Source organism: Erpetoichthys calabaricus, chromosome 4 (assembly GCF_900747795.2).
Source record: "Erpetoichthys calabaricus chromosome 4, fErpCal1.3, whole genome shotgun sequence".
Taxonomy (NCBI): Eukaryota; Metazoa; Chordata; class Cladistia; order Polypteriformes; family Polypteridae; genus Erpetoichthys; species Erpetoichthys calabaricus.
In genome coordinates this window covers 147820819-147964997 of record NC_041397.2, presented here as the reverse complement: position 1 = coordinate 147964997, position 144179 = coordinate 147820819, and the positions used below count along the sequence as shown (strand labels likewise).

Below are 144179 nucleotides of genomic sequence, written 5' to 3'. Positions count from 1 at the left end.
TTTTCTCTCATTATTCTTTTTTGTGCGTGCGTCTCCCTCATTTTGTGAATTTGTGTTGCAACTTTACCAATTACTTCACTTGTTTTTCTTATCACAGAATTAATAATGCCATTTGTAAAATCAGATTTGAAAAAAGAAATAGTTGCACTATATGAAGAGTGCATTATTGAGAAGATTTAAATACAAGTATGATATATTCTAGTTTCACCTGTCAGCCTTTTCTGTCTCCTTTGTCTCTGTCTGTCTCTTTGACTTCCTGACTTTTCCGTTCTGATTGTTTTAATTTTTTCTTTCCTCTCTCTGTCACTCTAAAATTCAAATCTGGGCAGAAGATTCTTTTTCTTTCAGATGCCACAGTTATAGTCTGCAGTACTTTTTCTAGTAGAGTTCCAGCATAAAAATGTTCAGTATTTCATTTTAACTACCTGAAGATTTAATATTTACTATTTACTGTTCATGTACTGCATATTTTATTCAAGTGGAGGGTAACTACATATATTTTTAATTATTCTGTTCTGATGTGGGGCGGCACGGTGGCGCAGTGGGTAGCGCTGCTGCCTCGCAGTTGGGAGATCTACGGACCCGGGTTCGATTCCCGGGTCCTCCCTGTGTGGAGTTTGCATGTTCTCCCCGTGTCTGCGTGGGTTTCCTCCGGGCGCTCCGGTTTCCTCCCACGTTCCAAAGACATGCAGGTTAGGTGGATTGGCGATTCTAAATTGGCCCTAGTGTGTGCTTGGTGTGTGGGTGTGTTTGTGTGTGTCCTGCGGTGGGTTGGCACCCTGCCCAGGATTGGTTCCTGCCCTGTGTTGGCTGGGATTGGCTCCAGCAGACCCCCGTGACACTGTGTTCGGATTCAGCGGGTTGGAAAATGGATGGATGGATGGATGTTCTGATGTGTATGCTACAATGTAACAGTTGTTTTTGCACTTAATGCCAAACAGATTATGGACCATTGGTGGCCTTGAGGGTCAAGGAAGCAAATGATGTGATCTTGATTACAAAAAATGTTGTATGAATGTTTTGTCAGCGTGTTGAAGATGAATAAATGCTCTTAAGAGTGGATTTTACCTCTTGTTTCCAAAAGATATTAGATTTAATCATTTTAACTGCGAAAATTAGAAAACAAAAGTAATTGAAAGATAAATAACAATGAGAATGTTGAGTAGATTCTACTCAAAAATGTACTTGTGGAAATGACAACACTGAATTACTTATACTCATAAAGAGTAATCTGCATCCTGAAAACTAAGTTAATTACAGCCTACAAGAAATAATTCTGTTTAAGAACATTTTCACAGGTACTATTTAAGAGTGTGTATTCATTTACCAAAATTGAGTTGATTTTACTCATACAAATGCATTCAAAATATGTAAAATTGGATAACTTCAACTCAAAATAATGATGAGGAAATTATAAAAATTAAGCTTGATTTACTTAAAAAAGCTTTTTTTGAATTCAAACTTGTTAGTTGCCATTACCCAAATTTCCACTGTTTAGACTACATAAAAAGACTGATGACCTCTCACTCTTTCTGGCTCGTGGTAGAGGTGTGAGGTATTTACAGTCTATTGAATCAATATAAACCAGCATTTCCATCTTGCATTGTGTTATCCATCTATCAATCTTTCTAATCTATCTGTATCTATCTATGTGAGACCTGCTTTAATTTAAAAATTTACTATACATAGCCCTCTTATTTGTGTTATTTTGCTGTGCAAGAGGCAACTTTGCTTTTGCCACCAGAAGGCTTGCACCAGTTACTGTCCCAGCTATTCTTCAGTTGTCATGGTCCATTCTTCCTATGCTCAGTCACAATAGACTCAATGTAGACCAGCATTTCTATATTGTATTATCTATCTATTCTCCCTATTTAATCTATCTATCACAGGCTCATGGTAGAGGTTTGGGATATTCACAGTATATAGACTCAATGTAGACTAGCATTTCTGTCTTGCATTTTCTTTTCAAATCTGTCTATCTTTTCTAATCTATTAAAGGCTTGTTGTAGAGGTGTAGGGTTTTTACAGTATATAGACTCAGTATAGTCAAGCATTTATGTCTTGTATTGTGTTATCTATCTGATTTATCAATCACAGGCTTGTGGTAGAGGAGATATTTACAGTATATAGACTGAATGTAGACCAGAGTTTATGTATTGTAGTATGCTGTCTACCTGATATACTAAATCCATCTACCTACCTAATCTATATATCAGAGGCTCGTGGTAGAGTTGTGGGGAATTTACAGTATACAGACTGGATGCAGACCAGCATTGTCATCTATCTAATCTATACTAATCTACGATATCTAATGTGTCTAATCTATCTATAAATAGCTTGTGGTAGAGATATGCCCTATTTACGGCATATCGGCTCTATGTAGACTGGCATTTCTATCTGTCTGTCTGTCTATCTAATCTACATAATCTATCACAGGCTTGTCGTAGTGGTATGCAGTGTTTACAGTATGTAGACTCAATGTAGATCAGCATTTCTACTTGCATTGTGTTACCTATCTAATATCTCCTATTTAATATATCAATCACATGCTCCTGGTAGAGGTGTAGAGTTTTTACACTACAGTATATGGACTAAATGTAGACCAACATTTCTATCTTGTATTGTTTAATTTATCTAATCTATCTATCACAGGTTTGTGGTAGAGGTGTGGGGTATTTACAGTTTATAGACTCAAAGTAGACAAGCATTTCTGTCTTGTGTGGTGTTATCTGTCTATCCATCTAATCTACAGTATATATAATAGGATAATGGTAGAAATGTGGGGTATTTAAACTATATAGACTCAATGCAGAGCATTCTTTTTATCTTGCATTCTGTTATGTATGTAATCTATCCTATCCAATATATCTAACACAGACTTGTGGTAGATGTGTGTGGTTTTTCAGGATATGAACTAAATGTTGACGAGCATTTCTATCTCATATTTTATCTATCTGTCTGTTTATCTACTCTACCTAATGTATCACAGGCTCATCGCAGAGGTGTGGGGTTTTTAGAGTATATAGACTCAATGCAGACGAGCATTTTTATCTTGTATTGTGTTCTCTATCTAATATATCCTATCTAATCTATCCAACGCAGACTTGTGGTAGAGGTGTGGGGTATTTGCCTTATATAGACTCAGTGCAGACCAGCATTCCTATCTTATGTTTTTTTATCTACCTAAATCATCTACCTTATCTACCTATCTCATCTACCTATTACAGGCTTGTGGTAGAATTGTGGGATATATACAGTAAATACACTAGATGTAGACCACAATTTCCACTTGTTTTGTATTATCTGTTTAATCTATCTACCACAGGCACAGCAGAAATGTTGGGTTTTTTCATTATAAAGACTGCCACACACGTAAGAGTAGGAGGCAGCTAAAGGGCTTGAGTAATTGTAATGCAACATCAGACAAGGGGGTGGTGGGGTGCAATGACTGTCTTTCTCATTTCCTTGCAGACCCTTTCTGGGAAATCCCGCCAAGTTTTCATCACCTTTGATGATGGGGCCTTCAATGTTGTCACTTCCGGTTCCATCCACCTTGATGACATCAGTTCTGGTCCTGACCCCCTTGATGACATCACTTCTTCTATGGGCCTTTAAAGCTGCCATCTTGCTTCTAGTTAATCAGTTCTGTTTTGGACTCAGTCTTGTGAACAACTCTCAACCTTTTGCAGCCAAGACACATTATACAGGTGGCTGCCCCAAACCTTTATAATAATAATAATTCTTTGCATTTATATAGCGCTTTTCTCACTACTCAAAGCGCTCAGCAATTGCAGGTTAAGGACCTTGCTGAAGGGCCCAACAGAGCAGAGTCCCTATTGGCATTTACGGGATTCGAACCGGCAACCTTCCGATTGCCAGTGCAGATCCCTAGCCTCAGAGCCACCACTCCGCCTACTGATGTCTGGTGTTCTTATTTATAACAAGACTTAATGTAGATCAGTTTTTCTATTTTGTATTGTAATGTACGTAACCTATTTACCTAATCTACTTATATAATCAATCACAGGCTCGTTGTAAAGGTGAAGATTATTTACAGCATTCAGACTCAATGTAGACCATCTTTTATCTTGTATTGTGTTATCTATCTAATCTATCCTATCTAAGCTATCTATCACAGGTGCGTGATAAAGGTGTGGGGTTTTTACAGTATATAGACTCAAAGTAGACCAGCATTTCTATCTTGTGAAAGTACACAAGACATTGTGTAACTCTTTTCATATATTATTGTTTACAGTGTTTACAGAGTCACCAATTTTCATCAGGACATCAACATTCAATATTAATAACAGTGTTTTGCTGTGAATCCATGCCCGTAGCTCTGAAGGGTTCTGCACTTCTGCGGAGGAAAATGAACTTAGCAAAATAAACTACATAGCCGGTCTCCTTTTAAAATGGCAGAATCTTACAACAACGGCTTGGTTTTTGATTTCTTCCTCTTAAAATGATTTGGACACACTGTTTTACTGTAGGGCGGCACGGTGGCGCAGTGGTAGCACTGCTGCCTCACAGTAAGGAGACTTGGGTTCGCTTCTTGGGTCCTCCCTGCGTGGAGTTTGCATGTTCTCCCCATGTCTGTGTGGGTTTACTCCAGGTGCTCTGGTTTCCTCCCACAGTCCAAAGACATTGAGGTTAGGTGCATTGCCGATTCTAAATTGTCCCTTGTGTGTGTGTGCCCTGCCCAGGGTTTGTTCCTGCCTTGTGCCCTGTGTTGGCTGGGATTGGCTCCAGCAGACCCCCGTGACCCTGTGTTAGGATATAGCGGGTTGGATAATGGATGGATGTTTTACTTTAAGTGTGTAATCTCAAGACATGCATGAATACTCAGTAATATTTTGGGTTTGAAAAATGAACTTGTTCTGTGAGTTTTAAGGCTTTTTTTTTTTATTACTTTGGGGTTCCAGCACCCTTTAGCTGCATTATAAACCAGAAGATCAGGCTAATTATTTTTTAAAATATGCTTCACATTAGAATGCAATTTTATTGTGAAGAAATAATTTTGACTTGAAAAATACAGAGCTTATCCTTTAAACTAACACAACACAAAGCCTCCTTAAAAATAACAGACACAACAGAAAAATCTGTTAAGCTATCGCTATTTAAATTTAAAATGCAATAGTAAATTGTGAAATAATCTCATTTTCAGTTTTGACCAAAACTATTATTACCACTTTTAGCACTTTTTTTTAGGATTGGCCAATGTATTTTACATATATAGTATATGAAAAATCTAAATATAATATGTCTCTGTGATTTATATTGGTTGACATACCATTTTTAAGACTGTCCCAAATTATTTTTTCACTAGGCACACGGAGTTCATCACAAACCCGAGTGGTTGAGATCACTGTCACAAATGTTCAAACTTTATATGCCTTTAGACATAAGTAGTTACAGTTGATTGTAAGTATGCACAAAACTGAGACGATAAAACAGAACTTCTTTTTTAATGCATAATAATTAAAGTAGAGTGCTTATGTTTTAATTTTCAAGTGAGGGGATTTTTACTCAGTAGAATGCTGAGAAAAATAAATGAAGGTCAAATATGTCTAAATATAATACCATGCTTGAGGTAAAGCTCATGGCAAATGGTACCTTAGAAAGAGTTTTTATTTTGCAGTCTAAAAAATATTACTTCACTCACTCTATTTGTATTTAATTTTTAACTTATAGTACACTTGCCTTCTCTGTAGGTTTCTATTTTTAATTAATATGAGTCATGGGTGTGGCAACTTGCTCAACTACTTGCTCATCTATTCCAGTTGAAAGCTCACTTCCTTATACTTTTCAAATTACTGCTCTACATATAACTTTCCTTCTTGTTGGGAAGCTTCATTCGTCAAGTGAACAGTTTCTCTTAGGACAGTGAAAACCAGCAGAAAGTGGCCATTTAGATTCCTCTGAAGTATTCCCATGACTCTCAGAATTATTAAACCTGGTCTATATGGATGTCTACTCCACAATCAGCTATGTCTCTGGGCTTAGTTTCAAAGTATACTTATAAAAGTGGTAGAGCAGAAGAGCTCAGAATATAGAAACTTGCACTTTTAAAGACATACAGATAGGATTGTGTCAGCTACAATACTTCTCATACAGAACTGAATTTGAACTCTGCCAACAAATATTTAAGAAAAATTTTCTCTTTAAACTTCCAGAATGTTGCTGCTCATAAGCCACATGCTCCAGCTCCCTTTTAAGAATGTGGAGGGTGAAGATTTTAGATACCTATAATGACAGAGATATTTTAATTAACCTTTGGTCTAGACATGTAAAAGAATTTAAGTTTGTCATTTATCTATCTAGGCATCATAGATGGTAGGATTGCTGCAGCATTGTTCCATGTCATTGGGCCTGAATGCTGATCCTATCACTGCCATTTATATGCCCTCCCTACTTCTGCAATATTTTTTCATTTTTATTGTATGTTTTTCACAATTCTTTTTCGACCACATCCACTTACTTTCCCAAGCAGACTGTTCTGTCAATAAACAGTCATGTGGTGTGAATATTAATTGCTAACTACTGTCTCTGTTACTGTATAGTGCATGTCACACTGCAGCTCATTCTAAGATCAACTTCTGCAGTGAAGGAGTTGGCAGTCACTTCATACTACTGCAACACTACAGAAGGCAAGTCAGTCTAAAATCTTATCAGCCCTTCAACTTCTGAATGAGGACAAGACTGTGAACATTCAGAATTTCTTAAATAAAAATACAATTATGATTAACTAGATTTATAGGCAATCAACCATACCATTAAGTTATGTTTACCCTACTTACTTTAATTCATCATCATCTACTGTACATATGTGCGGGTATTACAAGAGGCAGTGGAAAAAAACACAACCAACAACCAGGCTAACCCACACTTGAATGATACAGGTACATGTCAGATGGACAGTGTAAAACAGTCTTACATATTATATGATTCCAAGATACACAATCATATAAGTTTAAAAAAAATCAACAATGAATTTAAAACAGCTTGATTCATCCCTAAATTGGCACAGTTGGTGCACGTACATTAATTAAATAATTTAACAACTACTGTGAAAAAACTTGCTGAAAACAAAAACAGGACTAGAGTCATTGGAAGATAAAATAGACAACAGCACAAAAACAAAACATGCTTAACAAATACTAAATATATTAACTGACACAGACAGATTGATTAAAATTTCCTCAAGATGAAAAATAAAGTGTCTGGTATTCCCAAAAAATTTAAAAAAAAAACAGCTCCCATAAGAACATAAGTAGTCTGACAAAAGAGTGGGAGAACATTCAGTCTACAAGCTTATAAGGTCAGTTAATAGGTAAATTGTCCCAGTAAATCACCAGATATTAATTAAAAGTTGTCAAGGTGATGTGGTAAAGTGAGATCCGCGGCTGATCAGCATCTTTTTAAATAAATAATCACAGCATTTGCATCTTGGTAGGAGGGAGCGGTTCCCCGTTATGATGAGAGTGTGGACGGCCCTACACTAAGTGCACAGGTGTAGGATCGTCCATGACCCTAATTGGTGCTGGAGCTGCTAATCGACACAGCTGTGCCATGTCCCCATTTTAAAAGGAGAAGCACGAGTGTAAGAATCAGGAATCTGGAAGAATCAAGAAAAGAAAGAAAGAAAGAAAGAAAGAAAGAAAGAAAGAAAGAAAGAAAGAAAGAAAGAAAGAAAAGGAGCCAGTGCAAACGAACCGAGGACAGCAGACTCGAGGGAGATAAGGCAGGCAGCTGGGAAGTGAGAGCCCTTTGAGCGGAGTGAGAGGCTGACACCCGGGGCTGAAGGAGTGATCGCTCTGGCTGAGCAACTTGGGGAGCCACAGCAAGGTACGTTAAAGGAGCGACTCGATGTATAAGATCGTGAAGGCAGTGAGGGTGAGGAGGCTTGGGAGGAGAACCCCAGCATGAGCACCCTGACTGTTGGTGACCTAACTCTGGATCCAGCGAGGGGCCCTTTCTGTAGCCATGGGACGACAGGCAACCAGACCTGAAGGAAATTCAGCTGCATCTGCTGTTACAGCGACTTCCCTGCTGCAAGGCCTGTATGGGATAAGCAGAGAAGCCTCCAGTTAAAAGAGGAATGCACAGAGATTTTTAAAAGGACTGTTTTCTGCAAGTGTTTTTTTAACTTTTAATGGATTGATGTATTTATTGGCGGCACGGTGGCGCAGTGGGTAGCGCTGCTGCCTCGCAGTTGGGAGACCTGGGGACCCGGGTTCGCTTCCCGGGTCCTCCCTGCGTGGAGTTTGCATGTTCTCCCCGTGTCTGCGTGGGTTTCCTCCAGGCGCTCAGGTTTCCTCCCACAGTCCAAAGACATGCCGGTTAGGTGGATTGGCGATTCTAAATTGGCCCTAGTGTGTGCTTGGTGTGTGGGTGTGTTTGTGTGTGTCCTGCGGTGGGTTGGCACTCTGCCCAGGATTGGTTCCTGCCTTGTGCCCTGTGTTGGCTGGGATTGGCTCCAGCAGACCCCCGTGACCCTGTAGTTAGGATTCAGCGGGTTGGAAAATGGATGGATGGATGTATTTATTGTGATTATTTTAACCTCCACTTAACACCTTGTTTTATGGATTATTTATTTATGAATTATGAGCACTGCACTTTCTTTTTGGACATCTTTTATTGACTGATTTTTAATGAAAGCACTGAAATCTTTTATACCTTCCCCTTGATACATGTGGTGTCTTCATCTTCCATGCTCATCTCGGTCATGACAATCAACAATGTTGAGTTCAAAAGGATCCCAAATGAGAAGAGGGAGCATGGAGCTGGACTTGCACCGTCACAGGTGACTTCTTTGATTACATGACTGATTAGCTTGTTTCTGGCTTCAGTTTTATATACACATCCCATTAATTTCCACTTGTTTCATGAAATATGTGATTCGCTATCCAGTTTAAAAAATATTTATTGTGTAAGTTCTGTTATAGGAATTCAGAGGGTGTTCTCTGCTGAAGACTAAAAAGGTTTCATTCCTTGAGTCTCTCAGAGTACGACATGCCATTTAGTTCTTGACATTCATGTGAACACTGGGTTAATAATAATAAAAATACATTTTATTTATATAGCACCTTTCCCATTTTCTTCACAGAAATTCAGAAAGAACAACAGGTCATATATAAAACTAGACACAAATAATATCCTCATGAAACACTAAAGAAAGATAAACACAGGATATACAAAGTCTGATTTAGAATTACAGACAATAAACCAGAATAGAATACAAAAATTCAAACACTACAAGAAAACCATGAACATATATCATCATTTGTGATTAAAAACACACAATCATCCTGAATACCTGGGCAAAGTGGGTAAACTGAAAGAACAATCAGAAAGTCAGGAAAAGTTAAATGCCTTCCTGAACAAATAAGTTTTAAGTTGTTTTTTTAAAAGAATGATTTGAGTCAGCTAATTTTATTAATTTAGGGATGTTGTTTCAAAGTCTGGGTGCAGTGGAGCTGATGGCTCTGTCACAGATAGAAAGCAAATTAGTTTAGAGCATGATGATTTTGCCAGTGGATCTTAGTGGGTGGACAGGAGCATTGTGATGCAGGTGTTTACTGGGATAGTTTGGTGAAAGGCCATTTAAAGCTTTACAAGTTAGTAATATAATTTTAAATTCAATCCTGTAAGACAGGGAGCCAGTGAAGCTGGAACAGGATGGGCATGATGTGCTCACACTTGCGGGTCTGTGTAAGGACTCGTACAGCAGAGTTTTGAACTAGCTGGAGTTGGAATAATAAGTTAGAAAGGGCACCTGCCACTGGGGAGTTAAAGTAGTCAATTCAGGATGTAATAAAAGCTTGGACAATGGAGAGGAACAAGCAAACATGTGATTTGTTGCAGAAATAGAAGTAAGAAAGTTTCTTAATGTGGCTTATGTGGGTAGAATAAGAAAAGGAGGAATCAAAAACGAAACCACGATTCCTTGCAGTATCCTGAAGTAATTTCCAGTAAATTCTAATGACATTATTACTAAGAGAAATTGAAAAGGAGCTTTGGTCTTGTCCGGTTCAGGAGATGGACGTCTGAGACAGAATTCCATTAGAAGCGTTGTTATTTTACCATTTTATTACTTTCATCCTAAGGTATCCTGTATTTACTTAACCTGAGGGGAATTAATTACAGCATATACAAGTATATACAAGCATAAGCAGCAGAAAAATGGCACAGAAAGAAATGGAAAAGACAGCTAAAGCTTCATTAAAGCCTAAACAGGCCTCAAGTTCAAGCTCTGGCTTGCCAGAGACTGACTTGGAACAGATAGGCGAAAGAAAAGATCTCCCGGAATCTGATGCTGAAGCATAGATTCTATTGGCTCCAGCAGTGAGCGAAAGAGGGAGCAAAACTGCAAGTGAGTCGGGGAAGGAGAACTTGTCAATTCCAGGAGATTCATTGGAACTGAGCATGGCCTTACTATCTGCACTGTCAACTACCTCCCACGAGTGAACAGCACCGACTCCAACTGGGCTTGCTACTCCACCCGCGGAGTACAGAGAAGACCGAAACGAACAGTCCTAGACGAAGGTAACAATCACCGCAATGATGACAGTAATAACGACCACTCTCAGGAGAGACTTAAATGAGATAAAGAGTAATATAAACAAGGTTACAAAGGACATAAGGAAAGATATAAAGTACATAAACATGACAAACAAGAAGCTACTTCAGGATATTATAGACCTGGAGAAACATTTAAGTAATCACTTTGAGGTAACCTTTAAAGGCATGCTAGAAACAATTGAGAAAAAAATACAGGAAAATACGAGTATTTGATTGGGTTGAAGGTCTTCTTGAAAACCGTGAAAGTCAAACCCAGTGAAACTCATAACTGAACTACTATCTAAAATAATTGGAAAGGACTTTAAATCAGACACTAAGATATCAGCAGCTTACTGCATACGTGGGTCAAATGCCTCAAAACCTAGAAGCCTTATTGTTCATTTCGACAAACTACAATCTAAAATAAATTTGATGTTGCTTCTCAGATTGAAAAAAGAGATTTTATTTGAAAATAACTGCATTCATATTTTCCCTGATTTCTCACTTTCACCTGCTGCTAAACGTAACCTACTGCCTTCTACAATTTTAAACAGTGCTTACATAAAGCTGAAATCAGATACAGCCTCTTGCATCCTAAATTGAGAGTGGATGTTCAAGGCAAGTTCTACATTTTTAGTTCTCCATATGAAGCAGAAAAAGTGCTTTCGGGACTGTTTAAGACTATAGGTCTTCTAGGTTTATAGTATTTGGACTGTATCACCAAAAGATATCTGCTGCTGGGGGGCTTGTTTTGTTTTGGATGTGCTCTCTCTGTGGGCATGTCACAGGTTTGGGACTTTGTGTGACTGGTCCAGCCTCACTTGGGGAGGCTAAATGGGGGCCAGGATTTTTTTTTTGGGGGTGGCAAGCTATTTCTAATGTATCCTTTTTAAACCCACAATTGTAAATGCTAACACAACAAAATATTTCAAAGCCATAACTCCTGGCAAAATTGAAAATTAAGGTTAAAGCTATCTTATGTAATAATATGCTTCCCTAATTTAAGACTATACAATGTCAACAAACCTTCAGAAGCAATGTCTCTATGATCAAACAGTGAACTTTGTCGGCTGAAATGTCAAAGCTCTCAATCACAAATTAAAGAGAAAGAAAGTATACTCTCACTTAATAGGTCTAAACACCAAGACAGTATTACTGGAGACTCACTTAATAAGCAAGGGTCAGTTTTGGTTGCAAAGAGATTGGACTGGATAAATATTTCACTCCAGCTATACAAAGAAAACCAGAGGTGTGGGAATCTTAATACATAGAACAATTTAATTTGTAGTATCATATGTAGTATCTGAACTTGAATTACAATATTTGATGGTGATGGATAATTTATTTAATTGTAAAGTGATTTTAATAAATATCTACACATCCAATGCAGATGACAGAAACTTCATCCAAAACATTTTTTTTTTTTTTTTTTTTTTAATATTTGCATCTATTCCTAATGCGAACACTCATAATGGCTGGAGACTTTAATTGTGTTTTAAGTCCAGACCTGGATAGGTTTTCAGCTTAGTGGCAATAACATCTAACACTGCAAAAACAATTACACAGTTTGCAAAGGATCATAACTTATCAGACCCATGGAGATTTCTAAATCCAAACTTAACAGCGTATTCCTTCTTCTCACCAGTACATCATCGTTAATGAAGAATTGATTATTTCTTTATAGATAACAATTTTTTCCCATGATCAAATCTTGCAAGTACGATGCTATTGTTATCTCCAATCATGTCTCTCTGATCATGGAGCTCAAATCACTATGCTCCACATACTCATCTCGCAGCTTGCGTCTCATCCTCCTGTTATTAACTGACGAGAACTGTACAGAATTTATATCCAAGCAAATTGATTTTTTTAGAGACAAATGCATCCTCAGAGGTCTCCGCAGGAATACTCTGAAGGTGTTCTTAAAGGGAAAGATTATTTCATATCTCTGCCACAAAAATAAATTGGAAACCAAGACAGCATCCAAGTTAATCAGTGAAATTACTAGAATAGATCAAGAACATACCAGGTCTCCTAATGAGGCACTTTACAAGAAAAGACAAGCTTTGCAATGAGAATTCAATCTCTTGACAATAAAAGAAATGGTTCAACTCATTTTTAAATCATTACATCATCACTATGAACACAGATAGAAGGCTAATAAGATAGCTCAACAAATCCACAAGCAGGAAGTTCATAAAACAATATCAGTAACGACCAACACAGATAGAGAAAAAAATCATTGAGCATAAAAATATAATGCACACATTTAGAGAGTACTATAAATCCTTATATTCTATCTCAGTTTAAAGAAGACAAGACACAATATAATGTGTTTTGATGCATTACAGATAACACAGCTAGATACTCTCAGTGCAGAGGAACTGAATAAACCACCTGACACTCTCAGAATTGCTGGATGATATACACTCACTTCAGAGTGAGAAAGCAACAGGCCCTGATGGCTACCCTGCTGAATTTTATAAAAAAAAAACATTTATAGAAGCCAGAGACAATAAAATTCTACCTCAAAATTTTTGCCAAGCTTTAATTACTGTCTTCCCTAAGAAAAATAAGGACTGTTACAATGTACATCATACAGACAAACCCCCTTCTGAATAACAATGTTAAGATACTCTCCAAAGTTCTAGCTAGGAGGATTGAGAAAGTGCTTCCTTTGGTAATATCATAAAACCAGACCCGATTTATTAAAGGCAGACTTAGCTTAAAATCTTTGGTGCCTGTTTAATGTAATATATTTACCCATAAAGTCTAACACCCCAGAGATCTTATTATCTTTGCGTTCAGATAAAAAGTTTTATATGGTTGGATGGGACTACCTGTTCACCACATTGCACAAATTTGGGTTTGGCTGGAACATATGTGCATAGATCAAACAACTGTATACCAGTCCAGAAGCTTCAGTTTGTATGAGTAATGTTATTTCAGACTACTTCAAACTACAAACTGTGGTACTAGACAAGGATGCCCCCCTTTGCAATCATCATTGAACTGTTCACTTGGCTGTTCACTTTTGAAATGCATCTAAAATAAAGGGGATTATCAGAAAAAGACTTGAACAGAAAATATTACTATATGCAGATGATATGGTATATATCTAACTGTAATAAAAAGGTTTTCTCTGTAACAGGAGAAGGGATGAAATAAAGGAGTAAGAGGGGGGGTTGGTCGCTTCAGTGCAAAACCAGCTACAAAGATTGGAATGTTTGGGATGATAGCGAAAGAATGTGCAAAAACTTGCTTCTCATAAAGAGTTTCAGAATGTTATGGGAATACAGTCAAGGCCATGTACTTGTTTTTCACTTCGAGGGGCTTCATTGCAAGCAACGCTTGTTATTGTGTGTCTTCTGATACTAGGCACCATCTCAGTGAGGGCCAAGTAGAAGAAAAACAATACTGTGTCCCGTGGAAGGGTGTGTGCTGAAACTGATCACTTCTGTATACACTGCTTACACGTAAGCCATTTTGGGTAAGGACACTCAATTAGTATATAAGGGAAGTTTCCGCCCTCAGTTTCTTCGGAAGCTCAACCGTGGGGAACGTGCACACCGCCCGGTATTGGACCAGGCTCACGAGTTGATCCTCTGACGAGACTGACACGCGGGCTCCTTCAGTCTACTGGTCTAGGATGATGGCTCTGGGTCTTTTGATATTACTGTAAGTATAGTATAAGTCATATATATATATATATTACTGTAAGTCAATAGTACAATTCCTATATCTGCATGTATATTGCTATTATATTGTATGTAACTGATATTATATTTGAACAAGTAAACACAATTGAAGTATTGGACCTTTCCTCTTTGATTCCTGCCTGCTTATTTTCTCTTAAAACCTTGAAACCATTTTCCCAAACTAAAACACTAACTCACAAAATTTGGTGCCTGCAGTTCCAACAGTATTAGCAAAATTTCAAAAGATATCTGGACTCAAAATTAATTTGAATAAAAGTGTGCTTTTTCCAGTGAACTCTCTAGCACATAACATCAGATTGGAGACCTTCCCTTATATCATTGCAGATCAGTTTAAATACGTAAGGGTAAACATCACATGTAAATATGTAAAGCACTTATTCAACAAAATGTTGTCTGCATGGAAAAACTTAAGACGTGCATAGATTGATTATCCTCCATCTCAATTTAGCAGGAATAATCAGCACTGTCAAGATGAATGTTCTTCCCAAGCTTCTTTTTCTATTTCAGAGCATCCTCATATATATTAAAAAATCATTTTTTACTAAATTAGATTCAATCATAACCTCATTTATCTGGAATTCAAAACATCCACGCGTTCAAAGGGCAACCCTACAGTGACCTAAAGGAGAAGGGGGCATAACACTACCTAACTTTCAGTTTTTTTAGGAAGCAAATATACAAGGTATGAAACCCTAGACAATGATACAAATTGATGAATGCACACAAGCTTTGTCCGCAAGAGAAATAAAATCCTGCAGCGCTTATTTGTATTCCTTGCTTTATATCCCAGTACATATAAGTTATCGTCAATATATTAACAATCCAATTGTCCTTCATTAACTCAGAATATGGAATCAATGTAACAAGCACTTCAAGACAGAGAAGCTTTTATCTGTTGCACCTCTACATGATAACCAAATTTTTCCACCCTCTCAAACTTACACAGTTTTTAATGTTTGGAAAACGTACAGGATTACATCATTTACAGATCTGTATGTAGATAATGTCTGCATCCTACGAACAATTAAACTTCAAATTTTACTTCACAACACAATTTTTCCACTATTTACAAATTGGAAACTTTGCTAAATGTAATCTGCCTATTTTTCCTCACCTCCCACCTATTTCTATTCCAGGAGAAATATTGATCAGTCCTGAAGACTCAGACAGCATTTCTACAATATATAAAAACATTTTAAAATCCCCGCCTTTCAAAGATCCCAGAGTACACTGAGAAAAGGATTTCTTACTCAACTTTTCAGAAAAGGCGTGGAAGGCAGCCATGCACAGAATTTTTGCCAGCTCCATATGCGCAAAGCTTCCAATTATTCACTTAAAATTTTTTATCAAGGATGTCTGTCTCATTTAAAATTGTCCAAAATTTTTACAAGGCAAGATCTAACCTGCAAATGTTGCAATTTAGCTCCAGCCTCACTGGGCTACATGTTTTGGGCATATACCAAACTAAAATCATTCTGGACCAAAACCTTTGCATGCCTATCAGACAGCCTTGGTGTCACAATCTCTCCTAACCCGCTGTGTTTGGTGTACTCCCAGATGGACTTAAAGTTGAGAAGGACAAACATATCGTAATTGCCTTTACCTCACTACTAGCACATAGACTTATCTTGCTCAACTGGAAGAATCCTAGCCTACTTCTTTCAAGTCAGTGGGTAATTCATGTTATATACTATTTGAAATTGGAAATAAATCAAATTCTCACTTAGAAGACCTGTTCAAAACTTTCTTAAAAAATGGCAGAATCTAATCAATAAGCATTTATATTGGAGAAAAGGATTCTCTTCCCTCTTTTCTATTCTTAATGTTTTACTCTGGCTGTTGGCCTTCCTCTCTTTCTCTCGGGAGGGAGTTGAATTTAGTTCTGCTAAGCTTGATTTCGCCCTGCGGTGGGTTGGCACCCTGCCCAGGATTGTTTCCTGCCTTGTGCCCTGTGTTGGCTGGGATTGGCTCCAGCAGACCCCCGTGACCCTGTGTTTGGATTCAGCGGGTTGGAAAATGGATGGATGGATGGATGGATAAGCTTGATTTCATTGTATGGAATGTTACTTGCTTTTAATAAAATCATAAAAAAAGCTGAAAGAAAAGGAGCTTATTTTCTTAAGCTTACCTTTAGTTTCAATTAGCACTTTTAAAACTTGTCAGTTTTAATTTCGTTGAGACAAGGTGTGAGCTGAGCAAACCCTTAAGAACTTTCACTTTTAACGCTGAGTATCTTCCACATAGTGCTAGTCGTAAACCATTCCAAAGCAATGAATAATATGGCCAAGGGTAAACCTGTATATATAGAACAGCAGAGGGCCAAGGACAGAGCCTACAGAAACTCCTTAAGTGACTGGTGCTGTGCTTGACTTGCTACTGCTAAGATCATACGTTACCCAAAGCAGAGGTTTCTGTTCAGTGCTTTGAAATCAGATTGAAAGGGTTCCATCAGCTTATTGCAATTTAAGTAACTGCTGAGTTGAGAGGTCACAACACACTGAAGAACTTTAGAAAGAAAAGGTAAGTGAGAAATAGGTCAAACATTGCTCATATTGTCAGCATCTAGAGCAGACTTTTTTGAAGTTGGGGTTACAGAAGTGATTTTCAAAGTAGCCGTCACTGAGCCAGTGTCAAAGAATTTATTTATTATTAACGTAACAGTCTGTATTACGGCATGAAGGCAGATTTGATTAGTGTGTTATGGATGGGGTCCAGTAAACAAGTAGTAGGCCTCATCTTACAAAGGTGGTCATAATAAATAGAGACAAAACTGGTGAAAATTTGGAAAAGGAACTGGATGGAGAGGGAAGACAGGGATAAATGTAAATGGAGGATGAACTTGTAAACGTTTAATTATTTAGGTTTTTTATTTTATCATAGAAAAAGTGAAGGAATTATTCACAGTCTTCAGTGCAAGAGGTGATTGGGCCAGGTAGACGTTGGAATAGTTTATTAACCATAGAGAACAAAATTTTTGGATTATCATGGCCACTATCTATTATACTGCCATAGTTTACATTAGTGTATCTCTGTAAGCCCTTTGATGGTCAGAGAAAGCCTGTGCAAGCACGGGGAGGTGAGTCTTATGTGACACTCTGTTAATGAGTTGGCCAGCTGATTTCATAGGTTGTAGTGCTGAATGGCTAAATGAGATCTCCTTGTGTTTTAAAGGAGCTATGTTATCTAGTGCTGAGTGGATGGCTGAGTTATACAGAACAACAAGGCTCTGGGAAAGGCACTATATAAATAAAACGTTTTATTATTATTATTATCTAATGTGGATGGAATGGGGTAGACTGAAAAAGCTCAGAAATGAATCCAGCAAGGACAGAGGGACAGATATTTTTAAAGTTTTTAAAAGAAATACAGTGCCTACAGTTAAGAGAAGGAGGAATCATTGAGACTGTGAAAAACACTTCTTTATGGTCAGAGAGGTAAAATCAGTACTGCAAGTAGTGGTAAATGATAAGCCAAATGTACAGACCAGGGGCCTCATGCATAAAGCCGTGTGTAGAACTCAGACTAAAACACGGCGTATGGACAAAAGTGGAAATGTGCATACGCACAAAAAAATTCAGATAAACATAACCGTACAGAAGCCAACTTCCACGCACTCCAACTCCATAAATCTCCAACTCCAACTCACAGAGCCACACCCGCTGACAACACAGAGCCTCGCCCACCAACAATTCACTAAGCAGCCGACCATGGCACACGCCCGACAACAATTCAAGTGACAGCGAAAGCATTTGCCAAGAATGTTTTCATTAATCAAGAACAAAAGTTGGAGGTTCAAAGACGGTCACATACTGTCGTAGTTCTGACCATAAATGATGCCGATAAGCGATCCAGCGGTGTCATTCCCATGACCTGCCGGGCGGCCAACCAGGTAACCAAAGTCTTTGGGTTCCGGGGGGGACTATGGTTGCAATGCTGAAACTTAAAGGAATTGACGGAAGGGCACCACCAGGTGTAGAGCCTTTCGCTTAATTTGACTCAACACGGGAAACCTCACCCGTCCCGGACACGGAGAGGATTGACAGATTGATAGCTCCTTCTCGATTCTGTGGGTGGTGGTGCATGGCCGCTCTTAGTTGGTGGAGCGGTTTGTCTGGTTAATTCAGAAAACGAAGGAGACTCCCGCCTGCTAAATAGTTACGCGACCCAAGAACGGTCAGTGTCCAACTTTTTAGAGGGACAAGTGGTTTTCAGCCACGTGAGACTGAGCATTAACAGGTCTGTGATGCCCTTGGATGTCCGGTACTGCACGCACGCTACACTGAATGGATCAACGTGTGTCTACCCGGCGCCGAGAGACGTGGGTAAGCCGTTGAACCCCATTCGTGCTGGAGACCGAGGCTTGCAATTGTTCCCCACGAACAAGGAATTCCTAGTAAGTGCGGGTCATACGTTCGCACTGATTACGTCCCTGCCTTTTGTACACACACCCCCCTCGCTACTACCATGGTCGGGTGACTCGGTGGATTATATATAGAAAAGCAACCGGAACCGCAAAGAACAATGAAAAGATAATGTGGCTCAGAGGTGCATGTGTACTGTAGCAGAGACAAAAGCAACTGAGGCGGTGTTTGAAAAATGAACAGTCAACGTGACTCACAGGTGTATGTGGACTGTACACAGACGAAAGCGACTCAGGTGAGGTGTTGGGGGCGGGCACATGAGCAGGCAGTGCGTACTGAACGATGATTGTATGTTGGTTCGTAGTGTGCATTGTTGCAATGTTACTTTTCTTGGTGGTTTATTAAATTACGGATTTTTCAAATGTTCATTTTTTTCCCTGTGCTTAAAAATCATTAAAAAAGCGGCGTGATTATGCAGCGTATGCTACGCTGCGGGTTGGTTAGTTAGCAAATAATCAATTAAATTATCAGAACACCTGGAAAAGCAGAATGAAAATTAGGTTGAAAATACTGTTAACAACTTAAAAAAACTGCATATTCCCCATATAACTGCTTATTAGTTATTACTTAGGTATTACTTAGTATGTAGTTTCTACTGTACATTGACTCTACATTGACCCAGAAACTGGGAAATAATGACTCATTTAACTAGGCTAAGAGTCCAATGAAAAAACGGAAGTTGTTACCGATTATTATCACCGATAATGAGATTATGGTTTGAACAAAAACCTGTAGCCTCAGTGAGTCCCCAGGACCAAGTCTGGTATCACTGCCCTAGAGGAAATGTTAAACATTTGAAACTTTTGATGTTCCTGGCACTTGCAGTTTGGTGCTAGTGACAGAACTTAGTACTTCTGGTCATGAAAGCAACAGAATGTAGCAAAATAAAAGTGTCCTTAAACCTTCAATACATGTGCTGTTGGAGTTAAAGATGAATACTGTATCTCAGAAACTAAGAATTTTTTGTGCAATAGATTAGGGATAGGGGAAACTACTATAGTATACTTTACTGTACTCAGACAAATAAGATTTTTATCAGTTTTTGAGATATTTGAGAATGGCTTAAACTATACTCTGTATGCATGATTATACTACTACTACTTATATTACTTCTACATGGTTATTCTGTATATAGGTATACTGTGCATGGGTAAAAATGGTACTTTCCATATCTCATAAACTAAGGATTGTTGCAGCATGAAACTGCAATGAAGTGTAACCAACTGACACTCCTTTAACAGGAATAAGAGTCAGTAATTGAAGTAATTAACCCTAACATGCCTATTTTTTATATAGTGCTGTGAAAACAATTTGTCTCCGTCATACTAATCTGTTTTTGCACATTTTAAACAACAAATGGCCTTGACCTTGAACAACAACCACAACTAAGAGCTTCGTATAGTTTCACATCATGCTTTCACATTGCTGTTGAGGAATTTTAGCCTACACAATAACTGAAGCAAATTAGTAGGTTTGCAAATATGAACTGCTCATTTCAGATCCTGCCATAGCATATCTATTAAATCAGGACTTTGACTAGGCCAGTACAAATCTTTCATTTTTGTTCTTCTGTGCCATTCGATGGTAGACTTTCTTTTGTTTTTGGGTCATCGTTCTGCTGCAAAACCCCATTATATTTCAGTTTCAGGTCACAGACAAATAACTGGATATTCTTTTTATGAATAATCAATTAAAGTGCATAATTCGTGGTTCCATCAAAAATGGCAGTTCTTTCAGGTCCTGAGACAGCAAAGTGTCCCCATACCATCACACTAACACCCTCATGTTTAATTGTAGGTGTGAAGTTCTTGCCGTTGAATGCTGTATTACATTTACACCGGACAGAGTGGGACCTGGTTCATCCAAAGAGTTCTACATTTGACTCATTTGTCCATATAGCATTATTCCAAAAGGCTTGGGGGTCACCCAGATATTTCTTTGCAAATGTGAGACAAGGCACGTTATTCAGCCTTGAGCACTTTCCTCTACACCAGTGCTCCGCAACCGGTGTGCCACGGCACACTGGTGTGCCTTGAGCCGATACAGGTGTGACGCGGTCAAATAAGACAATTTTCTAACTAAATAATATTTCAATGGTCCTCCTTAGAAACACAATAACGAGAATATGTGCAATGAAATATTCACGTAAATGGCCTTTTAAAGGTTTCATAATTTTGTGTCATTTCTCTGAAATAATAAATCCCATCGCCTGGCGCCTACGACATAGGCCCTACGTAGTCGCCAGACAACTCCGTAGTATACTTTGATAGCCAGAGCGCTCCGTGCCCTCACCTAGATTCAATTCAAGCCGACGTATTAGTCGTGCTACGTCGCATTCACTCGTCTTGCGACAGTAGTTATCATTCATTACTATTAGTTGTGTTGCTGAATTGTGTATGGTTAACGTTCTTCGTGTGATTCATATTTAGTTTTATACCCCTTTAAATATGGATAAATATTTACGTGGAAAAGATTCGTCTTCACGTACAGATGATGAAGAACCCAGCACAAGTGTTGCAAAAAAAAAACAAAGAAGATTGTGAAAAGGAAGTACAACGAAGACTACATTCGATATGGATTCTCGTGGTGTGGTGACGAAATGGCTCCAAAGCCACAATGCATCATTTGCGGCGATCAGCTATCAAACGGGGCAATGGCACACAGTAAACTAAATCGCCATCTAAATTCAAACCATCCCAATTACGCCAAAAAAGACAAACAACTCTTGTGTTAATTAAAAATGATAAGCGGTCATGCTTAAAAGATCTTGACCAAGAACTTCGGGTTGCGCTGTCAAATATTGAGCCGAATATAAAACTTTTGTGTTCATTGAAACAAGCGCAGGTATCACATTGATCAGTTATAATAATTATTAAGATTGCATAAAAGTAAATATAGTATAGTTTTTATGTATGTATACTTATAATAAATGTATACTTATAATAAAAAATGAAAATTTATTGCAAAATTTGTGTATTAAATTAATATCTATATATCAGTGGGGTAGCTGGAGATCATGTTGCCCAGGGCGGTGAAAAATTTGACGCCCCAAAGCTGAAAGAAATTTTTTTTTGCGCCTCCTCAAGGAACAAAAAAAAGGAAACTACAGTAGTTTGGACGCCCCTAAATAGCTGGCGCTCGGAGTGGACCGCCCATCCCCCCCAGCTACGCAACAACTAAATATTATAGCTTTTGACGTGCCGCGGAAATTCTAGGAAGAACTTTGGTGTGTCGTAGGTGAGAAAAGGTTGCGGAGCACTGCTCTACACCACTCATCCAATCATTATTCCTACTGCGTACATCCTCTCTCTGTACCACCCCATGACACACTCAGTGGTAACTCGCTCTTCAATGCAGTTGGTTATAATGGCAAGGAAAAAGAGAAAATTATCTATTTATGAACATCGAATTTTAGATTGTGATAGAAAAAGGGTGGCAAGAGCTGATAATGAATGCCGAAAAAAAGAAAATTATCAAAAAAGATCTGCATATAATAGAAATCAAGAACAAAGAGAATCATCCAATAAACGAAAATGAGAAAAATATCCCAAACAATAAGTGAACAGGAATGCAAAAAAGCAATGTCTGTAGAATATAGCTAACTTGCCCTTCAACGTAGTTGGTTATAATGGCAAGGCAGAAAAGCAAATTATTTATTCATGAACATTGAATTTTAGATTGTGATAGAAAGTGTCGGCAAGGGCTAATAATGAAAGTCGAACAAAAGAAAATGATCAAAAAAGAGCTACAAATAATAAAAATCAAGAACAAACAGAATCATCCAATAAATGAAAATGAGAAAAATATCCTGAACAATATGCAAATAGAAATGCAAAAAAGCAACGTTTATAGAATGCAAGTTAGAGGATAAAGTAATTCATAATACTAGTCAACCCGCGGTGTAGCATATGCCGCATAATCACGCCACTTATTTAATGATTTTTAAGCACAGGGAAAGAAATGAACATTTGAAAAAATCCATCGTTCAGAATGCACTGCCTGCTCATGTGCCTGCCCCCAGCTCCTCACCTGAGTCGTTTTCGTCTGTGTACAGTCCACATGCACGTCTGAGCCACGTTGACTTTTCATTGTTCTTTGCGGTTCCGACTGCTTTTCTATATATAATCCACCAAGTCACCCGACCATGGTAGTAGCGAGGGGGGGTGTGTACAAAGGGCAGGGACGTAATCAGTGGGAGCGTATGAGCCGCACTTACTGGGAATTCCTCGTTCGTGGGGAACAATTGCAAGCCCCGGTTTCCATCACAAATGGGGTTCAACGGCTTACCCACGCCTCTCTGCGCTGGGTAGACACATGACATCACATCACAGACCTGTTAATGCTCAATCTCATGTGGCTGAAAGCCACTTGTCCTTCTTCGTTTTCAGAATTAACCAGACAAATCGCTCCACCAACTAAGAATGGCCATGCACCACCACCCACAGAATCAAGAAACAACTATCAATCTGTCAATCCTCTCCGTGTCCGGGCTGGGTGAGGTTTCCTGTGTTGAGTCAATTTAAGTTAAAGGCTTCACACCTGGTGGTGCCCTTCTGTCAATTCCTTTAAGTTTCAGCTTTGCAACCATACTCCCCCTGGAACTCAAAGACTTTGGTTACCCGGTTGGCTGCCCGGCAGGTCATGGGAATGACGCCACCGGATCGCCAGTCGGCATCATTTATAGTCCGAACTACGATGATATGGGACCGTCTTTCGAACCTCCGACTTTCCTTCTTGATTAATGAAAACATTCTTGGCAAATGCTTTTGCTCTCTTGTTCGAATTGTTTGCGCGCGTGGCTGTGTCGTGCATGTGCCATGGTCGACTGCTTAGTGAATTGTTGGTGGGCTCGGCTCTGTGAGTTGGCGGGGGTGGCTCTGTCTTGCATGCGTCTTGCTTGCCATGGACTTAGTGAATTCTTAGAGTTGCTGGGCGTAGCTCTGTGAGTTGTCGTCCTATCCCATGTTCTTAGAGTTGGTTGTCGTGGCTCTGTGTTGTCAACAGGCGTGGCTCTGTGCGTATCCCATGGTTGTCTTGCCTGTTCTGTCGGCTTAGTGAATTATATATATAGACTAGTAAAATACCCGCGCTTCGCAGCGGCGAAGTACTGCTTTAAAATTTTAAATAATAAACTGAGGGAAATTATACCAATAATTATTTGTTAAGGATCTCTTTGTATACCATGTTGTCAGTTCGCCCCTCCAGTTGTAATATGACCAAGTTGTGCGCTGAGCTTACTCTTGAGCATGCAACGCATAGTTGGCCATGTGAAAAGCAAATCAAGAACAGCAAGACCACGCCAGCTGCGGAGCTCAGCTCGGAGCGAAATGAAGTGAATGAAATGAGGTGAATGGGAGGGGAGATGATCATGTGACTCCAACACCCGCCTTAACTCTCCATCCCTCCACAAACACACAAACACAGTCTCGGATCCCAACTCTCCTTTATATATATAGATGACACACTGTTTACTGTGGTATGTTCATTTTCAGTGCAAGAGTTAGAACCAACACTGACAGAACATTCCTTCAGTAACTTGCCCTGTAACAAGCCATGCTGTAGGATGCCAGAGGTCCACAGCTGCAGTGGTGACATGTGCTGCTCCATTCTGAGTGAATGGTTATTCCATTGCTGTATGAATCCATTGACACCAGCATTAATTCTTGGCAGATAAACATAATGTAAAGCAAAGAGATCAACAGCTGACATAGTATCCAATAAATCTTTATAGTAGAAACTCAAAACCCTATTTAACTCCACCCATAACCTTTCAATTCGCTGTTTGTGCACAGTTCATCCCATTATAAAACGTCCCCTCCCCAAACCTCATAAATACCCAGTGAATTGATCAATATCTATGTTTTCTAGTCCTGCATCACCACAAACATGATATGGAAGACCAGATTGATGCACACCTTCCTGAAAGAGTGAAAGGACCATAGATGTCCTATTTTGTGTGCAGCATTTTAAATATATTTTGCATTGAATAAATCCATCAACATATCCATGGAAGAAAACTCTCCATTGTGCCAGCTTGTGATTTCCAGCAATGTGTCTGTTTAAATAAAAAATAATACATTTCAGAAACAAAAGATTCAAAATGTATTTTAGATAATGTAGAAGATACAGAAAAAAAGTCCAAAGGTTATTTCCACATTGAAAAGGAAAGACGTTAAAAGACACAACGTGTCAGCTTAATAGCCTTCATTGGGTAGCCAAAACATTGTCTTTTATCTCCTTACCTTTTTCAGCGTGTAAATAACATTTTTTCTTTGCAGATGCTTGCTGGCACAGCCCTACATTATATATATATATATATATATATATATATATATATATATATATATATATATATATATATATATATATATATATACATGCATGCATTCTACCGTGCATAAATAAGGCGTACCTTCAAAATGACCTTTTCTGTGATAGAATCACAGAAATCAAAATACCATTAAATTGATATTTTAAATATAGCTAAGGCATTCCTATGGCTATTTCTGCTAAAAAAAATTGTTTTTCATTTTTTATTTGCATATGACTGTAAAGCCCTATTTTCAGCTAACATTCCCCCAGTGTCCTAATGGAAAACTGTCCTAGCTCATCCTTAATTAATATAAATGCTAATTGGTTCTTTAAGAAACCTGTGTAATTGCATTAGCACCAATGGAACGTGTTATTTTGTTCAATAATGCAAGTATCGCTAAAGATCAGTTCTGGATTAAAAAATGACCAAAATGAAAAAGGTCTCTTAAGACACATGTCAGTCTATTGTTGTTTTGCTTAGTGAAGGTTTCTCCATATGACAGTTTACCAAGAAACTGCAAATTTCAAACAAAGGTGCCCACTGCTGTATTACGAGATGGGGTCAAATTGGATCTAATCAGGTCAGATAAAGAAGGGGAAGATCCAGGCAGACAAGAGAGTGTGTGGTGTGACAAACAAATGTCATACCGGTCCTCAATTGGCTTCTTCCTTACATAAATGCCAAATGCCAGTGTCATTTGAAACAGAGAAAGGACAACACCAAGGTACTGACCATAATGTGCTTTCCTGGTGAACATCTGTCGAATGCCAGGGTTCTTCTATCCATTTTAACCTATTCTTGTTATTTGCCAGTTTCAAAAAATGTCTTTTCCTTTGTAACTCTTAGTCTAGGGTCAGCAACCCTGACTTGCCTTTTCACTGTTGAAGACAACACTTGTATTTGTAGTGTATCAAAAAAATGGAGATGAACAGAGGGCCTGTAAGGTGTTTGTTTCTCAAACTATACTCTCTCATGTTCCCCTTTTATTAAGAAATTAAAAACCAGTTATTCCAAGCAGTAATAGCCATTAGAAACACTATAAATGCCTCGCTGTTTTTAAAATTAATGTATTGGTATCCTTATTAATAGAAATATTAGTTTCTATCAAAAGCAAGAAAATTTCTAAGGGACTCCAAACATTTGAGTGTGGAGTGTGTATACTTTATACATATTTGAAGAATCAAATATTTATTAAATGCTACATAACATTCAAATAGAAAAACACAGCTTGGGATAAGCAGGAATTACAAAACATAATATATAATTTTAAAATGCCTATGAGTAAACATTAGTAATACATTTGTCAATGGTTATATGAAATTGTAAATTATGTGCTTTTCTTAATATTTTACTTTGTTGTATAACTGATTACAAATAATTTTATGATAGCTATACATATTTATGAAATGGGAATACATTTAACTATTAACTAAAACTATTAATTTTGTGCAATTCTTAATATTTTATCATTTTTGCATAGTTAAAGGCTTATGCTTACCATAGTTGATTGGGTATAAAAATGTTGTAAGTTCTTCTTTGTATGGCCCATCGTCATCTAATAGCTCTCCTAAATGGATCAATGACATTTATATGCTCACATATTTGTTTCCTTTGAATTCTCAGTCCACGACTTTGAATACATCTAGAAATGTAACTTTCACCATGCCTGATGAAGGGGCCTTAGCTGCCTCGAAAGCTTGCATTTGTAATCTATTTAGTTAGCCAATAAAAGGTGTCATTTTACCCTACTTTCTCCTGTAAGAAAGAACCTATGAGATAATGGAATCCAACTTGACATTTGAAATATCACTAAATGCTTTATTTACCAGCATACTAAGGTGTGCTCTGTGGTTATACGGAGTTCTAACACTTATGCACATTATATTTACTATTCCATTCCATGTGTGTCCCAGTTCTCTGTAGTTATTGATTTGGCACGATGATAAACTGTACCTAGGAAAACATTGTAATAGTACTAATTTTTTTTTACATCCTCACACACTCAAAATGTTCAGGTAGTGCTCATAAGAAGCCTGTTAGAAAAAAACAAAATCATGTTCAAAATATTAAACTATGCAAATCACTTTTATTAATCTGATAATCTGCAAAAATTAATTGCTCCTAATTTGAGACACGCTTAAACAAAATCCTGATTGGGGAGACAGGGTGTTACAGTATGCCAGCTGCACTTGTGACAAGAAAAGTAAAACACCAGTCTATATTGACAACTCTTGCTTACACAGGGTACACTTCTTAATACGCAACTCTTTGAGATGTACATGGGAAGAAAATGTGGAAACCATGAGGAAAAAATGTCCAGACAAGGCTAAAATGTTTAATCTCTACCAAGATAATGCACATGCATAAAACTAGAAGCATGAGTGTTTCCCACAGTGGCATACTATTACAAGTTTTTCATGTGCCCTTGTCACTCTTGGAAAAAGAGCAAAGTTAGTTAGATATCTCAAATTCCTGGTTCAAATTAAACATATGTTCCAAAATGCTTTCCAGAATTTAATTTTTTTCAATATGTAATTGCTCTAACAAACTTTTTAAAGTAGTTATGTTAAATGTCTGTTCTGAAGCATTTAATAAAGAAGTAAAAGCCAAAATTATATTTGAATGGCTTTCAAGATGTAACTTCTAGTTGAATCAAATCAGGAGAACTAATTCTAAAAAACAGTTATACACTTATTGATTTGTCATTCTTCCAGTAGTTCAGTTATTTTGGTTAGTATCTTTAATGAAATATTACACACACAGACACAACTACGGGACGCAAAAAAAAAATGTAATCAAGAAGAAAGTCTTTTTTAAATTTTTTCACAATTAAAGAGCTGATATTAAAGGCCTTTAGGCATCTAACACACGCTAGTTTTGTCTTTTCTCTTAAATAAATTTTATGGCTTGTTTGCATGCATTATATAATGATGTTAAACAAAAATAAGTTAACTAATAATTTTCCAAAACTGATGGTCAACCACAGTACTAGTTACACGATGATAGGATAAAACAGTCAATTTACAAGCTGTCTAAATCGCACTAGTTTAAAAATACATTTTAGTATATGCACCAGCAAAACAAAAGAGTTGTGCTGAATCCAATACATGCACCAGGAATCCAATGAATGTGCCAGCAAGCCGATCAAGCTGTGGTGAATCCAATGCGTGCACCACCAAACCAACAGAGTTGTATGACCTAGTACACCCATACAACCAATAGAGTTCAAGCGCAAAACCAACATGTTACCCACATGAAACCAGTGTAAGACGTTCATGAAACCAATATAGTGCATACACAAAGCCATTGTTAGACCAGCACAGAATGTAAGCCAATATTGTTCATACACAAACTGACAACATGCCAGCCTAAGCTGATGTAGTTCACTCACAAACCAATAACAAACATACTGGAGCCAGTATTTCCTCTAGGGCAGTGGTACCAAACTTGGTCCTGGGGACTCACTGAGGCTACAGGTTTTTGTTCAAACCATAATCTCATAATCGGTGATAATAATCGATAACAACTTCCATTTTTTCATTGGACTCTTAGCCTAATTAAGTGAGTCATACACATGCAAATTAATACAGTTCATATGCAGACCAGTGCTATGCATATACAAACATATATAGTTCACTCATGAACCGATAATATACGGACATGAACCAATATAGTTCATATGAATGAAACCAGTATTGTTCACACGCAAACCAATTAAGTATGCACGCAAACCGATAGTAATTATTCATAAACCAATAGTGTTCACACGTAAACCAATAGTTTTCGTACAAAATTATTTTATTTATGGCCTCTTTGGCCCCTCATAGTGTTACTGAATCCAATACATGTGCCAGCAATCCAATGCCTGTATCAGCAAACTAATAGAGCTGTAATGAATGCAATATATGAGCCAGCAAACCGATAAAGCTGTGTAGAATCCAATGTATGCACCAGCAAACCAAACGAGTTGCACTGAATCCAATGTGTGCCCCAGAAAACTGATCGAACTTTGGTGAATCCAATGTGTGTGCCAGCAATCCATTACTTGTGCCACCAAACTGACAGAGGTGTACTGAATCCAGTACGTGCACCCACTGAATTCAATGTGTGCACCAGTAAACCGATAGAGCTGTGGTGAATCTAATACATGCACCAGCTAAAAGCAATGCATGCACCAACAAACTGATTGAATTGTACTGAAGTAAAATCCATGTATAAACACAGGCAAACAGATAAAGTTACACTGAAACCGATGCATACACCAGTATTTCAAAATAGCCACTCTGACAACACACATTTTTTCCTAAAGTATAATTAGCAATTAAATATTACCCAATGATATCTTGGCCTGAACATTTAGTGAAAAAAGTATGCAGACATGAAATAACATAACACAACATGAGCACTCCTTTCTGGTGGATTTAAGCAAGTACATTGTAGTAGTTTGCCTTGTGAAAATATTGCGTCATCCAGTTAATTTTACACCAAAAGGAAAGTAAAGGCAGAGTCTGAAGGCAGGAAAGAATTTGTTCATCTTGCTGTATTATACTAACACTGTTTTCATGCCATTTAAATTTAGTTTCTTTTACTTTTGTGTGGTGAATATCATGTTGACAAGCTAGTATACAGTAGTAGTTTTTGTACTTAGCTAAACTGGTTAGCGTGTAGCTTTTGAATGTTTGCATTAAAAGCTGTTAAACGATTCTATTCTCTTTGATTATATCAGTATATTGAGCAAACTGAACACACATTAACATTTCATTTGAAGGCAAAATAGCCAAACATTTGCATGATGGAAAACAAAATTCAATCATTTTATTAAATACTATGCATCTCTTGCTATAATTTTAATTTTATTTGAAGTGCTATGTTGTATTAAATATGCCTTTAAAGATGGCTACGAATTATTGGGGCTAGAGGCATGAGTTATTACAAAAAATAGATCTGTAACATATTGGTGCATACGCACAATTCCACTTTTCTTCATACGCCATGTTTTAGTGTGAATTCTACACACAGCTTTATGCATGAGGCCCCAGGTGATTTTTCACTTCCTTTACAAATTTTTCACTGATTCCATGGCTTTTTACAATCACTTCCTGCAATACCTATATATACCTTGTGATGGATGGCCGGCTACAGACTCCGGTCACCACCCCCAGGCCGCCAGGAGGAGCCCTCCGGATAGCATGATCGTGCCCCGAGTTCCAGCAGGGCCTCATGGCCTTTGTAGTTTGTATACACAGCCCTGCTGGATACCTTGGGGACCACCGGGAGTCACTGTAGGGGGGCTAGTGGGCTCTTATGTGCCCTATAACCCGGGAGTGCGTCATCATCACGTGACAGGAAGGAACGACGTGCTCCCGGGCTGAAGAAAAGGACTGTTTACCCTGACCCGGGGGGAATAAGGACCTGTGGGTTTGGATGGAAACCACTTCCGGGTCAGGGGATATAAAAGGACTGTGGGAAAGCCCAGACACTGAGCTGAGCTGGGAGGTAGGAGGGCGAAGGATTGGTTTGTGAGAATTGTAATTTATAAGTGTGGAGTGGAGGGTGCTTTGTGCACAGTTTAATTATAAAATAAATAATAATTATACTTTCACCTGGTGTTCAGAGTGGTACCTGAGGGTTCAAGAGGTGGACCACGCCTCTATCTGTTACAACCTATAACCTAGGTCTGTATCTAGTCATGTGCCAAATAGAATTCACACAGTACACTGTAATGGTTCACTGTTGCCCCACAAACAGTTGGCTTTGAGTCCCAGCCCAGTCTTTATGTGTGGATTTCACATTTACCACATGTCTGATTTGTATGTTCATTTAATTAGTGAGTGAATTGGCCCAGAGTGACTGAGGGTTTCCTGTGATAGACTGGCACCCTGCCCTGTTCAGAATTGTTTCTGTCAGGATACACTTTATCTTTCCACAACCCTGAATTTGATTAAGTGGACTTGATAATGAACAAATTGATGGATGGACAATACAGTATGTTGGATTTGGAGGTATCCACAAGATGGTGCTGTTCATTCAAGTAAACTGTGCTCAGAAGATTTGTGCCTTCTGGTTCACGTTTAGTATGAGGGTTTATATAGTAGTAAATATTTATTCATAGTAAAAATAGTAATTAACCTGAAATTTGCTTATAAAGGTGGATATAAAATTAACAGTCTATTTTTGTTACAGAACAGCTGAGTTCTTAAGTTCTACTCAAGGTATATACTTCTTTAAATTGATACTTGTTTTAAAAAATAAATTTCTCTTTGACATAAGCTAAGGCAATGACTTAGTAAACAATGACACTTATCCCCATTTCTCTGAATAGTAATTCATATAAATAACTGAGATCATTAACAGTTGGTCTGTTACTTATTTCTCTCACCTCAAAACTCTCCAGTCTTCTGCATTTGGCCCCTCTGAAGTGGGTATGTATTTTTCTTCTGCATAAAATTATTTTCTTCTTTGAGATACTGTGTATTACCCATCCTGTGCTAACCTCCAGGGTTAGCGAACAGTTCAGGTGGCAAGTAAACAACCTGTTCTGTCCTTCAACCCCAGTAATCCTGGATGTTAAGACCCTACTTACACATTAGAAATTCTGTTTTATCTTGAAGCATACCAACAGCTTTGTTCTAGACCTTCAATAAATATTGCATAAGTTCTGTCCTCTTGTAGTACGTCACAGACACTAGAGACAACATTATACAGAGTAGACCCCACTTTGTCATCACATGCTGATTTTGTGGAGAAGTCTCATCTTTTGAAATAGAAGATGTTCTAGCAGGTGTGTGGGTCACGATATGGCCATCAAAAGAGAATGTATGGAATCAAAATGAGAGTTTATACTCAGGACAATGCAATGTTGTCTCTATAACCTGTACACCTACTCTTGGAATGATTAGAAATGCAGGGTGTAAATCTAGCTAGAATGTGCTCTCTGCCTCACACAATATATTACATAATTTGTTTCAATTATATATTGAGATGTTACTATTTTTATGAACATGTTTTTTGTGTATTTTGGTGATTTGGACATGCAGATCAAGTTTATGTTGTTTCTTTTTATTTTGTTTTCATTCTAAAAAGATTGTTTTTTGGCTTGCATCTAGTTTTATTATTTTCAAAGCACTATTTGGAAGGTCACATGAACTCATTCATTGCACTAATGACATTGTGGATATTACGGTATTAATATGCAACAGTTTTCAGTATACTTTATCACTCAGTGGATAAAACAACAACTGTTCACTTTTAGCATCTTCTTCATCATTTGGCTGTTCCCGTTAGGGGTTACCACAGAGGATCTTTCATTTCCATATCTTCCTGTCCTCTGCATCTTGCTCTGTCGCACCCACCACCCGCATTTCCTCTCTCTCCACATCCATAAACCTCCTCTTAGGCCTTCCTCTTTTCCACTAGCCTGGCAGCTCTATCCCTAGCATCCTTCTCCCAATATTCCCAGCACCTCTCTTCTGAACATCCAACGCTATGCAATGTCATCTCTCTGGCTTTGTCTCCAACCCGTCCAACCTGTGCTGACCCTCTAATGTAATCCTGTCCATCCTCGTCACACCCAATGCAAATCTTAACATCTTTAACTCTCCCATCTCCAGCTCTGCCTCCTATCCTTTCATTGGTTCTACTGTCTCCAACCCATATAACATAGCTGGTCTCACTGCAGTCTTATAAACTTTCTTCTCTCTCTCTCTCTCTCTCTCTCTCATTCTCTTCATTCATCAACCTCTCAAAGTACTCTTTCCATCTGCTCAACACACTCTTCTCAGTTTTGAGTACGTTTCATCATTATCCTTCACCCTAACCTGTTGTTCTTCTTTCCCAGCCGAGTCCTTCTATCTAGCCAATCTGTAGAGGTCCTTTTCTCCAACTTCTCATACAACTGACCATACTCTCCTGTACCTCCACATTCCCCTACCAGCTTTCTTTGTTCTCCTTTATCTGACCTTCTTCTTTTCTCTCCTTGACAAAATCACCTCCTCATCCCCTTTTCATCCTCTCTGTTCCCTTCATCAACATGTTCACTGAAATTTGCTCCAATCACCAATCTCTCTCCTTTGGGTACACTCTCCACCACTTCATCCAACTCACTCCAGAAATCTTCTTTTTAATCCAATGCGCATACAACCTGCATGACATATGCACTGATAAAATTCATCAACACACCTTCACTTTCCAGTTTCATAATCATCACTCTGTTTGACACTCTTTTCACCTCAAAAACACTCTTGACATACTGTTCCTTCAGGGTAACACTTAATACCTGGCCTTACTCCCCTTTCATCTGGTCACTTGAACACAATATATCAATCTTCCTTCTCTCTATCATATCGGCTACCTCTCTCCTTTTACTAGTCATATTGCCAACCATTTAAAGTTCCTACTCTCACCTCCAGTCTCTTAACCTTCCTCTTCTCCTCCTGCCTCTGGATGCACCGTATCCCTCTCCTTCTTCTTCTTCAGCCAACAGGAGCTCAATTTCCCCCAGTACCCTGTTGGGTAACAGTACTGGTGGCAGCTGTTGTTAACCTGGGCCTCAACTCTCTATTGTCTGCATATTGATCTGGCAAGATTTTACACTGGAGGCTGTTCCTGACGTAACCCTCCTCAGTTATCTGGACTTGGGACCAGGGTGAAGAAGCACACCAGTGTGTGCATCCCCAGTGGCTGGGTTTATTGTTATTTCTTAGCATAATTAGCTCATATTTCCAGTAGGCCTTAGTTGTAGCTTGATTTTTGGTTTCTTGGTTTTCACTTACATCTTCGACATTTGATTTTCATCCTGCTACTTGGCTTTTATTTTTGCTGAGCTTATTTTTTTACTTCCTGTTTTCAACCTTGTTTCTTGCCCTAGACTACTATCTATCTTTTTTTTGTTACCATCTCCTAGTTTTGAACCATTCATAGTAATCCTTAAACAATTCTCAAAGAAAAATAAATTTTATAAGCTTATTAGCTGAAAAAAAAAATCAAATATAGGAACACTCAGAGAAAACAACATGAAATAAAAATATTAATTTGTGAAAGTAACTGTGGTATAGCAGGTCCACAGCTTAGAAAAAAGAGGCTAATTTTTAAATAAATAATCATCCTCTGAATGTGCAGGTTTCAATTGGGCAAGCCTGGCTAATTGCAAAGGCGCGTGCGAGTGTGTTTGTCAGTCAGGTGCCTCATTAATTCCTCTGAGGGTGTTCACACCTGTGCCCTGTTGGGGGGATGAGAATGAAAGGAGACTGCACAGAACAGAAAGAAAAAAAGAGAGGAACTGAGAGAAACAGGCAGGAGTGAGCGAGAGCCAGTGTATGCTGGCAGGAAGCAGGCAGATGGGAAGGTAAGTCCCAGGAAGGAACGTGTGGCTGGCGTTTAGGAGGGGACTGAGGGGTCACCTCTGTTGAGCAACCATGTAGCAGGAGTGGCCATTCTGCTCAGGATGTGCTGTCACTGGGAGGAGCCAGTGATTGGCAGCAGTGGGAGGATAGCGCGCTTTTGCCGGGAGGAACAGAGAAGGGCTCGGCGGCTCCCTGTGGAACGCTGTGTGGTTGGCGGAGGGGACATGGCCAGGATAAAATGTTGTCTTTGCCTGTTGGACACATGTCTGTCCGTGCTGCTAAGCCCGATCAGGGTAAGACAGAGAGATGTCAGTTTTAAAAGGAATACACCTGGGCTCAGACTTATTAAATGACAGTTTTCTGCCTGTGTTTTTAGCCTCTTTTTCAATGAATTCTATATTTATTGAACTTTTTAACCTCCACAGAGACACTCATTTTTACTGGATTATTTATTTATTTATGGACTTTTTAACACTGCACTGTTCTGAACACTGTTTGATTTTAATTGTTTTAATAAACTCTAAATAAAAATAAAGTACTTGTTCCCTGAACAGCCACAACTTCTTGATTAGATTGATATCTGTGCCTATATTTTTTAACATCTCAGAATTACATCTAGGAATTGCTCTAAAAGTCTGACTAGTACAGGTCTTATACTTACAACCAGCGTGGAGTAGAAGTTCACGTTTGAGAATGACATCATGATTTACAACACCCTAATCCATAAAATGGTGTTGTGTAGTTTCCTTGGAAAGCATGCTGATGTTTTGTTGCTTTCCAATACTAATGCAAAGGCTTCACCAAACAGTTAATACTATTTGAAGATGTTGAAGGCAAACTACAAGGAAAACATAATAAGGTAGTATATTGCATGAAGTTGCACGCAATTGTTCCCACTTCACAACAATATCAAGAATAATACTGTGGTAACCAGCATGTTACCCTTAACATAGGCAGGACTGGATGGGAGCTTGATAGTAAAATGTTATAGAAGTACACTGGAACATTACACTGTACAAACCCCGGAGGCTTGAAGAAGACAGGTAAATACTCCAGGGGCATTGAATAGAGCCTCACAGTACAGGTAAGAGAGGGATCACAGACAAAAGCATGGCACATGACTCAAGAAGGCAATTGGGAATACAGCACAAGAATAGCTGTGATTAGTTTCAGTAACTGTCACTCTATAAGGTGTTTCCCATAGCTATAACATGAGGAAGGTGATTCTTCTGAAAGTATGGCTGTGGCCCATTCATTGTTAAATAATATGCTCATTATTGGGCTTAACTGTCATGTGGTGAATGCCATAGTCTTTCAATGTCAGTAGGCATTACAAAACAGATTGCATCAATAGCTACATATATGTTGATACTGTGATATCACTTGCTTGCTCATCCACACTTTGGGCAATGATCTTTATGTGTATGCTCTCAATCACACCGACAACTCTATGAAAAGCAGCAGTTTGAATGAATGCAGCCTACTTTAACATTTCCTCACATGGAATGTTGAGGAAATGTATAAATCTGCATATTATCTCACACATTAAGGGACATTGAATGTTTTTTGTAGCATTCAAGAAAAGGTTGTTTGTGGCATACTCACATAATAGCAGTTGCAAAACTAAATTTTCCCAGTGGCTGAAGAGTGTAACTTTACCAAAACTTTCAGCAGACGTGTGGCTTCTTCAAGTAGATGGAGCAATTACATGTAATAAAGGATTTGTTTCAAACATTATTCCATGTCTGTCAAATCCATATCTTTTTGTGAGTTCATTGTTTTCCTGCATTTCCAAAACATTCCAGAATGTGCATGCAGATCTCTGCCTAAACACTATCTTCGCACAGTGCCTAACAGGTTAGAACTTCTCACAAGCTCTCCCTTAGAAAACTGATAAAATGTTATTACTGTTGCTTCTAGGAGTAAGACCAAATTTGCATCACTCTGAGAGTTTTGTACCAGTTAGGACAATTTTTTGTACTCTTAGATGCTTGATAAATAGAAACACTAGACTCTGACAGAACATTAACACTTGTTTTTCAGTCATTCATGTGAGCTTTAGTTTTATCCTTGGAGTTAATGCTTTGCTGGAAAATGGATCTTTTCCCAATGCACAGGTTTCTGTCAGACTGCATTAGGTTTCCCTCCAGTGTTTCTTTTTGTTGCATTCATTTTAGCCTCTACTCTCAAATGTTTTCTGGAGCCTGCTGCAGAAAAGCATCCCCATAGTATGATCCAGCTACCACCATGCTTCACAGTGGAGATGGTGTGTCTTTGATAATGTACAGTGTTTGGTTTATGTGAATATCAGATAATGAAGTAGCTTTTTTCTTGAATAAATAACAGATTGTTTCTTATGTCTGGCATTTCCAAAAACTTTTTCTTCAGGGTATGTAGAAGGAAGAAATTCTTAAATTTGGAAACTCCCTTGACAGTCTCCACTTCTTATCCATAGGTAAATTCAGAAATTCTGTATTGCAGGAAGTGATTGTAAAAAGCCATGGAATCAGTGAAAAATTTGTAAAGGAAGTGAAAAATCACCTGGGGCCTAATGCATAAAGCCGTGTGTAGAATTGTAACTAAAACATGGCGTATGGAGAAAAGTGGAATTGTGCGTATGCACCAAAAATTCAGATGCACAAAACTGTAAGCCATCTTCCATGCATTTCCGCTACATAAATCCCGGTCAGCGTGAAAAGTAATGCGAGTCGCAGCCCACTGTTTATGGAAGTGTATTAGGGTAGAGAGCAGAAAAAAAACATAGGGACAAAGTTTGAAAGAAAGGTTGAAATGTCAGCTTTAATCTTGATATTTACTCTTTGATCACATAGTTTATTTTGTCATAAACTTCATCTTAAAATCAATGTTTAATTTACTAGAGGGTTTTCTCTTACACCGAATACATTACATTCATGACATTACAGCTGTCTGAACAATTTAAATATATAGTTGATATATATAACAAGTAAGCCCACGATTCTCTAGGGAATCGTAAATCCAAGAATGGCAATCAGTTTCTGTTCTGTCCGATATTTAGATGGATGAAATATCATGGAGGGTGGGTGCGTCTGGGGAAATGTCATTTAATTAAGTAAGCATATCTGTACTAAAGCGGTTTCGTTTTGTGGAGACGTGATTCCGTTGCCTTTGCTGACACCGACTGCTGGCAGAGTGGAGCACAGCAAGTTTAGTTTACAGGTTGTGGTGTTCATGTTCCAGCCACTTAGTCTGGGAAGCCGCTGGGTTTGCGTCTGTGACCGTTATGTGATCTATATTACTGGCACAGTGGATTAGAGCAAGTGTAGTGTACAGGTTGTGTTGTTTGGGTGCCACCTAATGACTCTGGGAAGCCGCTGCGTTTGACTCTGGGGCGTGCGCCTCGGTGGGAAGTCGCTGTGTTTGACTCTGGGGCACCACGGCCTGTGAATTCTTTGTTTCTGGTGTTTGTGAAGCGCGTTGTAGGAGCCTCCATTTATTGTTTTTATCCATGGGGTCTCAGAAGCCGCTGCGTCTGACTCTGGGGCATGCGCCATGGCGCAGTACGCATGCTCCTTGGTGGGAAGCCGCTGCGTTTGACTCTGGGGCGCCACGGCCTGTGAGTTGTTTGCTTCTGGTGTTTGTGAAGCGTGTTGTAGGAGCCTCTGTTTATTGTTTTTATCCACTGACTCTGGGAAGCCGCTGCGTTTGACTCTGGGGCGGGTGCCACGGCGCAGTACGCATGGGTATCCACTGACTCTGGGAAGCCGCTGCGTTTGACTCTGGGGCGGGCGCCACGGCGCAGTACGCATGCGCCTCGGTGCATCCGCCGTGCAAAAATTAAACTGTGGTTTAGTAATATAGATATTAAAGCATGTATTAAACATGAGGGCACGGTGACGCAGTGTTAGTGATGAGCTGGCGCCCCATCCAGAGATTGTTCCTGCCTCCCGCAAGATGCTTGATCCGCCATGCGCGACCCTCAATGAAATAATTTATTGCAGCAGTACTGTCTCTTTCGAACATACTAACCCAATTCCTGTCCTTCTTTTTCTTTCTCTAAGTAACCAATTATTTAAATTTAGTTAAAAATGTATCTGTAGAAGGGCGGCACGGTGGCGCAGTGGTAGCGCTGCTGCCTCGCAGTTAGGAGACCCGGGTTCGCTTCCCGGGTCCTCCCTGTGTGGAGTTTGCATGTTCTCCCCGTGTCTGCGTGGGTTTCCTCCGGGCGCGCCGGTTTCCTCCCACAGTCCAAAGACATGCAGGTTAGGTGAATTGGTGATTCTAAATTGGCCCTAGTGTGTGCTTGGTGTGTGGGTGTGTTTGTGTGTGTCCTGTGGTGGGTTGGCACCCTGCCCAGGATTGGTTCCCTGCCTTGTGCCCTGTGTTGGCTGGGTTTGGCTCCAGCAGACCCCGTGACCCTGTGTTCGGATTCAGCGGGTTGGAAAATGGATGAATGGATGTATCTGTAGAATGTTATATACATACTTTACTGCATTTCATCTTAAAAATGTTATCATGAGTTCCAAGAAGATAATGCATGGAAATCTAAATCGACTTAGAAGCCAGTCGTCATCATATGTAAATATGCACTTTCTTCTACTGAATTGAATTGAGTTTCTTTATTGTTATTGTATGGTACAATGAGATTTAATATGCAAATCCTCCATAAACTTATTTTCCTCTAAAATGGTATAATAACAACAACAATAATAATAACAATACAATAAAAAACAATGAATAATATACAATATGTAAGCATAAGTGGCTCAGGTGCTGCAATATTACAACTATAGTGCAAGTTTAAAGTGAGGTAATTGTACTTATAAGTACAAATAGTTCTATTGGGAGCACTTGATTGAGTGCATTTATAGCTCTTGGAATGAAACTACTTCTGAACCACTAGGTCCCGACAGGAAAGGCTCTGAGGTGTTTGCCGTATGGCAGATTTTCAAATAGACTGTGCGCATTGCTGAGACAGCATGTGCTAGATGCTGTTTTCCGATAATCCCCTTTTCAATCAGCTGCTGTAGAGCTGTGATTCCACACTCAGATACCGTGGGTTAAAATACAATGAGTGGTGCACTGAGAATAACAAAGCTAAAGCAGCTATGGTATTTGGTATAGTTTGGCCATTCCATGGACCATTATATTGTTACAGGGTAGTTACAATCAGAAGCCTTAAACTAATAAACGATATGCAGCTTATTTCAGTGTATTTGATACAGCCACGTCAGGGATATGAATGTAAAAAATAAAGGGAAACCACACAGGACCAGTAGCACTGCTTTGATGCTGGATGCTGCCAGTTTGCTAAACTGAGTCGAAAACTTGCATGCACAATGCAGTGAGCTGGCGTGAGAATGTGCATGGTTTTGTGACAGGTTTAGTCTTTACACATCGCATTCACTGTTTTAATGGCTTCATATTAGCAATAAGAGGCAAATGACAATGGATAATTTATGATTTGAAGCCTAAAACAGATCATTTTCAGTCTGTCACATTTTACTCTTAAGTGTTTTATTAAACCAAATAGTGCATGATGGATCCACACAGGTGAATATGGAAACAAGTTAGATGGAGAACTACTGGCTCCATTGTTATTTGCATCTTATTGCTAATAAGAAGCCATTAAAACAGTGAATGCAGCTGTTTAAGACTGAAATAAGCAGTTAAGGGTAGGGACCCTTAACAAGTGAAACTATTTAAATGAAGCAGAAAAATGTCACTTGAGGAATAAGTGCTTCTTGAGCAATAATTGACTTCTCATTAAGAAACAGGGTTAGAACAAAAATCTGCAGCCACTGCGGCTCTCCGGGATCAACTTTGCCTACCTCTGAGTTAGTCTATCTTGACTAGGGTAAAATAGCCAAAGTAGTTTCCAGTCACCCTCCTTGTGGTTTGGAATTGACTTTTCCTTCTAGACACAGTAGCCTGCCATGGCTAATGAGTCTGGTCTGCCCACATTCTATTGCACTTTAGCCTGGGATCCCAAAAGAACCCAGTTTACCATGGTGTGCCACATGAAAGCATTGCATAGTAGAGGCTATGTAACAGGAGGAAGGGCTTATGCATTCGACCTTCTTTTCATACTACAGAGTCTCCTAGACTGCGTGTCAGACACTAGACGCATGGTAAAAGCCTAAGTCACCACATCACTTGTTAGCTTGAGTGGTAACTCTAAATTGGCTCATTGTGAGAGACCATGCCCTCATATGACCTCTTCAGTCCTGCCTTGAACCCAGTGCTGCTGAAACAGTTTCCGGCTTCCTCATTTAGAGGGTTCAGTAAATGGATGGTGGCTTTTGATTAATTAAGAAGTGTTTTTTTCTCTGTTTTTAATACAGATAAGCAGCTGCATAAAAGGTATACCAGCTGTGACTCAAGCTCAATGGCCATGACTACCTCGACTGTCTGCAGCCTTTTCATTCTAATCTCATTATGTCTTGTTAATCCATTGGATTTGCTAAAAAGAGATTTTATTCTGAAGTCCATTAGCCAATCAACACACATGAAGTGGTCTTCTGTGATTGCAGCCAGCTTGTGTAATAGCTAGCACAGTGCTTGCATTTGATTAATTAATCAAAACTAATTACAGGAAATAAATTACATATTTGGAGTAAGACATTATAGCTCTAAAATTACTATTGGAGTTCACTTTACAGTTATTTAGATACTATAATTTTATCAAACAGGATTATTCAAAATTAGTAGCACCTATATAAGCAATAGTAAAGAAATGCAATGTTTCTTTGAGTATAGGTATAAACAATTCACAGCATTGTTTTTTAAAAATATATTTAGAATGTAATTTCATTGGAACTAGGGGTGCACAGCAAGTTCAGTGATGAACATCCAGTCTGTAAGTGAAATTGTAATCCTTAAGTTTTAATGTAAAGTAGCTGTTAATAAACTTGACCAAGGAATGGTGTACTGCCTAGGATATGGACTTTACATCCCTGCTCAGTCTCTGTCTGTGTGCACCACGCTGAGACATGATCCTGCTCCTGAAATACTTCACTTATTCAACAGCACATATTCTGCATGATAAAAGAACAAATCTATTTGCAAAATGTTGACCATGTGCAGTTCATATGTTCTGCCATATGTCTGCATGGGTTTTTCTTTCCGTATCACTTTTTTCGTTCACATCCCCAAACACACACAGGTTAGGATCCTATGAATTAGTGGTACCTGTGATGGATATGTAGGAATGGTGGGATAAACTGTGGACCTCTGCAACCCTGAATTGTATTAAGTGGGACTGAGAATATTACTGTGTGCTGTGTAAAACCTTGCTCGGGAGAAATACTGAGGAGTTTTTGATTTTACCTGTAATTGTGACATGTTTGTTTTCTACTTAAAGACGGCAAGCTGCATGATATACATACAGTGCACCCGGAAAGTATTCACAGCGCATCACTTTTTCCACATTTTGTTATGTTACACCCTTATTCCAAAATGGATTAAATTCATTTTTTCCTCAGAATTCTACACACAACACCCCATAATGACAACGTGAAACAAGTTTACTTGAGGTTTTTGCAAATTTATTAAAAATAAAAAAATTGAGAAAGCATAAGTACATAAGTAGTCACAGCCTTTGCCGTGAAGCTCGAATTTGAGCTCAGGTGCATCCTGTTTCCCCTGATCCTCCTTGAGATGTTTCTGCAGCTTAATTGGAGAAGCCAATTTACCTGTGGTAAATTCAGTTGATTGGACATGATTTGGAAAGGCACACACCTGTCTATATAAGGTCCCACAGTTGACAGTTCATGTCAGAGCACAAACCAAGCATGAAGTCAAAGGAATTGTCTGTAGACCTCCGAGACAGGATTGTCTTGAGGCACATATCTGGGGAAGGTTACAGAAAAATTTCTGCTGCTTTGAAGGTCCCAATGAGCACAGTGGCCTCCATCAGTGGAAGAAGTTCGAAACCACCAGGACTCTTCCTAGAGCTGAACTCTTTTGTGTGAATGCCAGGCGTCACGTTTGGAGGAAACCTGGCACCATCTCTACAGTGAAGCATGGTGGTGGCAGCATCATGCGGTGGGGATGTTTTTCAGCGGCAGGAACTGGGAGACTAGTCAGGATAAAGGGAAAGATGACTGCAGCAATGTACAGAGACATCCTGGATGAAAACCTGCTCCAGAACGCTCTTGACCTCAGACTGGGGCGACAGGTTCATCTTTCAGCAGGACAACGACACTAAGCAAACAGCCAAGATATCAAAGGAGTGGCTTCAGGACAACTCTGTGAATGTCCTTGAGTGGCCCAGCCAGAGCCCAGACTTGAATCCGATTGAACATCTCTGGAGAGATCTTAAAATGGCTGTGCACCGACGCTTCCCATCCAACCTGATGGAGCTTGAGAGGTGCTGCAAAGAGGAATGGGCAAAACTGGCCAAGGATAGATGTACCAAGCTTGTGGCATCATATTCAACAAGACTTGAGGCTGTAATTGCTGCCAAAGGTGCATCGACAAAGTATTGAGCAAAGGCTGTGAATACTTATGTACATGTGATTTCTCAGTTTTTTTATTTTTAATAAATTTGCAAAAACCTCAAGTAAACTTTTTTCACGTTGTCATTATGGGGTGTTGTGTGTAGAATTCTGAGGAAAAAAATGAATTTAATCCATTTTGGAATAAGGCTGTAACATAACAAAGGGTGGAAAAAGTGATGCACTGTGAATACTTTCTGGATGCACTGTAAAGGTGAAGAAGTTCTGGCACCATTTGTCTTGCTTAGATTTTGTTACGGGTATGTAGACTTTTGACTTCCACTGTATTTGGAATCATTTATTTTGTTAAATCTGCTTATTCCAAGGCTATGGGAGGACAAAAAACAGCAGGTTCATTGTGCACAAAGCAGACCCTTACCCCCCCACAGGATGCATTCACTTACACCCCACAGTTTACACTCAGCAACCAAATGTCTCTGTGATGAAAACTGAACAAATGAAAGAAAACATTTAGCAGTATCATCTTGCAGCAAATGCTTTTAACACCTCATTTTGTACAGACCCTTGTTCACTTCCTGGTTCCCTTTGTAGAATATGGTTAACATGGTCTTAAAATATTCAGATAGAGCAGGGTCCCACTTTTCTCTGCTTAAATATGCCCATGTTGGAAATGAAAAGTTCATTTCATATACAGTGCCATCCATAATGTTTGGGAGAAAGACACATGTTTCCTTGATTTACCCCTCTGCTTCAAAGTTTAAAATTACAAGTCAAACCATTCAAATGTTATTAAAGTGCACATTGCAGTCTTTGATTTAAGGGTATCTGCATACATTTCAGCCACTCCATGTAGAAATGACAACATTTTTTCTACATGGTACTCCCATTTTGAGACAGCAATGGCAGGTATATTAAAGCAGTCATATTTAGTACTTTTGTTGCATATCCCTTGCATGCAATGACTGCTTGAAATCTTTGATTCATTGACACCATCAGATGCTGAGTATCTTCTCTGGTGATGCTCTGCCAAGCCTCTAATGCAGCCATCTTCAGCTCCTGCTTTTTTCTCATCAGCAAATGGAAGGCAGGCTCAATTGGATTAAAATCAGGTGACTGGCTTGGCCATTCAAGAATCTTCCATTTTTTGAAAAACTCATGGGTTGCCTTAGCAGTATGTTTGAGATCATTATCTTGTTGTAGGATGAAGTGCTATCCATTGAGATTGGATGCATTTAGTCAAAATTCAGCTGATAAGAGATTTCTATACCCCTCAGAATTCATTGAGAGGTAATTCAAGGAAGATTGTGTCTTTGATTCAAACATAATGGAGTGAACCGTATGTACGTATGAGCAAAGTTATGCTTAGAACACTGCAGGGTTGAAGGATCTACTCAGGTAACCCAGAAATGAGCAAGCAATAATAAGAGATTACATTTAGTATATCAAGCAAAGTAGAAATGTGTGGTTATTAGGACTATGTTGACTTTTCTATAAACATTATAACAATCAGGCAAGTTTACTACTTGTTTAATTATTTTAAACCAGAGCCATCTGCTGGGAGATGGTGGGGGTCAGTGTCCCACTTGCTCTTACTTCAGAGAAGCCACAGGCTCCAAGGCCTCAGTAATCTTTTCTCAGATTAAAATTTTCCTCAGATTAAAAAGAGTAAAATTTAAATTTAGTTGTAATATTATTCTCCAGTATTCCTACAGACAATCTGATTTTGCAGACAGTAGGTATAAACTCTTCAAATGCATTATATGCCTATCAAAAACAACAGGACCATCAAAGCTCCAGCAGTACCTCATCATCGACCAACTGCATGTAGCATAAATGTAAAGGAAATTTGAACTAAAGATCATATCAACTTACATGATTTTCCCAGCAATTTTCAGTGATAGCCTCACTAAGTCAGAGATAGTTGGTGCTGCGCTCCTGTGATGGTCGTCATCTAGTCTGACATACCCAATGACTCACTCTAAATAGTCCACGATTCGCTCCAATAAAATCAAACAAATGTGATTTTGACTTTAGTAACAGGGACAGGCTATGTATGCATGACAACTGGATGGGACGGTATGGCCGACTCTCAGGGGCTGGAGACCACAGGAGAGGTGTGCAAATCTTTCTTTTAGTGGCTTAGCTAAAGGATTGTCAAATTTATTGCACAGGTAAAAATATTTTAAGGATCATGTTATATGTTATCTTTTATCTTGAGCACATCCATCCATCCATCCATCCATCCATCCATCCATCCTCTTCAGCTTATCCAAGGTTGGGTCACGGGGGCAGCAGCTTGAGCAGAGATACCCAGACTTCCCTCTCCCCGGCCACTTCTTCTAGCCCTCTTGAGCAAATACTTACTGAAATTATAAATAAAAAATGAAAAAAAAAAATCAAAAATATAATTATTCTCCTCATTAAATTTTTAAGTCACTCAAGCACTAGCCTCTCGCAGGGTCTTCTCTTTAAAGCTTGGATGTTTCATGCAGTGACAAAAAATACAAAAAAGAGGCACCCATAAAATCTAGAAGCACTAAAAAGAGAATTGCAATGTGATCCTGCCAAAGTAATGTTTAAAATATTTAGAAATAAAAATAACACACAGAAATAATACCAAAAATAACAACCAATTCAATAATGCATTCCTGACACTAATGATTACCCACTATAGCTCCATCATGCCATGGAAAAATCAGTTTATATAGAGTAACATAAGCTATCCAGGATTTCTACAGCACAGCATTTCAAAATCAACAGACTTCAGTTCTCCGGATGCACAACTAAACACTTCCTTTGCCAAACATTTTGCAACAGAGATTGGCATATTAAAAAATAGCCCCCCTAATATGAAGCAACAGTGTGCAAATATTGATAATGAATGGAAATTCAGCTGGTACAACAAAAGTGTAAAATAACCTGGGTATTGATCTTGTTGTGAAATACGTGCAGATTGCAATGTCATTAACTGTAAAGGCCAGGATGAAAAAAAAGGAGAAAGCAGGGTAAGTCTCTTAAAAAGGATAGCTGTAAGGATAAAAATTTCTCATCCTAAATGTTGAGGAGTTGCTGTCCTCCACTAAATTCTTCCAAATACAAACCAACAGATTTACCCAAGAATCATCAAAATACATGGACGTACGCATAAAGTTGGAGATGACCATATCAAAAGAGGTATCATGATCATGATATTATTTTCAATATTTTAACTTTTATTAACCTAAATGAATATATATATATATAACATACAAATTAAAGTTTTGTGGCATAATGTCACAACTAGTCCACAGAGGATGCCAAATCCTTTGTGTCCAATACCATGTTGACACACCTAAAGTAGATAATAAAAGCTGCTAAGCAAGAGTACTGTTCATTGAGTATAGCTCAGCATTTAACATGGTTGTACTATCAAAACTGATCAAGGAAGCTCCTACACTTGGAGCTTAGTGACATCTTTTCAAATAACAGAGCCCAGCATGTGCAGAATGGCAACATAACTTTCTCTACACTGCTACTTAAGCCTTGCACCCCACAATGTTAATGCTTTGTTCACTCTGCTGCTTGACCACATGGCCAAACAATTCTAAAGCTCTGTCATTAGATTTTGTGATGACACCACAATCATTGGACTGATGAACAAAATGGTCACAATGAAAAGAAAGAACTTCTGATAAAATGGAGCCAGGGCAAAAATCTCTCCTTTAATGTCAGCTAAACCAAAGAGAAGGTCATAGACATCCAAAAGCAAGAGGCAGACCACACCTACATCTACAATGAAAAGTGCTCCTGTGGAGGGTCAGAACCTTTAATTTTTTGGAGTCAAGATCAGATTTCAAACATAGACAAGAAGGCTCACCAACACTTTTACTTACAAAGATATTTGAGAAAAACATTGATGTAATCTATGCTCACCAAGTTTGATGTGTGCATGGCAGAGTTCATACTCACTGCCTGCATAACATCCCAGTATGACAACTGGTTATCCAAGGACAGCAAAGGACTGCAAAGGGTTAGAAACATGGCACAGAATATTATTGGGACACTGTTGATTTCTGTGTAGGACATATGTAGGACATGCTGTTTGAGGATGACAATCTATGTTATAAAGACTTCAGCCATCCTGTGCAACTACTTTTCTCAAATCTCCATTTTGGCAAACAGTTTAAGATCATTAGCATTCACACAACTATATTAAGGCATAGTTTTTATCAACAGGATATATAGCTACTCAACAGTCACTCGTAATGGTAACTGCACAAGTGTTTCTTAGATCATTTTATGTTGTATTTATTGTACATTGTGGGCATCACACTTACTATCCCTAGCCTTTGTGGGATGGGCTGGTAAGTACTTCATTCTAATAAGCACATTTTGCAATAAATTTGAATGTGAACTCTCAAGACAGTATTTTAGAAGCCACTGAAATGCCACCTGAGTCTTCCAGGCATAATGTCTAATGGCTGGAAGAAAAGGCAGTTAGTTAATACTTTTACCTCACATTTCTAGGAGTCCTAATTCATGTCCTGGGTAGATGATTGCACATCTTCCTTTGTCAACGGTATGTGGATTTTTCTCTGTGCGCCCCAGTTTGATGTTCACAAACATGACTGTTAGGCAAACTGATGACTCCAAATTGGTCTAATATGTATCAGTGTAGGTGTATATGGCGAGTGCCGTGCAGTGGACTAGTGCTTCATCCTGGGTTGGCACTGGCTGCATAACACTTAACTGCAATGTGACTTAGAAGATGGATGGATGGATGGATGGACTACTATGACTGCATCACATATTACAGAACATATGCCCACTTTGGTTTGTTTTTGCCTCTTTTCATGTGGTTTCAGGTAGAAATAGGAAGGCATGTTTATTATTATACCTTTTAACCTTTTTCCTATATTTCACATTTTAGAACACACCTTATTTCTTAGAATTTTTATACTACCGTATTTGTACAGTACATATTTAAATATAGGTGTTGCGTAAAATTAAAGCACAGAATATATCTCAAGTGCTTAATAAAGTAAAATGAAACAAAGTACTATCCACTCTCTAAACCAGGGTCATGGGGAAGCCGGAGCCCATCTCAGCAAGCATATATCACAAAGAGGAACAATCCCTAGACATGATGCCATCCCATCACAGTGTGAACACATAAACAACATGCACACATTAGGACAAATTTAACATTACTAATCCACCTAACCTGCCTGTTTTTAGATTATGGGTGGAAGCCCGGGATTGGTTCCTGCCTTGTGCCCTGTGTTGGCTGGGATTGGCTCCAGCAGACCCCCGTGACCCTGTGTTCGGATTCAGCGGGTTGGAAAATGGATGGATGGATGAACTAGAGCACCTACAGGAACCCACATTTACACAAAGACAACCCAGGACATGAATCCTGGTCTCCTTACTGCAAGGCAGCAGTGCTACTGCACTGCACCACTGTGCCAGTTTTATAGTAGACATTGCTGCACATAAGAGAGATACAGATGCTCCAATCTACAACATCTGAGCATAACATTCAAATGTAGAGTAAGAAGCTGCATCAGTAAGTTAGCAGAGCCGCCCATGCCACCATGCTTCTCCACTGCCAATATATTGATTTACCTTATAACTAACTTTTTCAATGTACGTCTCATTAAAACTAAGATGTGTGGTCTTTTAGTAATTCTGTAATTACTGTTGTAATTAATAAATTAGTCATTTCTGTTGTACATTTTAGATAGCAAAAATTAAAGATTTAATGCAAAAATGATAATAAATGCCAGGTGAATTCTTGCAAGTAAATATAGTGAGAAGTCAAGCAAAACAACACGTTCTATTGGCAAACTTAAAAGATTACAATATGCAAGGTTTGGGGGCAACTGTATTTTCAGTGATTCACTGGTGTTGCATTCAGGGCTGGTTTGTGCTTGAACCCATTGCTACTTTGATAGGCTCCAACCTGTATAACACTAAACTATACAAGATTGGTGCCTTATGAGTGAACCTTAAGCTATAGAAATTATCAAAACAATCTCTTTAAATGAACAATTTGTGATCATTTAACATTTTTAAAAATTATATTTAGAGTACATTATGTACATTAAAAATTACACCTTCTATTAAATGACATATTCTAACACAGTTTTGCTTGGCAAGTTTGAGTTTTTTGGTTGCATTTTTTTAAGGTTAGACCTTGTTAATAAGGAGCTAGTTTCCCTTTAAATAATACAGATCACAGCTTATCATGGCTGTGTCTTTGCTCTCATAACTGTTGACCTGAAAAGACTTTATTTCTTTGGAGTGACATAAGCCACATTGACATTCTCCTCTCTAAGTATGGCCCAGAACTGCTTCTCTATTTAAAGATTCCTTAAATAAAAACACTGTTTTGCTGAGGCCACAGAAGATGAACAGGCTTTAATGGGTTGTTATTTAAATGGTTTTATTATAAAAATAGCAAGCCAAGTGAAAACTAGTTTAAATCCCAACATTACTGACAAATATGGGACAAGAAATCTAGCAAAATTACAAAAAAACACACTTATCTGTTCCATGTTAGCAATTTAAACAATACATTTAACCACACTGAATCTATTGGTATTATTGCAGTCAATATCATAGGTTAGGTTTCGAAATGCCACTGTAGTTTGTTCAGATTAAACATTTTTTTCAGTACTGTGCAGTCTTACTACAATTAACAATTAGTCCATTCAGTTTTACCCCTTCAACAAAATGCAAAGCTACTTTAGCAATGTCTGGTACAAAATAAGTGGTCAGCTCTATCAAAAGTAGACACTACAGGTTACATACTGTGAGTTGTTCCAAGTTAATCCGTACAGCAAAATTACACTATTAAGTCATTTTTGAATATATAATCTGCAGTACATCTTATTTTTCTAATTCAGTGATAGAGGTCTCCTGTTATGGTAGCAGACTGGCTGTTGGGAGATTTTCAGGGACAGATAGAGCAAGCATTCTTCAGGGGGTATATTTGTCAAAGTCCATATTTCAAAAGATGAACCCAACAATTTAACTGGAGATCCTCTACAAGTGCTGGGATGGGAGCAGTACAACACAATTACTGTATATAATCTGTGCCCTATGGGTTATTACAAAACAAGTACTAAAATAGTCATGGGAGGCTGACAGTAGGTCAAGCAAATTCACCCAAACAAATTAATAATAGCATGGAGTTCCTGCTGGGAACATATGGGCCTCTGATTCATATTATAGATATTAGGAAGAGGAGCAGATCACAAGTTTGCCTTGCCCTTTAGCTCTGGATTAAACTCAACAGTGCAGGGGCACTAAGGGTTACCAGAGGGATCTCTTTGACTTTCCAAATGGAGAGGTTTAAAGAGTACTATCTATCAGTGACCCCATTAACTTGGAGATTGTAGGTGTGTTTGGAAAAGGAAGAAAATGCAGCTACAGTGTGAAGAAACACAGAGAAAGCTGGAAGTCCATGGTGTGTTAGCAGACTGTTTATATGGAGGCAAGTAGAAATGTTTCCTAGCTTTTTCAATGCCCTGAGTAGAATGACCATTTGAGGATGAAACATTGTCATCTTTGTGTGAATTGGGAAGTGTAACCCCCAAGCCATTGGCTCCTAAGAAGTTATATAGCTCAATTAAATTAAGAAATGGACCTGAAGGCAAGCCACTTTGACTGACTTATGAGAACATTAACCCGTGTAGCCAAGACCAGTAGGTTATCTAAGGTTTCATTTGGCTCTGTACACTTGACATTTTTGTGTTTTCCCTGTGATTATCTCTCTCTTGTATGTTTTGTTCAATAAGCCAACTATTTTTGGTAGACATTTATATTTTTGGCACTCTACTTTTCAGATCATGTGCTCTCCATCATAATATGAAAGTACCAGATAATCTATATATACAATTTATATTTTAAACTATCTTTTTACCAGTTATTGACATTTTAGGTAGCTTATATTTAGTTTTTTGTCTGCCAAACTTGTTAATTGTTAAAACACTTGATAAAGTGACCAAAGCACACAATAGTCTTTTATTACAGTGGAAAACAAGCAAGTCTTATCTCTCTTCCTCTTTGGTAGACACCAGGGCCACATTAGTGAGCTTCCCTAACTTATTGTATATTGGCAGAAGAGAAATGTTTTCACCTTATTTAGTACTTGCAATTACATTTTATGCTAACATATTTACTAGCCATTTTACAAAGATTCTATCATCTATGTACAATACTTATTAAAAAATAAAAAACAATTGAAAATCATCCTGTGGTTTGAAGCTAATTTATCTTTGACATTCTTTTGTGTAATGAAGGATGCTGTTTATTTCTGAGATCTTATCACAATTGTAACATTCAGGGAGCTATATAATAAAACGGCTGCCACACAAGTGTAAAATTACATACCATGTGTGATCTGATGCTTGCATAAAAAGCTAAAAAAAGGTGACAATAAATGCTTAGTTCCAGCAAGAAGTTAAAACCTTTCCATTGATTATCCCATTAAAAGGCTATTTTTATTCTAACGCTTTAGCAGCAACCCATAAGAGGTTTACAAATGTTTTGTGCTTGATCAGTTTTGAGCTTAATCAGTCCAGAGCAGCACTCAGGGGGAAGCAGTTAACATCTGATTCTTCAGTGAGAGACTGAGTCAGGAGCTGATTGACTAATGGGTATCAACAGGTCTTCAGTGATGGATATTGACTCAGTGGATATCCACCACTGGTACAATAAGTTTATGAGGGAATCTCCATCTGGCCTTCTAACATTGTATGAACTAAAAGCCATTCTTGGGCTTCAGGGTATGAATGATGAAGCAAACGGATATATTGAACAAGTATTTGCAACATTTGACATGAATCAGGTAAGAGATTATTTTTGCTGTTTATTTAATTAGGCTATGGATAGAAGAGCAAAAGCAAATTAAAATGACTGGCTGTTAATTCTCAAGCTGAAGGGACTTTTAATTACTTCTTAATTCAAGTGAGATGTTTTACATAAAATATTACAATTTAAAGTCCTATAAAAATACAGTGTTTATACCGAGCATAGCACAAAAACTATTAATGGTGTACCATACCAACAGGGAACATTCAACAATGTTAATTTAATTTCTAAGTTCATGAAAAATAAAACTGGACTATCAGTGTAGTCTAACAAGATTTGCACAATGTACTACACATGTTCCAGACCACACAATGCATATCATCAGTTTTGGGTAGTGGTCAAAAGATTGCAGATACAAGAAGCAGAAATGAGCTACCTTTGTAGAATGTCTGGGCTCTGCCTTAGAGTTAGGATGAGAAGCACAGACATTTGGGAGGAACTCAAAGTACAGCCACTGCTTCTCTGCATTGAAAGGAGCCAGCTGAGGTCATTCAGTCATCTGATTAAGATGTCTCCAGGATGCCTCCCTGGGGAGGTGTCTTGCGTATGTCCAACTGGGAGGAGACCCTGACAAAGAACCAAGACACAGTGGAAAGATTATATCCCCCAGATAGTACCTTGCTATCCCACCAGAGGAACTGGAAGAGTTGGAGAAGTAAAGGGACTTTACGTGATTTTTCTCAGACTGCTGCCCTCGCAACCCAGACACGGATAAGTGTCAGAAAATGGATAGATAAATGGATGATTGGAATATCATCCATTTGTCTACTGAACCTACTTAACACAGTTGTGGGGGCCACAGCCCACGCTAACAGTATTGCAGGGCACTGACTCGAACAGGGTTAATTTAAAATAATAGGCTAATTATAAATTGATCATCTTTGCAATTTGGGAGGAAACTGAAGCATCAGAACTAAACTAAAGCAAGCCTGGGTGTCCTATCTACAGCTATGTTGCACCTAAGCTGATCAGATAATATCCAACAACTCCTAAGGCCCTGTAACATAGACAAAAAAGGATCATTTTACCGAATAATGCAAGGACTGAGACTTATCCAAACCACTTTATGATACAGCTCACTATTAAGAGTGCTCTACAAAGAATAACTGACATGCCTACTTTACATAATGAGCATTTTGGTTTGATGACTTTGATTTTATAATAATAAGTCTAGTGTTGCTTGTACATAATTGGGAGGCTATTTATACCACTCAAAAATGATAATTTACAAAATATGAATTGTTTTTACTTTTATTTTTTGGAGTGGTATAAAGAAATGTTGCAAAGCAAAATGTCAATCTTTTATGTCAGCTCATTTTATCAAATAAGACCACTGAAATTTTTATTTTGCTGATTATACATTTATGTTTTATGAAACAGTTCAACAAAATCCTAACCACCCAAATTACCTTTATCGAATGAATTCCCTGAACATCTGAAAACACAGTCTAAATTTAACATATTTAAACTTATAGTACAAAAGTAAACTGAATTGAAGCTAGAATGTTCTTACTTCCATAAACTTGTACACCACTAAAACAAAAAAGTTGGTAAAGGTAAAGCAATCAATGGAAACATTTATGGAAGCTGTGCTAATGTACAGATACCCTTCTATAAAGTGAAACACCTGTCAACATCCTTTCCTGCAAAAAATAAAATGACTGTGCTTAATCTATGTGAAATTAATGAGAAACTAGATGTTAACTACTTTCTGAAATAAATCAATCATAGATCATAGTACAGTATGAGGTAATTAATTTAGAACTAAGGTGGTAATGAAATTATACAATTATTTACTGTAAATTATTAAAAGACACAAATTTATCATATAAACCACACTCTAGGTGTCAATCATGCTAAAATCCAAGTCCTGTGTCACATAACTGTTTACTATACTTAACAGTTATGAAGTTATTTAATAGTTATTTATTGATAAGACTGCTTTAGGAAAAGACAAAATTCAAAGTCAGCATATCAAATATTGTTACTGTACCATTATAATGCACACATAAAATTAATGAGGACTTCCAAAATTACTGCATTTTCCTAAATTTATGTATACTCCAGAGAGGAGCTGGTCCTCCAAAACAAGCTCCCCTCCTTAACTGTTTCCATGTGCCTTCTCAAGACTTAGCTTCTTCCATGCATCTTCATCCCAAATGTCAGCCTTTCCCCCAAGACAAATTCCTACCTTTAAGTAATCAAGTAATTAATTACAAAGGTAAATTAGAAATTAAGTGTTAGAAGTTCCTAATCATTTGTGCATTTTTTTATGATGCCAAGATAGGCCCTAGTCCACCTTTTCTGATTTAGGAAAATTGCATTTTACTGCGCATGCAAGACAGCAATAAAATAACAAACTGCCAGAATTGGTTCTGGTGTGTCAAGGTCCTGTAATATTTAAAAATATTAAATAAAAATAAAAATAGAGTGTGGCCACTGGGGGTGCACCACCTCCACAAACCCAACGCAGACAGATGCCAGACACAAGTTCAGCACCACCCAGACTTTTATTCAGGTATGGGAAACTTTTTCCCTTTGTTTCCTACCTGCACAACACAGTACAGCAAAGTACCAACAAATAAATACACACATCAATTTATTTTCTTCTTCTCTCTGTCTCTCTCTTTTTGTAGTCTGCCTCCACTCCTCCTGGCAAGCTTAGTCTTCTCCCTCTTGACTCTGGCTCCTGGAGGAATGGTAGTGGGCTCCTTCTACCCTGGACCCGGGAGTACTTCCGGTGGCCCGTTAGCATGATCCAGAAGCACTTCTGGGTCAGGCAGAAGGCCAAAAAAGTAGGGCTCCACAGTTCTTGCAGCACCCCCTGGTGGCATCCACGGAACCCAACAAGGCTGTACCAAACTCCAACTCCCATGGAACCCTGCGGGAGTCTGAGGCACCGCTAAAACCTAGAAGGGCCTACAACTAGCTCTCTGTGAGAGATAATGCTCTGTATGTGTTCTCTCCCCCTGTCCTTCCATAACACAGGTGTCCAAGCAAGTAAGGGCCCCAGCCGTCTGCCACAAGTGATATTCAAAAAATTGATGCATGGATGGATTGATTAAGTTAAATGGGGGCTATTATCCAAAACTAGAAATCATTGCATGAAGAGAGACACTATTCCAAAAGTTTTCGTTGTTGAATATTGCCAGCAGTGCCATTCTTCACGTACCAACAGAAGAAAGAATTAAACAGTTTAAATTACATGTTAAGTACTGAACATGTACAATTCTGTAAGAAATTCATCCATTAATGCTTAAAGAGGTTACAGCAGAAACTCAAATAGCTTGGGAAGTATCAGGATTTCAGGCCTCTGAAATTAAATTTAGTTGACTCTTTATTCCTTTTCAAAATTTGAAGATGAACTCAGTGGTCTTTATATGTGTTTGTAACTGTGCCCTTCTTACTGTTTTTACTGCACCCTATGCTCACAGAACAGTCTCCAGCCCTTCTAACTTTAAACCAGAGCCCTTGCAATAGTTCAACCAAGAGATAAACAGAAACCGAATGAAGAGCTGCAAAATTAAATAGCAATATTTACATTTTACAACTCACTACTCAGTGATAAGGTTCTCACTGGTATAACGCTGATAAAGTGAATTCTGAAATTACTTTCTTTATTTTATAGTTGAAACCACAACATTATAATTTGCATGGGACTGAATTTGGTGAATCACATATAAATAATACATTAGAAATTAATACATCCTTTGGGATGGGGAGGGGGGAATTACACTTCTTTTGTTTTAGAACACCATCATTTTTCCAATTTTTTAGAAACTGATAAATAATTTACTTTTTAGAATTATACAAAAAGTTCTTTTTCCTGAAAAAGAAATGAACTAACAACATTCAGCTTTTCTGCAGTAATGGAAGTTAATTAAGCCTTGAAAGTTGATGCAAACAATTCCTACACATGTCTCAACTTTTGGTAATTACTTGCAAACCCCCTGTCTGTATAAAAACAGTGTTGGAACAAACTGTGTCAGACAACATTGCTCTGTATATTGCTATCACAAAGGAGAGAAAAAGGCAATTAGAAGAGGAAGACATGCAGACAGACCATTTAAAGTTCAAATCTTTCCTTTAAAGAAATTGTAATGAGTACAGTTTCCTTCATCATCAAAAGGAATTGGACACTACAAGAAACTCTGACAAGAAAAGGTCTAGTAAACCCAAAGTCACAACAGAATAAAAGACAAGCTTCTAAAAATCAACAGCTTATATATATGTAGTGGTTACTTTGTCTTGAAATAACACTGTGATCTGTCCCATTTTGGGCATTTACACACTGGTAATTGCAACAAAAATGTCTTTATCTTTGGTGGCTAGGTTATTTGTGTGTCAGATCTGTGTCTGAGCTACACAGATGAGGAACAAGGCCTAGCCAAAGCCCATATGAGTTCAAATATTTTTAACTCAACCAAAGGGCAAATGTCTTGTAAATATGTGGGTTTTTTTACTGTTAATACAAAAAAACATTTCTTTATTCTTTAGTAAGTTACTTAAGAGGCAATATTGTTACTGTGCATCTATAATATTTAGAACATTAAAATAGTGGTTTCCATCCTTTTCTATGCCCCACACCCCTAGAAAATGTTTGCTTTATGTACGCATTTCCTATCACATTTGAAGATGAAAATGTCAAATTTCTAATTTTTGAACCATAAATTCAAGACGTACATACTGTGGGTGAACAAATTGAACTCTAAAGATAAGATTTTAACTTAATTAATAAAAATTTAAATAGAAATTGAGCAATTTACCTTTATAAATCTGAATAATCCTATAAATGTGCCCCCCATGATGCCTGGACACTCAATTGATGATCCGGGTATTGGGGTATCCCGTAAATCATAAAGCACTGGGAAGAAATGCCACACTATCAACAGTGGATGAAACACAGCAATGAAATTAGTTTTATCCCCCAATAACACCTGCATTGCAGTTCTGATAGGCCGCAGTTAAAATTGCCTTGCGACTGCCAACAGGAGAGATGGGCTGGGGGTAAGCACCAGGTGTTGCATTCATTTCAGTCCCCCATGTCTCCCCTGGCAAAAATGTCAATCAGACCTCAAAATCAGTGATGTTTCACAATCAAACTTTGCATAGAAATTAATACTAGACCTCACCCTTCTCTGTGGATCATTTGCAAGACCAAAATTGCATTGTATTGAAAAAAAGTTATTCGCCTTTATGAATGCTCCACCTGCAAGAACATGCATTTCTGCAGCTCATATACAGGTTATAATTGCACATGCAATGCTTGATTCTTTTCATATTATTGAACAGGAGCACTAATTAATAAATGGCCCTAAAATGATGGCACACTGCAAGACGCTATTTGCCCCATGGTAAAGTCGAACAACATACCTCACTCAGCTTTGGTGAATTGCAATGCAGCCTTTCTCTTTGTCGCAACCCCTTCTGGTGCATGCATCTCAAGTGGATCTCCTGCATTTCCTAAAACATTCATATTTTTTATAGAATGTTTCTTACTAATAAGATTTTCAATTGTCAAATTGAATGCAGGAATACCTTCTGCTATGAAAAAGGGCATAAATCAGTGGATCACACTGTCATGGCCTTAACACCTATTATTAATGCTTTAAGTTGCAGTATAGAGATTGAAAAGTACATCTGTGGGGTTGGAGCTTCTGGGCATGCTTTCTTTCAAATTTTCAAGAACAATTCAAGAACAACTCTATCAAATGCTGTGATCCCAGCACCACCTATATTTTTGGGAATCTATTTGGGAATCAATCTATTAAAAATAGACTTCCAAATTAATATAAATTGCATAACTAAAAAAGTAGAGCACACAAACAGAAAACAGGAAAAAACTATTTTCTTAATCCATCCATCCATTTTCCAACCCGCTGAATCCGAACACAGGGTCACGGGGGTCTGCTGGAGCCAATCCCAGCCAACACAGGGCACAAGGCAGGATACAATCCTGAGCAGGGTGCCAACCCACCGCAGGACACACACAAACACACCCACACACCAAGCACACACTAGGGCCAATTTAGAATCGCCAATCCACCTAACCTGCATGTCTTTGGACTGTGGGAGGAAACCGGAGCGCCCGGAGGAAACCCACGCAGACACGGGGAGAACATGCAAACTCCACGCAGGGAGGACCCGGGAAGCGAACCCGGGTCCCCAGATCACCCAACTGCGAGGCAGCAGCGCTACCCACTGCGCCACCGTGCCGCCCCTATTTTCTTAATGACAAAAATAATTCAGAATCATTAATTAAAGGACAATTAATACATAAAATTAAATCAACTTTCAATGAACTCCAAATAACTCCTTAAATTAAAAGAAAACCTTTTGAACAAAGAGTCAGAGGTTCTTCTCTTAACATAAATAAACATAGAACAAAGACAAAAATATACCAGACCATAAACTCAACATCAGAGAAAGAGACTAAAGAGGACTTAATAATGATGGTGACCAAAATTAAAATTAATCTTAAATTCAAAGCTAGAATAAATGTAGCCTAATGTAAAATAGATAGATAGATAGATAGATAGATAGATAGATAGATAGATAGATAGATAGATAGATAGATAGATAGATAGATAGATAGATAGATAGATAGATAGATAGATAGATACTTTATTAATCCCCAAGGGGAAATTCACATTATAAATAAGCTTAAACTTAAAATACAAAACTAAATGGCAAATTTATGGTTGAAAACAAGAAAATTAATTAGCACTATCTGAAAGCATTGTTCTCCTTTTTATTTCCAAAGGACCACCTTCTGTGTAATTGATTAGTAGTTAAGACAGATTACATCTATCTTGCAGGAATAAGGGAAAGAGACTAATGCAACAAAAACAGCTTGAAAGGTCACACATGACTGCCTTTACAACATGTAAAAGCAAAATTAAATAATGTAGAGAGCACAAGGTAGACTCTAAAAAATACTGAGAAAAATATCAAAGGTGTTGAGCCATGAATGGAATCCAGGACAAACTATAACCAAAATAATCTCACCATTTGATTGTTCTCCATCTCACTCAAAATAAATGCTTCACTGATGGCAAACCTACATTCTCAGGCATGTCAAAAACAAGTGCAGTCTACTCTGTATAAAGCAACAAAAACCAAATCCATGTGTACTGTATTTACTATTTTGGACTTCAATAAAAGAGTAAATTCTGAATGTAGACCTTCACTTATTTCTATTTTATGAAAGTTGATGTAATAATAGAAATGTGGAGGCTCAACAATCCATCCATCCATCCATTGTCTCCCGCTTATCCGAGGTCGGGTCGCGGGGGCAGCAGCTTGAGCAGAGATGCCCAGACTTCCCTCTCCCCGGCCACTTCTTCTAGCTCTTCCGGGAGAATCCCAAGGCGTTCCCCAGGCCAGTCGAGAGACATAGTCCCTCCAACGTGTCCTGGGTCTTCCCCGGGGCCTCCTCCCGGTTAGACGTGCCCGGAACACCTCACCAGGGAGGCGTCCAGGAGGCATCCTGATCAGATGCCCGAGCCACCTCATCTGACTCCTCTCGATGCGGAGGAGCAGCGGCTCTACTCTGAGCCCCTCCCGGATGACTGAGCTTCTCACCCTATCTTTAAGGGAAAGCCCAGACACCCTGCGGAGGAAACTCATTTCAGCCGCTTGTATTCGCGATCTCGTTCTTTCGGTCACTACCCATAGCTCATGACCATAGGTGAGGGTAGGAACATAGATCGACTGGTAAATTGAGAGCTTCGCCTTGCGGCTCAGCTCCTTTTTCACCACGACAGACCGATGCAGTGCCCGCATTATTGCGGATGCCGCACCGATCCGCCTGTCGATCTCACGCTCCATTCTTCCCTCACTCGTGAACAAGACCCCGAGATACTTGAACTCCTCCACTTGGGGCAGGATCTCGCTACCAACCCTGAGAAGGCACTCCACCCTTTTCTGGCTGAGGACCATGGTCTCGGATTTGGAGGTGCTGATTCTCATCCCAGCCACTTCACACTCGGCTGCGAACCGATCCAGAGAGAGCTGAAGATCACGGCCTGATGAAGCAAACAGGACAACATCATCTGCAAAAAGCAGTGACCCAATCCTGAGTCCACCAAACCGGACCCCCTCAACACCCTGGCTGCGCCTAGAAATTCTGTCCATAAAAGTTATGAACAGAATTGGTGACAAAGGGCAGCCCTGGCGGAGTCCAACTCTCACTGGAAACGGGTTCGACTTACTGCCGTCAATGCGGACCAAGCTCTGGCACCGATCGTACAGGACCCGAACAGCCCTTATCAGGGGGGCCGGTACCCCATACTCTCGGAGTACCCCCTACAGGATTCCCCGAGGGACACGGTCGAATGCCTTTTCCAAGTCCACAAAACACATGTAGACTGGTTGGGCAAACTCCCATGCACCCTCCAGGACCCTGCTAAGGGTATAGAGCTGGTCCACTGTTCCGCAACCAGGACGAAAACCACACTGTTCCTCCTGAATCCGAGGCTCGACTATCCGACGGACCCTCCTCTCCAGGACCCCTGAATAGACTTTTCCAGGGAGGCTGAGGAGTGTGATCCCTCTGTAGTTGGAACACACCCTTCGATCCCCCTTCTTAAAGAGGGGGACTACCACCCCGGTCTGCCAATCCAGAGGCACTGTCCCTGATGTCCATGCAATGTTGCAGAGGCGTGTCAACCAAGACAGTCCTACAACATCCAGAGCCTTGAGGAACTCCGGGCGTATCTCATCCACCCCCGGGGCCCTGCCACCAAGGAGTTTTTTGACCACCTCGGTGACCTCAGTCCCAGAGATGGGGGAGCCCACCTCTGAGTTCCCAGGCTCTGCTTCCTCATTGGAAGGCATGTTAATGGGATTGAGGAGGTCTTCGAAGTACTCCCCCCACCGACCCACAACGGCCCAACTCAAGGTCAGCAGCGCACCATCCACACCATATACAGTGTTGACACTGCACTGCTTCCCCTTCCTGAGACGCCGGATGGTGGACCAGAATCTCCTCGAAGCCGTCCGAAAGTCGTTCTCCATGGCCTCCCCAAACTCCTCCCATGCCCGAGTTTTTGCCTCAGCAACCACCAAAGCCGCATTCCGCTTGGCCTGCCGGTACCTATCAGCTGCCTCCAGGGTCCCACAGGACAAAAGGGTCCTGTAGGACTCCTTCTTCAGCTTGACGGCATCCTTCACCGTCGGTGTCCACCAACGGGTTCGGGGATTGCCGCCACGACAGGCACCGACCACCTTACGGCCTTACGGGTCTGCTGGGAACGTCTGGCAGAGCCCCCTGTCAGAAGTAGCTTCAACTCCCACCTCCGGCAGAACTTCGACCACATCCCGAGGGAGGTGGGGGACATTGAGTCCAAATGGGCCATGTTCCGTGCCTCTATTGTTGAGGCAGCTGACCGGAGCTGGTGGTTGCTGAGGCAAAAACTCGGGCATGGGAGGCTCAACAACTCAATAAAAAAAGAAATGTGAATGAATGTCCCACATATGTTGTAAAAATATTTTGAAAAGTGCTTTGAGGAACATTGTCTATGGAACTGTGTGTTCAAAGCTGGAAGTGATATACTTGGCTACATGATTGCATACATTTTGTCCAATAACAGAAAATGTTACTGAATTCATTCGTTCTATATTGGGAAATATAAAAGTTGGAAATGTTGTATTTATAACTACTTTCACATTTTTAGTCTCAAAATTTCCTTAGAGAATTATGTCCGACTGCCAACTGCTAAAGTCTCAAACCACAAGCACTATTCCCTGCAGAATGCAGCACTTCCTATCAAAGACAGTATTCAAATTGTCCAGTCTGTGCTCTAGTTTGTTAATGGTATTGACAGTTAAATAGAGGCCTTGCTATTCAATGCTCTTCACTGATTACATCTCAAAAACATATATAACTGTTTCTCATAAGCAGCACTAGACACTTAAAATTGTAGGACTATACAAACTCTACATGCAACTTGAGACTGTATCATTTGTGATCTGCCAATTAGGAAATCCAGGTAAGATGGCAAAATCACCACTTTCAAACAGTGTAGCTCCATAAAGCTATTGCTCATGCAAGAATTTTCACAAAATTTACAAATAATGACCTCACCAGATTTGCTTATGATACTGTTCAGGTTGAGTTCCTGACCAACAACATTGACACTGTATACAAGAATGATGTCTGGTATGATTAAATGGTCTAGTTAAAAAAAATCTGGGCTAGTTTTACATCCCCACAGAAATTCTGTTTAGCCACTGGAATTTTATAAGGGCTTGTTAAATTCTTCTAAAAACATTTTAATGGAACTATACTGTAGTTAACTACTAATAAAGGAAAAACAGAGAGAAGCTGTAAGTTACCCTTTTCCGACTCTGAAAAAGATTCCTGCAAAACAGTTATAGGAAATAAAATGGTACTGACTAGTCAGGCATAACATTCTCCTATCTACAAATAAATATTTGGTGATTCTACAGTGTTTTTCATCCTACACATTTCAATACCCTTGCCTTCTATGAAGCTAAGCACTTTATTTTATTTCTAGTTCTAATTAGTTTATCCCAGAAATAGACCAATTAAACAATTAAGCATATAGCTCTTATATACCCACTTAAAGCAATTTGGTTTAGTGTTTCAGATAACTATGAAATAATTAAAAGGTGAAAAGATTAGATAGATAGATAGATAGATAGATAGATAGATAGAGAGAGAGAGAGAGAGAGAGAGAGAGAGAGAGAGAGAGAGAGAGAGAGAGAGAGAGAGAGATAGATAGATAGATAGATAGATAGATAGATAGATAGATAGATAGATAGATAGATAGATAGATAGATAGATAGATAGATAGATACTTTATTAATCCCAAGGGGAAATTCACATACTCCAGCAGCAGCATACTGATACAAAAAAAAATATTAAATTAAAGATTGAAAACAATGCAGGTAAAAACAGACAATAACTTTGTATAATGTTAACGTTTACCCCCCCGGGTGGAATTGAAGAGTCGCATAGTTTGGGGGAGGAACGATCTTATCAGTCTGTCAGTGGAGCAGGACAGTGACTGAAGCTGCTCCTCTGTCTGGAGATGACACTGTTTAGTGGATGCAGTGGATTCTCCATAATTGATAGGAGCCTGCTGAGCGCCCGTTGCTCTGCCACAGATGCCAAGCTGTCCAGCTCCATGCCAACAACAGAGCCTGCCTTCCTCACCAGTTTGTCCAGGCGTGAGGCGTCCTTCTTCTTAATGCTGCCTCCTCAGCACACCACCGCGTAGAAGAGGGCGCTCGCCACAACCATCTGCATTTATCATCCAGCTGCACTCCCAGGTATTTATAGGTCTGCACCATCTGCAAAAGTTGTATGACAACTTTTTTTGTATGACAACAACAACAACACATGACAGTCAGTGTATACAAGAAACTCTTATTGCTTTAATTCTATCAAGAGGCCAATCTAAGCCTTTAGTGCAATTGTTGCTCAGTAATGATCTCTTTCTCCACTACTGTTCAGGTCACCACCTGTTCACTTTGTGAAGGATTAGAAAGTCAAGATAGCTTAATAATGTTTAAGTCATTCCTTACCTCTGGGCTTTGGATGACCTATGACATAATTGGGATTATTGTTTAAATTAGGAAACTCACTTTTTATCAGTCATCCAGCATGTCACTTGTTTCATGCCAGGTCTACCACTTTTTTGTCCAGACAGCATATTTTCTGCAGTAGATACCTGAAAGACAGTGAAAATTTACTTATGTACATAAAGAGTTCAATATCCTCCATTATTTTTGCTAATTCAGTGTGAAACTTAAAATGTGTCATTAGAATGCATTTGCTTTGGAGAGGGTGGAGTGGTGATCTAGGAGGCTAGGAATCTGCACTGGCAATCGGAAGATTGCCGGTTCAAATCCCGTAAATGCCAAACAGGGACTCTGCTCTGTTGGGCCCTTAAGCAAGGCCCTTAATCTGCAATTGCTGACCGCTTTGAGTAGTGAGAAAAGCACTATATAAATGCAAAGAAAAAAGAATTATAGGGTGTGCATAGTATAAACACAAACATAATGGGGAAAAATGTATTTTATTACTTACAATTTGAAAAAAGCTAAATTGATTTTATTAGGAACAATTCAAACTTTTTTAGAATCGGGCTGGACTTTGTCAAGGTTGTACTCAGTGATCTGAACATTCAGAACCATTTCCAGTTTTTAGGGTATTTCAGTATATCTGATTACAAGGATGCAGGTCAGATCAGGTCAGGTTGGGGAGCATGCATTGGTACAGCACGTTGTCGCACCCACCACATGACAAAACAGCTCGGGATCCTCATTGGCAACCCCCCAGGCAGACCGGTCCACCCATCAGAAATGACCATATCTCTGCCACAGTCCAGACAGTCCTCAGCAATGAAGATCCTGCGAGCTGGATCACCCTCAGGGAATGGCTGTAGTGCTGTAACTGATGCTCCCTCACAATGCAGGCAATGTGCCTCATTCAGGACTCCATGAGCAACTGCTCGTTTGACACAAAGTCAAACCACTGGTACCCAAGGATTCTCCTAAGAGACAGAGTACCGAAGGAGTCCAGTCTTCATCTCAGGTCACCAGGTAGTGTCCATGTCTCACAACCATATAGCAAAACTGGAAGCACCAGGACTCTAATGACTTGAACCTTCGTCCTTTTGCATAAATATCAGGAGCACCACAAAACCCTTTCCAGAGATCTCATGACCACCCATGCTCTCCTAGTCCATCTACTGACTTCATAGGAAGAGTCACCAGAGACATGAATGTCACTGCTGACGTAAGTAAACTTTTCAACAAGGTCAACACACACTGCACAGACAGACAAACTGCTAATGGTTGTGCCCAAGAGGTCATTAAAGGCCTGGATACTGGTTTTTATCCAGGACACTTGCAAGCTCAGACATTCAGACCCCTTGCTCTGTCTCTCGAGAGCCCTGATCGGAGCCTCCATTGACACTGTGAAGATCACAGCATCGTCAGCAGAGTCAAGATCAGTGAATCTTTCTTCACCAATAGATACCCCACAGCAGCTAGACCCCACGACCCTGCCCACCACCCAGTCCATGCAAGCACTGAATAGAGTAGGAGCAAAAACACACCCCTGACAAACCCTAGAATCAACTGGGAAAAATGCAGAGGTTCTGCTTCCACTCTCCACAGCACTCACAATACCAGTGTACAGGCTGGCCAAGTTATCCAGCAACTTCAGAGGGTCCTGTGAAGTCTCAGGATCTTCCATAGGGCAGCTCGATCAACTGGGTCAAACGCTTTATGAAAATCGACAAGGGCTGCAAAGAAACTTTGCCGATATTTGTGTTTGTGCTACGTGAGAACCCTCAGTGCCAGAATGCGATCAATGGTAGACTTCTTAGGTATTAAAAAGTGTTCAGATCGCTGGTAGGTGAGCAAGTTATCACGGATCCTATTGAGGATGACCCTAGCAAGGACCTTACCCAGCACTGAGAGCAGTGTTAGCTCTCTGTAGTTGCCAGCTGCACTTGGGTCCTAATTTGGGATCCTGAGGTGGTTTGTTGTGTGGTGGGTGTGGCAACACACTGTATCAGTGCATGCTCCCAACCTCTCTCTCTCTCTGACTGATTACTTCATGTTAACTCTTTTATTGTTTGGTGGGCTGTCTAGATGACTAGGGGAACAAGTATCTTAAGTGATTTGAATTAGATATAATACTGTTTTTTTTACAGTTTTTTTTTTTTTACTGATCAGCTATGTACGCATATAAAAAAATCCTTGAAGTCATCTTCTAGGCCACGCTGCTTCCCATAAGTAAAATCACCTTCAAAAGTGTTGTAGCTCACCTGTATATGTTACAAAGTTCCTGTGTATGATACAAATTCAACGGTGTGATAATTCTAAATAAAAAAAATCCACAACAACATTAAAACATTAAGATTAAAACAGATAGCCAAGTACCCTGAGTACTCAAAATACAATATATGGGTGAAAATGTGGGGGAATGATGATCATACTTTTTTGCACCATGAATCGTGTGGCTATCCTTAAATATAGTAGAACTGTAACAAAAGGACCCAAACTATTCTTTATTAAACTTATCTAAGGCAAGCTTTATTTTATTATCTTTATAAAATTGATTATCCATGAAAGTTGCTAGGATGTTTCCTGCCAAAGGAATTGGGGATATATGTTTCAAAGCCCTGTTATATTATTGAGTTCTTTCAAAAACAGAGACAAAATAATAATATTATTAAAACACAACAGTTGTTATTCAAATTTACATTAATCTACTACACAAATAGGAAGATGTTAAATCGGGCCTTATTATTTTTGTCAAACACTATTGTTAGCAAAGTCAAGCTTGACTGTCAGCAAACAGGAAACAGTAAGAAAGATACTAAGAAAAAAAAATCAATTTGTACAAGGTAATAGTAACCTTCATATGTCACAAAAATATGCTTTTGATTTATTTTTTCTGTAAACAGTACATGGTGGTGATGAATTTTAGTTGGGATGCCATTTTAATTGTTAATCTCTTTGTATTGTTAAAGTGATATTTTTCCTGATCTTGTAAATCAACCTAATTAAAGGAAACAACCAAAATACAATATTAATGGCATTGTCTCTAGAATGCATGGCTTTGCTGTTAACTGTGGTGTTTTCTTTTTCAGGATGGATTTATAGACTTTGTGGAATATGTTGCTGCTCTCAGTTTAATTTTAAAAGGCAAAATTGATCAGAAATTAAAGTGGTATTTTAAATTGTATGATGTTGATGGAAATGGCAAAATCGACAGAGATGAATTGTTAAGCATTTTTAAGGCAAGTATTATTGTTTTTTTTTACTTACTCTAGATTTGTTTATCTGAACTATTTTTTAGCTTAACTCTAAAAATACAAAAAAAGTAACAAATGTAATATTTAATATTTAAAGTTAAGAGTCTATGTGACTGTCGAAATTACAACGATGTATAGTCTGCGGTGGAGAGGACAAATTTACCCAAATTACATGAAATCTTATGAAATCTAAGAGTAAGGACAACATGAGGGACAGTGGTTAGTTACAGTTGTTGTTTCACAATCCCCAGGTCTATGGGTTCAAATCATAACCTGGTTATTGAATAAATTCCAGATACTATCCTTGAGTTCTGTTTGTTATACCGTTTTCTCTCTCATCCTGAAGTCTTACATGTAATGATTGTTTGGGAACTTTACATTTTTTCAGTGTGAGTGGATTCATCCTGCAATGATAATGAAGATAAAATGTTCACAGAAGTCATGTGAATACCGTATAGCAAAAACTGCCATGCAATACACCCAGTGATAGGACCCCTGGAGTAAAAGTCAAGTGAAACGAAGGGGCTAAAGGGTGGAACCTGGGCCTTTTCCAAAAAGGCACAAATTTGTCCTGTGATATATTAGAATCCAGTCTATGGATAGATTTTTTCAGTATAGGGCAGCATATGTAGTGAGATAAAGTAGCTTGAAAGGTGGATGACTTGCTGGATTGTGGTCATGTACATTTAATTAAACCTCAAAATAGAAAAATAAAGATGTACTGCTACTAGTCATTTGCTTCTTCTACTTTGGATTTTGATATATTGATAACTGTTTTCACTGGCATATTCAACCTCTTTGATTGGATTATGATTAGATTTCATATTCCTTCCCATTGCAGGCAGTACAAGCTATCAACCGTCAAACAGATATGTCTCCTGAAGAGATCACAAACTTAGTTTTTGAAAAAATTGATGTAAATGGTGATGGTAAGATTATTTTTTTGTTACAACTTTCTATTTCTTGTAACTTAAAAAGGTTTTAGTTGTTTAGGTATTGAAATGAAAAAAATGTATTTTTTTTATTCACAGAACCTTGAAGGCACCTAATTAAGTAATTATAGTTTGATGAAGTATAAGAATCCTTTGTCACCTGGTCTTCCAATAGTCGCTTTGTATTTATGAGCTGTTGATTATTATTATTATTATTATTATTATTATTTAAAGGACAAATTAAAAAGCTAATGACCTTGCAAGATCAGATGGCAAAGGCTTGTCCATAAAACTACAGTTAAAGAAAATAAATAAATAAAAGGCCGGTCAAAAGCAGGCAAGAGGATAAGTGGAGGCATTCAGACTTTACTCCAATGTCTATGGAAGTAAAGATGCTGACAAGCATTCCTGATGATAGCCATGATATGTTGTGCCCAAAACCTTGCCTTCCTGATTAAGTTGTTGTAATTTTTATTATCATTACACATTTTCATCACATATTTATCAAAGGCAACCTCCAAGTTCATGCATTGCATCTATTTACAGTGTGACAATAGGGGGCGCTGTCGCTCCTCCAAACCCGCAGACAACATGTCCAGACACCAGGTAAAAGTATTAGAAATAATATTAATTTCTCCAATACTGTGCACAAAGCATGTCCACCTCCACAATACTCAATAATCCTCTTTAATAAAACCCTTGTGTGCGTCCAGTGTCCGTGTGTGTGTATTTCTTCTGGTGAAGTACGTGCATGTGCGGGGCACAGTGCGCTGCTTCAAAGGCCGCCTGTTGCATCACACAAAACAGAGAGGGCGGGACCTATAAAATATCGCGCGGCAGATCCAATCGGATTTCGGTAAACGAGGTAAGACCTAAAACAGAAAACATGAAAAATCCAGTCGGGTACTGAGATGCGGAGACCAGCTTCCCCATTGTTGTGCAAGTGTTCACTCTGAGGATGTCAGATTTGCGATTAAAAAGCTTGGCCGGGTAAAGTGTAAAGTAAAAGTAGATTTATTTTCACACACATTACATCAGTTGCTGGGGAGAATCTGCTGATTGCCCACTTTGTGACAGAAAATTAAATGCATATTACAGACAGCAAAGTCAGTATTACTGTCAGAGAAAATTACAGGCATTTTACGGAAAAAATTTAATGAGGTAAAAGGTCCCTTGCCATTTAATATAGACTGTTCCTACTAATGTTTATGGACTACTGTTCTAGCGCCCGTTATTGTAACGGGCTTAATGTCTAGTAATACAATAATTCACCAATAATCAATCCTCCACTCCACCCAGCTGCTCTGTCACACTTCCTCCCAACTCCAGCTCTCTTGCTGGGTTTCCCACAGTCCTTTATATAGTCTGTGACCTGGAAGTGCTTCTGTCCTTCAGTCCATGTGATTCCATAGCACTTCCAGGTCAGATGGAAACTTTTATTTTTCTTCAGCCTGGAAGTACTTCAGTTCTTCCGTCCCCGTGTCTTAGGAGTACTTCCGGGCTATAGGGGTAAAAAAAATCCCCTTGTCTTTCTACAGCATCCCACGGTGGTCCCCAGGGTCCCCAACAGGGCTGTGAAACCAAACTCCATCTCCCATGGTGCCCTGCGGGAATCCTGGGTACTTCTATGCTGTATGGGAGATGCCATCTAACGGCCTGGATGAGTTGCCATCCGTCCATCACAACAGGTACTATTGAAGTTGGAGCCCAAGTAGGCAAATTGCTTTGCTCAGAGTCAAACAGTGAAGGAGACACAGGAATTGAACCAATAACCGTGTGGTTTAATCTACAATTGCTTAGCCATTAAGACAATACTGCATTTCACCCTTGTCTTCCTGATGAGAATGACCAATAGTTTTAAAGTCCATCTGGAGTTCTTGTTCATGAATCAATGTGGTTATAGAGTCATCAATGGGTATTCCACTTGAAAGACATGTCTCGAGGATTGTAACAAGCACTATCTGCTTCTGCCATTGTAAAGCACAGCCACAGTAACTCCCACCTGAGAGTCAGTTCTGCTACTTGCCCTTATATTCTCTCCTTATTGCAGTGTTTTTACTTTTCCATACAAAAAGGTGCCAGGATTACTCAGAGTACTATTCCTGATTGCAATAGTTTTAGGTTATTCCAGATCCCAACATTCCAAATCTTAGCTATGCCAACACAGACTATGCTCCCCACTTAGATAAATCATTGGAATCTGAGCATTCCCTTTCCCACTCTCTCTCTTTACCACTCTCTCTCTCTTACTGAAGTTTTTAATCCCTCTCTGGGGTGGAAACCCACATTTAGATTTTACTCAGATACTCATTATGTTTGTCATTGATAATATGGAGCAATAACAAAATTATCTTTTTTGTGGCTGAAAGCAATGTGTTTTTTAGAGCTTGCTTTGAGCAAAAGAAATGATTCATTAACAATTGTATTTCTTTGGTGTATGTTATGAATTCAGATTTTAACAATTATCACATTTTGGGGTATATGTTAATAGTTCCTGTTGTAACTCAGTATTTTTCACAAATATAGCTTGGATTTTAATCAGTTTTTAACAGAATAAATGGAGACTGGATGAAATTTTGTGGTTTTTGTCAGTACCAAGTATTAGGAGCATATCAAATCCATCCACAGTATGTCTAGTTTGGAATCTGACAATTCTAAATGAGAATATGAGTGATTGATATTACCACATGGAGGCTCATATTGTGGATAGTATTACTGGACTTATTTATTTATTTTTTTACATTTATTTAGTGCTTTGACTTTGAAGGCTCACAATTGTATTTTTATGATGGTAAAGTGGACTATGCTGAGGCCTCACATTTCTGAAGACCTGAGCTTAATTTCTGGCCCGTATTCTATGATTTTTGTTATGTTTTCCCTCTGTCTTTTGGCACATTTTTTTTTGATTTAGCTTCTCCAACTCACTCCAGAAAAGTCGGAAGTGTGCATGAGTATGCCTTGCAGTGGATTAGCATCCTGTCCAAACTTGAAATTCAATGCTGTTACTGTAGATTGCAGTTCAGTAATAACCAGAAATGGAAAAAACATTTTATAAAAAGGAATGTTGAATTGATAAATAAACATCAGTTCTAGAATTAAAAACAAACTTCTCAGTTTTAAAAGAAAATCATTTCTATCACTTAGACTAAATTTTTTTTCAAACCAGTTTCATCTTTTCTTAAGATGATCACTGGAATCTGCAGTTCTTTCTAATTTTTATTTTACAAAAATTAAACTCAGGTTTTCTTTATTTACTTAATGCTCTGCTAACAATTATGTTCAGTTTGACATTTTGATGATGACTAAAAAGTGATTTTAGTAAATGCAAATAATTTCAGCATAAGTTCAATAATGAAATATCAAATGATTGTCCTTGAAAACATCAATTGCACCAAGCCCATGTAGCTCAGTTATTCAAGCTAAATGAATTAATTTAATTTTATAGAAAATTTAATTATGGCCTGTCAAAAAGCTTGTGTTACACATTTAAAATGTTCAAGTCAGTGTTCAGTGGCATACAGCTATACACAAACAGTAACCAGGCTCAAGATTCAAACCCGTTGTCCTGCAATTGAGAGGCTGCTAGAACAACCATTCTGCCTCCATCCCTTCAGACATTTCACATAAGTGTTTACATTTTTTGTCAATTATTTTACAGCCATTACTCTTTCTTTAAACATTTTCATTATATTATTTTCAAAACAAAAATAAAAATGTTACTAATTGTTGAATGAGTTTGCCATCTAAATCTATTCTTTCATTTGATAGATGCCTCAGATCTCATAGAACAATGAATAGAATAAATGGTATATTAATAGTGTGCAATATTTCTTGTGTAGGAATGATTGAGAAATGTTTAATTTACTTTCACTTGACTAAAAAAGATACGTTTAGCTAGATTTTTGTGAAACAAACATTTTCAAACATATATTTCATATTATTATTGGTATTATTGCTGGTAATCTGGAGCAGTGGTTAAGGCTTTGCACCTAGCAACTGTGTTTGTGGGTTCAAATCCTGGTACTGACACAGCCATACCCACTTCACTTATCTGTGCTCTAATAGGAAAAACAAAAGAAATGTAATCAGTTGTACTGCAAATGTTGCAAGCTGCCTTGGATAAAGGCATCAGATAAGTAGTAATAATATTATTATGTCACTGGAGCTGCTTACTCTTGAAAATGGTACATATAATGGCGTATGGGTAAAACATTCCTCCTTCATTAGATTAATTTCTGCTTTTTCTACTGACTTGGCTTTTGTTGATAGACATTGCAAAACAAATTTTAAAGTGTATTCTTTTAAATTGAAATGGGAAATTAGTAATATAATTTGGGAATATATTATTATCATTATTTGATATTTATGATTTTTTCTTATGATTATCATTTTATATTTATGATTTTCATTTGTTTATGTCATTCACTCAAGTACAGTATTCTTTACGTGTTTTTCATCATTTGTACACGCTTTACAATCCGTAGATGCAAATGTATATGTAAAGCAGTGCACTAGAGCACTGATATATTAACATGAAGAGCAAGAAGTATGGAGCAGCAACTTTGAGCTATGTGACACAATTTCTGTGGCTTCCACATTACAAATTCTCTTGGAGTTTACAGCACTGTGATCAAAGTGCAGTTGATGGGGTTTAATAGAGCAGAAATGATAACCAAGATGAGAGTCAGTATGCATCAAAGAGTGCTGGTAGTCAACTTCACTTCACTTCACTTGTATTCTGTCTTGTTCCTACTGACCTTCATTCCTCTCCTCTCTAGAGCATATCTCCACCTCTCCAGGGTCTCCTCAACCTACTCCTTACTATCGCTACAGATCACAATGTCATTAGCAAATAAAATAGTCCAAGGGCACTCCTGTCTAATCTCATCTGTCAACCTCTCCATAAACCATTGCAAATAAGAAAGGGCTCAGAGCCGACCCCTGATGTAATCCCACCTCCATGCTGAATGTATCCGTCACTCCTACTGCAGACCTCACCACTGTCACACTTCCCTTGTATATATACTGTACAACTCTTACATACTTCTCTGCCACTCCCAACTTCCTCATACAATACCACAGCTCCGCTTGAAGCACCCTGTCATATGCTTTCTCCAGGTCCACAAAGACACAATGCAACTCCTTCTGGCCCTCTCTATGCATCTCCATTAAACCCTCAGAGCAAACATTGCATCTGTGGTGCTCTTTCTTGGCATGAAACTATACTGGTGCTCACTAATCATCAACTCCCTTCTTAACCTAGCTTCCACTACTCTTTCCCATAACCAAATGCTGTGGCTCATCAATTTCATCCCCTTGTAGTTACTGTAGCTCTGCACATCCATCTTATGCTTAAACATTGGCAAATTACACTTCTCCATTTCTCAGGCATCCTCTCACTTTCCAAGATTCCATTAAACAATCTGGTTAAAAACTCCACTGCCATCTCTCCTAAAACACCTCCATGCTTCCACAGGTATGTCATCTGGACCAACAGCCTTTCCATTCTGTATCTTCGTCATAGCTGTCCTTACTTCCTCCTTGCTAATCCGTTCACTATCTTCACATCATCCGACCTTCTCGTTCTCTCATTCTCTCCATTCATCAGCCTCTCAAAGTATTCTTCTCATTTTCTTTTTTATGGCCTGGAGTCCTAAGTGGTCTCCAGAAAAAAATGATAAATTCTAATATTTGGTGTTTCAGTGATGTCCATCTATTTGTATATAATGGAAAGGAAGATCTCTTTTTATTTCTACTCAATAAAAAACTGACACTAGTCACTGCTTTCAGATTGTCTTACTTGGTGTGGGCAAAAATAAGCAAACACACATTGTCTTTTATTTCCTCAGGTGAGCTGACATTAGAAGAATTCATCGATGGGACACAACAAAGTGATGAGATCATGGACATTGTGACAAAAAGCCTAGATCTTTCAAATGTTCTTAAAGTGATCAAAAATGGAAGAAGAAACAGCATTTAAGGAATTTGTATTTTAAAACTACTTTTTCGGTACTTTTAGGGGTGGAGGTGTGGGTAAGAGATGAGCATGGGGCTCACTACCAAAAAATGGGTGATCATCTCAGGGATTCACTATTGTGAATAAAATGCCTTACTTGCTTCAGGTTAATTTCTTCTAAAATGCACAACCTGTGTTTTAAACTTTGACTTTGTTTATAAATTCCTGATTAAGAAAGTACTCTGAAAGCTAACTGATATGTACCTAGGTTAAAAAATACATAGTAGTAAGTAAACTACTGCAAAAATACAAATAAAGAAGATTCATCTTAGGCAAAAGTAGAGATCATTTAGTACCAAGTCACAAACTATTGAAGAATGCAGATATGGATAGCAGGACTCATTGGACAGGTGACAATTTAAAGCACTGCTATGAAAGAAAGGCCTAATTATAGATGTATTTTTTTATTTTTTATTTTTTTAAATAATGATCAGTATACACACTGTATGTGCACATACAAATTGTGCGAATGCATATAAACCTAAGTTACATTTTAAACTTGAATGATCTCTTTTACCCATCCTGGCATTTCCTGTAATGATCAAATTTTAAACTACTGTAATTACTGACTAATTACAATTAAAAAATCTTTGTAAATATGCATAATGTTTAACCATTTAACCTGTTTCATAAATCAGCACCTTAGTTTTTCTAATATATCCCAAAAGTGGAACTGTTTCATTTCAGTGTCAACAGGCACAACAGTGTAGACTCCAAGGGAAATATATAAAACTAGCCAACCCGCGGCGTACCATACGCCGTATAATCAGGCCGCTTTTTTAATGATTTTTAAGCACAGGGAAAAAATTAACATTTGAAAAATCCGGAGGAGAGGGGAAGGACGCCCATTACGCCCCATCCGTCATGCTAGTCTGCTGATTTCTCGTTCAGTAACCTGTGAGTAGTGATGGGTGGGGTGAAGCCTCGCGAAGCATCAACACGTTTGAAGCAATTGTGTCCGTTTCAGAAAGTTATGATACACTTCAATGACGTGTGTTAAAAGTCGTATTGGTTTTATTTTTTCGTAGCTACAGACTGACAACGAAGAGAAGGGTTCGTCAGCAGCTTCTAGTGTCTGATGTCTAAAAAATATAAATATAACTAATGCCGACAGGCAGAATGCACTATATGATAGCAAGAGTTAAAGAAAATAAGACGCCTCACCTCATGCATTCCCGGCTCTTTCAATTAGTATTTACTTTTGCACTGTATCATTATAATCGTTCTTGTTATTAGTATTATAATTAACCCTGATCTTTTCTTGAGATCACATTTTATAGCCTTAAATGTTTTGTTTGGTCTGTCTTAATTAAAACGGAGTAGACAGAAAATAAAGGTTTATCCCTGTACTTTGCCATGATATAGGTAAGCACATTTGAGAAAGAAAATGTGAAATCCTTAAATCACAGATGTCATTATTCGATCAAGTATTAAAATCTGCAGTGCTTCGAAAGCTCGACACAGTGTCGAAACCTTAGTATCAAGCGGCCCATCACTACCTGTGAGTCACGTAGTGTTTTTATTGTTGTTTGCGATTCTGGCAGCTTTTCGCGTACTGAGTTGTTCGGGAGTCACAGTTGAGAAACAGTTTTTTAATGTCTTTTAAGCACAGGGGAAAAAATGAACATGTGGCCCGGTGCATTCTTTAACTGCCTTGTGGCCCTGTAGTAGTACTGCTGCTTTGCAGTAAGGAGACAGTGGAAGATTGTGGGTTCACTTCCCGGTTCATCCCTGTGTGGATAGCAAATTATCCGCGACAAACAAACTGTTTTACATGCTGCAAACCAATCCGCGCAGCTTTTTCAATGTTTTTTAATCCTTGGAGTTGCTAATTAACTAACTAACACCCACCCACTCAGCTTGTGTGAAAAAAATGCGCCCGTTCTTTCATCATTTTTTGCAGCCTATAAAAGACTTGGTGATCATGTTTTGTAGACTCAATATATATTGGCTTTTCACTCAGCGCGAGGGCGCGCATTCATCTCGGATTATTAAATCTTGCTAGACTAATCTGCTACACGGCTGCGTTTGAAAAACCGACTTATCCCGGATGAGTTTCACCGGCATTAATGATTAGTAGTTGGAGCTATTGATTATTCAGTGTTGTTTGCCTGGGTGTCTGATCTGCTCAACAGGGGGGTATTTTTCGTACGTTGCTTAAACCATCCGAGATCAAGTGCCTCATCTTGAATGAGTTAATGCCAGTGAAACTCATCCAGATAAATCGGTTTTTCAAACGCAGCTGTGTATTAGATTAGTGTAGCTGGATCTAATCATACGAGATGAATGCGCGTGCCCGCGCTGAGTGAAAAGCCCATATATATTGAGTCTAGAAAACATGATCAGCAAGTCTTTGATAGGCTGTAACAAAATGAGGAAAGAACGGCCGCATTTTTTTTTCACACACGCGGCGCAAGACCGTTTATTCGAAGGACACGAAGAATTTCAAGATTTAATATACACAAGCGGTAACACTGCAAAAGCAGCCCAGACCAGAAAAGACGGCTGGCAAAAAGTGGCCGAAAAAATTAAACGCTAAGTAGTATACATTGTACTTAGTGAATGCAGCATTTCATTTCCTATGTGTCAGATTAATTATTATTTAATATGTCATAATTCCAGATCAAACGTGAGCACAAGGAGAACATGGGAACAGGTTAAAGTGAAGTACAAGAATATACTTCAAACTGGTAAATATTGTTATATAACTATTTAAAGAATTGTTGACATAAAGAATCATATATAATATAAAAAACATTCATTTTAAAGCTAATAAGGAGGCAGACAAGCAAAAAACAGGTGGAGGTCCACGCGGTCCAGACCTAACCCCTGCAGAAGAGTTGGCTCTCCAGCAAAATGCCCATCGCCCTGTTTCTGAGGGCATTCCAGGGGGAAGCTCCTCCTCAGAACCAGTGGCAGGAGGTAGTGGTCACTTCATTTCAGGTAAAGGATGGTCATTGCATATTTGTCCTCCATGTGTGCTATAGGTATGTTCCATATAGCCCTCTTTTTTGTTGGGTCAGTTGCAGGGAATGTCATATCCCTTGAACCTGTGTCTGACCAACGAGATATTAACGAAGGTCAAATATTTGATGAAGACACTGTGTCTGATTATTCATCAGGAGGAGAGGTACATTTTCCAAATAATGTTTGATCAAACTCCACTGTGATCAGTTCCATGTGCCCCAATCACATTTGGAAATCCTGGTAATGAGAATGTTAGGCTGATTGTGGGATTCTTCGTGGAACTGTGGGTGTTTTAGCCTGTGTATTACCTACCTGCAATGGCATGAAACGCCTCTTTTATTGTCTGCACACGCAGGTGTCCAGGAAACACAATGAAAACCTGAAGGAAATATTTCAGAGCCAAACAGACTTTACGAATTGCCTGGCAAACTGCACTTTTCGATAGATGTTCCGCATCGCCTACAGTATATAAAAAAGTGCCGCTTGCAAGAAACCTCAAAGCAATGCCTACTGTCTGTGTGATTGTGAGAGCCTGACTTCGCCGAGTTTGACTTCGAATATACTGAGCTAATAAATCTTTGAGGTACAATATTCCCCCTCGGCTAAAGCGGTATCTTTCGTACAGAATTTCCTCCGGGGGCAATAAAGGATCTTGCCGATCGCGCAAAACCCTCTTTATATGAAATTCTCTTCCTATAATTTGCACATCAATATCAATTGGTCGCTCATTCATGAACGGCGAAGCCCTGACTGGATGACTTCCACACCGTCACTGATCACGTGTGTAAACTAATCCTTGTTTACGCAGAACAAACCTGCTCCGAGCAGGTTTGCAGATTTGGATGTGTTGCTATGACAACACTTCCAGCAAGAGTTTCAAAAAACCGACAGATCCAGGATCAGGCCAAATCGTCAACAATTACATCCGGCTAAGCGAGTAATCCACGTACGAAAAATACCCCCCAGGATTATAAATAAAAGGAAAACAATGTGAAGGCAATGTCACAGGTGATCCTGTGGTATAGAGGGTCCACAGCTCCCCTTCAAAAGCCCATTTTTAAATAAATAATCATCGCACTCACAGTGTAGCCTCGTGCTTCGGGCATTTCTCCCCTGTGCAGTGTGTGAGCGAGTGAAGAGAGAGAGAGAAAGCCGGTACGCTGCCTCTGTGTGTGTGTGTGTGCGCGCACGGCTCTCTCTCTTGCGCTGCCTCTGTGTGAACCAAGATTCCACTGAGGTTGACTAATGAAAAGTCAACGTAGCTCAGAGCTGCAAGTGGAATGTGGCACAGACAAACAGAAATGACGGCATGTTTTTCGAGGCGTCGCGTCCGAGTTGGTGGGCGTGACTGTGATTTTTTCGTCGTATCCAATGGTCTAAGAGTTGGTGGGCGTGGCTCCCTCCTGCGTGCGCCATTGGCGTCTTGTCGGCGGTTTAGTGAATCCACGCCCCTTCCGGCGTGCTTTCCATGGTCGGCTACTTGTCTCCTGGCTTAGTGAATTATATATATAGATATTAATTAATTCCATGAGTATTTTGTACATTTTCTCTTTAATGTAAAAGACCTTAGTGTAAAATAACAACATATTTTCATAAATGATGGTATCTGAAGTTGTTATCTTGCTTGTGTTTAGTATTTCTCTTATCTACTTACGGTCATTGTTATGATTTTTAAGTTTGTTATGTGCACATCTTGGCTTATTATCGCAGATGTTATGTTGTAATGGTAACATATAAACAATCATCACTCTTTATTTGCTCCTCCTATGGTTTACTTGACAAAATCTAAAAAAAAATATATAACAACCTTATTTTTATATTATTTCAAAAGTAACACCTTGTAAGCTTCCACTCTCCAGAGCTTTTAATGATGTTACGATATTTCAGAACAATTTTCATAATGAAATCAAGCAATTTGTCCGCTGGACAGCAGACTCACTTTTGTTGAAAAACAGCAACACTTACACTTACTGCACACTTAAAACAAACAAATAAATAAATAACTTTAAAAAGAAAATAAGTGCATCCAAGGTTGGATTTGTGGTATAAATAACTAAATACAAAAGGCTGTCTGCAATGTGTAAACATAGCAGCCTTGTTAAAAATAAATGGATTAGGAAAATCCTATTACATGTGAAGGAGCACTTATTTAAAGCATGAGAAGTCAAGGATCAGAAATGTTCACAGTGTATTGCTGACATTTTAAAGAACAGAAACTATTTAATAATTTATCTCAAGTATTCGTTTATAATGTTACCCAATTAACATGTTAGAGTAATCATTTTCACTTTATATTGATACAATTATATAATTTGATATTACACTAAATTAAACAATAATTGTGCAGATACTTAAAATGGATTATTATATAAAACTGAAATGAAGTCACATTAATATTAAAAAAACAGCTTTCATAATCTTTCTAATAACCATGAAGACAATTCTTTTAATTTTATTCCACTGCACCCCAAAATTGTGTTTTTACATTTTTTTCTTTTATTTTACGATTTAACTCATCCATCTATTCATTGTTTCACTTCTCATAGCCATTTATTCCATTAAACTGTCACAGGGAAGCCTATTCAGTAAAAAAAAGAGAGAGCCATCTCTGAACAGATTTATTAATTAAAATGATCCATACCTTTTTGAGATGTTGAAGCAAACTGAATTATCTGAGTAAAACACAGAAAAGGACAAGTCAAGTCAAGTTGGGGAGCATGCACTGGTACAGTGCATTGCTGCACCCACTACAGAACAAAACAACTTGGGATCCTGGTTGGCAACCCCCCCAGGCAGACCTTTTGGAAAAGGACAGACTGTGCATAATCCATACAGGCAATTGCACCCATTCTTAATGCAATTACTCTGTTGCATTTTTCATTTATTCTGTGGTATTTGTAAAATTATGCCATGCAAATTAATAACAACCAATTATTCCACCAGTCCTGCACTACCAATTGTTCTTTTTGAATTACAGTGACTACTTTAGAAGGTAAAAAGAAAACACTTATTTAAGTACATAAATAAACACATAAATAATAGAGAAGAAGGGTATACTTTGGAATTCAGCCTAGGAAACTGCAGGATGTAACAATATTGCACATTATGGGCAGACAAGATGGAAATGTTTGCACAAACTGGGAAACTTCTGGCACAAATGTACCACTGTAGAAGTGCTTGATTCAAGACAGGTTGTGAATATATAGCTTGTTTTGCCAAATTCTGTCCCTTGACTTACACTTCAATAAGTAATCATTTCTACATCACCACAATACATCATATACAAAGAACTACACTCTCAATTAAAATTAGCACAGTTAAAATTCTTACTGTGATGTATATTATAAGTGTGAGCCTATAATTTCATTCATTTTTACTTATGCAGCATTAATTTCTGATTTTGCACCCAGAACTCGCTGTACACCTGAAAATACACTTCAAAAAATATAAAAGTGTAATAAATTTAGGGATAAAAATGAAAAACAACAATTTCCATTCTTATGTTATGGTGTAAAAATAATAATATTTGAGTCCATAAAAAAAATCAGTTTGGAATAGACTTCTTCCAAGGATCAATAGGCTCTATGATAAACTTTCCTAGGCAGATTCCTGCCTTTTGCCCAAGTGCTGGCCAGCAAAGGTTCTCCCACTACACTGGAGGAGGTTGATTTCACATTTGAATTCACATTTTTACCTCACAGTGTTAAAGGTTGAACAACCCTCTTTATCCCTGCTACAAGTCTCCTTTAAATAAGTGTGCAGAGCTATATATATGCTTCTCAACACGTTTTTCTACCTTCCAAGACCAACCTGTTCAAACTGGAAGCCAATGTCAGTGGCATGGAATGCATATACTGTACCTGAACTAAAAAGAAATAAATCACCACAGTTAAAAGAAACCCAAGACTTTTAAAATCACAATAAGGCAATCATCCATCCATTTTCCAACCCGCTGAATCTGAACACAGGGTCACGGGGGTCTGCTGGAGCCAATCCCAGCCAACACAGGGCACAAGGCAGGAAACAATCCCAGGCAGGGTGCCAACCCACCGCAGGACACACACAAACACACCCACACACCAAGGCCAATTTAGAATCACCAATCCACCTAACCTGCATGTCTTTGGACTGTGGGAGGAAACCGGAGCGCCCGGAGGAAACCCACGCAGACACGGGGAGAACATGCAAACTCAACGCAGGGAGGACCCGGGAAGCGAACCCAGGTCCCCAGGTCTCCCAACTGTGAGGCAGCAGTGCTACCCACTGCGCCACCGTGCCGCCCATAAGGCAATCAACAAATAGATAATCAATCAGGTACATTCATTTCCTTTCTCAGTAGGACACCAGTACTCTTGTTGTTTTCCATCCTTCTTCATTTCTCTCTGCCATTAGCCCATTCCACCATTGGCACCAAAATGTGATGTCTCAGTACCTGCCTCGATAGTCATGAACCGAGATGAAGTATGACAATGAGGACACAGACAGAAAGGTCCATCCATCCTCTTCCGCTTATCGGGTCGCAGGGGCAGCAGCTTGAGCAGAGATGCCCGATCTTTAAGGGAAAGCCCAGACACCCTGTGGAGGAAACTCATTTCAGCCGCTTGTATTCGTGATCTCGTTCTTTCGGTCACTACCCACAGCTAATGACCATAGGTGAGGGTAGGAACATAGATTGACTGGTAAATTGAGAGCTTTGCCTTGCGGCTCAGCTCCTTTTTTACTACGACAGACCAATGCAGAGCCCGCATCATTGTGGATGATCCGACTGTCAATCTCCCACTCCATTCTTGCCTCACTCGTGAACAAGACCCCGAGATACTGGAACTCCTCCACTTGGGGCAGGATCTCACTCCCAACCCAGAGAGGGCACTCCACCCTTTTCCGGAACATGGTCTTGGATTTGGAGGTGCTGATTCCCATCCCAGCTGCTTCACACTCAGCTGCGAACCGATCCAGAGAGAGCTGAAGATCACGGCCTGATGAAGCAAACAGGACAACATCATCTGCAAAAAGCAGTGACCCAATCCTGAGCCCACCAAACGGACCCCCTCAATGCCCTGGCTGCGCCAAGAAATTCTGTCCATAAAAGTTATGAACAGAATCGGTGACAAAGGGCAGCCCTGGCGGAGTCCAACTCTCACTGGAAACGGGTTCGACTTACTGCCGGCAATGCGGACCAGGCTCTGGCAATGATCGTACAGGGACCGAACAGCCCTTATCAGGGGGGCCGGTACCCCATACTCTCAGAGAACCCCCCCACAGGACTCCCTGAGGGACACGGTCGAATGCCTTTTCCAAGTCCACAAATCACATGTAGACTGGTTGGGCAAACTCCCATGCACCCTCCAGGACCCTGCCAAGGGTGTAGAGCTGGTCCACTGTTCCACTACTAAGATGAAAACCACACTGTTCCTCCTGAATCCGAGGTTCGACTATCTGATAGACATATAGATAGACAGCAAGGTACTGAATCAAAAAGTGCAAAGTTCATTCATTAAAAACCAAAAATGTCTGATACAAAACGCAGTGCAGACCAAAGTCTCCCGTAAATAATCCATTAAAAAACTGTTCTGTAAGAAAGATAAAATCTAAATAAATAATACCAAGAAATAATCCCATAAAACTAAGGATACATTCAGAGTCAGAAATAGCCTTTTATCTCCTTTCTTTCTCTACCTCTCAGTTCTAGCCACTGTCTTTTCACTTATCTTTTTACTTTGGTTTCTTTTTCTGCTTTCATTTTCATCCTCAATATCTCTTTTCTCATTTTTAAGCTCCTTAAAATTATTAAGCAGGTTATTATGTGTAACAGAGACATGTAAAGACCAACATAAACATATCAACATAAATCCAGTAGAAATGGTATGTCTAGTGTTCACTGCTGCACTAATGCAGCTTTGTGTTTTGAAACAGTCACCAGCATCCAGCCTGATGTTGCAATCGGGACACTAGAACCATGATTTTCTGTGCACTTTTCTTATAATATATTTTCTGTTGCTTGCACATGATAAAGTAGAATGTCAATGCCTGATCCTCACAATCAATATGACTATCGTGTTATTAGGCTATCACAGTTCCAAGCTTAGTGACTTACACATTTCCCCTGACATAAACATTGACTGGTTTTACATTGTAAAAAGTGCTGAAGAGCCTATCAATTTGTTTGACCTTGCACTTGCACTTGCAATTATTTTGCCTTTTTGTCAAGCAGTTACTGACACGCCACATTAATGCTTCACACTACCAATGCCGCCAGGCATATTGCAGCGATCTGTTTGTATAGCACCATATCATGCATCAATTTCACTTTCTGTGTCAGCATCTGATGACCATTTCATATCATCATCACTGTCACCTGATCTGAGCACTGGTTCAGTTTCAGTTTGTTCTACAACTGACTTTTTGGCTTTTCAATTGGCATTGTGTTTTTAGTTGGAAGCTCCTCCTCATTTATGAATTTTGATGAGTTATCTTAAGAGCAGCAAAATGAGTAGAAATATTCATAATTTTTTTTGCAGTGTGATGTGATTTCATCCATCAAATGGCAAAAGAATTCTGTACTCGAGCGTTATTCAGGCTTAAAAATGTACAAGTGATTGTACGACTGTGATTGCATAGAATTCTGAGGCTGAAACACACTCAGGGTTAACGTCAAGAAGGTTAAATCATGCACCGCCACTGACTCCTGGCATGATTCACCACAGCAGCATCATAGGCAGATCACTGTCTTTTGTGAAGAGTTATTTCTGCTCTGTTGATATGTCAGAATGCATATCCTTCTGAAGCATGAAAATGTGTACACAGTTTAAATTACTGTAGGTTTATGTTTTAGTTGGCTATATGTAACCAGCACAGTGCATCTGTTATTTGCATTTGCTCCCTGTATAGCAAAACAAATTTCTGAAGAAAAGAAATATAAAGAAAAAAAAATTAAATCCTGTGTGTTATATGTTGTTCAATGTGGCAGTAACCGAGCAGAGAACATAACCTGAATAAAGGAGTTAAGATGGAGATGGAACAGACGAATTTTCTGAAACACTAAGAAAACACCTTACTACCATATGTTTAAGTAAAAGGAGCACGGCACTTGTACATGGATGATGACCAGTTCTATCTAATCTGCACCCATACTCCAAAAAAATGGTGCAAACTGTAAATCATAAGAAACTGTATTACGCATGATGCAAAATAATCTTACTGGAGCACATCCACAGGTTGGTCAATAAAAACCTTATTGTAGTTTAACAAGAGCTACTAATTAAAAATGAATGATTGTATACTTTGTAAAAGAAGAAAGGAAGAATAATGGAAAAGTTGGAGCACCTCCAACGTGACCCTGTTTCACAGAGAACAAAAAAAAAGTAAAGGAAATGACTACAGTACTGGAATTTGGTCCCTGTTGGTTACAGGTCCAAGATTCAATACTGCTTTCTGGAAGGAGAATCATATACACATTTTCCTCTCAGAAGAGGAAGTTAGTAAAAGCACCCCGTCTCACCCCAGAAATGAATCACTTACCTTATAGGAGCGATGAAGGTGACCCCTAAACACACATGCATGACAACTTGTAATTCTAATACTATATAAAATAAGTGCTACTGACATTATAATTAGTTTGTTTATAACAGTTTATTGAAATTAATCTCAATACCATAAAATTCTCTGTAAAATGCCAATGCTAATAGATAGATAGATAGATAGATAGATAGATAGATAGATAGATAGATAGATAGATAGATAGATAGATAGATAGATAGATAGATAGATAGATAGATAGATAGATACTTTATTAATCCCAATGGGAAATTCACATAATAATACAGCAAATTTCTGAATATATGTGTAAATGTCACTATATGCTCTAGATCTGGAGGTAGCATGTGTTAAAAGTGCCCCCTGCTTCATATTTCTATGAGTGAAACTTCTGTAAGAGAATTAAAGGGCAATAATAATGAGTTGGGGTACATACCTGGTAATCCCGTATAATTGGATGTTAGGTAAATTGAAAAAAACAAGCAAATAATTGCAAAGAGGTCTGAGATCAGGACAGAACTGGCAAATATGGCAGAGCTTCCGGGTTTTAGTCTTCTCAGCAGGAAAAGACTAGGTCTAGGTGGACGGACACTGGAAGTGACATCAGAGATGTTCTAGCCATCAATCATCTGGTGTGCAGAAGGGGGAAAGAAAGGAAGTTGTTAAGGCACCACAGCACCAACCTCTGGTGTGGAAGCAGAATTACAGTCACTAGCACCTTTTAGCTATCCCTTACACACATGCACGTAACACTTCGTAAAAGTATTAATCTTTTTGGTAAGAACCCAGTTTTCAATGAAAGGGTTGTGGAAAAGATGAGCTTAACAAAAGTTTTGTTACACACAGCTAGCTGTAAAGGTGACAGCACATAATACATTTTATGTGAATGAAGGTCTATAACAAGTCTACTTGCTTTATACAATGGCAATAATAATTTAAACAATACTATATATTGTCCTTGTGCTATAATATACAGATCTCTCCCATATGTAACAAATGCATTACAAGCCTCCTGCCATTCAGAAGCTAGTTCAGTATGAAACATCAGTTATTCTGGGCCCATTCTGGCATTCACATTAGTGCAAACACTGCAGCAATCACTGCATATTATTTGTGAATAAACAATTAAAAATCTTTAAACATAATGCACTATTTAATAGCCTGGAAACTATGCAGAATTAGAATATTTTCTTTACATATTTCTTCTTCAAGTTATCTACTAACTTTGCCTTTCTTCCCAGGTATACTAAAATACAAGTTTGCAAACTTTGCTTTAATCTACTTTGCTTTTGCTGATTTGTTGCTGATTTCCCTTCTGGTTCCAGCTTTTCCTACACCACTAAATGTCCCTTGCTCAGTTTAAAACTACATTCTCAACTGCCTGTAAACTTTACCAGGCACTCATGTTTTGAAGAATGTTTGGTCTTCATAAGACACCTTGTATAAAGATATCTACTAATTATCAGCAAAACATTTTTTGCTCAATTGTGCTTTTTTTTTGTATTTTTATTAGTTTTTGAAATGTCCTCTATCCAGAGGAACTTCTGAAAGTTGTTGTAATAATGATAGTACTGTCATGTGTACTACAGTATCATGTCAAGAAAACATGGAGAAAAGAAAAGAAGAGGAAAACATCTTTAAAGAGCCACTGAAATCAAAGACAATGTCAGTGAAGATTATTGTTCTGCTGCAGGGCTGATGACAATGAAACAAACATAGGCCGCAATACCCTGGCTCCTAAGCTATGAAGGGGTTGAGACTGGCATGTGGTGAATAATCTAATCCAACCATCAATGATTTGTAAAGTGAGGGTGAGAGTGAGAACTCATCCATATTACTAACCGAGAATGGTAAACCGGATATGGACGCAGGTACATGGCATGCCCATGGACGCAGGAGACATAGTGCGCAGGCGCCGATACATGGCATGCCCATGGATGCAGGAGACATAGTGCGCAGGCGCCGACAGCGAGCGAAGTCTGATCCATCGAGAACGAAGGAGTCACAGCTCAAAAACGAAGGAGCTCAACTAACGTAAATAAGAAATGAGGCAACGCGCCTATAGGTAACGACACAGCCACACAAAAAAGAGGATTCCGCGCTGCACCCCAGAGTCAAACGGAAGAGGCTACGGAGGCCCCACAGGTCCACAAAGATAGTACGGAAGGCGTGTGAAAGTACGAAAGGCGCATGCACCTACAACGCGCTTCTGAACTAAATGGCCACACTACACAGCATGGCCCACGCGCTTCTAACACACCTACAGAGGCCCCACAGGTCCACAAAGATGCGAGCCCGCATGGATAAAAACAATAGACGTGGGCGCCTACAACGCTCGTCTGAAACCACAGAAGCAAAACTGTCTCGGCTCCAAAACCAAACAGCTCGACTAACGGAGCTACAAAAACGAGCCCGCATGGACAAATACAATGTGCATAGACGCCTACAACGCGTGTCTGAAACTGCGGAAGCAAAGCAGGCACGGGTTCAAAACGAACGACCACAACTGACGGAGATATATACAGAAGCGAGCCCGCCTGAATACAATTAATGAACATAGGCACCTACAACGCGCCTCTCAAACAGCAGAGTGAATAGATAAACGGAAAAGAAAGGGACGACAGACGGCCGATAAACAATTCCGCCAATTAGCTGACAACGCATTCTGTAATGAGTCCACTATTAGTGGACATTCATTAGGATTAATGAATATACTTCCTTTGTTACACTCCAATATATCTCATACATTCATCAATGTATTTCGGGTTACCCAACACCGGGGTAGGCGAGCAAAGTGAGCAGGGGGCGGAGCCCCCTTGTTACATATAAGCTGCACAGCAAATCCAGTAGGTTTGCTTAAAACAAAACTGAAAAACATCATTTACGTCACCCAACTTTGATAGCACAGCTCAGTGCTGTTGAATAGTGTAGAGGAACTTCTGTTGAGAATGCTGATAGTAGTGGTTAGGATGAATAAAGGGGATGTGAACATTGAACTGAATAATTTAAGTCAGGAAATGGAAGTTCAGGAGTTATGTTGAAATAATTACTTTGAGGTAAACACAGCTGTCCCTTCCTATATGCAGATCACACACTGCGCATGGGGCCCATGATCAGAGAAACAATGTACAGGGGCCTGTTGTGTTTTAACAGACCTCCACTATTTAGGAGCTCTGCTGAACAGCCATTTAATTGCACGTTTTTGTTGGTTGGTTTACTTAACTTCAGACAGATGACTCCTTCCACAACAGTAAGCTTAAGCCATAGTGTAACTGGGCATAATGTATAACATCTATGGCATATCTCTCTATTATAAAAAAAAAATCTTGGGACGGAGACAAGACGTGATCTTCTCGGAAGACACTTTGACGTCATGCAAGACAAGGCAGTGAGACAAAAGGATAGCTGCTGTGCAGGCTTTTAAATGATCAACACGCAGCGCAACAAGCAGAACACATAGCTCGCCAGCAGCAGCAATAAGACAGCAGCTGATCTGACTGCATCTTCTTAGTGTGCATTCAGCCCCCCCCCCCCCCCCCCCCTTCACAATGTGAGCAGCCTTATACAGTCTGCAAGAAAGAGATTTAACCATGCCCAGCGTCGGAAATAAAGGACAAACAGTAGATGACAAAGTAGAACGTCGTAAAGAATTCAAAAATGTTGGCACGGTACACATGCACAGCAGGTTAGAGATAATGGAAGTACAAAAATTCCAAAGTTTCAAAAAGAGGATAGGAAAGATCGCATTAGCACAAACAAAAAGAAATTATTACTTGGTAAAATAACGGAACGAATATATTGTTCGGATTTAAACTTTAAATCGGAGACGTCAAGATCATCTTATTCATGTTGCCAGCAAGAATTAAAAGATTCATAAAACGCTGTTGCGGTATGAAGTCCTGTGAGATGGAGACTTTTAACATGTGATTCTTTTAAGTCAGGCCCTACTTACAACTATTTTCAGACACACTTCCTGCACTCTCAGCCTGTACTCTCAGCTCTTATAAATTTTATCAGGACAATAATTTTATACATTCTAGATGACACGTCAATGACAAAACAGAGAAGAAAGAGCATGGGCAAACATTTGAGAAAGTCATTTTATTTATTAGAGAGAAAGAAACAATATTCACTCACAGGCAGTTAGTTATATGTTGCGTTGTCATGATATAAGTCCAAACACAGGATCAAAATTCAATGCGATCTTGAAGAACAGTTAATTCCAAATATTGTTTTTACACAAGTTTTAACGTAAAAGTGAAAATAATGCATATGTAACAATTCCCATGAAAATAACAATCTTTTTCTCGCCCCGGGGGTGGGCAAGCAAAGTGACCAGGGGGCAGAACCCTTTAGTAATGTAAATCATCAACCTCCTCAACAGAGTGGAGCAAAGGAAATCCACAGCTTAACTTGATTGGGATTATTGCTGTTTCATGAACTGTCACATTTATGTCATGCTGTGATAATGTCCTATTAATGAGCAGAGAGATAGCTTTAAGTCAACACCAGTCAACAGCACAGAAAAGAAAGAAAACTGAAAGAAGGAAGAAGCAGCTCATTCAGCATTTGCAGGTGTGTTCTAGAAATCTGAATTTGTTCAGCTTCCAGTAAGCTAGATAATGTTACCTCAATTATCACTATACTAAAGCTAGCAATAACAATGGGATAGCAGTATGTGTAATATTTTTGATATCTAGTGTCTAAAGGATATTATCTGATGTTGCAGTACCTAGTTGACACCTGGTTGATAAGTTTTTATTACTTGCATATAGACCTCATATCTACACACACTGTTAAAGGCTGCTAATGTTAGTTTATTTTATTAAGCGCTCTAAAGTGCATTGGGGGCATGCTTGCTAATTTCACCACCACACAGGATTTCTTGGCAGTCCTTACTGAAACACCAGCTACATGACAAAATGTATTGTATTGCACTGTGTAGTGGATTTGATGCTTGTAAATGCAGGTTTGGAGCAGTTGACTTTAACTTAAAGCCCTGTAAACATTTGATATTAGGATATTGCTGTTTGGAGCATGTATTTACTGACATTCCAACTACACAATAACATACTGTTTTGAAAAATTTAATGTATCTGAGGTCCGTAAATGCAGCTTTGGTACAGTTGAGCATAAATCCATAAACTCTTAATGTAAGATAGATAGATAGATAGATAGATAGATAGATAGATAGATAGATAGATAGATAGATAGATAGATAGATAGATAGATAGATAGATAGATAGATAGATAGATAGATAGATAGATAGATAGATAGATAGTATGCATAAGCTTACTATGGTTCGAGCACACACCAGTATGATTAAAAAGAAAGACAATTTAAAAAGAAAGAAAACTTCTGACTTTGCAGTCACAGTTACAGTGAAGCATATTGCTATTCAGAGAGAGACCCTCTTCCAGGCAGGCTGGGCATGCAATGGGTGCCAAAAATGGGGTGAATTCAACAAACAAAACAGAACACGAGTAGTCATCTTCAGAGAACTAGATGTCCAATCTATCATTGCCACCTCAGAAATACAATACAGTAGTACAAACTACAAAGCAAATGCAAGAATAGATTATCAGGTCAGGTCAGGTGAAGTTGGGGAGCATGCACTGGTGCAGAGCACCCACCAGACAACGAAACAGCTTAGGATCCTGGTTGGCAACCCACTAGGCAGAAATGCGGTCCAGTTCCTATGTGGGCGTCCCCTTGGCCTGGTCCAGCTGCTCTGGTCCTCAATAATGAGGATCCTGTGAACCGGACCAACCTTAGGGAATTATGAGCAGTTGTTGCAGAAAATACTTAGTAAATACGTCTCAAGTCATCATTATAAATGAAATCCAAAGATGTCCTTTAGTTGCACCAGCTGATGGAGGCTTACTAAATGAGCAGCCAGGCTCTCCATAGCAGGTCTGATTAGTCTTAAGAGAACAGCTCCTGTTATCACTTAGGGTGAGTGACACTTTGCTGTTTGAGTCTTTAAGACTGATCAGTATTTTTTCTGGAATAGAAAAGGGTATGAGATGTGGATAATTGAATAGGATTATTTTTTCAAAATTTCTAATTTCAAAGTAGTCGAAAAATTGTGTTGCTGTGAAGTTAAATTTGAAGCATAACTGTTCATAAGCTGCAGTAATATTATCTATATACAGTTCTCTTAGTGTTTTAATCCTGAAAAATCAGACTCAATTCAGAGACAGTACAGGGAGGTGATGGGTGACCTAAAGAATGGTCTTCTGTTAATTTGTTAGGGTAAAAAATTCACTTAAACACTGGGAAAAAAGAGTTTTGGTGAAATTAACCATTTCACAATTAGAAGACATTAAAAACTGGTGTCCCTCAGAGATCACTGCTGGGGCTGCTCCATAACAAGTTGTTTAAATTTGCAGATGATACCAGACTAGGTGGAAGGGCAGATAATGCAGTACCAGATGCATTATTACAGGGGGACCTGGTCAGCATGCTGGCTTTGGCAGATCTGGAGGAGATAAAATTTAATGTAAGTAAAGGTAAAGTACTACATAGGAAGTAGAAATTTTAAATCTAAGTAAACAATTGTTGGTCTGAAACCTGAAAGTACATGTGATGAGGATTTACAAATTGTAGTAGATTCGTTGATATGTCCATCCAGATATTGTACACAAGTGACCAAGAAGGGTAATAGGATGTTAGATTATATATCACAATGGTTAGAGTACAAGTCAAAGGATTTTAAACTTAAAATATAAAAGTCACTATTGAAGTCTCATCTGAAGTATTGTGTACAGTTTTAATTTACATGTTGCAAAAAAGGCACAGTAGTGCTGTAGAAAGTCCAGAGAAGAGTGACTAGGCAGATTCCAGGACTGAGAGGTATGAGCTATGTGAAGACATTGAAGGAACCAAGTCTTTTTAATTCAAGCATGCTAAGCTGAAGAGGTGTTGTGATTGAAGTGTTTTACATTATGAAGAGTATTAGTACAGTAGATCCCAGTTGTTCCTTTAAAGTAAATTCTACAACAACAACACAGGGACATAGTTGAAAATTTGTTAAGGGCAGATTTTACACAAATATTAGAAAGGTTCTCTTCACACAGAGAACCATAGATACATGGAAAAAAATATCTAGTGTAATAGAGAGTAGGACTTTAGGCACCTCCAAATTTTTGTGAATCAAACTAAATAGAATTGGCATGACTGTTAGGTTGAATTGACTATTCTCATCAAAATCATTCTAATGTTCTAACTGAAAGAAGCTCTTGGGACAATAAGACATTTTAGCAGGGTCTACAACAATCGTACATTTTCTTCAGAAGAGCAGAAGGCATGCTTCCAGGCACTGGCAGTAGTGGGATGATTTTTTATCATTCATTGATGAACATCAGAGTTCTGCAGGGCAATGTCAACTACAAAACCACCAATCAACTACAAAACCACAATTCCTTGGCAGTATAGGCCATTTAAAGGCATAATCAAGCACATACAGTATCAAATTAGTATAATTTAAAGCACAAAGAAATCAATATACAATTTACAAAAATGCATTATCATATTCTACCTGCATATGCTTAAATTGTAAAATAATCCATTTACAGTATAAGTAATGACAACACCTTTAGTGCTACAGAGCAATAAAAAAGTTAACATGATGGCAAGTTTTTGTTCTTGATATAAACACTCCAACCAAAAATTATATATTTTTATGTTACTTACCCCATGTACGTTGTAGTGATGGCTACGAACATATTTTTATATGCAGAGTGATTTAAAAATATAGGTATAATAGAAGCCAATTGTGACCTACTATGTACAATGGCAAACAATGTGAAAAACATCCACGGAAAAAAGAAGAAAAAGTCTCATATTAGTAGTGTGATATAATCCACATGTCAATTAACCAATTGTATGCCCGAAGCATGCAAAATACATTTTTTGTTAAAATTATTGCTGAATTGATACATCTGGAGAAACAGTGCACATCATAGGAAAATAAAGCCACAGGGACTGAGTTTTTGAATTGAAGACAGAGTTGAAGAGTTGTTCACCACTGAATGTATTAAATTATCCCATCTGTATTTAATAGTGATGATTAAATGATTGGTTTGAACAACAAAAATGACTGTGAAATTTGCCATTCCCAACTTTTCCTAAATACTTAACAACCATTACATATGAAATGCACCAGTTTTCTTCAGTAAAAACGATAATTTGATCGTTTAATTTTCAAAAAGTAATATGTAACCTGTGCATTGGATTAATGCAAATTAAACTGTTTATAATGCTTCTACTATAGGAGCTACACCATTTATACACATAATTAGGCCATTAAACAAAACTTAGATCTGAATGTTATGATAAATAGGAGACCTTTTTAAAATATCCTTTTTATGAAATTTGTATTGAAATACAAGGTCCAACATTTTAAATAGAAACATAAGCTATTTTAGCAAGTATTAAAATAAAAACCCTATGCTTGGTGCTATTCTCCCACCCCTGGCCCCTTAACAAAATACAACCAAAAAATCCATGTCTCATTCAAAATTGAAAACAACAATAAAGAAACCAAAGGAGCCATGTAGACCAGTAAGTGAGGAAACACCAGAGCATTGACTCCATTAAGGAGAAGTAAAGCTAAGGGTTAGGACTGTGGCCAGGACCATGGGGCATCTGTACACAGACTAACTGCATCATATCAGTCCATTTATCAATGTAGGAAGGAAGCCTTTATTGTTATTGTACCTGTACAACAAATTTGTAAAGGAAACAACTGTAAACAGTTTAGGTACATCAAACAACGACAAACAAATAATATGAAAAGCAAGAATCCTATGACAAATAAATACCATAAATAAGACAAGAAATTATTATTCACTAAAGTAATCGTCATATGTAATGGAGAAAAAAAATGTAACAGTTCTATGAGTTCTTATATTTTAAAATTCTAATGGCCCAAGGATGAAAACTATCTGCAAATCTTTTTGTTTTTACTTTTAATGCTCTTGTACCGCCTGCCGGATGATAATAATGTGATCAGTGAGTGGCACGTTTGGGAAGGCACTTTAATGATTTTACTGGCACTGGAGAGATCTGTCAGGGATGGCAGACAGCAGCCAATGATTTTCTCTGCCATGGATATTACCCTGTGCAGAGCTTTCCTGTCTCTTGCTGTAAATCCAGCATACCATGTAGAAATACAGTATGCTAAAACACTCTTGATGCTTGAGCTGTAGAAGGTAAACAGCAGCTTCTCCTTCATTTCCAAGTCTCAAGAAATGGAGTCATTGCTGGGACTTTTTGACCACTGCCAGAGTGTTGGCTCTCCAGCATAGGTCCTCAGAAATGTACTGTAATTTCCCAGGAACTTAAAGGAGGTGACCCTCTCCACCAGGACTCTATTGATGTATAGAGGTGCTGGCTCTGCTCTGTTTCTCCTGAAATCAATGACCATCTTTTTAGTTTTGCGGGTGCTGAGTGAGAGATTGTTCTTGGAGCATCACACTGACAGCTTCTGCACCTTGACCCTGTATGTATAAGAGCCAGATGTTTCATTGATTCTCTTTGCCAATAGTTTCAAAAAGGTTAAACTGAAAAAGAAGATTTCCAAACAGAAAGAGAAAGAGAATCAGGGGGTTTCCAGTGAGAGTCAAGGGCAACTTAAGCGGCAATTGTCTCTAAAGCAAAAAGTTTCTATTGGATAACACATAAATGAAGTGAAGAAAAGCCTAGAAGTAATGTCAGGTGGCAAAGAAATGTTAAAAAAGGAAATTATCTAAAACAGACACACCAGACTAAATGCTGAAGACAGAAGGGCAGTCCCAAAACAAATGCGTAAATGTGCCAGGTGTGTTCAGGGTACAGATATGATAGTTATGATCAGAGGACAACATTCAAGTATGTCATTTTTATGTGGTGGAATATAAACAGTGAACAACTGCTTGGTAACTAGGATTTCTTTATGCCTAGGAGACATTTTTAAAAACATAATTCCGTAAAATAAAAAGAGTAAAGGAAAGATCTTGGGCCAAACTTGCTTAACTGATTTAACGACATCTTAAAAGCATTGTGTGTAAAGTTCATAGTGGAAAGTGTAAGTGAGAAATTATACAGACAATTGGAGACAAGAGCAGGAGAGATTCTGATCCCACAAACTTTTAAAATAGATGTAACTTGTAAGTAAAAAAAAAAAAAAGAGCGGATGGAGAAGGAAAAGTATAGATACAGGAATATTTGAAAATCTGATTCATTATATATATCACCCAGAGAATAAATGTGTTTGCTAGTCCGGGGATGAAAAGAAATGGGATCATCTACAATGCGCAAGGTCAGGTGGTGATAAAGAGAAGCGAGTTTGTTTCAGCCGGGGCACAATGTAATATGTAATATTTCTAGCACAAAGGTAATTAGAGTACTCATCCTTTAAAATCAAATTCTAAGTTTAACACAAAGGAAGGGGAGGGTCAGAATAGAACTTGGTGATACCCTACCCGACTCCAGTAGTAGCCACATGGGAGGGTCAGCAGGAAGGGTTATACATTGCTAGACTGGATGCAGTATGTAAGCTCAATTGTACAGCTCACGATCTACCAGGAAAATGATACCCTTGCCTTTGTCTCGATTCAGTGTGGAGTGTTAAATAGCAGGTCTTTTTTTTTGTTCCTCAGGAAGGTAGTTAAAATGACCTTACATTCAACTGGTACTTAATGGTGGGAGGGAATGGAAACATTGAGGCGGGGAACTATATTCATTTTTATAACAGTCAATCTAGATCTGAAAGATAGAATCATAGATAACCATGAAGTCAGACACCCTCTCACATTATTGAGCGTCAACAAAGTGGAGATGTCTATGCCTAAGTACTTAACTGAGGTAGCTAAAATAATGAAAGTGGGAAGAAACAAAAAATGCAGAGTGAATTTAGTGACAGAAGAGACAATTTTGACCTGTTTATTTTGCATTTGTTGGAATACTAAATGCAATGCATTTTATTACTACAAAGGTTTTGTGTTGCACCATGTATTGGAAAGACATAGACATAACAACCAAGAAGATCACACAGATACACAGACAGTTGAGTATATATATTTTATAAAATTGTAATTTTAAGACATGAAAATTAATTTTGATTTTCCACAGACACACACACACACACACACACCCATACAGACGCCATGCTGATATCGACTTTTCTTGATGTTTTGAACACCATAGAATCAAAATGTTATCTCGATAGGAAAGCTTTCATTTGCAAGTCTGTAGAAAGGTTATAATGGTGTAGTGATTAACAGGACTTATATGTGTGTGTTGGATTATTTCATGGATTTTTACTACGTTGAATCTGGTTTTGAGGTAATTTGATCATTTTGTAGTGAAATGAAAAAATATGATTTCTTTGTTTACATAATGCGGTTTTATGCATCACATGACTGCGATCCTTATGTCGATTGCAGCATGGGATGTGACACTATAAATATGTCAGTGATTGCATTACAAATTATCTCTCAGCAGATAAGACTCTTTGAACTTTAATTCTTTTGTAGTTAGTTTAGTTTGTTTCAATTCCAAGTAGGCCCTAGCATCAGATTTTGTTCCTCTGTTTCTGATCTCTTTTTTAACTTTGACTTCCGATTCTCTCTATTCTCTTGTGTTTTGTTTGCCTTGTCATTTGTCTTTTTCTGGCTTTAACCCAATTTTCTATCTGACTTTGATTATTTGCTTCAAGTAACCCTCTTGTAATTATATTTTACCTCACAATTATCCATTGATACCAGTGTGTCATAAAAGATGCATAATTCTAAATTGAGTAAAGCTTTCTTCACCAAATTTTTCCAGTTCACCTAGCTCTCAAATGCAATTTCAAATTTTACATAGCAGGTATATCCCCTGCTTACTAAGTCAGAGAAGTTCTTCCTTTTCAATTAGAATGAGGAATTAAATTGTGCACTTCACATACGAGGGAGGACCCAAAAATAACCGGAAATATTTTTAAAACGTGTTTAATTTAATTTTCTGTACAAACTACAATTAGTCTCCTTCAAAGTACTCTCCATTGATGGAAATACACTTATCTAACCATTTGTTCCATTGTTGAAAACATTTTTTAAATTCGTCTGAAGTAATGCCCATTAATGCTCTGGTCGTTTCTTGTTTTACCTCTTTTTGACGTCAGCAAAACGCCTTCCTTTCAAGTCTTTTTTCGTCCGAGGGAACAAAAAGAAATCACACGGAGCTAAATCCGGTGAGTAGGGTGGGTGGTTCAGGGTTGTCATACCATTTCAATAACAATAGTTTCTGCAACACTTTTTTCAAGAAGAAAACAAAATTTCACTGCCGCGCGTTGCTCACGATAATTGGCCATCATAAAAAAACGACGCTTGCACAAAACTACTTTTACAAAAAAATTCACTGAACACAAGCACAACCTTCCAGACTGATGGCACTTGGCAGACTGACTTGTGAGGAGTGTAACTAGATCGCCCTAGCGGCCCAACCACGTACTACAAGTACCAACCTAACAACAACAAAATTCTGGTTATTTTTGGGTCCCTCCTCGTATGTGGCAGTCACAACCATAGACGTAGAATTATTAGATGCCTCATAACCAGCAGCATCGTACGTCAACATCGCCGCCAAATTGCGAGTGGCACTGCTGTGGAGTGAAGTAATGGATAAAGATGCCTCACACATGTGCTGCTTGGGATTGTACAAACTGCTGTATGCTCCAAACCAGATCACAGAGACTACATTTCATAGGTGAAGCTGAACAATTGTTTAGGTTATATTTGGCCATTAGAAAATCCCGTTTTATAATCTTAACTTTAGCTATGCCAGGCTAAGCTAGCAAAGCTATGCATTTATGTGCTCAAGTGAACCTCCAAACAACGTTTTGGCTAGACGTATTTAGTCACTAACTATGTAGATTGTTGTTAGCTGTTAACATTTCTCAAACTTTGAAAGTTTCCCAAAGAAATCCACCTCTGGAAGCAGTGGGATGTAGCCCTTAGATGGGATTTTGAGAAAGTTGTCCTGTGATGTGTGCCGTGCTAGTTTGGTAACAGATGCTGTACCAGCATCATTTGATCAAAGCTACCACTTGCTCACATTAAAAAACAAAGGAGGTTTGATGATTCCTTCTGAGGGTACAGTCAAGGTGGTGAAAGTAGCCGAGCGTGTTATCCGACAGTCAAGGGCAAGCTGTCAGTGTATTTTTGATCAATTAGTTTGTTTGGGCTGAGATTGGTTCAGATGATGTGTTTTTTCTAAAGGAGCACATTGAGGAAACATAGTTTGAAATTGACAACCATCATTTTATGCTCATGTCTTTAGATGTGTCTGTCTTCCACAAACTAAGGCTGCACCATATTGCCAGACTGAATACTCTCAAATTACAGAGTGGCAACACATGGAAACAGTTCTGTTTCAAGGATTTTAGATCCTATCCTGTACATATTTAAGTAACCACTTTGTGTGTGTATGTGTGTGTGTGTGTGAGAGAGAGAGAGAGAGACTGAGAGAGGAATGAGTGAAATGTTTTCAGAAATTATTAAGCCAATTTGTATACAATAAAATTGTTTATTTTTGTCATTGAGTGTATCATTCCACTGTTAAAAGAAAGACCAGACTTCCAGTTGCAGTCTTACTATTTTGACTTTCAGACATTGGTCAAGTTTTCGTCTCAATAATAATAATAATTATAATACATTTTATTTAAAAGGTGCCTTTCTTAGCACTCAAGGTCACCTTACAATAAAATTAAACAACATTAGTAAAATTAAAACATCCATCCATCCATCCATTGTCCAACCCGCTGAATCCGAACACAGGGTCACGGGGGTCTGCTGGAGCCAATCCCAGCCAACACAGGGCACAAGGCAGGAACCAATCCCGGGCAATTAAAACAAGAGAATGATAAATCAAAAAGCAATAATTAGCAAACAAACAAAGATAACTGGCAGTAACAGTGCAAAATTCACAATTGGTATGCCAGTTTGAAAAGATAGGTTTTGAGGACAGTTTTAAAATGTATTATTGAATCGAGCTGATATATGTGAAAGGGAAGAGAATTCCAGAGTTGAGGAGCACTATGAGAGACACTTGAGCTCCCATAGAACTGAGTTTGATGTTGGGTACAGAAAGTAGAGCTGCAGATGAGTATCAAGCGAGAGGGAGTGTAAGTCTGTAGGAGATCAGTGAGGTTGTAGAGAGCTTTAAATGTTAAGAGCAGTATTGTGTATTGTATTCGGTTGTAAACAGGGAGCCAGTGAAGTTGAGAGAAAATAGGTGTAATATGTTCAGTGGATTTAGAACAGGTTATTATCCTGGCAGCAGAATTTTGAAGAAGTTGTAAGCGATGGATACGTCTTTGTGGGATGCCAGATAGACTAGCATTACAATAATCTATACATGAGGTGACTAGGGCATTAACCAATACTTCAGTACTGTGTTGCGTAAGAACAGGATGAAGTCTGGAAATGTTTCGGAGATGGAAGAAGGCAGTCTGAGAAATGTTACTTATATGGGAGGAATTATTTAATAATAATCATTATTATTATTTAATAATTGCCATTATTAGTGTATTAATGGATATAAATAATTGCATTTAAATGATTCGCCAAAATCTGTTGTATGTAAACGATACTGTTTTAAGCGTTATTGTTTTTTCATAAGAAAACCCGGTTTCCATGTTTACCTGTATTAGTTTAAATGGCGCTTTTGCAACTCACAATATGGCGGACACGCTGATGTATCGTGTCGACTGGGCAACACAGTGAATGCGGCATCTACCTATATATGTCTATGGTCACATCAGCTTCTTTTGGTGAGAAGATGGTGTTGATGTACAGAGAAGATGTAACAACCACCACAGAGCTTGTCTCATGTTAGTTGCCTCTCTGAGCCTTTTTTTGAGTGTGTCATGAAGATGAAGGATTGAAGAAAATTTGTGACACACATTTGCACAAAGGGAAAAAATAATCCCCACAAAAACAACTGAATACAGTGCAAATATCTATGCATTATATCAAATGTTTTTTTTTTCTTTTATTTAAAAAGTAGACTTTTTCAGAGTAACATTTTGTAAGATTTTCTAGTCAGTAATAATAAAATTTGGATATAGCGAGAGAGGGCATTTCTATGTGCCACCTGTGCCTTCTGTGTCCAAAACTCAAATGATGTCACATAAAAAGTCCTACCAATTATAGTATGTAGTCTTAAAATGACATAAATCTAACTTTGAATGAGAAACACGTAACATTTTATTTTGACATTGTTACTCAATCAAAATTAGCAAGCCTATGGAAGATGTGTTAAAAGCAAACTCTTCCCAGAACTCCCTTGTAGACCCACAATTATAACTTCATATAATAATTTTGTTTATCATTCTCTTACATCATACTGGCAGAATTCTGGCTAGATTTACCTTACAACATTGGTTCAGTTCATTAAAGATTGATGCCATTCATTTTTGCACCGCTCTCTTCCGTTGCCACCACAGCATCTCACTGGTGTTGAGGTCTGGACTTTTGACTTGGCCATTCCAGAATGCTACATTCCTTTCTTATTAGGCCATTTAATTGCAGATTTTTTTTTGGTTTGCTAAGGTCTTTCTGGATAAGCTGTAGTTGTTGGACTGATTACTTCATACTTTTCTCTGATTTAGTCTCTTATAAAAAGATTTTATGATGGACTGAGTGATTTGTAAGACATCAAGATTCTGTGCCGGAAAAATGACCCAAATCATTACTGCTTCAAATGTTTTACAAATGGCTTGAGATTCCTGTGGTGAGACATTGTATGTGTGTTTTTATTTTTTTTTTATTACTGAACCTGACATTGTACATACTGACTAAATAACTTTGCTGTGGTCTTATGCATCCAGAGGAAATTGCTAACAGAAGTCTTTCAACTGCAACTTTGCAAACCTAAGTTGTTTTGCTGTTTTCTGTTTTAGAGAGAAAAGACTTTCTTATGGCCATCAGGAGAAATGAATTGTAATTATAAATATGTTAACAGAGCCTTGCAGATTGCCAGATGTCACTTTTGTGATCTTTATGATTTCTTGCACCACAGTCCCTGAAAAATACCATATTTTATCTTGTAGTCTAACTCTCGTTCAAAAACAAACACTCATACACTTCAAGATTGGATGCTTTAGATAAAATGCAGCTTTAGATAAAAAAGCGCTTAGCTTGACTTTTAATGCCGATTTAACTTTGCACCTACAAACAACAATTAAGAAAAGGAGGACTTCACTTTCATTATCCTCAGAACCGGTGTCTCTGGTACAACAGGGAAACAAGCAATTTCTTTGTCTGTTGCTAAGTCTTGGCTGTTCTGTTGTGCCCAATGGCAGGGTTAACAGAATAGACATCCAGAGGCTGGGAGGAATTTAAATGTAGTCCAGTGTTCAAACAAGGAGACAAATGGACTGCAGCAGGAAGTGGTAGCCCTATGTAATGTCATAATTTTCAAATATTTTTTACAAAATGAGCTTAGTAAGCAATACAGTGCCATATGATAATTCTCTATATGCTCCTTCCTTCTCCCTTTAAGCAGAATATTCTTTAAAGTTCTTGATTATATAAAAGATTATGTGCTTGATCTTCAACTTTATCTTTTTACACTTGAAAAGGGCCAGATCTCACTGTTCTATAAAACTTTTAATTTTCTGTACAGAGCAAGACTGTGCTATGCATAAATATTTAAATTTAGAAAATATCACACATTTACCTAACCATTTAAAGTAAAAATCATAAATATATTTTAGTTATTGATTATATTTTTGTCTCACCACACATACTGTATGTTATGTTTCAGCCATGGTGTGTTCTCTGGCTAAAATATATTTTTTAATCATTTTAAAGTTTTTTTTTTATATATATTTTTGTAATTATTTATTTTTTGTTAATATTGTCTTGCTTGTTTATTATTAACAGTTGTGACTCTGGAGTCCCAAAAGCACTCTCAAAGGTTGCCCTTGGGGGAGGAAATACTGTCAAAACCCCTTGAAAAATAAAAGGTTTCTTTTAACAAAAGGCTGGATAATGCATGACGTTCCTAAGAGCACAAAGGATTTGCCTTAGAAGGCAAGGCAATTCACAGTCTCCAAAGTCCAAATACAGAATCCAAAGGTGAATTAAAAAAACAGAGCATAGGTTAAGAAAATCCAAGAAATCCCAAAGCAAAAGCAAAAAACAAGGAACACTCCAATCCTTAGCATGTTTGAAATGAACCACCAGGAACTATGGAAGTCCCTCCAATAAATAGGTTGGAAGGCTGCTCCTGGTAGTGATTGGCAGGTGGTCCTGCCCCTTAGGGAACCACCCACAAAACACATATAAATAAACACAAAGAATAATATAGATAATAAACAAAATAAACTTTAATACAAATCAATGATACAAAATAAGACAAAACACACAACTTTGAACCCCAACGTGATTTAAAATGTTGAAAATAAATTTATATAATTGACGAACGAACTTTATTGTGCAGATGGAACAAACTCTATCTTACATTATCTTCTGCAACCAAAATTGCTAATCCTTTATATAAATTGTATTGATTGTAATCGTATGATAACGTTATTTAGCATACAAAAGGTGACCTGCTTAAGGAATATGTTTACTCTCAACGTACTGGGACTCTCATAAAGTAGGTGATTCTGTGGATTTTCTGGCGCCCTACGTTGTCATTTAAATATCATTAAAAAATCTCTTTGAACCTAACTATTACCTAACTGGTAAAGGATATTGCCAGGTTGTCTTTTTGTCGAATTGTCGTTTTGCCGAGTTGTCTGTCGCACCAGTTATCTTTTAGCTGAGTTGTCTGTTGCCCAGTTGTCCTGAATGGCCATCAGCGTACCGGTACTGCTACCAAGAGGCAGGGTACCCGTTGCAGCTTTGATATATGTATAACAGGGTGGCAAGATGGCATCCTACCTGAGCATCTCTGCATATCTGTGTGGGAATTTAAGTGACTGCTATGAGATGAAAGATTGTGTCATGTCTGATATCCCTGAATGGGAAACCCCTGAAGTTACCACAGAAATGGATTGTTGCCCTAGTAGGATAGGTGAAAAAGTTCTCCACAATGCCTACACGCAGGCAACACAGCAATGACTATACTTTTGAGTAATGGAAAGAGGCCACAATTCCTCCTGGCCAATAAAGTCCATAGCTGTGACTGAGTTGCTCTTTTGAAGACATGGGCAGCATGAAGGCTGTGAGATCTGGCCCTTTAAGAGATACAAAGTGCTCAGGGATACCATTGGCTACCCCTTGGGTTTCACTATAAGCATTTTAGCTACTAGAGCTACCATACACTTTTATGACACAAGATTGCTTTGATCCGTTTATTACTTTATATGTTGGAAGTTACACTCAATCTGGAGTCCACAATGAACAAATGTAAATAAAATGACAAAATTCAGCAATTCTTAAATACTTGTAAATTAGCTTGATGAAGTATTTCATAGTAAAACTCCAGTAACTGATCACAACATACAGGTAAACTTGACTGAAAAGTGACATGGTATAGCAATGGTCATTATTTACCAACTCACAGTTCCACAGAACTGAATTTGAACACTGGCCTGGCCTGCTCACCATCTATGTGGAGTTTTCATGTTCTTCCTGTGTTCATACTACATTCTATTCACATTAAATATATGCTCCAGTAGATTAATTGGTAACTACTTTTTGTCTACTGTCATAAGAGGCATCACATCCAAAGTTGGTTCCTGGATTTACTCCTGGACATCTTATCCGTCCAGCACTCAACAATGCTGATAAAGAAGACAGATGGTTGGACTGTACTTATTTTAATTGTTTACTGTTTAAATATTTTTAGTCGAGAAAGAAAACACTGCTTTAGCAAAATTAGACACTTCAGTGTCAATGTTTCAAGCTAAGAATTCTATGACTTAATATAGACAGTGGTTTAATGCATATTTACAATACATTGTTGCCTTTGTTAATTAAATGAGCAATCTTGGCAATGCATGCCCGTGTAACTCTGAACAATATATTTCAAATTAAACAAGAGTTGATGGCTCAAATGAGCATTTTAGTAAAACCCTCACAAGTGTCAACTTTACAAAAAATATTGATATTATAAACAGCAGTAGCTAGTACTGTGCCACACTGTTCCTTCAGACTTGTTTGAAATTCGATTTGCTACTCTGTGTGCACTTCCAATGCCATAGTTCACATTTAATTTAATCCCAAATTAATGTGTCTGTACACTAACCGTGTCTATCTTTCTAGCATTGCCCTTTACCCACACTTATCAGTGTGCTGAAATCTCTGCTATTGTTTAAAAGTATGTGCAGAATTAAAAAAAAAAACAAAGAGCAGAAAAAGGTAAAAGTGTGTTTAAGGAGGAAATTAATTAATTAAGCGTGTGCTGCATGCTTTTATTGTATTTTATTTGATTGCTTTAAATAGAACTAAATATAAATTTGTCTCGGGCGGCACGGTGGCGCAGTGGTAGCACTGCTGCCTCGCAGTTAGGAGACCCGGGTTCGCTTCCCGGGTCCACCCTGCGTGGAGTTTGCATGTTCTCCCCGTGTCTGCGTGGGTTTCCTCCGGGCGCTCCGGTTTCCTCCCACGGTCCAAAGACATGCAGGTTAGGTGTATTGGTGATTCTAAATTGGCCCTAGTGTGTGCTTGGTGTGTGGGTGTATTTGTGTATGTCCTGCGGTGGGTTGGCACCCTGCCCGGGATTGGTTCCCTGCCTTGTGCCCTGTGTTGGCTGGGATTGGCTCCAGCAGACCCCCGTGACCCTGTGTTCGGATTCAGCGGGTTGGAAAATGGATGGATGGATGGATGGATAAATTTGTCTCCCCTGTTATGGCTGTATTTTGTTGGATATCATTTATGACTTGCCTACTGTGATATTCCTAATATAGAATAAGTATAGCCCATGTTATCAAATACAACCAAGTTTGTTTTTTCAGTGAAGTGACAGTATTAATTTTTATACATTTTTTTAAGTATGATTTTCTGTCACTTAATCTGTCAAACCAGATCACTGATGCCTGTATGTACCATCATACATGATTATTTACTGGTTCAGTAAATAAAGTGACACACTGGTTGGCACTGTAGGATTAGGCAATGCCAGTAGGGATACTACATATTTTGTTGGATTATCTCTTGGTATGATGGGTTATTTCCACAATTTAAGGTAAAGTAAATTAGCTTTATTATAAACTCTAAATTGTCTCAGTGCAAGTGAGTGTGGTTTGTGAGGACCTATTATCAGAACCAGAGTTGGTTCTGCAGTGATGCAGTAAACTTTGTTATTGAGTTTTACATTAAAAAATGAATAATTTAAAAAAGGTAAAAAGGTTAACTACTCTCAGAAAAACGACTTGCATTAATCTTGCTTAGAAGTACGACAGGATCCTCATGAATTGCTTCATCTCCATTGGAATCTTTTAACTGCTGGCTGTTGAGGTAGATGCTGTTCCTGGAAGCCAGAGTGCTGTTGGTTCTTGATGGCATCTTCTGTTCCACATCTATATCTAGAAACTCATCAGAAGTTTGTTTTCTCCCTCCTTTCTTTTTCCGTTTTTTTTCTGCTGAGTGATCAAGTGAGGCATAACACATAAAATGCTCTTCATCTGCCTGATAAAAGAAAAAGTTTGCAGTATTATTGTTACTGACAGATTCACTTAGAATGCACAACTTAAAAGATACAGCTTTCTGTTAGACTCAATAAGATTTTCATACAATTTCTGTTTAATGCAAATAATGCACAATTTTTACACCAGCTATCAAGTAAATGCTAAAATTGATATTACAGTATTATGTTTATAAGGTATATTTAATGCTAAAAGAGGACAGCATGTGATTAATGATGGAATTCAAAAGTCTGATTTGGTTTTATTTTTATGGTCAAATTCTTGAGGTTATATAAGAAACGTTACTTCCTAAAAACAAATATTATAATAAAAATGTATATTTTTAACACCACATACTAAGTAAACAGTACACACATTTATGGTTTGAAACTATTCAAGACTGGAAAGGATAAAATAAGTAGTAACAAAAAACATTTTTAAAAGTACATCTGTGATCAGAGTACACGTATAACGAGGGAATCTTGTTAATATAAACAGTCTAAGAGCTGGAATTTTCCAAACTTATAGCATGCTTTTAATAACTGTAATTCCTATTTCAAAGTCAACCACACACACCCATTGGATTTGCAGAACATAAATAATAAGTCACAGGAATATTACATATTATTAATACTTTAAAATGATTTATCAAACAAAATGGGAGCAGAAGACAAAAAAGATAAAATTTTGTCCTTTAATAATTATTGCATTGGCACTACTCAACTATTAGTTAATAAAATGTGTTGAATAATACTACTGCTTCTTAAAAAATAATAATAATATACATTAGGAAAAGTAGAAGGAAAGGATCTATGATGAAGGCATTCCATTTATTTTTGAAATCTGCAAGTTCCATTAAAGGGAGACAGGAACTATCAACGTTAGACGGCACGTCTAACTGGGAGGAGGCAACGGGGAAGACCCAGGACACGTTGGAGGGACTATGTCTCTCGACTGGCCTGGGAACGCCTTGGGATTCTCCCGGAAGAGCTAGAAGAAGTGGCCGGGGAGAGGGAAGTCTGGGCATCTCTGCTCAAGCTGCTGCCCCCGCGACCCGACCTCGGATAAGCGGGAGACAATGGATGGATGGATGGATGGATGGATGGATGGATGGATGGATGGATGGAGGAACTATCAAAGAAGTATTGAATGCATTGCTAGAAGCAGAGTATGAAAACTTAAACCCAAAACTATCTGTTATTACTAAAGTTTTTTCATTATTCCTACCCAAAAGTTTCACTTTACTTTCAATCCACTTTTCCCTGTGAGGACTGTGATGGTAACATGCAAAGATGGAAAGACCAGGCCAAAGTATGCTTAACAGTTTCCAGCTTCCATTGGGGATTCCCAAGCACTTCAAGGTAAGCAGACTGATATAATCTCTTCAAGTTCTGCAAAAACTTCATACACCCTCTGTGGAATGTGTCTGGAAGGTATCCTCATTTCATGGTAAAATAATATTTCAGCCTGAAGAAACAAGACTTCCACTCTGAGGTGCTCCCATACTACTGAGCTCTTCACCTAACATTACAAAATAAAACTAGGAATTCTATGTAAGAACCTTATTTCAACAATTAGTACTTATCTGCTCATCTTGTCAGTCACTAACCAGAGTCCATGACCCTCAATAAGGATGACAAAGTACTTGACCACTAAATATAAAGTTTCACTTTTTCTTCAGCACCATGGTCTGATTCAATGTTCACCAAACTGCTCCTGCTGCATGGATTTTTTTAGTTAATTTCATGATTACCTCTGTCCTAACTCTTGAACAAGACCACTTTCTCCTGGCAAGGATGCCCCTTTCTTAACTGTAAAATGAAAGCTACCCTTTTCCAGGAGATGAACATCACCTCAGATTTGGAGTTGGCAACAGCTTCATACTCAACTGCAGACCACTCCAGACCACAGTTCAGTAAGGGTAGGAGAACATCATTTTCCATAGACAGACATTCAGCACTTATGTTCCCAAACTGGATGAACTCTAATCCACAGGTAAGCTTTGACATTCTGTCACTAAAAATCTAATCAGAATAGTTTACAACATGCATTCTTGGCTGAACTTTTTGCCCACATGAAAGGGACTTGATTTAATACCAACCATGAGTACATCTGTCAGTCCACAAATTCAGGAGATGAACAGCAGCAGTGACCCAGTAAAAGTATATAGTACTTTGTAGCTCCTTATATAATATACAATGAGTGAACACTGCCATTCACCTTTTCCATGTTGATAAAGCACCTAAAGACAGAATTGGCAAACTCCAATGGACTCTCCAAAATCTGCATGAGGAGAAAGTTAGTTATTGTGTGACTTGGTTCTGAATGTTTTTTCAGAATCTAGGGGTCCAACCACTGACCTGAGAGAGATCAATTGGTGATTTTAATATACCCCTTTTTAAAACACCTCAATTTGCCAACCTCAAGGTAACTTTGAAAAGTCATCTTAACTAAAATGGCTCTACAGCATCCAGCAATTTAACAGTTTCTGCCCGGAAATCATTGCAGTGATATTAGTCACAAAAACACAGTCAACCCTAACCAATGCTTCAAGCGCTGCCCCTTCCAAGGAGACATTTACACTCGGTTTAGGGGTTCAAAGTGCTCATTCCAGTGATTACACCCCCAGTTGAGGTCAACATTTCCCCAATCTTACTAAGAATGGTTTGGTTGACACCTCACTTTTAACTCAAAAATCAATTAATGGCTTCTTGAAAGTAATATACTGTATCTCATTGTCCCGAATGGCCTCCCAGATACACGTTTTCACCTTTAGGCCTGCTGGTAACTGTCACTCAGATCTAAAAACAATCCTGCCATTGATCTAAACTTAGCAGCTTTAGTCACAGGTGGTGTCCACTACAGCGCCAGTCACGGGTCCTACAGAAGTCACCAGATACTGACCACCATTCAGCCTGTAGAATCTTTCCTCTGATTCCACTACTGAGATTGTGATCAGTGAATTGAGATTTCATGTCCTTGATATGCAGGAGTAATGCTCTCTTTTAAATAGATTTGAACTGAACATGGTTATCTGTTAGCTATTTCCAGTATACACTCACTAGCCATTTGGGTCATTTCCACAGGTGATCGATCCAGAATAGGTAGCACAGTAAGCCTTTTTACCCCAGTGTAAGGTACACGGAGCTGGTCAGAAGAAATGAATATGAAGTTAACTGACCTTTGGCTCACAGTACTTGATTGCCAGGGATACTTATAAGCAAACAATCTGCAACTGAAGTCAAAATCCAATGAAGATTCTCACTCTGATTCAGATCAGGCAAGCTCTTCAACTATCTCTATAATTTTAGACATGAGCACTAAAGTTTCCAAATAGGACTACAAAGTCAGTAGTAGTAGTCACTTGACCAATAAATTCACTGTTTCAAAAAGAGGTGATACTCTGAACAGTTTTTAGATGAATATGCACAAATAATTTCAGGCTTTAAGCTCTGCATCCCCATAGCTGCTCAATGCCTCCCCTGTGTCAAAACTTCAAAGTAGTAAAGAGACAACCTTTGCCTCAGAATTCTGAACTGGTTCCATCAGAAATACAGAGTTTGACTATATCCGTCAGGATATTTTCTATCGTTAAGCACATGATCCATCTCTTTCCATACCAAAATGTTGTTCAACATATCTCAAAAGGCAGTATATGTACAGTAGGTTACATTTTTATTCATTTGTAAAAATTGCTCATTCAAACTCTAAACAGCAATAAGGGAAAAAAATAAGCTCTGGATGAGACACGCTTCCACTAAACAGTACTGTCAGTTAAAGGACAAATTTAGAGTCTCCAATCGGTCAACCCTCCACCTCTTTCTAATGGAAGAGGCCTCCAAGGTACGTGGAAATTATGGAATTAAAAACAGGCAAACTCCTCCTCACAGATATGAACTTGGGAGTCTTTATCCATTTAGTCTGGTTCTGGGTTGGATGCAACGGTAGAGACTTTCTTGGTAGTAATCCTCTAATGTAGGGGTTCCCAACAGGGTTTCTCTATGGCAACTTTTTAAAAGTAAATGAACCTCCACCCTGTTTTGTTCATTAATTTGAGTATATACTGCTACCATAATAAAGCTATTGACAAAGGAAAAATTTTAAGATACTCATTTAAATATTTGTAAATTCAAATAACAATAAAAATAATAATACCACATAATAATACTATTTTCACTCATTCACTGATTGCAATGAATCGGAATTTAGACTTAAAATGATGTAACAAATAGTTTATATGGTTCAGAAAAGATGTCAAATGTTTTAAAGTAGTAATGTTACTGTATATTAGCCCCATTAAACATTTAAATTTGTGAGTTTTATTATCTCAATGATTCCATTTTGAGTTTTTTTTAATTTTCAATTTAATTTGATAGTTTATTTTTGCTCAAACTTTCTTTATATTATTTATTTTTGTGATGCCTTTTGGATGTGTCATGTGACAACAATTGTTGCGATGATGATGTCACAGATGTATTGGCATATATACATGAGGGTCTTAGCATGTGTTATCCCTTTATTAACACACATCAAAGAAAAAAAAAAACTTCTGTTTCAAATAGTTCTAGTGCTAGGTTTGTGCTTCTTGTTATGAATTTATCTATCTCCTGTTGCCTGAGTTTTATTTTGCCCTTAGTTACAGTTTCCAGTTTTTCATATCAAGAGCTTTCATCCTTATAGCCATCTCCTGGTTCATACTATGGACTTTGAAGCTTTGAGCCTGTTGTCTGAATGGGTGCACCATTGTACTTCTCACACTAGCACTTCAGTATACTTATGCTATTTTCTGCAAGGTATTGAATAATTATTTTGAGCATTTTGGAAGAATCTTCTATTGATATAAGGCATATCTTTTCATCTTGAGTTGGTTAATAAAGTAACTGATTGTGATGCATATAAGGTTAAGCTGTCAGACACATCTTTTTATTGAATTACATCCTGCTTAATAGACTTTTTCCAGTATGTGTAAACTTCAACCTGTGGTTCTTTATTTTTTATCTTTGTGCAGGGTACATTTTTGTAACAATTTTACTCTTTTCTGTATATGTGTTTCCCAGAGTGAAGTCATGGTATTTGCATCCTTTTGGCTTTATCACTGTTTGACTTTATCTTCTGAGCCACAGGAAAATGACTACAGAAAATACTGGAATTTGTTTTTGGAATATTACTGATTACAAAAGTGATATAAAACAAATCTGATACAATTAGATGTAAATACAAGTGATTACTAAGTGATTCTATTTTTTCAGATGTTAATAGAATTTTTCATTTATTAGAATTTGTATTGCTATCTGTATTATTAATGCTGAAATTTTTCTTTTTTAATTCAGAATATTGTTCAAAATGTATAGTTTCCTTAAAGTATACATATAGGTTAAAGCAAGTCACTTACTATAATATTTCATGAACACAAATTTTCCATTTACAGGTTGTCTATGCTGTGGTACCATGAAGTGGTACCTCCTAATAAATCTTAATCCCCAGTCTGATTCTTATCAGGGAAGTCTTGTAGATTGTGTGTTTTCTTTGCGTTTGGCTTGGTGACCTTAAGTATTCAGTCTGTTGGACTTGTTATATTTGTAGAGGGCTACAGTGGAACAATGAACATGTAGAAACCCAAGCATAAACCACAATACTTGACATTTCAGTTTAATAAAATCTATGGCCTTGAATTTTTCATGATTCATTAAAGCTACTTTTTAATGTGTGTGGTGGCCTTATTTTGAAAATTGTAAAATCTCCAGAATTCTAATACATGGTAAATATCTGCTGCGGTGGGCTGGCGCCCTGCCCGGGGTTTGTTTCCTGCCTTGTGCCCTGTGTTGGCTGAGATTGGCTCCAGCAGACCCCCGTGACCCTGTAGTTAGAATATAGCGGGTTGGATAATGGATGGATGGCTGGATGGATAATGGATGGATGGTACATATCTGAAATTTTGTGGATGGATTCAAGAAATGAATAATAAGTACAGAAGTGTACAATGTGGCCCACCCAGGTTTCCATCATATAAACCATGGTTCGTAACCCAATTTGTGTCATGTGATTTTGGGTTTCGCAGAATCGTGATTCACCATTGTATTTAATGGGAAAGGTTTGCGTACCATTCACAAAATGTGTTTTGGTGGGTCACTGATGTTCAAGCAATCGACAATGCTCTCCACTGTGGCCTGCAGCAGCGATGCTCCAAGTAGGACCACCCCTTACCCCCAGGATCACTGTTGGTGGCGATTCTGGGTCTCAAAGACAGTAAGAAGGGTAAGATTGTGTTGTGAGAATAAAACATTTAAGAAACAAACATATATACCATTTATGTTATATGGTTCACAGATTGACTAACTAATCAACATGTTTGTGTTTCTATACACAGGAATTTTTTAATGTAGTAGTAAACAACAATAATTCTCATTTAGTATTTTTGGGCCATGTTTTTCGGAAAGTCTAATACAGTACATTAACAAAATGTATTATATACAGCATACCTACAGACACACATTTATATACTCTGCACAAACTCCTTATTCATGTAGGATATGCACAGTCTCCCTTAGGGCTTTATTCTAGGTAACCCAATATTTCTTTTATATTCTCAGAGATGTACTAGTTACAATAAATGGTAATTTTAAATTACAACTGTAGGAATTTACTTGTGGACAAGTGTGTAAGTGAGCTCTGAGAGTGACTGGTGCTCTGTGTATAGAAGCCTTGCACCCATTATTTCTGGGATGGACTTCTGCCCCAAGAACTGGATTAAGCAGATTGGAGAACTGTTTCATGGCTATATGAACTGTGAAACAGGTCAGGTTATGTCACATTACAATGACTCTTCCAGTGATTTTCATTTGTAGGTTTCATTTATATAACCTTAGCAAGTCGGAAGGCAAACGATGGTGTGCTTCCATGAAATCAGTCATGTAACGTCACATGCTTAGTGACTCACTCCAACTAGTCTGTGACTAGCTACAATAAAATCAAAACAATTTTGGCTTTGTCTTTAGTCATAGGGGCAGGCTCTATATACATGAGAGCTGACAACCAATAAATTATCATCTTGAAGTACAATTTATATAATGCAGTGATGAGGAATAAGGAATGTGGGTGTTTTCAGCCTCACATACAGAATAGAAGCTCGTAAATCTGGTGTCTCATGTTTTATTTACCAAGACAGAATGGAAAAAGGAAAAAAAGGGCTGAGATTGTGACTGAGCTTGCTGTACCCATTCAACCCATCGTACAGCGTCGGCTCTGCAGAAAAAGGGGCATCACAACTGTGTTGGAAGGGTGGTACTCAGTTAGTAAATGTGACATAGCAAGAAAATTTACAGTAATTTAAATTGAAATGGTCTGGTGATGAGATTAGTAAGTCTGACATCCCCCACAATGTGACATAGGCTTTAGGCACTACCTCTACTCTGCCCTGTGGTCCATTAGCCTTGACAGTCTGAAACACTTTGTAGTTGGAATAGACTTCCCATACGGTAGAGCATAATTGGGAGGAAGATCAAAATAAGTAACAAACATTGTTATGTTTTGAAACTTGGTAAACTACTTGTCTCATGAACAAACAAGGACCCAGCTGGTTTTCTATGTCAGGTTATTTTCATGCCTGTTACAAGATTTTTGCACAATATTGTGGTGTGTTATGTAGAAGGTATGCAAATATTTTTTCCACCATTAAGTCTCAAGCATCATATATATAAAAATTAAATAGTAGTTTTCAAATGATTAGACTTATTTTTCAGAATGAAAAGTGATTTTTGAATTTTTCAAAATGGCTGTTGTAATATTAAGTCCTCTTTAAAATGCTGATATATCAGGGGTGTCATATGTTAAATAAAATTCAAATCATTGGCATAACCAGTTTGAAAAAAATGAAAGCTTTAAGAACTTCAACATCTATATTGGAACACCATAAATAACAAATCTATAGTAGTACAACAGTCAATATGAGACACATGAGTAAAACCTGGAACAGAAGCAGAAAATAGTTACTGAATAAACTATGCATCACTTCTGAATCTGTCCTAATGTGAAACAATCAAAGAAACCCATTGACACAGATCTTCAAACTTGCTTAGTCTACCTTAAGATCACTAAGGACTGATGTGACTCTGTTATCATAAAACACAAGGCAAACCCCAACATTTCCATTTCACTAGTACATTCACAAACACACATGACACTACACATAAAATTGGTGTTGGCAATTAACTAGATGTGGGACAAAATCTGAGAACCTGCAGAAAGACCTAGGATGAGAATATGCAAAATCCACACAGACAGTGATCAGTCATAGTGTATCTTGCATTTATAATTGCATGTAGAGCATACATTTATGCAGTATTATGAATAATTAAAGCAAATAAGCAGCATCTTTAAGAAAAGCTGATATCTTTAAGTAGTAAAGTTTTTAAACCATAGTAAACAATCTGCAAGTTTTTAGTTTTCCAACAGTTCAATGAAACCAAACCTCAGGAAACAACCGTTTTTTTATTCAGAAATAATTTTACCTCAACAGGAAATTTTAGGTAACCTCTCATAAACCTCCACCACAAAAACAAACTTTTTTTTAATCAAGCAAAGCACAGTACAAAGTAGGTGTATGTTTATTTTATTATTTTAAAACCTTAAAAAATGTCACCCTCATCTTTTCAGTTCAATTGATATGAAAAATTGGTGCAGATAAGTACATTTCATAAAAAAGCCAACATAAGTAAGTGTTAATGCAACTTTGACACTAAAAACATTATTCCACAGGCAGAATAACCTTTAAATCAACCAATATGTTCTTCCTGTTTTCAGCAGTGACCCATTTTACGTTTGAAAAACACACACAACACAAGTAATAACTGTGAGGACAGACAGGTCATCTGGGTTATGTAGAACAATGATACGTCACAGAGAAAAAAAGTTAATGCTGTAAGAAAGAAGGTAAAAACTGCAGGATTGTTTTGATCCTGTAAATAAGGATGACGTCTGAAGTTCCTCATTAGATCTGGATGAGTAATTTATGATCATTACTGGATTCATCAGAGGTCTGGATGAATTTATACCTATAAAAACAATTCACATGTTCCCTAATAACAAACCATAGATCACTAGCTACATACATAATTTACTGAAGAGTCCCAGCAATGCATTAGAGGCCAGCAATATACAAAAAAAAACATAGAATAAATGCAGGTAAGTGCACCGAAAAAGCAGTTACAGTTGCTGTGCAAAGAGAAGAAAAGCAGTCGTGATTCAAGTGAAATGTGGCAAGGTGTGCAGATGATTACAATGTAGAGCCTACTTCATTTGCATTAAATTTTTCTCCCTAAGATGAACTTAATGTTTTCAGCTTTGATTGTGAAAACAAACTGTCTCTTGAGTGATTCATCCTTCTTCTATTTGCGGAGAACTTAAGGAGGAACTTTAACAGAACAAAACGAATCTAATCTGCATGGAATTTCAGCATGCATTTACCAACCAATATGCTGGATAAATGTACTTCAGCAAAGATACAAATTATCCCTGTGTCCAAGAAAGCAAAACTGGATTCCTTCAATGATCAGTGCAACTCATCAACCTCTTCTTAACTGGCAAAACCCAGAAAGTATAGATTGGTTACGTCACCTCCTCCACACTAATCCTCAACACTATTACAGGGTAATAGGCTTAACCCCTCTTTTGTATGCTTGTTAATCTGCAGTATGACTGTGTCACCAAGCACAACTCCAATTCCATTACCAATTTGCTGATGCCAGTAAATTAAAGGCTTGATAACTAACAATGATGAAAAGATTTATTGAGAAGAGACTGGAAATCTAAAGCAGGGGTGCCAAACAACACTTTGTTCCTTAATGATAACAAAGCCTGGAATGTGGATATGAATTTCAGGAAGAAGTGTTATGGCAGTCCCTAATAGTATGGACTGCAGCATGAACTCATTCTGCCTGCTTGCTTAAGTCCAGGGATTTTCTACATACACTGTATTGTCTGCTGGCACTTTGGATCTTGAACAACTTAATAGATGTTGCTAAAAGTGGGCCTAGAGATGTGCATATTTGAGAAAATAGAAGAGAAAAAGTTTTCTAGGATACTAAAGTACTATTACCAAAAACAAAATCCAGAGGGCTAAACCATATGCCAAGTCAAAATAAGAATTGCTAAGGGTTGTTATAAAAATGAGAATTTCACCTGTCAAAAAAATCCTACGACTACAAACCAAATTGAGAAGTTTGGAGATATGAGTTTATAACAAGGATAATTAATGCTATGAACTCAAGAACGTTTTTTTATAGAGTAGCTTTTGTGACGGATGCATAGTGCATTCCTTAGGAACACTGCAGTGCATCCTAACAACTCAACAGATACTGAGATTCCAAAATGGCAAAGTGACGCACTTAAAAAAAAAAAATCAAAAATATTAGTATCATTCTCAAACGAAACATTTTAAACAAAATTCACATGTGTCCATTTTATTTGAAAACAAAAACAATAAACAAAAAAAAGAAGTTACAGTCACTGACATCCAGAATTGGGCTCAATGCATCTTAGCCACCAACACGTTTACTTCAACAGATGTCTGAGGAAATCCTGGATGTCTCCATCTACTTACACACGTGTACAATACTATCCATTCTTACATGGTGTATAACACCCTTGTACAGGATAACAAAGCACTGTAGGTGATGGTGAAGTTTGCAGAGAACATTACAGGCACACAGCTGACCTCTGTTTAGGACACAGAGAGTACACAATGCCTTAGAAAACAGCATTATTAAAGATCTCACCCATCTTGTACAGTCAAGTTTCCTACTCCTCTGTTCTAGCAAATGGTACAGGACTGTTTGCTCTCACACCACTAGATTCTGGTACAGTTCACAGGTCATAAAGTTAGTTAACAGGCACTCATGCTGGCAACGGTCTGATTGGTTCTTATATGAATGTTGAACTCAATGTATAATGTTTTGTTCATTGCCTTTTATCTGTTGTTGAACTGGACAACTGCCAAATTATATAAACCATGCTTGTAAGAAACTGTGTACATGTGACTCAGGATTAAGTATAATTCATATTGTAAATGAATAAGTAAATGTTGTGGATGAATACATAAACCTTAGATATGTTATGGTTATCATCCTTTCTGTCAAACTGTTATTTTTGGAGATAAAACAGTTTCCAAATGGTTTTAATTTCTTTGTATTGTCCAATAGACAGAAAGCTTCCACCCCAGTGACCAGGTTAAGTTATTGATGATTTTACATTGCCATGGTGTGAGTTTTTACGTGTGCAGTAATAAGAAAAAAGGAGGATGGCTAAGTAGAGCATTTACCAATACAAAATGAAACTAGTTCAAAACTGAAATTCTGTACTAATTTTAGTTAAGCTAGAGTATTTATGTTATTTCTCATATAAAGTGTTTTTTGGCAAATCCAATGGAATAATATAAGCAACTGTTTCTATATAAATCAGTTATCTAATGTCATGGAGGATGAGGATGGGGTAATTAGAATGCATTATCTACAGACAGAAAAAATTCCCAGGACTTCACATTGTATATAGTCCATCTGTGAGTCAATATCACAAACAATCTTAAAAAGCAAAAGGGCCTTTTTTATAATCTGAGATTGCATAAGAAAATCAGTTAAGGTAAAACCTTTTATCTGGTCAGTCCATCCTTTGTGGTTTTGTGGTTAAAGATTAAAAAGGCCTTGTAGAAAAATAATAAAAAAAGTTTTAATACCCAAAGGTTACTTGTTCAAATCAATTGTGTGACATCTATTGTAGGAGACGGCCAGCAGCTCAACCTGGCTGGGACGCCCCTGAAATGGAAGGATGGGGGAAGGCAGATGCTTTGGGACACTGCTTCTCACAGGATGCTAGTTGGCAAGCTTCCCTGCAGCATAGCATTGCCCCGGATTCCCGCAGGGCACTATGGGATCTGGAGATTGGCTTCACAGCCCTGCTGGGTACCGTGGGTACCGCCAGGAGACGCTGCAGGGAGACTGGGGAGTGCGTACTGTCTACATAGCCCAGAAGTACTCCAAAGTCATGGGGACGGAAGCACAGAAGTATTTCCGGGCTGAACAAAATACAACTTCTCCATTTGACCTGGAAGTGCTGACAAGTCACGTGGATGGAAGGACAGAAGCACTTCCGGGTCAAGGACTATTTAAAGGACTGCTGTGAACCCAGCAACCGAGCAGGAGTCAGGAGGAGTGTGACAGAGCTTGCTGGGAGGTGGAGGAGAGAATTATTGTGTTTATTTATTATTTTACCTGTTTACTGTAGCTGGGCTGCTTTGGAGGCACTGCTTAGAAATTAAATTAAAAATACTTCTGAGTGCTTTTAACCTGTGTCTGCGTCTGTCTGTTGTGTTTAACGAGGTGACAGCGACCCCTAGCGTCCAGATATTACACTATATTTGTTCACACAACCCTTATCAGAAGTGCTATTATTTATCGTTAATTGAGGAAAGAGTAACTAGACTGGATCAAGCCAAGAAATGAACAGACATCCTAGAAAAAGAAATATAATTAAATGTTTTTTCATCACAGTTTCATATAGCGGGCAACCAATATGTTTATGCCCTTCAGAATTGTATGCATGGTGGTTAGCTTTTACTAGCCCAATTATAAAATAGGTCATTAGTTTTTAATAACACACCTAGCATTCTCTTCAGTTATTTGCAATTTCCCTTAAAATCATAAGGCATCCTGCTGTACCACACTAAACTTTAAACTATACGTTTTTATAAACTTAGTGAAAGTTCAGTAAAGTGAAATATGCCAAGAAAAATCTAAATTATTTAAACAGAAATTAATTCATAAATTAAGACACTGTGAAAAATTCCACTTCAAATGTTATTTTTCCATAATTGTTTTCAAACTTAGGGCCTCATGACATACTTAAAAAATAAATTCCAGTTTTAAATATTGTCCTTAGATTGACTTCTGCAGTTTTTAAATAAACATAACACACAATGTTCATCAATCTATATATACAGTATAATGTAAAATTGATTGAATGACTCACTTGTTCATCAGCAAAAACACAATTTTCCATTTAGTTAAAAAAGCTGAAATTTAGCAGGATGGTACATCTAGGGCCGTAGAGATCTGCTAACAAAGAATTCTTTGAAATATCAATATTTAGGAGTGTCATAGCCCCAGAAAAACTAAAGACCCCAAAATCTCAAAATTTCCTTGAGGGACTTCACTTTTTTCTCTCTCAATATTTGTCAGTAAGAAAGCTTTAGTGAGTGGGGTATTTTTAGGTAGTTTGTCCTTCTTTATGGCTGAACACTGAGGCTGTAACTGCATAGAAAAATGGGGCATGCAGTTCATACAAAAGAAACAGGGAAACGCAGGTATGACATACCTGCCCACTTCAAGCTCTATGTACTACACATGCCTTGGTCAGTTTAAATGCTTGCACAGCTGCCTCCAGAAATGAATTATAAGTCAAGCCAGCGACCTTCAAAAGACATGTGTTGGTTGAGGTAGCTGGTCTGACACTGAAAATGCTCTTTAAAATCAAAAACATGGCAGTTTTTACCAATGATGCTTAATGGAAAAGGAAACCAGCTTTTGTTTACTTCAAGGAATGCTCAACAATTTTAATATAAAAAAAAACCCCAGCAAATCAAGGATGTCATGTTCAAGAGTGAAAAGGAAATGGATCAGAGGCAAAATGTATTTAGGGTGCTGGAGACGTTTAAAATCTGCAGTTAGTACACCTTAACCAAAAAGCAGAGAAATGAAGCCGAAAACTATGTTTTTCAAAAAGCCATACAAACTTACTGTTAAAAATGATAAAAACGGTCATCATGGAAGTGGTGTACAAAACACTGTCACACACGTGTGCTTGGGGAACAACCTAAGGGCTTAGGTATGTGTGATTTACCGCTGAGACACAAAGGGGCACTTTCTACTAACACTCTCTCTTCTCCTTCTCCCTCTGCAGAAAGGAAGATTGACACCTCTCCCACTCTGATGCTACTTTCGGGGTCAGACCACCTGGACCGCCTCTAACTCCCAGGATTCCTCATAAAAGGAAACTACGCCATCTTAAGATAGCCCAACCTGAGAACTGATGACGTCTCAACTTTGCATAGTGCCATGCGTTTTCTTTTATGCCTTTATGTAGCTCAATATATGGGATTTGCCTTCGAGTGCCCGAGACCCTTTATGTTGTGCCTTTTGTCTTTTTACAACACATACAAAATACCTAAGTATTGCAGCATTGCGTCTCTGGAGTAACACAATGCCAAAATCAGAGCTCTAAGTCTCTCTTACTCTCAGATTTGGCACGTCAACATTACAATATTTTTAGTTTTGGTAAACTTTTTTGGTGTGCTATCATTTTTAGAACAGTTTCATGAATTGTCAGACTAATGCAGAATAAAGTATTTTAAGAAACAAAAATGAAACAATTATTAATTAGGGTTCATTAATATTAATTAAGAATAAATGCAGAAGCAGGCTCAATGCGGAAGTATTACAGTGTAGCACACTCATTGACTTCAAGTTATTTTTCTTCTTTTTTGATTTTCATGTCATTGTAGTTTTTGCAAATTAAAAATATGAACATCTAAGCTTTTTTTTTATTTCATATCAAGCCACACCATTGCTCTTACATTAAAAACAATTAAAAAAGCATTTGATGTACACAAGAAAATTTAAAAGACACAAACCCACATAAAAAATATAAGTAATCCCTTGCTAAAAATTCCCAAATGCAAAATGGGTTGGTTCATAGAAATATTATCTTTTGTTGTGCAAAGACAGAGTTCAAAACTAAGAGATCAAAAAAAAAAAAAAAGAAAAAATGGTACTTCAAAACATTTTGAATCCTGGAAGTGGTATGCCAAGAAAAAAGGTTAAAAATCCATGACCTAGTGATAACATACAACATTTAATCAAACTTGTCAAATGTCAGTGCTGTAGTTAATCACTTGCTTGAATTAATATGTCTACTATTATCCAAAATCAAATTGTGTGATTACTCTTAGCTGTACCCAAGATCGAACTCCACTTTGCTACATTAGGTTGTCATTAGACAGTACATCTATTTGGGGGGCATTCACGTAGAAAGTTTGAGAATCTCTGCACTAGACATAGATATTTGTCAGGAATTATGTGTTGTATCATTCTACCATTTAAAACAGATACACTTCCAAAAGTGTGTTTCATATTTAATGGTGTGGATTTAGAGGGTTAAAGCCCTAATGTACTGTGATTTTTCTGTTCTTGAATTATGAATCTGCACTAAAATCACCCAAGAGGGATCTCCCCACCCACAACTCAGTGTAATGTGTGAATATAAATGTCCTCATAAACCCCAAGGGGTACCACCCTCTTCTTTTAAAGCACCAACTAAAGAGGCTTTAAGAACCTGATACAATCAAACATTTGAAATGCCCATGCTCTGAGCAGACACCACTTTAGCCTTAAAAGACTTCTCAGTACAGGTACTCACTCTATTAAGCTAGTTAATGACAAACTGTGTATTGAGTGCTCTATAATTAGACAACTCAATGCATCTCAGTATAAATGACGTTTACTTATGGCGAGTATTCTGCCATCAGGGAGAATTGAATGTGCATTGTGGGGGCCTGCTTCCAAAGGGTCCATAGCAAATGTGGGACAAGGAAAGCCTAATAACAAGAGAAGTCTACATTTTCACCGATAGTACAGGCACTCATAGCAATCTGCTATTCAGCACTCATCCACAACACCCCAACCCACTTTGATCTTTATGATTAAAAACCTATCCAATTACACCTTATTAAAAAGCTTTGAAAGTGGAAATATTTGCAGCTGAGATTAATGACAACAACCTTACTGAGCGTCAGGTCAGGTAAAGGCTAATTTTATCAGCAATGTGCACTCCAATTGTGTGGCTTCCTGTAACACTGACATAGACAAATTCTCTTTTATTTTATTTGGTTCAGATATGGAATCCCAAATTACTCTGTTACATATTACCTTTTTACCACAAAGTTGCATAGTCCTTTTAAAAAAGTTAAATTCTTCTTAACTGTGCTATCTGAAGAAAGTTGATTTCCTGCAGATATGAAGTTGCACTTATCAATCTTTTGTTACATATATTGTAGTACACAAATGAACAAAAAGGAAGGTAATGCTGACCCAATATAAAGTTTTCGATTTTTTTTCCTATTTTAATTCCTGTACCTGAATTATTATTGACAGTTGTGGTGTTCATAATGTGTGAGTATGTGAGTGTGCCTGGTGGGGCTAATGAGGGGGACATTTAAGCCTCAACACCCAGGGGCCTGTGGGGGCATAATTCCAGCCTTGTACTTACTGTATATATATCTTAGGATCGCAGAAATAAAATCTTCAGTCCTTGTTAATCTGTTATCTATAGCTAAAATCTACATTTTTTTATTTTGAGGTGTAAGCATTTTTTAAGCATTTTACTCTTGAGAACTGTCTCAAAAATAGTGCACTCAAACCTGATTACATATAAGTAAAAAGATGTATACAGTGATTGCAGTAACACTAATAAATTCATTGTTTGAGCTACATTGTTTGTATGAAAATGTGCTATATAAATGAAAATTGTTGTTGTTGTTCCAGACTAAATAAGATAACTAATTTTGAAGTTGTTTATCTGTTGCATATATTTGTCCTGACAGCTTGAAAAGTTTCTGTTGAAAGGGTATGATTGGTTTTTAAGAGTAATGTTTAGTCTATTAAGTGTAAGTGAAATGAATGTTTTCTTTAATTTCCCAAGACAGCGGCGAAGATGAGTACACACAGTGGGCAACTGATCAGCGCTGTTAAAAGCTGACCCTTTTCAAAAGTATGTCTAAACACTCTGAATGGTATGCACTGCCCTAAAAATAGAAACTTAAGTACTTTAACCAAACTAAAACACTTAACGGTAAATTTGTTTAATTTATTAGTGATATATATTAATATTTATGAATTTATTATCAATTCATATAGTATGGGTCATTACAAAGAAGCTATAGTCAAGATTTATGCTGTTAAATGTATACTCGAAAAATTAAACAACAGATAAGAAGCTCATTGTCAACCACTGACTGAGAATTATCAATGATGATATAGCACAATGGAGAATTGACTCCTAAACCTTTGCCCATCCAAAACAGAGATCAAGAATTGGACTGTCATTTCTGTTGAAAAGTGGGGTAGGATCTTTTGTTGTAATCTTTTTACTTCTTAAAAAAACAAAATCATGTCTTCAACTTTTTTAAAAAAATGACGATAACAGCACACGTTATGCTTAAATCAAGAAGGTGCCCCATTTCACTTCTTTCTTTTAATTTCAGTTTCACCTTTGGGGAACAAAGTGAAGACAACACTTTAATATGGAATACTTGGAAGACATACAAATTATTTGGGTCCTTTACCATTGTAAAGGTGAAATTGTATGTGAAATTGTATGTGAAATTGTGTCTGTGTCCCCTACCAGGATCTAGCATCATATGCATGGTTGATTCCTGGCTTATGTTTGATTATACTGATGGTGCTGTTCCTTGCAAGTCTGTTTTAAATAAGCACTTTTACTACATAGAAAAGGAATGAATGAATGAATATATGGTTGAACAAATAATTAATTTGAAAGAATCAAGTCTAGTATTGCATAATGGTATGAACAGTTAAAGACAGCTTGTATATATTATTGAGAGAATGCATTGGGAGGGTACAGAACAGTTTTGACTATTGAACACATATGATAGGCACTCCTGAATTAGGTCTCAGTGATGGAGGGATGGGTGTTGTAAAAGCCAATTGCAGTAATATGAGAATTATAAAACAATATGGTTTGAAAAATAGTATCACTATCAAACACAAATGCAGAGGTGCATTTCAGTCTGTTTTATAAGCTGTGATCATTTAACCACCACCTAGTAGTAGTTTTAACATTTATGTCTGCTCAATAAGCATATAGGCATGCAAATGGCCCCAAATAATTTGATAATATAACCATGGACATTAGTTTAACTATGATTAGATTAGATTAGGTTAATCCTAGGGACATTCAGAAATTATATAATTAACATGTAGTCCTCTAGTTAAATTGCAGTTTGACAATGAAGTAGTTAACACTGCTTCCTCATAAGATCTAAGGTCTTTTATAGATGAGTGTGAATGATGTTCGGGATGGAATAATTTGCAATATGTGGTTGCTTTCAGCAGCATGCTGGATACTGTTCAAGTGGACTCCTGCTTTTGAAACTGGAGAAGTGTTTTATAGCGTGGTTAGTAGAAATGAGATTATTTGCAATGCACTAATCAACTGTCCAAGCAAATTTGCTTTATAATTAAAAACTCTACAACTGACTGGACAAAATAAAGTTAAACAGGTTTGCTTTCTGGCATCTTTTCTGTACATTGTCATATTTGTTTTGGTTTGAATTTTTTACAGTAAACATAATTAATAATGGCATGATTGGATATGCTGTGAAATGCAAAAAGTAATGATAAAATCCCTAGTCATAGTTTTTGAATTATGGAAGTATAAATTCCTCACCATTACATTGAAAGCCTGCGACAACGATTTGGCTGCTGTTTCATTGCTATATTTAGGTTGCAAATCTGCCACATCTGGCACAGCTTTACCAATTAATTTTTCATTCTCATAATATCCCTTGTCCTCACTTGATAACCCAAGACCTCAGGTTAATCAAATTTTGCCAGGTGCTTCCCTCTCACATGCTTTGGGCAAGCTGTTCTGTTCTGGGAGTGGACCATGACTTCATCTCTAGATGTGCTGAATCTCATCCCAGCCATGCCACAGTAAGCTGCGAACCACCCCACTGTATGCTGGAGTGATCAAGAGTTTAACATTATTTGAAAACATTGGTGCAGCCTTCAGTTTCTTGAAACCTTGCTGCCAACACACCCTTTCTCACTACCAAATACTGAAACAGTAGTACTGCAATGTCAAAACAGGATATAAACTATTTTCAATTAAAAAAAAAAAAAAAAAATATATATATATATATATATATATATATATATATATATATATATATATATATATATATATATATATATATATATTTATATATGTATAGGGGTGGGCAAAAAGTACGTTTACAGTTGTTTGTATGGAAATAGATATGCAGGTTATGATTATTATAATAGCTTTATTAATTCAATAGCTTTATTACCATTATTAAATTCAAAAGAATTTCACAATGGCACAGTGCACTTAGGTGCAATCTCATAAGTGCTCAAATTACCAACCTTCATTATTTACACATTCTTGTAGTCTACTTTCTACATTCAAGCACACTTTAATAAAGACAAATAATACAAATAAATAATACGATAATAAATAAATTAATTAATGAATCAATAAATAATAATATAAGAATAAACTCTGTGTTTCTCATACTCACAGCTGTAAACCTACTTTTACCCACCCCTGTATACATCGATCTATAAACACTGCTCAAAAATTAAGCGAACACTTAGTCACCACAATCTAACACCATGTCAGTTAAGCTTCAGGGATATCCATCTGTCCAATTAGGAAGCAGAATCAATTGTGAATCAAGTTTACCTGCTTTGGTGCAACTGAAAGTGACAACAGGTGCATTGAACAGGCAACAGCAAGACAACCCCGCAAAAGAGAATGGTTTTCCAGGTGGTGGCCACAGACATTTGGTCTCTCCTTATCTTTCCTGACTGATTCTCCTCTAGTTTTGCATTTTGCTAATGTCCTTATCACTATTGCTAGCATAAGGCAGTACCTGCTGCAGATTCAGGTTGCAAAGGTAGTCTAGTTCCTCCAGGATGGCACATCCACACGTGCCATTACAAGAAGGTTTGCTGTGTCTACCAGCACAGTCTCAAGAGCATGGAGGAGATACCAGGAGAAGTGCTGTTACACGTGTAGAGCTGGGGGTTGTGTGGCCCAGTCAATGGCATCAATGTCTACATCAGTCAGGAACTGCCTACACAATCATCTAAGCTATTTAATTGCTTGGGGATGATCAGTTTATAGCTTAGCACCTTCATTACTAGAGATTCCAGACTTTACTGCCATAGATCAGATGACAGAACTAAAGAGCTGATTCTAAACACATCTTTAGTATTACGTAGACTTTGGAATAAACTTAGTCAGTTCCTAATAAGCACAGAAACCTGGTAAAGATTCACCCTTTGGGTTTGAATCAGACAGGCCTGTCTTCCTAAATACATCTTTGCTGGTATCCATCATTACTCAGCTGCAAAGTCAGTAGGTGGAATCTTTTGAAGAAATAAATCCACTGTCTCTGAAAAGGCCAAACACCAGAACAGTTTTTAGGTGCATATATTCAAATGTCAAAGTTGACAGTGCTAACAATTAGCATACAATCCCAAGCTTTTATTTAAAAAAATGTGTTTCTTTCACTTTGGAGAACTGATGTAAAAGAATTGGTATGTAAAAGAATTGTTACCTTTGGTTTGTTTTCTGCTCTGTGTTGTTTGTTCATGAGTTCATAACATACTTCATCACTTTCTTTTGAAAAATGGAAACAAATTGTTTACATACTGCACATAATGCTTAGTTTTGCAATGAAAAATATTATTTGGCTAGAATATTAATAAATTTAATATAACATTATTAAGCCTACATAATCCAGTTGAGGGTCACTGGGGATGAAACACTGGCAGGACTATGCATAATTAATTAAATTAGTTTAAAATGAAAAATACACTTTGTTGCTCAAGAATCTTTAATTATGATTTAAATTAACTAGGCTAGGTGGATTTAGTAGTGGGTAAATAGTGTTACTACTGAAGTAATAGAATGAAGGGACAGGATTTTGACATAATGTTTGAGGGTACAGCTTGACCAGAAATCGATAGCAATCAGTACCTCACTTGGCCAAGGCACTGACCCTGCTGACTGAGTAAGGACAGCTTGAGCATACATCATTTGTATGCAAATAGTTGTAGAGAAGATTATATTTGAATTGTGTAGTTAAGAAATAATTAAATATAGGTTTTCTTTTCTTTCCTGTAGACATACCTTTACATGTGTAACATTTTTCTGGGAGTAAAAAAAATTCTTAAGCATTACTCTTAACTTGTAGAGAAAAGCCAAGCAAAATGACACCTTTTATTGGCTAACTAAAAAGATTACAATATGCAAGCTTTCGAGGCAACTCATGCCCCTTCTTCAGGCAAGATGTCAATCTTAACTTGCAAAATTTGATATATAAACAAACTTTTAATATGCTGCACTCCTTAAGTAAATTCAACTTACCAGCAGTGTCTGGATTTATATTTCCATAAATAGGATTCTCATCATTATATTGTATGGGAGGAAAACTGAAATAAAAATTCAATCAAGGTGATAATTTGTACACATTTTATATTTTCAACAAATTTCAGTACACATCACCAAAAAACAAAACCAGAGCAAGAGAATCAAATTAAAATTGAATTTTAAATTAGGTTTAACAGAAAATGGTTTGATTAAAATTAAAAAAGCAAAATGAAATAACTTAATCCATACTACCTTACCCAACGTTGAAGTTTGTGTATTAGCCAGAACTACATTCATTAATAAAAATGAACGGCATTAGAATGGAGGGACATGTACTTGATGAGATATTCCCATTCTTACTGAACTGTTGTTCCTGCTTCAAAGATTAGTTGCACAGAATTATAATTTTAACAAGAAGGGAAATCTATTTTTTTTTATAATCATAGCATTTTAAAATACAGCATATGGCCAGTTCTTTTTTATTAGCCTTTTTGTTCATTTTTTCCCCAGCATATTATGCCCATGCAAAAAAACTGTATTAAAATACTGCTGTAAAATATATGAATATATTCAGAAAGACTGGATAATGCAATGCAATATTTGAATTGTATGTGATGTTGCTTTATGTTATAAGCAGCACCAAGGTTTTACTGATTCTGAATACTTTATTAATGTTGTTCAGGATTGTTTTAGGGCACAGTTATTTCAGATGGGTATATCAAAAGTGGACAGTTGCATGTCTTCACAGAATACAATTTTTAAATTAAGTTTGTCTGGGAAATATGGGCTATTTCTCATATTATTAATAAAGGAAATAAATGAATATACCTGCATCTTTTAGCTTGTTTATTTCTTGAATTATGTATCCAAGAACAATTGTTAAATTTTAAGGAGTGGGGGTTGATATGTATGACTAGACAAACAACCTAAGACCAGAGAACAATATATGCTCATCTCACATCGGTTTACTTCCACAATAGTACATTTTTAATCAAACATTTCTTGAATATGAATTCAAGTTTTGGGCTAAATGTAAAATACAGTGTAAATAAAATTTTGGGAATCAAAGTTTTCACATTGGGAACTGTATATGAATTGCTCCAGAAAAGGTATACTAATTACTGTATATCCATCTTGGAAAACAATAAATTTATCTTAAAATAAAAACCAGGTGCTCCCCTCAAATTTCTCGTATACTGAGATAGAGAAAAAGATCATCAGAACCACTTCTAGTTCCTCAATATTTCTCAAATATCATATCTCTTTGTTTCTCATCATAACTAATTGGTAATATCGACACACAATCATTTATCTCTAATTATAATCAAACTTTATATAATATTCCTCCAAGTTCATATTATATTTAGATTACATACAAAGTAAAAATCATTATAGTCACCTAAAAACATAGAAAAAGTGTTAGTATTATATAATATTTGCTGCAATAAATTGGTATAGGTAAAACTACATTTAGCTACATTTAATTATGATAATGACGGCAGAAACATGTTCAAATTCAGATGATTGTTTAAATAAAATACTACTTCTGGTAATTGTTCTCAAACTTCATATCTGTTTCCTTTTATCATTATAAAAATTGGAATCATCTATATGTAATTATAACCATAGTTTACAAGAAATGTTGCGAAAGTATTCAGTTAAAGTACCACCTCTGGTTACCAGAAGTAGCCCAAAAATTGATAGGATTCTTTATTTTTGATATAAAGCAGGTGTACAAAATCTCATTAACCTAGGTCAAAGCGTTTTCGAGTTATCGTGTTTACGGTCAGACACACAGACAGACATAATTTCAAAAATGGTATTTTCAGACTCAGGAAGGTCTAACATGTCAAAATTCATCAAAATCTCGAGGTCAAATTTTTTCACGATTCCTATACTTTCTTTATATTATGTATACGAGAAAGTAAAAATTAGGTCACTTTGTAGTTTTGTTTTAAAAATAGCCACGTTCTTAGTTAAGTTGTATCTATACATTTCCCCTCATAACTTTTATAAATTCAATATTTACTCAAAAACATACCTTGGAACACCACATTCCTCTGGATGTGAATATTCCACATTTGCTCTGTTTGAAAAAGAAAAAAATGATGGAAAAAAATCCAGTATAATTTATCCTTAACCTAAAATCACAACCTTCTGGATAGCTCAGTTCAAAAATCGCAGAGAACATCACAGGAGATAAATACAGAGAACAGAGGATTCAGTAACAGATGTATGATACCATTGTGTAGCGTTTTTGAAGCTCAGTCCTATGGTTTTTTCTAACAACCAAATTCATAATTGGTGCATCACTTTTACTTAATTGTTAGAATATTTCTAAGAAATGCATAAATATTCTTATTTTCTACAATATCTATTGAATGCTTATATTTATTTTGATGCTTTCATTTTATTTTTTTCAGGCAAGTTTGTTATTTTAATATCTAAATGTTGATGAACAACAATGAGCACTTCAGACACAGGTGCAAATAACATTGAATGCTAAAGGGTAGCAATTACTTTCACTGCTATTTTCACTTGCCAGTTTATTGTGAGTATTCTTACAAATGAGCAGACGAGTGAATATGGCACGTAAGTAATTGCTACCCTTTAGCATTCAGTTTTCTCAGTATTTGGATACAAGTAATGGAGAAAACACTATAGAAAAGTCTGAAATAAAAGGAAAATAAAAGATATCTTAAGTATTTAAAATTTTAGCAAAAATACTAATATCAGAATTTATTAGAATATGAGGATTAAAAAAGGACAGCTTGCTAAACAATGAGATCAATTAAAAGTAATAATAAACACTGAATGTGAAATATGCTTAAAGTAAAAACTCACAGCCACAGTGGTTTCCCATGACTGGACTTGAGAATTACTGCAGTAGTGGCATACTTTAATTTATACATTTTAAATAATGAATGCATCAGATAATCTGGATTGCAGATCCTTTTATCATTCTACTGGTATAGTGAAACACCTTTTTTCTTAAATAGTAAGTCTGTTTCAATCATGTTGTGCATTTAGTAACCTCTGTTCACCTGATTTGCTAGCCCTTACATTTCTCTTTCTTTGTGATTCTTGTTGCCTTTGTTAATCAGACATTGAAGCACTCTTGTAGACCCAGACAACATTACACCCTGGCACAAACAACAGGCATTATTTCATTTGAACAGGAATTCCTTTTAGGGATTTTGGGGTATTTTGCAAGATATGTAAGCATGCTTTGACCAATAATTTAATATTAGTTCAGCAAATGGTACACAAATAAATATGGATAAAATATTGTTAAAGATATATTACAATGCATTTGTATGTTTTTAATATAAACTATTAAACTATAATTGCATGTTCTCCAAGTGATTACCTGGCTATGTCCTTACCTATATTATTTCTTCATACTATTTGACGTTTATTCCAATATTTTATTAAAGGATAGTTTTACTTTATGCAACACATTAAAATATACATGTTTATGGACGTTTTCCAGTAATGTTTCAGTGATTCTGTCTTGTCTTTTTCTCCTGTCTTTTAGGGCTAGGGTTGCCAGATACCTGAGTAAACAAAGGAGGACACAAAAGACAGCAAAGAAGGACAAAGGAAGGTGAATTGAAAGTTTCGCTCAGGAGCACAAAGAGGTACAGGAGTGAGTACGTCATATTTCGTAATTATTTTAAAACCTGAGGGATTGGGTAGTTCCTCTTGGAGATCAGAAGCCTAAAGCCCCAAATTAATAGAATGTGGTTGGTACGCCATACAAAAGTTGGACATTTTACTGGTTTTAAGTTTTATCTGCTGGACGGAGGACACAAGGCCCAACAGGAGGAAAGGTTTTCATTTTGCAGAATGTCTGACAATCCTCTTTAGGATAGAACAGTGCTTAGTGCTGTTACCACTCTGGTCCAATATGCTTAATTTAACTTAAGGCTTGGACACTTATTTGTGCGCATTTTCCATGTTCTCACCAAGTTTATGTAGGTTTTTCTGTGAGCCCTTTTACTGCTTAAATTGTCAAAAACATGTATTAAATGTATGAATAATGTAATTTCATGAAAAACATGAAATTAACCCCCTGTGATTAATGTGTTTGCCCTGTGATAGGGTAGTGTCATGCGTACAGTTGCACCCAGCTTTGTGCCTGGTGTTGGAGGGATAACCTAGGGATCACCAAACCCTGAAGTAGGAAAAAAAAAGGTTTAGAAGCTGAATTAATGTGTTAAATTTCCTTCCTCTGAAACTGTATACAGTACAAATATTAAACTCAATAATTGCTTCTTGCTAAGCTGGGGAGTAGCTTTGTCTGCTCTGATTTTAAAATGTTTGAACTTTCAGTTATAGAGTCCATGTTTCTTTAGCAACAGAGTGTGTGGGGTCCACAGAGTTAGAATAGATGTGCATATCAATGTTATTAGAGCTTGTTTTAAAGTTAAATGCTTAAAGTTAAAATTATCCACATTATCTCATATATATATCTCTCTTCTCGTTCATCCTGATTCCTGTTCAAAAGTGGTCCCACCCACATGCAGCCGACACGGCATTTCTGTTAAATGTTCTGAAACTCTTGTAGACTTCTTTTATTTTGCAGGAGCAGTCTACTATAGGTGGAAATTTTATTTTTATATTATTGTGGATGCAATATAGTTAGGTTATATAGATAGGCTGTTCATTTCTGTGCAGTGTGGCATATTGGCACGATGGTAAAACTGCTTGTTAATATGAAGGATTCACATGTCTAATACAGAATATGTAATATCAAAAGAAATGAGTTTCAGTTAAGCCACCTCAGACCACTCCAATGTGAAGTTTTGTTAGTAGGTCACATTGCAGAGATGAATAAACACTTTACTAATGAGTGTTATGAATACCCAGAGAAGTGTAGATTAAGGTCTTGTTACATAAAAGTAAATGAGTAATGGATGCATTTTTGCAGTACCTAAACTAAAGTGTTACCTTGGTCTATATTGGGAAGAATTTTAAAAGTAATTAATTATTAGAATGTTCAGAAGATGCAACTTGTGCATATTTGATTAACTGTTTTGGGTTTTCCTTCGAATTGAATCCTAGAGTCCTTATCAATCCAAGCATGTGCCTCTTGTAGAACCAAGTAAATGTTTTTACAGAAATTAGTGCACAACTAGTTGAAGGTTCAACAGATAAGTTTTGAAAAAACGTTATTTTTAATTTATGTTAAGTGTTTGCTGCAGTAGTATAATTATGCATTTCAGCAAATGTTGGCTACGATTTTGCAATGTGTTTGACTGATGATTATTTTAAAATAGGCTTAATTCAAAACAATGCACAGTGTATAGTATTGCCATTGTTTGGGGTCTGCAAAAGCGTGGCACATGATTCTGACACATGATCAGAGTCAGGAGCCAGCTGAAAAAGAGTTTTGTAAACATGTGCCACTTGATTTAAGATGCATTCAATTGTTGCAGTATGATTTGGAGTATTTTGTGATTTTTTCTATTTCATACCATTTTAGCTTTGTGTTTTTACGTATTTCAAATGCATCTATTCAGATTCCATTTGTCCTTTCCTAATTTTAGCAAGTTGTCCAATTTTAGCATTTGGTAGCGATTTATATCATTTTAACTGCTGAGCATACAAAAACAAAAATATATTGATGCATATGTAGATTACACACTTCAGCTGAAACAAAAAAAGTACCAAGAGGTTCTAATGCCTTAAACGAAAATATAATGAAAATGGTGCTATGATTTAATTGAGCTATGCAGAATTTTTTATACTTTTTAAAATGTAGGCAGCTACAGGATTTATAAAGTTTAGTGTTTTTATTACACTTTTCACATTTTTGGCCTAAAAATGTGCACTTGTAAAGTGTATAATTTTTTTAATGAATATTTAAAAATGCATCCTTTCATTATAAACTTTTGCACAAATCTGAGTGAAAAGGTACTTATGTAGTTTAATTAGAAAACACTATTTAACTGACCTTTGCATATTGATTCTAATGGAGGAGGTACTTAAAGGAGACATCCATCCATTTTCCAACCTGCTGAATCCGAACACAGGGTCACGGGGGTCTGTTGGAGCCAATCCCAGCCAACACAGGGCAGGAACCAATCCCGGGCAGGGTGCCAACCCACCGCAGGACACACACACCAAGCACACACTAGGGCCAATTTAGAATCGCCAATCCACCTAACCTGCATGTCTGTGGACTATGGGAGGAAACCCACGCAGACACAGGGAGAACATGCAAACTCCACGCAGGGAGGACCCGGGAAGTGAACCCAGGTCCCCAGGTCTCCCAACTGCGAGGCAGCAGTGCTACCCACTGCATCACCATGGCACTAAAGGAGACATTGTTTTTGATAATTTATATTTCATCAATGAACAATTTTTCTCTTGTCTGCTCAGTTCCTTCCCACATAAGTATCATATGGAATTTCAGTTTTTTTTTTAGATTTAGAACTACTAGTCCATCTGTTATTGAAGCCAACTAATTCAACCTAGTGTCTCAGACTCTAGAGCTTATCTGGTATTATCAGATGCAATGCAGAAACCAAACCAGTACAGCCATGTATAGGGTACATTAACTCACATATAGCAGCTACACTTACTCATGTAATGCCACTTTAGATATGCTTGACCTCTGAAAACCAGGAATATATAGAGACAACCCCAGCAGTTATGGGAATGACATGTAAAATCCACCCAGACATTACATAGAACTCCGGAGCTGTAAAGCAACAGGGCTAACCACTGTTACCATGTTCAGAACTGATTTTTTATCTTACAATATTTAATTTATACATGTAAATAAATGTAAAAGATATGAGACCACAGTTTAATAAACAATTATTTTTTCATCAGTGCACTTCACAGACATTTGTTTGCCATGTTGTTGTCTTTATCTTAAAAATAAATTTTTATTCTCACTTACCTCATATGATAATCTTCATAATCGACTTTTTGTCTTTCTGTAAAGTAAGAAAAAAATGAACTTAGTTGTTGTTTTTTGAGGCTTACAGCATATAATACCTTACCTATATTCAGCAAAATGGGTTGCATTTCCAGCGCTTCATAAGTGACTCACAATAAAAAAGCAATTGATTCTGTATTATTTGTGCACTGTTAATTATATTTGGCTTCTTGCAATTCTTTATCATTTTTTTTTTTTTATTATTTTATTGATTTGATTAAAAGCACACAATATTCCATACAGATAAATCAACGTTTACAAACATAAGATCAAAAACAAATCAACCCTCACCCCTGAAAAAGAGAGCTAAGCCAGCAGAGTAAAACTTAAAGCTAGTAAAAATAAGTAAGCAGATGAATTAATAAGTGAATAAAGATAAATGGAGGAGAAAGAAAGGATAAAAGGGGAGAGAATCTGCTTCCTCAGTGCTTTAAAAGCTTATTCTAAAATGTTATTGATTAGATCCTACCAGGTTTTGAAAAAATTCTGCACAGATCTTCTAAGTGTGAGTTTGATTTTTTCCAGTTTCAAATAGTATAAAACATCAGTTACCCACTGACTTAGAATAGGAGAGCTAGGATTCTTCCAATTGAGCAAGATAAGTCTATTTGCCAATAGTGTAGTAAAGGCCATTACAGTTTGTTTGTCCTCCTCCACTTTAAGCCCATCTGGAAGTACACCAAACACAGCTGTTAGTGGATTAGGAGGGATTGTGACACCAAGGCTGTCTGAAAGGCATATAAAGATTTTGGTCCAGAATGATGTTAATTTGGTGCAGGCCCAAAACATGTGGCCCAGTGAGGCTGGAACTTGACTGCAACGTTCGTAGGTTGGATCTTGCCCTGAAAACATTTTGGACAATTGTAAGCGAGACAGATGTGCTCAATATATAATTTTGAGCTGAATAATTGTATGCTTTGTGCATATGGAGCTGGAGTAGATTCTCTGCATTGCTACTTTCCACTCCTTTTCAGAAATATTGAGTGAGAGATCCTTTTCCCACTGTTCTCTTGAATCTTTGGAAGGGAGGGACTGTAAAATGGTTTTATATATTTCAGAAAAACTGTCTGAGTCCTCAAGACTGATCAATATTTTTCTGGCATAGAGGTAGGTGGGAATTTTTTTTGTTTCTTTTATAAACATTCATGAAATAAACTTTACAATGTTAAGATTGAAATATTACCTGAGACAGACACAAGAAATTGTTTTGTTGCCAATGTATGTCCATCCTGCCTGTTTTGATTTATGTAATTCATTTTAAACTTGCATTTCTATGTATATTAATAAAGTACCCTTACCTTTTCGTAATGTTATGTAAAGAAGAATGTTTATTCCAATTGATATAACAAGGGCTATGACAGCAAGAGTGAGAATTACTGCAAGTGGCATACAACCTAAAAGGAAAAAGAAAGAACTATTACATGTGTCATTTGATTTAAGGTGTTTCACTTTTATGCAGTATAATAAACAAAATTTTGATTTTTTTTAAGCACCAGATATGGTGCTTAAGACTTGACTTATGTGGTAAACTAAACTGTGTGTTTAAATTTGAGCGAATTTCCACTAGAGCAGTTAACAGTGGCTTATTAATTCAGCCTCCATGTTGTTGACCATATTGAAATAAGGGAAATCTACCTCAATATCAGGGAGAATGAAGATGTTAGAGAATAAAAATCATGTAAACCTACTACCATGAATTAACTAATAATTATTAATTACAAACTACTGTCTTCTGTTGTCAGTTTGTTTTCACTGCACATAAATTACCAAGCTAAAATCCCTTCATGGTCTCTTTATCCATTGAGTAACTACTGAGAGACCAAAACTCTAAGTCTGTCTCTTAGTTGGAGTCCTCTTATCCACACTAACATGAGGAAGAACATACACTTTCTAAGTCTCTCAGTGGCTGCTGGTTGTAATTTCAGATGCATTTTTTACTTAGTATTATTTGGTGTGTAATGTTGCTAATGGAGTATTATGTGATCCCTTGATTTTAATGGATATACTTTTGAAGATAATGAAACTTAAATGATTTATTTTTATCTAACTGTCAACCAAAAAAACAGCTGAGGGTTGCATTTCCTGGCAACGAGTACATCTTAGAGGTTATTAAGCAACATTGCAAGGCAAGCTATTTTTTCATGACAAAACCCCTCTTAATCCATGCTACTGAGTATAAAGTACTACTTTGTTAAATCCGCCCTGAACTCATCTCTAAAAAAGACATCAAAAACTGATTGAAAAATAATCAGTTGATGATACTTTTATTATGGGATGACGTTGATAGTGAGATGAAATACATATGTGAAAATTAATATGAAGTAATTGTTTTTACATTTACTTATTTGGCTGACGCCTTTATCCAAGGTGATTTACAACATTGGTAATACAATTGGTTAAGTTTCTTTTTGGTTTTCCATTTGAGGCACAGACAGGTCAAGTGACTTGCTCTTGGTCACACAGTGTGAGTCAGAGGATTCAAACCCACATCCTCAGCGTTTGAAGTCCAAATCCTTGACCAATACACCACACTAATTGATAATAATATAATAAACACTTCAGATAAATCATTTAAACAGGCACACATATTATTTCTAAGACAAATACAAAAGAAATGATGGACACACATGATTAAACAAAAGTGCACATTTTAAAAGAAGAGGTTATTCTTCTTTTAGAAGATGATAGAGTGCTATTGAGAACCAAGAGATTGTGTGGGCCTGATCAAAAGTTTGCATACCCTTGAATTTTGGGGCTTACAATATACACACAGAAGTTGATTAACACGGGTTCACATTAAGTGTAATTAAAGGATAGTGTCTAAACCTGTAACCTCTTTGATTGTAATCAGTGTCCATGTATAAATAGTCAATTTAAATTCATGCTGAGCTGCACTGACTTTGCTTGATACCGAGCCATGGGGAAATCAAAAAAACTGTCGAGGGACCTGTGAGAAAAGGTTGTTGAATTGAACAAAATCAGGAAAAGGATATAAAAAGCTTTTCAGAGATCTGAAAATGCCTGTCAGTAGTGTTCAAACTATGATTAAAATTTGAAAGTTAGGGGTTCTGTTGTTGCCAGGCCATGGTCAGGTAGATCAATCAAGATTTCAGTCGCAACTGCCATGATAATTTGTTGAGATGCCAAGGAAAAGCTACAAGCTACTTCAGCTAAAATACAGGCTTCTCTGAAAACAAGTGGTGTTACTGTTTCAAGATGCATAATAAGAAGGTACTTGAACAAAAATGGGCTGCATGGTCAAGTTGCAAGAAAAAGGCCTTTACTGCGCCAACACCATAAAACAGCCCACTTACAAAATGCCAAACAGCATCTAAACAAGCCTCAAAAATTCTAGAACAAAGTCCTTTGGAGTGATGAGACCAAAATTGAACTTTATGGTCACAACCATAAACACAAGGCCGATGACAAAATATACACCAACCCTACTGTGAAGCGTGGAGGTGGATCTCTGATGTTTTGGGGGTGTGTGAGGTACAGTGGCACAAGTAACAATGACAATTGTAAGATGAAAGCGGAAAATATTGGAGCATAACTTGCATTCATCAGTCTGGAAGCTGTGCATGAGCACTTGGATGTTCCAACATAACAATGATTCAAAACACAAGGCCAAGTCGACCCTACAGTGGCTACAGCAGAAAAAAACGTGAATGTGCTGGAGTGGCATCACAATCTCCTGACCTCAGTATCATTGAGCCACTTTGGAGAGATCTCAAACGTGCAGTTCATGCAAGACAACCCAAGAATTTATGGGACCTGGAAGGTTTTTGCCAAGAAGAAAGGGCAGCTCTGCCACCTGAGAAAATCATGTCCCTCATCCACAACTATCACAGAAGACTGCATGCCATCATTGAGGCTATAGGGGAAATAAACTGTAGTAAGAACAAGGGTATGCAGACTTTTGAACAGTGACCAAAAGTCACCAAAAGTCATCTCATTATTTTCCTTATTAAAAGGTTTTGTTTAATGATTGTTCTTTTCTGTGATGCCTTATAGTTTATATGGATTGCATTAAAAGTAAATGAAATGTGTTTTGCCTGATCAGTCATCTTTTCTTTAAAGTATGGTAAACATCATATGAATTCTGCCAGGGTATGCAAACTTATGAGCACAACTGTATAAATAAATCAATGCTAAGGATTTTAAATAAATGCTAATGATGATAGCCTACCCACACTCTGCTATAAGATCAGGAATTTTGACATTTCCAACCTCCAACCCTTCTTCCATTTCTTCATTTGGCAGGTATATTTCTCCAACTGCATTATCCAGCAGCATTGCACATACTAGCATTACAGTGCAGAATATCTGATGCCTCCTTATGAATACAGTGGATGTGTATTTACCCATATACCTATATTATGTTTCATCATGTTGTATGTCCGCTGGTGTATTGAGGCCACCATCAGGAGGTTAGATGCAGATGTGCACAAATCTGCTATTATCCAGTAGCCATTTACCACCAAGCCTGCCTTCTGACACACTGCCAAATTGGCCCAGATGAATGCACTGTGGGCTGTCTTACGCCTCTTTGCCACAGGTTCCATAAAAAAGTACTTGGTTCAGAGCTAAGAACATTTATGGCAGGTGTAACTATGCTCCAGGAGGCTGAGAATATGAATGGTTATCAGCTACAGCCCAGAGATTTATGTAACATGTGAAGGTTGGGATCTTTCTTTTGGTTCAGAGACGCAGACATGAATGCAGTGAATATTTTACTGAGCAGGTTTTGTTTATTACAGCCATTCTCTTACTATGTGTACCAACCCCAAGTTCTTGTCCTTTCTGTCTCTTTTTAATTTGACCCCCTTCCCTCCGGAACCAATTGCAATGTGGAAAATATCTCCTTTAAAATAAAGCTAGCAGCTACCTTAGAATACAAATTCTTCAGAATTTTTTAAAACATACAAATATTATCTAATTACATAATTATTCATCCATCCATCCATTTTCCAACCCGCTGAATCCGAACACAGGGTCACGGGTCTGCTGTAGCCAATCCCAGCCAACACAGGGCACAAGGCAGGGAACCAATCCCGGGCAGGGCGCCAACCCACCACAGACATAATTATTATATACTAATATTATCAAATTACATAATTGTTAACACTCAATGATTTAAATAAATTTGACAATTAACCTATATAATATAATCCTTCTAATACAGTGCATCCAGAAAGTATTCGCAGCGCATCACTTTTTCCACATTTTGTTATGTTACAGCCTTATTCCAAAATGGATTAAATTCATTTTTTTCCTCAGAATTCTGCACACAACACCCCATAATGACAACGTGAAAAAAGTTTACTTGAGGTTTTTGCAAATTTATTAAAAATAAAAAAACTGAGAAATCACATGTACATAAGTATTCACAGCCTTTGCTCAATACTTTGTCGATGCACCTTTGGCAGCAATTACAGCTTCAAGTCTTTTTGAATATGATGCCACAAGCTTGGCACACCTATCCTTGGCCAGTTTCGCCCATTCCTCTTTGCAGCACCTCTCAAGCTCCATCAGGTTGGATGGGAAGCGTCGGTGCACAGCCATTTTAAGATCTCTCCAGAGATGTTCAATCAGATTCAAATCTGGGCTCTGGCTGGGCCACTCAAGGACATTCACAGAGTTGTCCTGAACCCACTCCTTTGATATCTTGGCTGTGTGCTTAGGGTCGTTGTCCTGCTGAAAGATGAACTGTCGCCCCAGTCTGAGGTCAAGAGCGCTCTGGAGCAGGTTTTCATCCAGGATGTCTCTGTACACAGTCATCTTTCCCTTTATCCTAACTAGTCTCCCAGTTCCTGCCTCTGAAAAACATCCCTACAGCATGATGCTGCCACCACCATGCTTCACTGTAGGGATGGTGCCAGGTTTCCTCCAAACGTGATGCCTGGCATTCACACCAAAGAGTTCAATCTTTGTCTCATCAGACCAGAGAATTTTCTTTCTCATGGTCTGAGAGTCCTTCAGGTGCCTTTTGGCAAACTCCAGGTGGGCTGCCATGTGCCTTTTACTAAGGAGTGGCTTCTGTCTGGCCACTCTACCATACAGGCCTGATTGGTGGATTGCTGCAGAGATGGTTGTCCTTCTGGAAGGTTCTCCTCTCTCCACAGAGGACCTCTGGAGCTCTGACAGAGTGACCATCGGGTTCTTGGTCACCTCCCTGACTAAGGCCCTTCTCCCCCGATCGCTCAGTTTAGATGATGGAGGCCACTGTGCTCATTTGGGACCTTCAAAGCAGCAGATATTTTTCTGTAACCTTCCACAGATAGAGTATGTGCCTCGAGACAATCCTGTCTCAGAGGTCTACAGACAATTCCTTTGACTTCATGCTTGGTTTGTGCTCTGACATGAACTGTCAACTGTGGGACCTTATATAGACAGGTGTGTGCCTTTCCAAATCATGTCCAGTCAACTGAATTTACCACAGGTGGACTCCAATTAAGCTGCAGAAACATCTCAAGGACGTTCAGGAGAAACAGGATGCACCTGAGCTCAATTTCGAGCTTCACGGCAAAGGCTGTGAATACTTATGTACATGTGCTTTCTCAATTTTTTTATTTTTAATAAATTTGCAAAAACCTCAAGTAAACTTTTTTCACGTTGTCATTATGTGGTGTTGTGTGTAGAATTCTGGGGAAAAAAATGAATTTAATCCATTTTGGAATAAGGCTGTAACATAACAAAATGTGAAAAAAGTGATGCGCTGTGAATACTTTCCGGATGCACTGTACATTTCATCATGAGAATATATATCTATATATATACTAAACTTTATACTTGACTAAATTATATATAAATATATACAGTAAGTTTAGTATTGTACATTTCTAGAGAACTCTCAGTGTCTGTTGAAAAGTTTGGCGTAAGCCTTAGAAAGTTTAAGAGTGAGTCGAGGAACTAGTAGATTATAAAGGCTTTAACATGTTTCTTTGGTTAAGAAAGGATCTGAGAAACACTCATAAATTAATTATCTATCTTAACATAGATTGTATGATGTTTTTGCATTTGCATATTGCTTTTAGGAAATAGATCCCAATTCTTCTATGGCTATAATGGCTTCAGGATTTTGCTGTGGCGCCCTTCTTTCATGTTAATGATGCATGTCACTTATATAAACTAAGAGTGCACTCACTCAGACACATAATCTTGGATGTTTCTAATATTATTTATTTTTATTTTTTGAAAACATCATCTACATCATCATCTTTTTCTGTCTCAGAGCAGCTCAGTGCTTTTTGTTTACTGTCACCTTCTTAAGGGAAAAATAAGAAATTGTGTTTGTGTTTCAATCCTTAAACAGTGAGTGAACTGAAATGAAGCAGAGCAGTAAAAAGCTACTAAGTGTTGAGAATAAAAACATGCAGAAATCGCTGATGTAGTATCTATAACCACTTCTTTTCAAAATTTTCATATTATTCTTTAGTAGCAATAGACAAATATGTGATTGTTCCATTAAGAGTTTTCTTAAAGATTTAAAGAGCTCGTATACTATTGTAAACATTTCGACACATACATTTTTCTGTGCAGATCTCTAGGTTACATCTATAAAACTGTGTTTACTGCAGTACACACATTAATTATGGTTTATGATACATGAAAACAATAAACAATAAACACAAGACATACATTTGAAAATGTGTGCTCACCCATGTTAAATTGATGTCTCTGATGACCAGGTAGATGATTCTTGGCCAGCTGCCCTAGGTTGGATGGACGTTGACTGGTCTATTACTAATGATCATAAGGACCAAAATTTTTTCTGTGTAGTTGTTTGCAAACTGGAATTTTATTTTCCTCTCCTACGCTGTCAAAAGGTCTCCGCTTGAATGCATTACTTGCATGAGAAGAACCTATTAAAATAAATGATCAATATATTTTATATATATATATATATATATATATATATATATATATATATATATATATATATATATATATATATACGCATACATATATTTATGTGTGCATATATGTATAATTATGTGCAACATTTATAATTTGTGTTTTTGTCATATATTGAGATATTATAAGTTAAATGTAAATGGGCTCTGAAATTTTTTAAGTACGCTATATTAAAATAAAACACCAGATTATGGTTTTAAATTGAAAATATTGAAAATAGTAACTTCATTTTAAGAGAACCTAAAATGTTTTTTCTATCTTTTAAATGCTAACAATAAGATAAAGTTTAATACCTTAAAATTCCAAGTAAACTCTATAATCTGTTTTTCACAAAGATAACATATTCAGTTTAAATATGTGTAGTTAGTTATATGTACATGTATATTTCATAATTATATATTGCTTTTAGTATAACCCTTTTGGAACAAAAGCATCTTATTTCACTAATGTGCAGAAATAAAAACTGAAAGCACCTTTGTAAAACCACAGTACTGGATCATGCTTCTCTGAAACTTATAGTCAATTGTTATAGTTTAAATAGAATGGAAAAGTACTTCTAAAAGAACAAGTGGACAAAGGACATGCAATGCGTAAATACACACTTGAAATATTACGTTAAAATACTGGACTTAATACAGTATCCAAGGCAGAGCTTAATAATAAGAATCAAATCTGAATTGGACACCTTTCAAGGCATAATTGTTGATTATGAAACCAAAGTAAATCACATATTTAACTTATCAGTTGCTAGCCAGTCATTAATGTTAATTGAATTATATTTTGTAATTCAGAGATTTTTGACTAGTTGATCCAGTAATTTGTGGAATGCAAGAAAACAAATAATTGTTTTCAGTATCCTCGCCACCTCCTTCCTGCTGAACAGTTGTATGGGTATATGCAGTACACTGATTTGAGGAAAATAAAGCAGAAAGGAACAGAGTCATTGTAATACAGACTTTTTACCAAATTAATATTCTAAACCATAAAGTTTACTTTGCAAGCTTTACTTTATTATATTTATCTCTTTATTATCTAAATCAAATACAGAAATAAAGACATTGTTTGTATTCCCTACCCACAAAGCTACACGACACTTAAATGTAATTAAAATTTAAAATTATATTGTATTAAGTTATACTGTTTTGTGTATGCTCATTTTAAGAATTAAAATTTTTATTTGTGAAAAACATGATAAGCACACTATTAAATTTTGATGTACTCTATACAAAAGTGAAAATGATATTTATCTTTTGCTTTTCCGACATAAGAATGTACACAAATACTGTTTTAAACAGAAGACTAAACCGTCTTAGATTTAATATTTTCTGACAGTAATTTGTTTATTGAATGGTAAAACTAAGTATTTATATTATATAGTAATATGCAAATTGACAACAATAGCTTTCAGTACGTAGTAAAGTGAGACGTCTCATACCTTAAACTGTTGAAAATGAAATGGCTTTTCTTTACAGCTGCTGTATGATGATCTAGCAGTGCATCAATTGACTTTATGAAATAAGTTTTCTGCTATGAAGTGTTACACTATACAAGTAAGTACATTCTATTCTGTTATGCATGTCCAGTTTTACAAAGAATTTGAAAATAGTTACAATATGCTGTCTGCCACAACCCAGAAAGAATTGCTCTGTACTATTCGTTATCAGCAGCAACTTAGAATCCGTACCATTGAAAAGGTTTTCACCAGGTTCTCATTGTCTGCAAAGTTCTATTCCAGCTACTCCTGAATACCTGAAAATATTCTGTTCTATTTTTGTTTCTTCTCAGCCTTTTTCTGTTGCAAACAGGAAATGTGGTGACAAGCCCAAGTCTGACTTTTCAGTCTTCTGTGCAAGGAAGTAATGAACGGCAACATGCAGTTAGAAAAGTGTTTATTCTTAACCATTGCTGCAATCTATTTTAAAGTAAATTTTCTCATCAGTTTAAGCTATTTCTGTTTTAACCAAGTATAAACGTTTGCAACTGTGAGTCAACAGCTACAGCAGAATTTTGAGCAACCAAATACATTTCCATTTGTCACGAAACAAAACACAAAATAAATGCTTTTATATACTTTATGACTATTGAAAGCCTCTTGTCATGCACCTTGTCCCTCTATATTTTATTAAAAAAAAGGACTTTCAGTATTTACTTCAGGCATGGTAACTGGGTCATCATGCTTGTGCTATTCAAATGTGATTCAATGACTGTACACAATATTTGTTCTTACAGTATAGTAACATGCCATGTACGTATTGTATAAAGTAATTTCTCAAATGTGACCATATACATGTTCGTATACATTTATGACTACAGTATAACCATTAATTTTTAAAAATTATTAAAGAACTACTTTACAGGCAGACTTGAAATATATAAAGCACAGTTACCGATTTGTTAGTGTTAAAATATATTTATATATTGTTCATAACATCCATTTCGTATATTATAAAAGACCACGTAATTGATACATTATTCGAAAGTTATAGTTAATAATTCTAAGCCATATTTGTATTAAGCATAGTAAATTGTAGTAGTTGAAATTGTTTTTACCTTTTTGTTGAAGCCGTGGCAGTGGTAAAAACTACTGAGGTTTAGCTGGTGAAAAACTGAATTTAAAGACCAACCCTTGAGAAAGAGTTTTATTTTTAAAATGTGTGCTGTCAAATCATGTAATGAATGTAACTTAATTTTTTCCTAGTATTTGGGTGTGGGTCTGCTGGAATCTATTCCAGTCAGCATAGGGTACAAGGCAGGACAAGGCGCCAGTCCATTGCAAGGCACACACGCACACACACACACACGCACACACACACACACGCACACATACACCCCAACCACACACTAGGGCCAATTTAGAATTGCAAATTCACCTGACCTTCACCCTTTTCAGAACTAAGCGGGTTAGAAGATGACTGACTGACTGATTTGGATGTGGGTGTTATACCTTTGCTAATAAGGAATATATCGCTATGATAATCAGTTTTTAATGGTTTCAGATCTTAATTCAAACTGGCATAGTACTAAAGAAAATATACAATTTGCATAAAGACTGAATAACATATGTCATGTCATAGTACTTGATTATATGTTGGATTTTTAAAATCATGTTATAAATAATAACATTTTCAGGTATTTTCTTCTGCTTTTTAGACATACTGTAAAATACCAACCATATCAAGTGCCATTGGTTAAAGCAAATTTTAAGATAATAAATCAATAAGGCCTTTCGTCACAGTACATTGCATAGGTCCAAGATCAGTTCTTAGTGCCTTCTGTGAAGATTGCAAGTACTTAATATTTCTGTAGGGTTCTTTTGCTGTTCTTCTGCTGTGTCTGTAAATATTTGTGGCCATGGATGACAACAAAATGATCTATGTGTGGCTTTTGCACATTTTTCAAAAATGTGTATGGTGTAATTTATATTATAATCATTTTATAGATCTGGTGAATATCAACCTTTGTCATTCTGTATTTATGGCAAAAAGTGGGTTGTAATACTAAACACCGCCTCATTCCTCAAGAAGATTGTGGCGATAGAAGATGTGCAAGTCCCATGTTAAAAGC

At 37.6% G+C, this 144179-nt stretch overlaps 2 protein-coding genes and 1 long non-coding RNA gene across 6 annotated transcripts; 2 read left to right on the top strand and 1 right to left on the bottom strand.

Moving 5' to 3' along the window:
- Positions 1 to 51430: 51430 nt before the first annotated feature.
- guca1d (guanylate cyclase activator 1d) lies at positions 51431 to 73508 on the top strand. The gene is made up of 4 exons (XM_028801291.2): positions 51431 to 51625; positions 66285 to 66438; positions 67295 to 67378; positions 73231 to 73508. The coding sequence occupies exons 1-4, from the start codon at positions 51431 to 51433 to the stop codon at positions 73359 to 73361; spliced, it is 564 nt and encodes a 187-aa protein (XP_028657124.1). The 3' UTR covers positions 73362 to 73508.
- Positions 73509 to 80652: 7144 nt separating this feature from the next.
- LOC127527650 (uncharacterized) lies at positions 80653 to 83249 on the top strand. Its single transcript, XR_007934834.1, has 2 exons — positions 80653 to 80853; positions 81828 to 83249. It is a non-coding gene; the product is annotated as an uncharacterized LOC127527650 (long non-coding RNA).
- Positions 83250 to 101318: 18069 nt separating this feature from the next.
- Positions 101319 to 142477, bottom strand: LOC114651391 (T-cell receptor-associated transmembrane adapter 1). Of its 4 annotated transcripts, none has more exons than XM_051927042.1 (8): positions 142051 to 142477; positions 140340 to 140563; positions 133997 to 134092; positions 132660 to 132696; positions 127788 to 127832; positions 125744 to 125808; positions 124932 to 124993; positions 101319 to 104507 (listed from the first exon to the last, which is right to left on the bottom strand). In XM_051927042.1, the coding sequence occupies exons 3-8, from the start codon at positions 134085 to 134087 to the stop codon at positions 104229 to 104231; spliced, it is 579 nt and encodes a 192-aa protein (XP_051783002.1). In that variant the 5' UTR covers positions 134088 to 134092; positions 140340 to 140563; positions 142051 to 142477; the 3' UTR covers positions 101319 to 104228. The 4 variants fall into 4 exon arrangements, with proteins under 4 accessions (XP_051783002.1, XP_028657121.1, XP_028657122.1 ...); XM_028801288.2 differs by having other exon boundaries at positions 140360 to 140563; positions 142051 to 142476; XM_028801289.2 differs by having other exon boundaries at positions 140360 to 140563; positions 142300 to 142476.
- Positions 142478 to 144179: the final 1702 nt, after the last annotated feature.

Bases quoted from the DNA above. Each gene is read 5' to 3' on its own strand.
- guca1d (XM_028801291.2), top strand. From the start codon at position 51,431: ATGGGTATCAACAGGTCTTCAGTGATGGATATTGACTCAGTGGATATC. The intron at 66,439-67,294 runs GTATTATTGTTT...CATTGCAGGCAG, and splicing joins GTTAAGCATTTTTAAGGCAA to TACAAGCTATCAACCGTCAA. The intron at 67,379-73,230 runs GTAAGATTATTT...TTATTTCCTCAG, and splicing joins AATTGATGTAAATGGTGATG to GTGAGCTGACATTAGAAGAA.
- LOC114651391 (XM_028801288.2), bottom strand. The intron at 132,697-133,996 runs GTAAGGGTACTT...CTTACTTTACAG, and splicing joins TTACATAACATTACGAAAAG to AAAGACAAAAAGTCGATTAT. The intron at 124,994-125,743 runs GTAAGTTGAATT...ATTTTTCAAAAG, and splicing joins TATAAATCCAGACACTGCTG to AAAGTGATGAAGTATGTTAT.